The 144,179-nt window shown below is 40.9% G+C and overlaps 3 protein-coding genes, 1 non-coding gene and 1 pseudogene across 11 annotated transcripts in view; 1 reads left to right on the top strand and 4 right to left on the bottom strand.

The window, feature by feature from the left end:
• Positions 1 to 27,635, bottom strand: part of DPY19L4 (dpy-19 like 4) — a 67,724-nt gene extending 40,089 nt beyond the window's left edge. The window contains exons 1-6 of one of the 5 annotated variants that reach the window (XM_035011544.1): positions 27,519 to 27,635; positions 20,066 to 20,176; positions 12,210 to 12,334; positions 9,346 to 9,373; positions 8,600 to 8,721; positions 8,349 to 8,494 (exon numbers count right to left, since the gene is read on the bottom strand). In XM_035011544.1, coding sequence (XP_034867435.1) covers positions 8,349 to 8,494; positions 8,600 to 8,721; positions 9,346 to 9,373; positions 12,210 to 12,334; positions 20,066 to 20,176; positions 27,519 to 27,534 — 548 coding nt within the window. In that variant the 5' untranslated portion in view covers positions 27,535 to 27,635. Of the gene's footprint in view, positions 1 to 8,348; positions 8,495 to 8,599; positions 8,722 to 9,282; positions 9,374 to 12,209; positions 12,335 to 16,517; positions 17,598 to 20,065; positions 20,177 to 27,518 lie in introns of those variants that run through there. The other 4 variants (XM_035011543.1, XM_035011545.1, XM_035011546.1 and 1 more) reach the window with 4 other exon arrangements.
• An 8,519-nt stretch (positions 27,636 to 36,154) lies between these two features.
• Positions 36,155 to 36,345, bottom strand: LOC118015494. Its single transcript, XR_004680659.1, has one exon. It is a non-coding gene; the product is annotated as a U2 spliceosomal RNA (small nuclear RNA).
• Positions 36,346 to 42,075: 5,730 nt separating this feature from the next.
• Positions 42,076 to 96,878, bottom strand: ESRP1 (epithelial splicing regulatory protein 1). 4 transcript variants are annotated; one of them, XM_035011093.1, is made up of 16 exons: positions 95,710 to 96,878; positions 95,080 to 95,208; positions 93,713 to 93,826; positions 90,521 to 90,635; positions 77,700 to 77,798; positions 77,508 to 77,562; positions 76,173 to 76,283; positions 75,927 to 76,059; positions 75,790 to 75,832; positions 73,217 to 73,518; positions 70,125 to 70,343; positions 67,754 to 67,940; positions 64,205 to 64,373; positions 50,799 to 50,949; positions 47,238 to 47,347; positions 42,076 to 42,216 (listed from the first exon to the last, which is right to left on the bottom strand). In XM_035011093.1, the coding sequence occupies exons 1-15, from the start codon at positions 95,839 to 95,841 to the stop codon at positions 47,273 to 47,275; spliced, it is 2,034 nt and encodes a 677-aa protein (XP_034866984.1). In that variant the 5' UTR covers positions 95,842 to 96,878; the 3' UTR covers positions 42,076 to 42,216; positions 47,238 to 47,272. The 4 variants fall into 4 exon arrangements, with proteins under 4 accessions (XP_034866984.1, XP_034866987.1, XP_034866985.1 ...); XM_035011096.1 differs by lacking the exon at positions 47,238 to 47,347 and having other exon boundaries at positions 42,196 to 42,216; XM_035011094.1 differs by lacking the exon at positions 42,076 to 42,216 and having other exon boundaries at positions 46,978 to 47,347; positions 67,742 to 67,940.
• A 4,380-nt stretch (positions 96,879 to 101,258) lies between these two features.
• Positions 101,259 to 101,487, top strand: LOC118014751 (annotated as a pseudogene).
• Positions 101,488 to 104,143: 2,656 nt separating this feature from the next.
• Positions 104,144 to 104,729, bottom strand: LOC118015406 (ATP synthase subunit ATP5MPL, mitochondrial-like). The gene is made up of 3 exons (XM_035012265.1): positions 104,685 to 104,729; positions 104,405 to 104,474; positions 104,144 to 104,193 (listed from the first exon to the last, which is right to left on the bottom strand). The coding sequence occupies exons 1-3, from the start codon at positions 104,727 to 104,729 to the stop codon at positions 104,144 to 104,146; spliced, it is 165 nt and encodes a 54-aa protein (XP_034868156.1).
• Positions 104,730 to 144,179: the final 39,450 nt, after the last annotated feature.

Genomic DNA, 144,179 nt, shown 5'->3' with positions numbered 1-144,179 from the left:
ATCAAGTATTCTAAAGACCATGTATTTTCATATAATATCCCTGAAAAAATATGAAAGTTAATAAAGACAAATAAGAGATTCAAGTGTCATGAGGCAGGAAGTGGGGAGGAAAGAGAGAATATCTATTCTCAATTCAGGACTCCACCAGCCACTCTATCAGCCAGAATTGGGAAGCTGGACCCGGCACTCACCTTTCTGAAGGTTGACTCACTAACCCTGCCCAAGTTACAGATCAGTGCAGGGAAATCTTTACAACTCTGCACTGGAGAAAGGAAGTCATTGCAACACAAACTGAGTAAGATCTCTGTCAGTTATTCTCTTCACCTGGTCAGGCCTTCCCATTGCTACCTTCCTGAACACCTGAGCTACTCTCTCTTGCCTTCATCACGCTTGGTGGTTGTGAGGAACAGAAGGCTAATGATAGGAAGGGACAAAATCAAATGAGACCCCCTTGTTCTCCCCAGTGGCAGAGTCTAGCAGCAGCACAAACCAGCAGTTCAAAATTACTAGTTAAATCACCTAGGGTTCATAGGCCTATAGATATATTCACAGAGATTAGCAAGCTCTGAGTTTAATTTTGAGTTTTCATTTTTTTTTAAAGTATTCTCTACACCCAACATGGGGCTTGAACTCACGACCCCAAGATCAAGAGTCACAGGCTCTACTGACTGAGCCAGCCAGGAGCCCCCTAAGTTTTCATTTTAGACACATCATAACATAAGCATAATCTGGATCATCTGGATGACCACCTTGTAATTCACTGTTGCCAAAAGATTTCAGTGCTCACTGCCATGTTGTGTTAACAATCTAGTTGGCAACATAGGACTAGTTCAATCGGCTTGAGTTAATCAGGAAAAATAAATGATTCTAATACCAAATGATGTACTGCCAAATAAAAACAAAATGATATCCTGATCACCGTGGTATAAAGAGATTTCAGAGTGCACTGAGGAGAGCAACATGATGAAAAGTGAGTCATCTCACAATACCCACCTGTGCAGGTGCGCCACACTCAAAAAAGAACCTGCTGGAAGGGTACTTTATTTATGCTGAGAGCAGAAATCTGGCTTTAGCAAAATACCATTTTCACATTAAATTCATCTTTTTTTTTTTAATCATGACCTGAGCCAAAGGCAGACGCTTAACCGTCTGAGCCACCCAGGTGCCCTAAATTCATCTTTTCAGTTACTATTTTCCTGGTTGCTTATTTCATTAGTAAATTGGTTTCGGTTTTATAGTAGCGTAAGCATTCAGAGCATTACCTAGTTTCATTTTATATGTAAACAGCATTATAATTCAAATTATTTAAGTCAATACATGGAACCCATGAAAATACAGAACTGAAGTTTGAGAAATGTTGAGCTGGGTAACATATAAAACACTTTGGCATATGAATGTATAACGTGTGAAAGTTGAAAAACATTTACCCAGTATCAGTACAACTTCTGATGGCAGCATATTGCCTTGCAATGATGTATTACAATTTACCTAACCATTCTCTTATATTTAGATGGTTTTCTAATTTTTTGTATTATTGTCCTTTTCTGGATTACTGCCTTGCAATAAAATGGAATTCCTACAAAAGGAATTCCACCTCAAATTGAAAAAGCTTACACCTGCATGAGCATTCTGAGTATATCAGTAGCATCACACCAGAACCAGCATGGTGTGTCACATTATTTTGTTAGCTATACCTCTAGGACATGTGCATTTCCTTGCATCTTACCTCTTTATTATTACCAATGTACAATTATTTGGGGGGGGCAAAGACTAACTTTATTTTTTTTAAAGATTTTATTTATTTGAGAGAGAGAGTACGTCGGTGAGAAAGCGAGAGCAGGAGCAGGGGGGGAGGGCCAGAGGCAGAGGGAGAAGCAGGCTCCCCACTGAGCAGAGAGCCCAATGGGGGGCTCGACCCCAGGACTCTGAGATCATAACCTGAGCAGAAGCAGACACTTAACCGACTGAGCCACCCAGGCGTCCCCAAAGACTAACTTTAATATACACTTTTAATCACACACACTTCTTTCTTTGCCCTTCAAATACAAAGATGTTTCCACTGAAGTGATAGCCAGGTATATATTTGTAGATGAGAAGATCAGTAGGGACTATTCCATATTGTTTATATGTGAAGCCTGGTCTCAGTTCAGCCCATTTTGGTGATACATCTGTTATAAGAGAGTCATTCGCCCCTGATTTTTTCACCCACTACTGTCTATACAGTGCTGTTTCCTAAAATTTCCTTGCATTTTCTAGTATGCCTATGTCTTTTGGTTTTACAATCCTGCTTTCCCCTTCTGGTATTAAGGAATATGTAACAAAAAATACAGTTAACAACACTAATAATCATAATATAATGGAACGGACTAGTATCTTTTTATACTTTTCTAAGCATTCATATATAAACTCTAAAGCTGGTAAACAGTGGTGCCTGGGTGGCTCAGTTGGTTGGTTTTGGCTCAGGTCGTGATCTCAGGGTGAGATCGAGCCCTATGTCAGGCTCCATGCTTAGCGTGGAGTCTGCTTGGGACTCTCTCCCTCTCCTTCTGCCCCCCTCCCCCCCCCCGCCGCTCGTGCTCTCTCTCTCTCTCTCTCAAATAAATCTTAAACAAGAGCTGATGAATAGAAAAAGCACATTCTCTTTCACAGCATTAAAATATATTTTACAGCATAAAATATATACCAATAAAAAATGAACAAAGAGCAAAACAAAAACTACTTGCTAAGAATGTTTTAATTGCCAAAAGATACATTTTAGCAGAATATATCAGGTTAATTTTTCTACCTAACTCCTGCTCCAGCTACCCATGATACATTGTACCATGAAATAAGGCAATTTCCTTACAGTTTTTTGTTGTTGTTTTTTTAATTTGAGAGAGAGAGAGATCAGAGATCAGGAGCAAACGGGGAGGGGCGGAGGGAGAGGGAGAGAATCTCAAGCAGACTCAGCACTGAGCTCAGAGCTGGACATGGGGCTCGATCTCACAACTCTGAGACCATGAACTGAGCTGAAACCAGGTATAAGAGGCTTAACTGACTGTGCCACCCAGGCACCCCAATTACCTTACAATTCTAAGATCTCTAAAATACTCTATTTGGCAAGGAGTCATATTATTCTTTAATGCTGTTATTCTTACATGGAAAAGTTGCCTGGGCTTCCTCCTCAAATTTCTGATAAAGTCTAGAAATTAAACAAAATGAATATTAAAAATTCACTACTGGGGCACCTGGCTGGCTCAGTTGGAAGAGCATGCAACTCTTGATTTCAGGGTCCTCAGTTTGAGCCCCATGTGGAGGGCATGAAGCCCACTTAAAGAAAAAGTTCACTGCCTGTAGGAGCCAGTCTCCAAGATGGTCTGCAATGTATTAACACCCTGTATAGTTACTTTCCACAATGCACCGAAGTCAGTGCATGATCAATAGAATATGGCAGAGTAAGGTCATAACATTTCTGGTATTAGGTTATAAAAGAGATCTCACTTCCACTATGGCACACTCACTCCAGTCTTTTGGATCACTCACTCTAAAGAAAATCAGCAGCCAAATTGTGAGCAGCTCTATGGTGAGGTTCATGTGATGAGAAACTAAGGCCTTCCAGGCCAACAACCAGCAAATAACTGAGGCTTCTTGGAAAAAGTCACATGAATGAGCTTGGAAGTAGATGGTTCATGCCAGTCAAGCCTTCAGGTGATTATAGCCCTAAACAACTTTTTTTAAGATTTTATTTATTTATTTGACAGAGAGAGCGAGAGAGCACAAACAGGGGGAACAGCAGAGGAAGAGGGAGAAGCAGGCTCCCCGCTTAGCAGGGAGCCCGATGTGGGTCTTGATCCCTGAGCCGAAGGCAGATGCTCAGCCATCTGAGCCACCCAGGTACCCTGCCCTAAACAACTCTTGACTGCACCCTCAATAACAAGCCCTGAACCAGAACCACCCAGTTAAGCCACTGTGGATTCTTTACCATCAGAAACTGACATGTTTATTGTTTTAAGCTGTTAAGTTTTAGGCTGATTTGGTATGCAGCAATAACTAACACATCACATAATCAAGAAAGTCATCCTTTTATTATTGTAAATAATGCCAGTTTTGTACTAAATAGATTTCATTCTAAAAAGCAAGACCTCCTAGACCTAGTCTATGAGTTCTGAAATACTTTGAGTGGGCTATTAAATTTCTAACAATCAATCCTAACAAAATTTTAGAAAGTACATGGCAACTTAAAATATTCTCTAGCAAGCACTTTTCTGATGTAACAAGAAATCATCTTATCCCCCTAGCATCTATACCAGATTCTCTAATAATATACTAAAAGGAACTAAAGCTCCATAGAGAAGTGGCTAATTCCAAATCTTTCACAGGGAATGTATAAGGTGAGCCTGCTTACCTTGTTGAGCCAGAAAACAAGAAAGCTTTCAAAGGTTAATGAAGATGTGTTAAAAGAACTCAGCAGTTAGCCTGAAAGGACTTGTATTAACCAAAGTTGTGACAATTTGAGCAACAAAAATGATGGTAATGGATTTAGCCCTACTGAATCAATGAAAATCCCAAAGGAGAAAAACATGCTTAAAAAAGAGAATACCAGTGAGGCACCTGACTGGCTCAGTCAGCAAAGCACACAACTCTAAATCTCAAGGTTGTGAGTTCAAGCCACATGTTGAGTGTAGAAGCCTACTTTAAAAATAAATAAATAAATAAAATTATATATATATACACACACACACACACACACACAAATGTAATATAAAATGTATTATATATATATATATTAAAAGTATATTTTTAAAAAAAGAGAACACCAGAAAGTTTGTTTTATCACTATCTGAGACAGCTATTAAACAATTTCTTAGAGGGCGCCTGGGTGGCTCAGTTGGTTAAGCGACTGCCTTCGGCTCAGGTCATGATCCCGGAGTCCCGGGATCGAGCCCCGCATCGGGCTCCCTGCTCGGCGGGGGGTCTGCTTCTCCCTCTGACCCTCCCCCCTCTCATGTACTCACTCTCATTCTCTCTCTCTCAAATAAATAAATAAAATCTTAAAAAAAAAAAAAGATTTTTTTTAAAAATTTATTTATTAGAGAGACAGTGAGAGAGAGGGCGCAAGAGGGGGAAGGGTTAGAGGGAGAAGCAGACCCCCCGCCGAGCAGGGAGCCCGATGCGGGGCTCGATCCCAGGACTCCGGGATCATGACCTGAGCCGAAGGCAGTCGCTTAACCAACTGAGCCACCCAGGCGCCCCTAAAAAAAAAAAATCTTAAAAAAAAAAAAAACAATTTCTTAGAAATGGGTAAAGTGAAATTAAGCATTTGTTCTGACTTTCTAATAGTAACTGAATTTAAAGGTAACCAAAGAACACTGGTTAATAAAGACATAGTCTAGGGATAAATACTCTAGGGATACCTAGGTGGCTCAGTTGGTAGAGCACCCAATTCTTGATCTCAGGGTTGTGAGTTCAAGCCCTGTGCTGAGGATGGAGCCTACTTAAAAAAAATAAAGAAAATAAAGAAAAATTCTACCTTTGAAGAATGAAGAATGTAGCTAATGAAAATAGAAAAATGTAATTTAAGGGGCACCTGTTTGGCTCAGTTGGTTAAGTGTCCAACTCTTGGTTTTGGCTCAGGTCATGATCTTGGGGTCCTAGAACTGAGCCCTAAGTTGGGCTCCCAGCTCGGTGGGGAGTCAGCTTCCCTTTTCTCTCTTTCTCTGCCCCTCCTCCACTCATGTGCACACACTCTCTAAAATAAATAAATAAATCTTTAAAAAAAGAAAAATATAATTTAATAAACCCTAATGTAATCACTAATTTCAGCCAAGATTAGCAACTGGAATTACAACCCTTAGGTAAATGGTTAATGTTGAAAAGGACATTCATTTGGTACCCTAAAACACCACACAAATTATTTTCTAGTCATACTATTCAATGAAGAAATCTGTCATCCCCCAAACCAGCAGTCAATCTCAGACTCACTAGGGGTAGGCCACATAAATACCACGTAACTTTCAGTATCATGGAACATGAAAAACACATCATCTATGATATATTCAAACTAGAATTGCTATCTTGAGTTCATCAAGCCTTTGATATAACTTCCAGGTTATAGAAACACAAAGAATAGAGGGAAAAGCTAGATGACACCACAACGAAACAACAAAAGAAATCCGCAAGGTGGGACATTCTGTAGGACAACTAACTCCGTCTCTTCAACCACAAAAAAAGCAATTATAGAGGATTTAAAGAGAATTAAGGAGGAGCACCTGGCTGACTCAGTCAACAGAGCACTGGACTCTTGATCTCAGTCTTGAGTTCAAGCCTCATATTGGCCATAGAGCTTACTTAAAAAAATTGGGGGGGGTTGCCTAGGTGGCTCAGTTGGTTGGGCGTTTGCCTTTGGCTCGTGTCATGATCTCGGGGTCCTGGGATCGAGCCCCACATCGGGCTCCTTGCTCAGCGGGGAGCCTGCTTCTCCCTCTGCCTCTGCTGCTCTCCCTCACCTCCACTTGTGCTCTTTCTCTCTCTCTCTCAAATGGATAAATCTTTTAAAACATTTAAAAAAATAATAAAAATAATTTTTTTAAAGAAAAAGATTAAATATGTTTGATCCATAAAGCTGAACAACTGTATTTGAAAACTTCTAAGGAAGTTTTTTTTTTTTTTGGAGAGAGAGTGTGCAACTGGGATGGGGAGGGGCAGAGGGAGAGAGAGAATCTTATGCAGGCTCCACACCAAGCACAGAGGCCAAAGCAGGGCTCAATCTCATGACCCTGAGATCATGACCTGAGCTGAAATCAAGAGTTGGACGCTTAACCGACTGAGCCACCCAGGTGCCCTTAAGGAAGATTTTTTAAATATCCTTTATATTTATGGGGCACCTGGGTGTCTCAGTTGTTAAGCGTCTGCCTTTGGCTCAGGTCATGGTCCCAGGATCCTGGGATCGAGCCCCGCATCAGGCTCCCTGCTCAGCGGGAAGCCTGCTTCTCCCTCTCCCTCTCCCACTCCCCTTGCTTGTGTTCCCTCTCTCGCTGTGTCTCGCTCTCAAATAAATAAATAAAATCTTTAAAAATAAATAAATAAAATATCCTTTATATCAAATTACTGGCAGCATGTGACTCTAAATATAAACAAAGCCCAGTAAGAGATTATAGCCCTTAATGCTGAGTCTCAATAATTTGAAAGTAGCATATTTTTTATTTGGCAATTGCCAAAGAAAATGTTGTAAGAGAATGTTTCATCTTTAAAAATTTAGTCATGGTAAGTGTTAGGGGAGAAAAGTGTTATGGAAAGAAAGAATATCCACCCTTCAAAACTAAACTTTTGACACTGACCAATGCCAAGAAAATTTTTATGTCTCAAATCAGCCCTCCATTTCGAAGAAGACCCACTGCCTGCTCTTTTTACTCACAATTAAAGAACTGAGGCTGCTTTGATTACCAAAAGGAATGGGTTTATTAACTCAAAGCACTCTGTGATAGATTAATACAGAATCCTTATCTGTAGTGATTAACTTAATAGTGATATATCTGATGCCTCTTCCTTCTTTTCATGAAATCGTGTCATCAGTTTTAAATAAAAGAGGAAAGAAGAGGCACATCCATGTATGCCAATGTTACTATGTCTGAAAAAAGAGAGATATAAGGTAGGTGTATTATTCTTCAATTGCATGACAAATGACCACACATGTATAGGCTTTTTTTTTTTTTTTTTTAAGATTTTTATTTATTTATTCATGAGAGACAGAGAGAGAGGCAGAGGGAGAAGCAGGCTCCCAAGGAGCAGAGAGCCCGATGCGGGACTCGATCCCAGGACCCTGGGATCATGACCTGAGCCGAAGGCAGACGCTCAACCATCTGAGCCACCCAGGCACCCCACACATGTATAGCCTTAAAACAACATAAATTTATTAGCTCACAAACCTACCCCAGTATGTGTGAATATTGTGGTCAGGGTCTCCCTAAGCTAAAATCAAAACTTCAGCCAGGGCTGCTCTTCTCATCAGGGCTTGCAGTCCTCTCACCGGCTCCCTGGTTGCTGCCAAAATTCATTTCCTCCTCACTTCACACCAGCAACAGCACAGCAATCCATCTCATGCTTCAACTATCTCTGACCTCCCCTTGTGCACCAGGTGTAGAAAGATCTCCACCTTTAAGGGCTCATACGGTTCATTAGATCAGGTCCACCAGGTAATCTTCCTACCTTAAGGTCAATGGTGCCATTTAACATAACAATCACAGGAATGATATCTCATCAGATTCACAGAGGGGATGGGGTTTGGAATATTTGGGGGGTGGCATTTTTAGAACCAAATACCACAGCCATAAAACAAAACTGTAAAATTTAATTCAAAAAACACTTCTTACCTGTTAATAATGAACCATGCAACAGTAAGCATTCCTGCTAGCCATGTTCCACTCATAAGCCAACTTGTAACAAATAAAGCAGTAACATATATTCCTTGCAATCCAAAAACAATGCCAATGTAGAAATATACTGGCTCAATAATCTCCTAATTGTAAAAAAAAAAAAGGAAGAGGAGATAATAGGACATTAAATAATTTTAATTATTTGCACAATGTAAGAAAATAAATATTAAAGTCAAAAGAAAACATACATTGCTACCAGTTGCTTGATATAAAACACTGGCGATGAGTTCTGGATATAGAGACATTTGCTGCACTGCATTTATAGTCTTCAGAGATACAGTTTTGTTATTGTGTGTCAATTCATAAACACCTAAAGACAGAGAAATTTTTCTCCATATTATTTATTCTGCTTTTACAATAATTAAACATGTCACTCAGAGGCATTAAATATTTTAAATTATTAAAAATCTCAAAGTATAGTACACTGTGCATTTTTCCTATGTTTTTATTAAGTATAAGAAAGAATAATATTTATATTCTAAGACAAATCTCCACATTAAAGGGCTCCCACATAGTAGAACAATGTTTTATTTTAGAAAAATGTTGTTATTAAAAATACAAATGTATAGGGGCGCCTGGGTGACTCAGGTGGTTAAGCAACTGCCTTCAGCTCAGGTCATGATCCTTGAATCCCAGGATCCAGTCCCACATTGGGCTCCCTGCTCAGCGGGGAGTCTGCTTCTCCCTCTGACCCTCCCCCCTCTCGTGCTCTCTCTCTCTCTCTCTCAAAAAAATACAAATGTGGGGGGCACCTAGCTGGCTCAGTTGGTAGAACATGCAACTCTTGATCTCAGGGTCCTGAGTTTGAGCCCTATGTTGGGGATAGAGTTTAATTTAAAAAAAATAAAAAATACAAATGTGGTTATCATACCTCTTTCAAATGAGGGCGCTTTTAACATATCTTTATAATAAGAGTAATAAATGGCACTGTCACCTTGAAATGTGATTTCTCGTTCAAGCTCCTAAAAGAAAATGAAATGGTTATTCAAATACCAGTATACTAAATTTCAAATGCAATCTTCTTTCTCCTCATCTTCTAAATTAATGCTATTTACTTATCCTTTTATTCAAAGACATGTTTGAATTTTCCTTTAATCACTAGTGGTCACATTAAGGAGGTTAAACTTTTCAATAATCGGGCAATATTTTAATGAAACACCTAAGGTTTGGGGCACCTCGGTGGCTCAGTCAGTTAAGTGTCCAACTCTTGATTTTGGCTTGGGTCATGATCTGAGGATCCTAAGACTAAGCTCTGCATCAGGCTCTGTGCTCAGCAGAGTCTGCTTGAGATTCTCTCCCTCTCCCTTTGCCCCTCCCCCTGCTCATACGTGCACTCTCTCTCTCTCAAATAAATCAATCGAAAAAAAAAAAGAAAGAAACACCTAAGGTTTAAAATGGATTGTAGGGGCGCCTGGGTGGCTCAGTCGTTAAGCGTCTGCCTTCGGCTCAAGTCATGATCCCAGGGTCCTGGGATCGAGCCCACATCAGGCTCCCTGCTCCTCGGAAAGCCACTCCCCCTGCTTGTGTTCCCTCTCTCGCTGTGTCTCTCTCTGTCAAATAAATAAATAAAATCTTTAAAAAAAAAATGGATTGTAGCTCATAAGTCATATATAAGGAAAATCTAGAAGGAAAACCAGAAAAAATGCCCTAAGGATAGCAAGAATAAAAAATGATGGTTGAGGTGTTAAAGTCCATAATAAAAAAAGAAGTTTAAGAAGAAATCAGTATTTTCTATTGCTTATCCACTTCCTTATATATCCAGAACTGTAAGCCCTTAACTCTTTTCCAGAGCAACAGATACCTAATCAGTGCTTTTCAAAAGAACTTTCAGAAATATAAATCTTAAGTTCCTAAAATTGGGCTATACAGGATGCTTGCATGGCTTAATCAGTTGAGCATCCAACTCTTGATTTCAGCTCAGGTCATGATCTCAGGGTCGTGGCTCCTGAGAGCCTCCCACATCAGGCTCCACACTCAGCAGGGAGTCTGTATGAGATTCTCTCCCTTGGCTCCTCCCCCCCACACTCATGCTCTCTCTTTCTCTCACTCTTTAAAAATAAATCTTTAAAAAATTTTTATTATAAAAAAATTGGGCTATACAGAACCAAGAATATACGTAATTCAAAAACACTGAAAAACCTTGTACATTTCATGACAAATCAAGCTTTTATAAATCTACAGTCTCTGAAAATGAAACTCCTTTATTTTCATGCATATTTATCAATTAATACAAAACAATAGGTATCAGAGCAGTTTTTCTTAAGTTTGGTCAACAGAATTTCCTAAGACATAAATGGGAATTACCTAAAGAGTTCTATAGTTAAATAAGTTACGCAAAGACAGCATTAAAGAAAATTAATGGGTTTCTTTATTGTAAGACTTCTCAGAGTTTCAGTATACCTTATGCAACTGTGAATCTCCAAGAGGAAATCTTTCCTAGATCTATTTGACCAGTGAATTTTTTTTTCCTCATTTAGAGCTTATTAATCGAAATAAGTTTCCTTAACAACAAAAATCTGATAAATAAATTTCCTTAAAATGATTCTTTATGAATGGAAACATTCGTTTCTTTCTAAGATTTCAAAGATGTGAACTTTTGATCAATGCTTCTCAAATTTAATGTGCATATGAAACTCCTAGAAAAGATCTCTGATTAGATTCTGATTCTAAAGTGGGGCCTGAGAATCTGCAATTCTGAAAAAGCTCCCAGGTAAAGTCAATGTTCCTGAATCACACAGGGTTTTAAAAAACACAGTGTTTTTTGATGCATGCCTTCTATTATTTTTAAACCTTTGGTTGTTCTCAGTTCTGCCTACACAACAGAATTGCTTGGACATATTTTGAAACACTGATCCTAGACATTCCCTGCTACCCCACCTAAGAATCTGTGAGCTTTTTAAAAGCTCATCAGATGATTCTATTGTACATCCAGTATTGAGAACTACTAATAGTTATTAATATGCATAAAATTTTCAAGGAAATAGGATATGCTATAGTAATAGCTTTTGTCAAATCAATACAGGTAATTATTCAGCTAAATGTTTTGGTGGGATTAGGTCAATCAATGGCTTAAAAACAGTCAGTTGGCTTGACTACTGCTCAAAAATAAGAACAACAAAACAGTTTGGACTAAAAAAGAAAACAAAACTCTTTAGAGTCAAGTGATAACACTGTGAACCTTATTAATGCGTGAAAGATGTATCTGATTGTGAAGGGAAGTCTGAGAACAAATTTACTCAAAGGCTAAATTATGAATTATGTAAGTAACTATGGTGACTAAAGGGTCTGTGGAATACACATGATTTAAAACCAGACATTAAACATACTAATATGAAGAGACATCTTAATAAATACTGTCATGCATGTTAATCATTTCCATGCCCCCAAAACATTCTAATCATGTAATCTAAAAATTAAAATATTTTATTGCTGAAACTTCAACAGATTGTTTCTGAAATGTAAACTACGTAAACTACCAAAACTACTCAAAGTGTGACTAAACTCCGTAACATTTCACTGTCATCAAAAGCCCCTGATAAATTAGTTGCATGAAGGAAAGCACCCTCATAGTTTCTATTCCATGGCCTGGAAATACATTGTATTAAATTTTTCAAGGTTGATGCTGTGACTGTGTTCTCAAAATAGCTCCTGCACCATTTTGTTTCTAATGCCTGTAAATAAGAAAGCACTTGTCATACTTATCACACATATATTTTGGCTCCCTGGGAAAAACACATTACTTAGATTAAAATTAAATACTAAAACAACTTCCATATGCTCAAAATTCTTTCTTCTTACCTGCCTGTTGGAAAACCAGAATTTCCGTTCATGGTATGCTGATAAATAGAGAGCATACATCATACCACTAGTAACTGCTGCAAGACAGCCAATGAAAATCTTTGCAAAGCGCTGAAATAATACATCTGAAAAAGCATATTAAAAGTAATCAGATGTAGATGATATTTATATTAATGCACTTCTATTTTTAAAAAGTAATCAAAAGGTAGTATGTACCCTTGATAAGATGTGAGGAAAATGACATTCTAACTCTGTGTTCTTCCTCCCCAAAACCTATAACCCCAGTCTAATGAGAAAAACAGCAGACAAATTCTAATAGAAGGACATCCTAAATATACCTGACCAGTATTCCTCAAAACTGTCAAGGTCACTAAAAACAAGAAAAACCTAAAAAACTGCCACACCCAAGAAGAGTCTAAGGAGACATGCCAACTAAATGTCACGTAGGATCCTGGAATAGAAAAAGGACATTAGGTAATAACTAAGCAAATCTGAATAAAGTATGGATCTTATTTAAAAATAATGTATTAATATACCAATAATATTGGTTCATTAACTATAACAAAAATACCATACTAATATAAAATGTTAATAATAGGAAAAACTCTGTGTGTGGGCAGAGGGAGGGTGTAAGAAGGTAACTGCACTATCTGTCCAATTCTTCTGTAAATCAAAAAAGATTTCAAAAATTAAAGTCTATTAATCAAAAGAAAGAATAAAAGGAATGTACTAACAAACATCTAAATAAAAAATACAGGCTCATTCAGAATTACTATCAACAGCTTTTCCTTATCAAGGAATTTTTTTCTTTATTGAGGAATAATTTACATACTATAGATTACAGCCACTTAAAGTATATATAATTCAATGATTTTTTATGATTATGTATTTAAAACATCATATGCAACTGTTAAATATATGTAACTACTTCTTGATGAAATAATATAAAATACATGTGAATTTTCTACACACAGGGTGATTTAGTCCTGCTCTACTCTAGCTATTAGGTATAATAAGCACAGGCCTAAGGGCCCAAAGCCCAATGTTCTATTACCGAATGACTGACAGGTCCGTAAAACTCAACTTGCTGATTTATGAGCTTAGCTAAACTAAAATCTTAGCCATTTTCAAAATATTATTTAATAAATATTAGTTTTCATGGAACACTAGAGACATTAAATAGACTAAGTAGTTAGATATCACTAAGGCAGTAAGAATTACATTCAAAATGCTTGAAAAACAGTACCCAAAAATCAAATATTATTATCAGTAGGATAAAATTGTTTTAAAATTACTGTTTTCAATGGCATGTGTAGGGCGCCTGGGTGGCTCAGTTGGTTAAGCGACTGCCTTCGGCTCAGGTCATGATCCTGGAGTCCCGGGATCAAGTCCCGCATCGGGCTCCCTGCTCGGCGGGGAGCCTGCTTCTCCCTCTGACCCTCCCCCCTCTTGTGTGCTCTCTGTCTCTCTCATTCTCTCTGTCTCAAATAAATAAATAAAAAAAAATCTAAAAAAAAAAAAAAAATAGCATGTGTAAAGCATTTGGCCTGGCACATAGTAAGAGCTCAGTAAATACTAGCTATTATTGTTGAAATACAGAAGCATACATGCAAAAATATATAAGATAGTTAACTAAAGCAATGTTGACACAATATGAACTAAAAAAACTGGTAAAAAAAACTTATCAATGGTGGCAGTCTGGCAAAAGTGCTTCAAAGTTTCTGAAAGTGTATGTTTTCCTGTTGTTGTTTTTTTTTCATTAAGTCTTAGATAATGGTAAATTAATCCTAATTATCAGTGGCTATTATAAAAAGTATGTAAACCAAATCCTACATATAAATGTCTTACCTTAATACTAAATATGTTTTTTTCAAAGTTTTTTGTGAAGAGTCAAAGATGGAATAAGAAAAAAAGAGCACTACATAAATATCAATACCAATAATACAGGGCATAGTTAAGTAATATTTAAAGCAAAGGAAGAAGCTAAGGACATGTTAGGAAAAGAAACGTAGCATTCAATTTCACAAAGTAAAAAAAAAAAGTAAAGTATAAGTGCACTGAAAAAAATATAAGCAATACTTGCCAAAACTTTTAAAAGTAGTTCTATTGGAATTATTTATACATTTTATTTTTATTATACTTTTCTCTATTTTCCACATTTTCTACCCTAAAAATATTTTTGTATTCAGGGGGAAAATACTATTTTACAGTAGTTAGCTCTAGATTGTTTAATTATCTTTCTTGTATTGTATTTTACAAAATGTTTTAAATGACCACTCTATTAGTAAGCTTCACTATGATAAAAAAAAAGTTATCCCAAACTATTAGTGGCTTACAAAATACAGGTTTATTTCTCACTTATGCTACTTGTGGGTTTTGGGTCTGCAGTGACTCTCCACCCAATTTCAGACTTCAGATTAGCTGTGGCTCTTCTATCTTCTTCAGAGTCCCAGATTGGGGCCAGTAGCTATTCTCATGACAGAGGATAAGAGCAGGAGAACAGGACACCTGGGTGGTCCAGTCTGTTAAGCACCTGCCTTTGGCTCAGGTTATGATCTCAGGGTCCTGGGATGGAGCCCCGAGTCAGGCTCCCCGCAGGGAGCTTGCTTCTCCCTCTCCCTCTGCCTGCCACTCCTCTTGCTTGTGCTCTCTCTCTTTCTCAGTCAAATGAATAAATAAAATCTTAAAAAAAAAAAAAAAAGCAGAACAGGCAGATCATACAATGCCTCTTATAGTTTCTGGTCAAAACTAGTACAGTGTTGCTTCCACAGACATTCCATTAGTCTAGGCAAGTCACATCAACAAGCCTGACAATGAGGGAGCAAAGTACACACTGCTTCAGAGACACACTCCAAATCACATGGCAATGGGAAGAAATGAATAATTCACTTTAGGGAAGGGAGCAAACATTTGCAAACAATAAAAGAGTCTACCAGTGTCTTCCCCATTCCTCACAAATACTCACTTCCCTCCCAAAGGCAAAACACACTCACTGCTTCTCAAGAAAGACACCCTAAGAGCAGCTTATTCAGCTTGTTTCCTGCATGTATATATCATTTTAAGACCTGAATAGTTATATCCTTTTTAATCTAGGTTGACAGTTCTTTTAACAGTACATCTCTCTCAAAAACTTAGCAGGCAATTCTCTTATTTACTTAACAGAAATAAAAACAAACGTCCACAAAAAGATCTGTAGAACTATGTTCATAAAGCCTTATTCATAATAGCTAAATACTGAAAATTACTCAAATGTCCAACAAGAAGAGAATAGATAAAAAATTACAGCAACATGAATGAATCTCAGAATGATTATATTTTTAAAGGATAACATGCCGAGCTAAGTGAAAAAATCCAGACACAAAAGCATACATGTTGTATGATTCCATTTATACGAAATTCTACGACATGCAAAACGAATTAATAAGAAGAGTGGATGTTGGGACGCCTGGGTGGCTCAGTTGGTTAAGGGTCTGCCTTTAGCTCGGGTCATGATCCCGGGGTCTGGGATGGAGCCCCACATCGGGCTCCCTGCTCAACGGGGAACCTGCTTCTCCCTCTGCCTGCTGTTCCCTCTGCTTGTGCTCTCAATCTCTCTGACAAATAAATATATAAAATCTTTTAAAAAAAGAAGAGTGGTTGTCTTGGGGGGGGGGTACAGGGAAAATCTTCAAGAGGATATAAAGAAACTTTCGGGGATAATAGAAATGTTCTGTATCTTGTTTCAGCTGCATTCCAGTGTCAAAACTCATTTAATTAAATGCCTAAGATTCTGTGCATTTTACTGTAAGCTAATTATACAGGTATACCTCAGAGATATTACAGGTTCAGTTCCACACCACTGCAATAAAGCAGATAGATATTACCATAAGCGAATTAAGTGAATTTTTTGGTTTACTGGTTATATAAAAGTTAAGTTTATACTACACTGTAACATTATGTCCAAAAAAACCCCATACATATCTTATTTTAAAAAGAGTTTATTGCTAAAGTATGCTAACCATCACCTGAGCTGTCAGTGAATCATAATCATAGACCACAGATCACCACAACATATTATAATGATAAAGTTTGAACTACTGCGAGAATTACCAAAATATAACACAGAGATAGGAAATGAGCAAATGCGGTTGGAAAATGGTGCTGCTAGCCTTGCTCGACACAGGGTTGCCACTAATCTTCAGTTCATTAAAAAAAAAAAAAAAAGATATCTGCAAAAAATAAAAGGAGGCATGCCTCTACCTTAATTTTTAAAAATTAAATTACTTATTCCTGCAAAGAAACGAACAATTTTGTCAGCTTTTTACCTACTTGATTCTAGTCAGCTCCATCCATGTTCCAACAACTATACAGAAGTCCTCTCCTGCCTTGTGTGCGGGGGATGTGTTCCGAGATCCTTAGTGGATGCCTGAAACTGTGGATAGTACTGAACCCTAGATACACTATGCTTTTTCCGATACATACATACCTGTCATAAAGTTTAATTTATAGACACAGTGAGAGATTAACAATAACTAATAATAAAATACAACAACTATAACAATATGTTGTAATAGAAGTTATGGGAACACAGTCTCTCTCTCTCTCTCTCAAAATATCTTACTGTACTGTACTCACCCTATTCCTTGTAATGATGTGAAATGGTAGTGATGAGATAAAGTAAGGAGAATGACATAGGTACCATGAAGTATGTTACACTACTATTACCTTTCTGACAACACATCAGAAAGCGGATTATCTGCTTCCAAACTGTGGTGAACACAGATAACTGAAATGATGGAAAGTGAAACCACTGCATGGGGGGACTACTGTACTGACAATTTTTTTTCTAGATGAGTCTCTGAAAAGGTTTAACTACATGTATTTTGATCTTATTAGGCTTCTGTGGAACCACACCCTGTGTTATTTTCTAGGAAATACCTTCATCCATCCATATATTTTTAACAAACTCTGTGGGAGAGCCTTGCCCCTGATTTAGTCATTGCCTTGAGGATTCATCTTAGTCATCGTCTTTGTCGCTCAAAGTATTTCTCATTTTTCTTGATTTTATTAGCTAAAATAGACAGTTCTAACTCAATACTACAAGTCCCAGAAATTTTGGATTCCCTCTTTTCCTCTTCATTCCTACTTGCAAATAGGCTAATTCTGTTCTAAATTCATCTCTTTCCTGTAATCAAATGCAGCTGATAACCAAGGCACTGTAGTAACATCCTGTTTTACAATGCTGTTACCTAAAGTAATAAAAAAGTAGTATTAAAATTGCAACTATTCACAGGATTTATCACTGCATAATATGGATTATTATTTTTCCAGCTTCCAAAAAATTTTCTTGCTGCTACCCCCAAGAACTAGCTCTGTAGATAACCCACTGCCTTTATCTTATTTGAGAAAAAATATGTAAATGGGCCCTCAGGGACGCTTGGGTAGCTCAGTCGGTTAAGCGTCTGCCTTTGGCTCAGGTTATAATCCCAGGATCCTGGGATCGAGTTCTGCATTGGGCTCCTTGCTCAGAGGGGAGCCTGCTTCTCCCTCCTCCTGCCGCTACCCCTGCTTGTGCTCTCTCTCTCTTTCTCTCTGACAAAATCTTTAAAAAATAAAAAATATATATAAAAAAATAAATGGGCCTTCAACTCTCTTCAACTCTCAGCGGGAAGCAATGAGAAGGCTGTTCAGCCCCTAAGGATGGCATGTTCTCCAAAGCCATCTTCATATATAGTTCAGTAGGATAATAGAAAAAGAAGGACCAGGGCGCCTGGGTGGCTCAGTCGTTAAGCATCTGCCTTTAGCTCGGGTCATGATCTCAGGGTCTTGGTGATGTCATGCACCCTGCTCAGCATCGTGTCTGCTTCCTCCTCTCCCTCTGCCCCACCCCCCAGCTCATGCGTGCATGCTCTCTCCCTCTCTCTCTCAAATAAATAAATAAAATCTTATTTTTTTTTAAGATTTTATTTATTTTTTATTTGAGAGAGACACAGAGAGAGGGAACACAAGCAGCGGGAGTGGGAGAGGGAGAAGGAGGCTTCCCACTGAGCAGGGAGCCCAATGTGGGGCTTGATCCCAGGACGCTGGGATCATGACCTGAGCCGAAGGCAGACGCTTAACGACTGAGCCACCCAGGCACCCCAATAAATAAATACAATCTTAAGAAAAAAAAACACAAGGGGTGCCTGGGTGGCTCGGATGGTTAAGCGTCTGCCCTCAGCTTAGGTCATGGTCTCCGGGTCCTGGGATCAAGCCCTGCGTCAGGCTCTCAGCTCAGTGGGGAGTCTACTTCTCCCTCTCCCTCTGCTTCTCCCCCTGCTCATGTTCTCTCTCTATATATCTCTCTGTCTCAAATGAATAAAATCTTTAAAAAAGGGAGAAAAAGAGGGGCGCCTGGGTGGCTCAGTCGTTAAGTGTCTGCCTTCGGCCCAGGTCATGATCCCAGGGTCCTGGGATCAAGCCCCGCATCGGGCTCCCTGCTCTGCAGGAAGCCTGCTTCTCCCTCTCCCACTCCCTCTGCTTGTGTTCCCTCTCTTGCTGTGTCTCTCTCTTTAAATAAACAAAATCTTTAAAAGAAAAAAAAAGAGAGAGAGAAAGAAAAAAAAACAAACCAACTCTGCACAGTCATTAATGAGCTTCCGTGGTAGATAAAACTTAACAAATGTCACAATTTGATGCTGAAGGAGTTAAGCACATCCTGTGTGACTCCATTAGGAAAAGAATCAGCGAAGCTTATGCCTAGTTTCTTACAGATTTTAGCCTTAGGTCTTTTCCTTTTGCTGATTTTGTTTTGTACTGTTCACTATAATAAGTCATTGCTGTAAATATTCTGAGACCTGTGAATCCTAGCTAATCACCAAACATGGGGGTGGTCTTGGGGACCCCTGACACAGAGCACAAAACTTACCTTTTTAATTTATAGATATCTGGACTAGAATGAATCATACCTGGCCCTGATGTAGATAAGAAGACCTTGGGCCTCAAGACTGCTGCCAGGACTGGGTAAGACTGAGTATCTTCCTTGGGGCCAGAGAGATAGTGAGTGTATTTTGTTTGAGGGAGAAAAGTAAATATTTATGACCAAAAGGAAAGAATGTGGTAGAATGTTACATTATTATTCCCACTTATTTTATCCTTTCCTATAAAAAGATTATTCATCTCTGCCCACTACCATGTGACTTGCAACGCTTCCCTGTAGTCAAGGTATACTTCTCCATCTCTTCCCTGTAGTCAGGGTATATTTCTCCATCTCACTGTCTGGATTGATTATATGACTTCCTTGGGTCAACAGAATATGAGTACAAGTGACAAAGTGCCAGCTCAGCAGAAAATTTAAGAGACACGGCATGACTCTGCCTGTTCTCCTGCTCTTTTCCTCTGTCTTAAAAAAATGTCGCAAGTAGGGGCTGTTCCTTCATGACACATCAAGCTACACCAGCCAACCTGAAGCCACAACATGGAACATTAGTCAGAAATAAGTGTTTTTTGTAAGCCAGTGAGATTTAGGGTTTGTTCTACAGCAAAACCAAAGTTGACTGATAATACCATGTAATTAATCTCAGAACAGGTATACACATTTAAAATATTAATACAAGGGGCGCCTGGGTGGCTCAGTCGTTAAGCGTCTGCCTTCGGCTCAGGTCATGATCTCAGGGTCCTGGGATCGAGCCCCGCATCAGGCTCCCTGCTCGGTGGGAAGCCTGCTTCTCCCTCTCCCACTCTCCGTTTGTGTTCCCCCTCGCACTGTGTCTCTCTCTGTCAAATAAATAAAATCTTAAAAAAAAAAAGTTGATAAAATATTAATACAAAATATAATACCTAGCATATAAAAAGCCATTTTTGTAGTAGCACAAAAACTCCAAATTTATCTAACTTACGTTTTGGAGCTCTTTCAGGAATTGAAGTGTCACTGATTTTCTCTTCTTTGACAGATTCCTTATTTTCTGAAGACTTCAGCTTTTTTCTTTGGCGCAGTTCTACTGTTGCTCCTTCAAATATTTAAGACATTATTGCAACACATGTATCAAGTTGTTCTAATCTATAACCCAAACTTTTATTATACTAAGGCAAAAGTCACATAGAGAACTTTCAGTATCAAAGATACCTTTTTTCACAATTAAATAAATAAATAATTCATTTAGACAGAAAGACTGTCTTTCATACAAAAAAAAAAATTAGGTTCTCCCTTCCACCTGTGCTTTCAGAGTCCTATTGATAAACAAACAAGCTCTTCTCCTGAGATAATGTTATTTTCAAAATATCCCAAAATAAGTAAACCCCTTTCCAGAATGACTGGGGAACAAGGTGTTATTTAATACATTAGCGCATTATTCTAGTTACCTGAGAATATCACACTCATGATTCAACAATTAACAATTTTTTAAAAATCTGAATATAATAAAATATATTGATCATAAAATTATACTTCATTTTTAAAACAATCCTGCAAGTTCTGCAGAATTTCACAGTGCTGTGTTATTATCATTGTACAGTCTTATAATTTAGATATGTGAAATAGGCATACCCCTATATGTGGAAAACTGTCAGAAGATTTCCCAATGTTAGACTACCCTTTTATGTCTAATAAAAAATGTAAAGCAGAAAGTACCTCCAAGGGGCGCCTGGGTGGCTCAGTCAATTAAGCAACTGCCTTCAGCTCGGGTCATGATCCCAGGGTCCTGAGATCGAGCCCCACATTGGGCTCCCTGCCTGCTTCTCCCCCTCCCTCTGCCGCTCCCCCTGCCTGTGCTCTCCTGCTCTGTCAAATAAATAAATAAAATCTTAAAAAAAAAAAAAAAGGTACCTCCAAACCAGTAAGCTGAATTCCAAATGAAACAAAAATTTACTATATTCAAACCTAACTACTTTTCCTTCCTAGAGTTAATTATCTCTCTCTTTTTTTTAAGATTTTATTTATTTATTTGACAGAGAGAGCGAGCACAAGCAGGGGGAGCAGCAGAGGGAGAAGCAGGCTCCCCACTGAGCAGAGAGCCTGATGCGGTGCTCAATCCCAGGACCCTGGGATAATGACCCGAGCCGAAGGGAGACGCTTAACCAACTGAACTACCCAGGCGCCCCCTCTTTTTCTTTTCTTTTAAGCAGGCTCCACACCCAGCATGGAGCCCAACGCAGGGTTTGAATTCATGACCCTGAGATCAAGACCTGAGCTGAGATCAAGAGTTAGATGCTTAACCAACTGAGCCACACAGGTGCCCCCAGAATTAATTATCTTATAAGGGTAGACTATGACTGTCATGTTGGTACAAACTGTCCTGCCAAGCTTATAAGGTGGTTCAAGAATTTATTTCCTCCTTACTGGAGCAGAGGAGAGTTTTCTCTTTTCTTTTAGGGATGACCTTAAGCTATGAAATGTGAGCCTAAAAAGAGAAGTCAAAAAAGGAGAATGAATCCGCTGCTGCTGATCAGATGAAGGATTCTAGCTTTACTATGGAAAATGAAAAAACAACTCTGTATTTTTTTAATATAATTTTTTTTAAAGATTTATTTATTTGAGAGAGCGAGAATGAGAGAGAGTACATGAGAGGGGGGAAGGTCAGAGGGAGAAGCAGGCTCCTCGCTGAGCAGGGAGCCCGATGCGGGACTCGATCCTGGGACTCCAGGATCATGACCTGAGCCGAAGGCAGTTGCTTAACCAACTGAGCCACCCAGGCGCCCCAATTTAATTTTTTTTTTAGTAATGTCTATACCCAATGTGGGGCTTGAACTCATGACTGTCAAGATCAAGAGTCACATGTTCTTCCAACTGAGCCAGCCGGGCTCTCCCTAAAAAGGATATTTTTTAAAATAGCTTTAAAGCAAACTCAAGTTTGCTAAAATGTCTTTAAACACTGGCATTGTGATTAAAAAATAATAACTGTATATTTAGTGGATTCAGTCTGGTCTAATTTTTAACCATTTCTAAGCTATCATTTATTTTGTAATTGTCATAAGTACTGAAGCCAGTGAACAGATTAGAAAATAACATTATTATTAGAAAAGCCATGCCTCAGATTTTGAGTTCTTTTTTTTTAATTTTAGAGAAAAAGAGAGAGAGAGAGCATGTGTGTGCACAGTGGGGGAGGGGCAGAGAATCTCAAGCAGACTCCACGCTGAGCATGGAGCCCAACACAGGGCTCAATCTCATGACCCTGAGATCACAACCCCAGGTGAAACCAGGAGATGGACGCCCAACTGACTATGCCACCAACACCCCAGATTTTCAGTATTTTTGCATACAAATCTGGGTCAATTAATAAATACTACTATATTTCTTTTTCATGATGCCTTTTTAATTGCTCTGGGATAAAGCAAAAGTTAAAAACACCCAACAAAAATGAGGATTTAGGGGCACATGCACCCCAATGATTACAGTAGCAATGTCCACAATAACCAAAAAAAGGAAAGAGCCCAGATGTCCATTGACAGGTGAATGGATAAAGAAGATGTGGTGTGTATACACACACACACACACACACACACAGAGGAATATTACTCAACTATCAAAAAGAATGAAATCTTGCCATTTGCAATGACGTGGCTAGAACTAGAGGGTATTATGCTGACCGAAATAAGTCAGTCAGAGAAAGACAAATATATGATTTCACTCTTTTGTGAAATTTAAGAAACAAAACAGATGAACATAGGGGAAGGGAAGGAAAAGATAAGGTGAAATCAGAGAGGGAGACAAACCATAAGAGACTCTTAACTACAGGAAACAAACTGAGGGTTGCTGGAGGGGAGGTGGCTGAGTGGATGCAGTAACTGGGTGATATAACCCCAAGAAGTTTACTCAGTCATTACACTTACAAGATCACACACATTGATAGTATTGAAATTTTTTTTGAAAATTTAACTGGATAATTTCAGAAAGCAAGCTAACAAATCTGTTAAGGTAGTTTACAAATGGGTTAAGAAGGTCTTTTTTATTAGAGGTTAAAAGCACACATTTAAGATAAAGATAGACTGGAAAGGGGATATCACATAGAAAGTGTTCTTTATAAAAAGCTATCATTTTCCTTTTTAAAAAATTTCCTTAGGGGTGCCTGGGTGGCTCAGTTGTTAAGCGTCTGCCTTCGGCTCAGGGCACGATCCCAGGGTCCTGGGACCAAGCCCCACATCAGGCTCCCTGCTCCGCGGGAAGCCTGCTTCTCCCTCTCCCACTCCCACTGCTTGTGTTCCCTCTCTGGCTGTCTCTCTCTCTGTCAAATAAATAAATAAAATCTTAAAAAAAAAAATTTCCTCATAAAATCAATCACTTTACAGAGACATTAAAGTGTTCTCTTAGTACATATAAATGGATTTTATTTATAGAAGTAGAGCTTATACAAAAATTTTGCACAGATTCCCAAATAATTTGGGGTGCCTGGGTGGCTCAGTCGTTAAGCGTCTGCCTTCGGCTCAGGTCATGATCCCAGGGTCCTGGGATCGAGCCCTGCATGGGGCTCCCTGCTCGGTGGGAAGCCTGCTTCTCCCTCTCCCACTCCCCCTGCTTGTGTTCCTGCTCTCGCTCTCTCTCTGTCAAATAAATAAAATAAAAATCTTAAAAAAAAAAAAATTCCCAAATAACTCATAAAGCCATCTTTCCAGAATCTATATTAGCAACAATCAAGGGCCATACAAATAAATTATCTATAAAGGATCTATAACACTATATCTTTTTGGTTCTAAGATGCTATACATTTTAAGATATTGAGCAGGTATCTTGGGGGTTTTGGGTTTGTTTGTTTTTAAAGATTTTATTTATTTATTTGAGAGAGAGAACAAGCAGGAACGAGGGGCAATGGGAGAGGGAGAAGCAGACTCCCTGCCGAGCCGGGAACCCAATGCAGGGCTTGATCCCAGGACCCTGAGATCATGACCTGAGCAGAAGGCAGATGTTTAACCAACTAAGCCACCCAGGAGCCCAGTTTGTTTGTTTTTGTTTTTTTTTAAGATTTTATTTATTTGACAGAGAGAAACACAGTGAGAGAGGGAACACAAGCAGGGGGAGTGAGAGAGAAGCAGGCTTCCTGCTGAGCAGGGAGCCCGATGCAGGCCTCGATCCCAGGACCCTGGGATCATGACCTGAGCCGAAGGCAGACGCTTAACGACTGAGCCACCCAGGCGCCCCTTGTTTTGTTTTGTTTTTTTAAGTACGCTCCCTGCCCAGCATGGAACCCAACGCAGAACTTGAACTCATGACCATGAGATCCAGACTGGAGCTGAAATCAAGAGTCAGATGCTTAACCAACTGAGCCACCCAGGTGCCCCTAAGCAGTTTTTCAAAGGGGGGGGGGAAACACTACCATATTAAATGTATGAACTGATTTTAAGACATATTGGTTTCAGTGACATTAAATTGGGGGAGCAAAAAGTACAACCTAGGAAATACAGTATTCATTTTAGCCAATCTCTTCAACCTTGTCCCTCATAAAAAACTGAGGTTGGGGGGCGTGTGGGGGAGACCTCTGGGTGGCTCAGTCAGTTAAGCCTCTGACTCTTGATCTTAACTCAGGTCTTGATCTCAAGGTCATGAGTTCAAGCCCAGCGTTGGGTTTAAAAAAAAAAAAATTTTTTTTTTTTAAATTTTTTACCTGTCACCAAGAAACAAAACTGACTAGATCCAAATTTCACCTCCTTTCCTTTATACTGATCTCATAGCTTCATAATTGGAAGACAAAACCAGGAATCCCCAGGTGGAGAAGCAGCAAAGGCCAAAGCCATGAATGATGCCAATTAACTGACAGGAAAGTTCTAGGACAGATTTTAAGTTTCCTTTTCCTTCTTGTATCTTTAGCATTGTAAAGAAAAAGTCAAACTAAATGAAAATGATAACATAACCACAAAAATAACCTGCCATTTCCAGGTCTGGTCCAATGATCTTCACATGAGATCATTAGCAGAGCTACAAATAGGCCTGCAAATGTCCATCCAGACAACACACAGCAATTTCCAAATGTAGTGTTAATACTGCTGTACTCAAGGTGGTCACTTCTTTCTTTGCTCTAACATTTCTTTCAGAAAGGATAAGTATGAACAATCTGACCCTCTACTGCAACAAGGAAGACATTTTGTAAGATGACATTCTCAAAAAATTATTTACCTGGAGTAACAGTGGGACAATGAAGAGGACCCAAATGAATGTGAATGATAAGCAAAAAAGGGATATAGGGGTAAAATAGACCATTTAGTCTAATTTTAAGATAATATGTATTTGGAAAAGTGCCAAATAAAACAAATGTAAAGCACTCAGAATAATGCCTAGCACATAGACATGTTTGCTATTATCATTACTAGCATTATTATAATAAGTAAGACTGTAATTACTCATTCATTGTTGACTATTATTATATCCCAGCACCTAACACAGTAGGCACCCAAATGTTTATGGAATTAAAAAATTGCTGAATGAAACTATATTTTAACAAAACTTCAATACATTAGTTGTTCTATATAAGATGTATTTGCTTTTGGATTATCAGTAATTCTACAACCAAAACCACTTTTTTTTTTTTTTAAAGATTTTATTTATTTATTTGACAGAGAGAGACATAGTGAGAGCTGGAACACAAGCAGGGGGAATAGGAGAGGGAGAAGCAGGCCTCCCACGGAGCAGGGAGCCTGATGTGGGACTCGATCCCAGGAACCTGGGATCATGACCTGAGCCCAAGGCAGACGCTTAACAACTGAGCCACCCAGGCGCCCACCACTTTTCATTTTATATCCCATAAATAAATTTCACAAAATGGTATGGTCTTTTTAATTAGTTCCACATCACATTGCTTTAATTAAGTGTAACTATAATCTCCTAAAACAATTTCTCATTTTGTATGATGCATATTAAAGACTTTTAGTATTGCAGTATTTTTTTTCATGCTTTAGCTTAAGCATGAAAGTGTTAATGGAAACATACAAGCTAGCTTATCAACCTACTCCACAGATTTGCAACTATTCAGAAAAGGAAAAAATATCAAGAAATGTTTTAAACTACTGCAACCAAAGATAAAACCAAGGTAATAAATGGAATTACATTCTTCCTCACCAACTACAAATAGCCATTGGTTTTGACGTTGTTTTTAGGTAGAGTGTCTTAAATTTAGATCAGCTTTAACACTCTGAAAACTCAAGAAAGAGAAGGCAAATATGAGGCCAGTATGAGCATAGGGACAAGCAGCAAGCCAAAGAGCAGAAAACAATTGTTTAAAAATTGCTTTCCAGGCGACTGGGTGGCTCAGTCGTTAAGCGTCTGCCTTCGGCTCAGGTCATGATCCCAGGTTCCTGGGATCGAGTCCCACATCGGGCTCCCTGCTCAGGCGGGAAGCCTGCTTCTCCCTCTCCCACTCCCCCTGCTTGTGTTCCCTCTCTCTCTGTGTCTCTCTCTGTCAAATAAATAAAATCTTAAAATAAATAAATAAAAATAAATTGCTTTCCACTGAATTCTTGAAATTCCCTCCTTGCATTCCTGGTTCAATAAGGTTTAAATCTAAATGAGATCACATTCACAACGGCACTCAAGAAGGTAAAAAGTTGTATTTCCCACCAGAATGCAAAATCTAACTGCTCCGTCAAGCGACACCATCATATATACCTGTTCCTGAAACTAGCACGGGTATCATGAAGTTATTAGGCATGCCACGAATGTTTCCTGTAATATCTATCGCTAGCTGATAAGTTCCTCTAACTCCCCATTTTTCTCCCATACCTATCATTTTCTATGAATAAATATTACTGAAGGGATTAATTTTCTTCGCATTGGCCCTGTGGGGGCATGGGAAGATTTGTCTAGACCACCCACTTTCACGCTCAAAGCACTCCTGGCTTCCTAATCCTCCCAAACTACTTACATCCCTCAGCCCTTTGCCATCTCCCCCTAACCTATAAATGAACTGGCCTTCTTCACTTTCCCCTCCCAATTCACCTTACCCTGTTTACCCCAAATTCCTGCCTCTTTCTATACCCGCGGCGTGAGGCTTCTCCCCCCCCCCCCCCCCCCCCCCCCCCCCCCCCCCTCAATTGTCTGCTAGCAGCCGCCCCCCCCAAACTGTACCCCCTCCCCCCGCAACACACACACACACACACACACACAGAGCCTTTTCTCTCCCTACCCCATTCCCAACTTTAAGCTCCACCTTTGCTTCCCACTCAGGCAGACAAAACTTCGGGCCATTCACTCCGCTCCTAAACGTCCCCGCGCCGCCGCCGCCCCGCTCCTTCCCGGCCCCCACGCAGCCACCCGCGCGCAGCCGCGGCCACTGACCGCCCGCAGCCCAGGCCTCTGGGCCCCTCGCGCCCCCGCCCCTCTTTCCCGAGATCACGGGCGACAGTTGGCGCGCTGGACCCCGGGACCCTCACCTTCTTCCTCCGCCATCGTCTCCGCGGAGGCCCGGGCGCCCCTCCGGGTCCCGCGCGGCCCGGAGTCTCCGGCCCTCCGCGTCGCGAACCCCTCGGCAGCCCCAAGACCACTCCCGGCCGCCGCGCCCCCACTTCCTGACCCGCCCCCCTCCGGTGTCGCCGCCAACCGCGTCCCGCCCGGCGGCCCAGGAACCAGAGAGCCGGCAGCGGAGGGCGGCCGGAGCGTTTTGCTGGCGCGCCTCGGCCTGCGCGGGCAGGAAGGAGACTCGACGACGCGGGTGGGTGGCACCGCCCACGGCCGGCGCTCCCGGCCTCCTCCGCCGGGCTCCCGGCAGCCTCTCCCTTTCGCCGGCTCTTCCGGAAGCTGGGAGTCCAGCGGGCCCTCCGCGGCTGTTGTCGTTCGACTCAGTCAGAGAATAGCATCAGTGTCATCTTCCGGATCCAAACCCCAACCGCGCCCCATGTGACGGAGAGAAAGCTGAGGTCCGGCGAGGTGTTGGTCACGAAGCGGGCGCACGCCTGAGCTGGAGCCCGCGGCTCCGAACTCCTCTCGGTGCCTGCGTGCTTGGTGATTTCAGGAGAGCCGCAAAATGCTCCGGGTGGGCACGCTGGTTTCGTAGGCCGCTTTAGATTGCAAGATCATTACAAGAAAGAAGCTTCTACTTGGAACTTAAGATTTCAGAACCACCCAAACTGGTTAAACACATACATTTGCATTTCATGATATTATTTAAAGAAACAGTAATACTATGGTCAACGCGGGGAGCGGGATGCATTTAGATATTCCACAGCAGCGGAACATAGTTTTAACTTGTTGCACTTTTTATACCCTAGCTTGTATTACCTCGGGCATTCTCCAACAAATACCAGGAACTTCTCTCCAACAATATTGAGAAGCAGATTTAGGAACAGACAAAATGCTCATTACATTTTTTTTTTTTTAAAGATTATTTATTTTACAGAGAGAGTGAGAGAGAGAGAGCACAGGCAGGGGGAGCGGCAGGCAGAGGGAGAGGGAGAAGCAGGCTCCCCGCTGAGCAAGGAGCCCAATCCCAGGATCATGACCCCAGCCGAAGGCAGCCTTTTATTTTTTTTTTTTAAGATTTTATTTATTCATTTGAGAGAGAGAGAATGAGAGACAGAGAGCATGAGAGGGAGGAGGGTCAGAGGGAGAAGCAGACTCCCTGCCGAGCAGGGAGCCCGATGCGGGACTCGATCCCGGGGACTCCAGGATCATGACCTGAGCCGAAGGCAGTCGCTTAACCAACTGAGCCACCCAGGCACCCCCGAAGGCAGCCTTTTAAACGACTGAGCCACCCAAGCGTCCCCAAAATGCTCATTTTTGGAGTGAGAGAAAAAAGCGCAAGAAATCACTGAAGTCACTGAAGTCACGGGGTAATTATGGATGTCCCATTCTTAACAGGCAGCAAGATTCTCCTAATAGCACCTTTGTCACGTTAGGATATTTGGAGAGAAGCTATCGCTTTTCAGTGCTGTGCAAAAACAGTTCCAGGAACTCTTTTTATGCCTTTGGCTGCCTGTAAATACGTCTTGCCCTTAAACAACACTGGGCCAGGAGTTAGAAACACGGTGGAGGTTGCCAGTAGACCAGAAAAGACCCGGATCAACGCAGAGGACAGACTGTATGGACCTTGAAAATCGTAAGATATGATAGGACCCAGGGTAATGGGCAGTAGATAGCAGAGTTCCTCCTTATCAGATGACCTTAACTGTAAGAGCTCCACCTCATGGGGAACAATATAGTGGCCACCGAGGGCCACGGTTTTCCAAGTCAAGAGTCTTAAAGTGATGCCCATTTTCTTATAGTTCCTTCGTAATCACCTCAAGGTGACGATGGGCTTAATTGCAAATGTGCCTGCTCTAAGCAGTAGTGGGTAGAGAGGAAAAATAGCCTCTTAAACTGAAACGGAATTATGAAAGAAGAAAGATCATTATTCAACCTTTAGATAGAAATCAGTGGACTCATGATTGTGTTCTGTAGTAGAAACATTGTTCCCTTGAATCCTGAAACTTCCACAAAGGATAATGAGAGTGGAACATTCTGTTTCCCCCCAATCTCTCATTTTGCTCTGAGAGAAATAGGCTATTTTTCCCAAAATATATACATAATCCCAAAAGATAGAACCCTAAGTGCTCAAGATGTTGCCTTGCAGCAGGCATTATACCTGAGTTTTCAGTAGGTCAATCCATAATCCTCTAATACCAGCTGCTTCCAGATGGCGGTGGGCATAAGTCGTGGATGCATGGTCCAAAGATCACTTCTGATGATAACTTGATTATTTTACCACTGCAATCATGGACTGCTAGTTTCCAGCCCAAAATTTGAAGGGTCCTTTCATTGCCTTTTGCCTCACCTTGACCTAAAGACCTCTCATTTTCTCAAATGGTCTTTCATTTACAATATGCTCTCAAAGAAACAGTATGATTTTCTGCCACCTCTGGAAGTTTGAGGATCCCTTCTCTATGCAATGGATATTTTTAGGGAGTGATATAAAATGTTCTTTGTTTTAAGAAGTTAAGTCATGGAAATGGAGCTTAGGAGGCTATTGTAGTAAACTGGGTAAGGAATAAAGACTTGGAATAAGGTCATGGAAATAAAAATGTTCAAGGAGAATGGACTCAAAGGATGCTGGAGATAAAATCTACAGCACCTGATGACAAATTGGATGTGATACATGATGAGTTGAAGATGATTCCTGAGGTTCCTATCTTGAAATTAATCATGTGCTTTTTGTATGCCAAGTATAGTGTGCTGCCAAGATATGAGAAGAATATAAAATAAAAGCCCCTGAGGACTTACCTACTTGAAACCAAAAAAAAAAAAATACAGGCAAAGTCTATTTCAAAAACATCCTTCTATCAAATGTTTCATCCTATTAGTAACAGAACAGAATTAGTAAATCTTTGCATCAATTCAGCTTTTCTCCTGTTAAAGACATGGAATTTTATTTTATTTTTTTATTTATTTATTTTTTAAAGATTTTATTTATTTATTTGACAGAGAGAGAGACAGCGAGAGAGGGAACACAAGCAGGGCGAGTGGGAGAGGGAGAAACAGGCTTCCCACAGAGCAGGGAGCCTGATGCGGGGCTCGATCCCAGGACCCTGGGATCATGACCTGAGCCGAAGGCAGATGCTTAACGACTGAGCCACCCAGGCGCCCCTGGAATTTTATTTTATCTTTATTATGTAATAAAGCCTTAGTTATCCATTGGTTAACAACATATTTATATTATTCTCAGACACCATCTCTTTTGTGAAGTCCGAACCAAATGCGATCAATTGTTTTTGAAAACATGTAACACCCTTACTGCCATTATATTCTGGCTTGTATTTTGGTCATGTTTGATCCTCATACTTTCAAGTCTTTGAAAACACATTATAGACAAATATTTTGAGAATTGACTTAAAAGTTGATGATAATAGCAAGTGTCAGCTGTAAGTGGGACTTAGAAGACCAACATAAATCGTGTATTCTGCACTATCCATGAGAACCATCCCTTGATTTTTTTTTTAAGATTTTTTATTTATTGGGGCGCCTGGGTGGCTCAGTCGTTAAGCATCTGCCTTCGGCTCAGGTCATGATCTCAGGGTCCTGGGATCGAGCCCCTCATCGGGCTCCCTGCTCGGTGGGAAGCCTGCTTCTCCCTCTCCCACACTCCCCCTGCTTGTGTTCCCTCTATCGCTGTGTTTCTGTCAAATAAATAAATAAAATCTTAAAAAAAAAAAAAAAGATTATTTATTTATTTATTTGACAGAGAGAGACACAATGAAAGAGGGAACACAAGCAGGGAGAGTGGGAGAGGAGAAACAGGCTTCCGGCTGAACAGGGAGCCTGATGCGGGGCTCGATCCCAGGACCCTGAGATCATGACCTCAGCCGAAGGCAGACGCTTAACGACTGAGCCACCCAGGCGCCCCTATCCCTTGATTTGAAGCTATTTTGTTCACTAATTCTGATTGTGATTTTGGATTAATGTGAGATTTTTTTTCCCTGTACCTTTTCTTTAGAAGGGGGATCAAGGTTTATACTGTCAGTTGCTCCTGGAGTTGCTTCTCAAGCCGGCCTCACTTGTTCCTTATTGTTTGAAACTGAGCTTCCATGCCTCCTGAATACATTTTCCCTATCGTCACTCATCATAAGGACTTGCTGTCCTTTTCCATTGACTGGGAGGGTGACAATCATACAAACTAACAGGGTCAAACTGTGAAATGTATAATCCTCCCACGTGGGATACATTAAACAATGTATGTTCTATTTAGGGGCATCTGGGTGGCTCAGTCAAGCATCTGCCTTTGGCTCAGGTTGTGATCCCAGGGTCCTGGGATCAAGCCCCAATATTGAGCCCCATGTTGGGGCCCTCTTCCCCCTGCTTGTGCTCTCTCTCCCAAATAGGTACAATCTTTTTAAAAAATGTGTGTTCTATTTAAATATTTTTTAATTGGGGGGTGCCTGGGTGGCTCAGTTGGTTAAGCGACTGCCTTTGGCTCAGGTCATGATCCTGGAGTCCCGGGATCGAGTCCCGCATCGGGCTCCCTGCTCAGCAGGGAATCTGCTTCTCCGTCTGACCCTCCCCCCTCTCATGCTCTCTGTCTCTCATTCTCTCTCTCAAATAAATAAATAAAATCTTTTAAAAAATAAATAAAAAAATAAAAGCAAAACAGTGGTGTCTGGGTGGCTCGTCGGTTGAGTGGCTGCCTTCGGTTCAGGTCATGATCCTGAGGGTCCTAGGATCGAGCCTGGCATGGGGTTCCCTGCTCAGCGGAGAGTCTGCTTCTTCTTCTCCCTCTACCTCTTCCCACTCCTGCTCTCTTTCTCTCTCGCTCACTCTCTCTCTCAAATAAATAAGATCTTAAAAAAAAAAAAGCAAAACATTATTGGAACTTAGTGGTCTATTATTGAGATTTTCCCAGCAAAACTTCTATTTTAGGGGTGCCTGGGTGGCTCAGTTGGTGAAGCAACTGCCTTCGGCTCAGGTCATGATCCTGGAGTCCCGGGATCGAGTCCCACATCGGGCTCCCTGCTCAGCAGGGAGTCTGCTTCTCCCTCTGACCCTCCCCCCTCTCATACGCTATCTCATTCTCTCTCTCTCAAATAAATAAATAAAATCTTAAAAAAAAAAAAAAACTTCTATTTTAGTAGACACAGGTTGCTGACTTGTACCAAGATTCTTTCCTCTCTTCTTTCAGATAGTAAGCCCTCTAAATATTTGTGAAAATGGATTTTATTAGAGTTGCCAGATAAAATACAGGACACTTTAGTATAACTATGACCCATGTAGTATTGAGCCATATTTAATACTAAAAGTTACCTGTTGTTTGTCTGAAATTCCCATTTAATTGAGTATTTAGTTTTTTCTTCAGTTTGGCTTGGTGTTCTGTTTTTGCTAACTCTGGCAGCTCTATATGGATTGAGACTACCCCATTCAAAGCCACCTAGCATTGATTGCTTTCAGGCCTTCTGGGAACATGTAATTAACAGATTAAATTCTTTTTTTTTTTTTTTAATTTATTTAGTCATTTGAGAGAGTGAGAATGAGAGAGAGTACATGAGAGGGGGCAGGGTCAGAGGGAGAAGCAGACTCCCCGCCGAGCAGGGAGCCCGATGCGGGACTCGATCCCGGGACTCCAGGATCATGACCTGAGCCGAAGGCAGACGCTTAACCACTGAGCCACCCAGGCGCCCAGATTAAATTCTTTCTTATGATGAAGGAAGGCAGTTAAGATAGTAGGTGGACTCTGAGTACTTCAGTTGCACTAATTTAGAAACAAAATCTGTCACTTCTAAAGCCCTAACACAGGAAGTTGTTTCTGCTGTTTTGCCAGGCTATCAAGGGCTCGGGCCAGACCTGGATTGGCCTAGCGCAGCCTTGGAGCTACTACTGAACTACTTCTCAAACAGCTAGTGCACATGACTTATCAGGCATACCTAGACCTGCCGTGCGGAGAACTAATCACACTTCCAAATTATAGGGATCTTAAAACCAAAAGAGCATAACGATTTTGGGCGGAAGATTGTTTCCCACCAAAATTATGACTTAGCAATATAACAATTTATGTAATATGTAATAGAGGGAATTGGAATGACATTTATTTTCTAAATACAGTTAAAAAAACATCAATTATGACATGACTTAAATATAGATAAATTTTTAAAATCCTATTGCAATCTTAGATAAACCCTCTGGCTGAGAATAGGATTCTGCTGAGCCAGTAGCACTACATGTCCAGTAGATGGCAGAAGCAGCCGAAATCGGCAAGCGTAGGTAAATTTTATACCAAACTCTCTTTGGATATGTACTTCAATATAAAAAGCATACCATTAATAACTGGATTAATACATTTTAACATTTTTTTAAGATTTTATTTATTTGACAGAGCGAGAGAGAGACACAGTGAGCGAGGGAACACAAGCAGGGGGAGCGGGAGAGGGAGAAGCAGACTCCCCGCGGAGCAGGGAGCCCAATGCAGGACTTGATCCTGGAACTCCAGGATCATGACCCGAGCCGAAGGCAGACGCTTAACAACTGAGCCACCCAGGTGCCCCTCCATTTTAACATTTTAAAAAAGATTATTTATTTATTTATTTGAGAGAGAGAGAGAGAGAGAGAGCATGAACGGCGGTGGGGGGTGCAGAGGGAGAAGCAGACTCCCCGCTAAGCAGGGAGCTCCATGTGGGGCTGGATCCCAGGACGGTGAGATCATGACCCCAGCCGAAGGCAGCTGCCTAACAGATTGAGCCACCCAGGCGCCCCTCATTTTAAGATTTTTAATGGTACTAAAGAAAAACAATTTTTGCTGTTTAGCAACATTTAAATTTATAAAAATTCTTAAAGTTGTATGTAATTACTTTTTTTTTTTTAGAATCACTTTAGTTTTCACCTTCAGGAATGAACATAAACTTGGTCACTCAACAAACAGTTATTGTATATATATCCCAAGCACAGGCTAGTCACGAAGGATACAGTGGGGAAGAAGGTATACACTGCTCTGACGGAAGTTACAATGTATGGGAGCTGACTACAGGGAGATCTCAGTGAATCAGGAAAGACCTTCCTCAGAAAACTACTTCTGAGTAGCAGTTAGTGAAGAGAGAGGTAAGAGGGGAAAAAAGTTGTTTCGGACAAAGATGGCAAAGAATTAGAAAAAGTACAACAAGGGCGCCTGGGTGGCTCAGTCGTTAAGCGTCTGCCTTTGGCTCAGGTCATGGTCCGAGGGTCCTGGGATCGAGCCCCGCATCGGGCTCCTTGCTCAACGAGGAGCCTGCTTCTCCCTCTGCCTGCAGCTTCCCCTGCTTGTGTTCCCTCTCTCGCTGTGTCTCTCTCTGTCAAATAAATAAATAAAATCTTAAAAAAAAAAAAAAGAAAAAGTACAACAAAATGTAGCACATGAGACGAGGGCCTTGAAAAATGCTCAACAAATAGCAGGAGGCAGCCCATGCAATATCACTCAGCCATACGTGTGTGGGTTTTTTCCTACAGCAAATGGGAACCTTCAATCAAAAGGTTTTTAAGAACATGTAATCATTATGTGTGTTATTATCACACACATTGAAAAATAAAGAGGCCGGGAGGAAACTTTTGGAGGGGATAGATATTTGTGGCATCGATTGTGGTTATGGTTTCACCTGTGTATACTTAACTCCAAGCTCATCAAGTTGTATATGTTAAATATGGGCAGCTTTTTGTGTCTCAGTCATACCTCAATTACTGCTTCTTTTTCTTTTTTTAAAGAACGTGTAATCTGGGGCTCATTGGGTGGCTCAGTTGGTAGGTGTCTGACTCTATTTCGGTTCAGGTCGGGCTCCGTGCTCAGTGCAGAATCTGCTTGAAATCCTCTGTCTCTCCCTCTATCCCTCCCTGCCATTCCCCCCCACCACCACTCGCACTCTCTCTCTCAAATAAATAAATAAAATCTTTAAAGAACATATAATCAGATCTGTGGTCATTTAAAAAGGTTTTTTAAAAAGCATTTTGGCGGGGCGCCTGGGTGGCTCAGTCGTTAAGTGTCTGCCTTCAGCTCAGGTCATGATCTCAGGGTCCTGGGATCCAGCCCCGCATCGGGCTCCCTGCTCAGTGGGAAGCCTGCTTCTCCCTCTCCCACTCCCCCTGCTTGTGTTCCCTCTCTCGCTGTGTCTCTCTCTCTCTGTCAAATAAATAAATAAAAATCTTAAAAAAAAAAAAAAAAGCATTTTGGCAATAGAGGAAAGCAGAATTTGATACAAGGGGTCCAGTATTGAGGCAAAAACCAGTGAAAGAGGAAGTTAAAGAATGACTTTCTTAACTTTGGCATCCAGTGGTATGCAGCACTGCTTCCTGAAGTAAAAAGAATACAAGGAGTAGCAGATCATAGAGATCATGGAGAGAGAAGTTCTATTTTAAGCATGTGGAATTTGAATTGCCAGGGGAGATGTCCAGATGGAAATGTCCATTATGGCTCCACAGAAGAGTGTGGAAGAAAATGAGTTTGCCCAGAGAATGAATAGAAGGAAAAGGCAGCTGAGGAAGGAACTGTTAGAAATACCATCAGGTAGGGACAGATGAATCACCAGGGAGGCTAGAAGCAGAATAAGCTGAGAATTTCACATTGATTTTTTTTTTCTACTGTTGCCCTGGAGGCGGGTGCACCGTTCCTGGAAGTACTGCAATACCAGGTTGATGTGTGGAGTGGACAGAGCAAACTCCTATTCGATCTCCCTACTCCAAAAGTCCACTTAATATATTGTCCTTGGATAGAAGACATATCAGATATTAAACTGATAGGAACAGATACTACTCCTGATCTTAGGCAAAAGGCTGAGAAGCGATTCACATTGACTTTTTAAAAAGGATTTTATTTATTTATTTGACAGACAGAGACAGCGAGAGAGGGAACACAAGCAGGGGGAATGGGAGAGGGAGAAGCAGGCTTCCCGCTGAGCAGGGAGCCAGACGCGGGGCTTGATCCTAGGATCCCAGGACCCTGGGATCACAACCTGAGCCGAAGGCAGACACTTAACAACTGAGCCACTCAGGCACCCCTATATTGATTTTTTAAAATTTTAAAAAAATTTTTATTTATTTTAGAGAGAGAGAGAGAGGGCGAGGGAGAGAGAATCTCAAGCAGACTCCATACTCAGCGCAGAGCCCATCTTGGGGCTCAATCTCACAATCCATGAGATCATGACCTGAGCCAAAATCAAGAGTTGGACATTTGACCAACTGAGCCACCCAGGTGCCCCCACATTGATTTTTTTTAAGTTTATTTATTTAATAATCTCTGCAACCAATGTGAGGCTCAAACTCATGACCCTGAGATCAAGAGTTGCACACTCCACTGACTGAGCCAGCCAGGAGCCCCTCCATTAATTTTTTAAAATATGTTTTTGGGGTGCCTGGGTGGCTCAGTCGTTAAGCATCTGCCTTCGGCTCAGGTCATGATCCCAGAGTCCTGGGATCGAGCCCCGCGTTGGGCTCCCTGCTCTGCAGGGAGCCTGCTTCTCCCTCTCCCACTCCCCCTGCTTGTGTTCCCTCTCCTGCTGTGTCTCTCTCTGTCAAATAAATAAATAAAATCTTTAAAAAAAAAAAATTAAATGTGTTTTTGGTGTTGTTTTTTTTTTTCAAAGATTTTATTTATTCATTTGACACAGAGAGAGAGGAACACAAGCAGGGGGAGTGGGAGAGGGAGAAGCAGGCCTCCCGCAGAGCAGGGAGCCCGACGCGGGGCTCAATCCCAGGACCCCGGGATCATGACCTGAGCTGAAGGCAGACACTTAATGACTGAGCCACCCAGGCGCCCCTGTTTTTGGTGTTTAAATATTTTATTTATTTATTTATTTGACAGAGAGAGAGTACAAGCAGGGGGAGCAGCAGTGGGAGGGGGAGAAGCAGGTTTCCCGCTGAGCATCGAACCCTGGGATCATGACCTGAATGGAAGGCAGACACTTAACCAACTGAGCCACCCAGGCACCCCTGTTTTTGGTGTTTAATTCTACTATCATACAGGTTTCGGTTATAAAACACTGCCTCAAATTCAAGTGTGTAACCAGAAGCTTTGTTACCCATTTATCTACATTCACTTTTAGAACAGCAACAATATGCAGCTACTGAATAATTCAGGTGCTGAATCAGTGGCATGCTGGCAATAAAGTAAAAAGGCAGACCCAAGGAACACTCTGGAGCCCAACTTTGTGACACTATAAACAACGAAAAGTATTTGTGCTGGGCTCGGAAAAAGAGCCAAAGCGGAAAAAGGAACAGCTATGAGAGTATTAACCACATCATCCAGTCTCCAAATCTAATTTTCCACGTCCCTTCCTTTTACTTTCTGTGCAACTGTGAAGTTTTACTTGACCATTTCCTAGTCTATCATCATAGTAGTACCTACTATAATAGGTTGTTATGAAAAGTCATTTAACCAATATAATGCTTATTATTGTTGGACATACACATTCTCAGTGCTTGTTTTGTTGTAGTTTACAGTATATTCTTCCCATGTAATGAGTTCCAGCTTGGTTTTTGGCCCCAAATATCCCTCCACATTCCATATAATGGAATTGTGTTGAACTACAATGAAATAAGGACAAAATTTAGGTCTAAGATAGGGGCAAGTCAAGTAATTTGCTTCTGAACCTTTTTTCCCTAGGCCTACACTTTGGTATCTCGGCTTTTACTATCTCACTTAACACAAAGGAAGCAGTAAAAATGTAGAAAAACAGTATTCTCCTTAAGGCACCCACTTAGTGCTCTTATTCCTGAATTTCATCCTGGTGGCCTTCTGGTCTTCAAAGTTTATTTATTTGTCAGAGACGGAGGGAGAGAGAGAGAGCGAGCACAAGCAGGGGGAGCAGCAGGCAGAGGAGAAGCAGGCTCCCCACTGAGCAAGAAGTCCAATGCGGGGCTCGATCCCAGGGTCCTGGGATCATGACCTGAGCAGAAGGCAGAGGCTTAACCAACTGAGCCACTCGAGCGTCCCGTTTTATTTTGTTTTTTGTTTTTGTTTAAGATTTTATTTATCTCTTTGAGAGAGAGTGCATGCATGAGCAGGGGCAGGGGCAGAGGGAGAGGGGGAAGCCGACTCCACTGAGCACAGAGCCTGACACAGGACTCTACATGGGGCTCCACACGAGGCTTGATCCCAGACCCCAAGATCATGACCTGAGCCTGTCAGACACTTAACCAACTGTGCCACCCAGGCGTCCCCACCAGTTCAGTTCTTTATTTTTTTTAAAGATTTTATTTATTTATTTGAGAGAGAGAATGAGAGAGAGAGCATGAGAGGGGGGAGGGTCAGAGGGAGAAGCAGACTCCCTGCTGAGCAGGGAGCCCGATGTGGGACTCGATCCCGGGACTCCAGGATCATGACCTGAACCTAAGGCAGTCGCTTAACCAACTGAGCCACACAGGAGCCCCCCCCACCAGTTCAGTTCTATTCTTCTGCTCTTCTCAAGAACATCACCTCCTACAGTGGCTTAATTTTAAATTTGGAGATCAATATATTTTTTAAAGATTTTATTTATTTGACAGAGAGTGACACAGCGAGAGAGGGAACACAAGCAGGGGGAGTGGGAGAGGGAGAAGCAGGCTTCCCAAGGAACAGGGAATCCGATGCGGGGCTCGATCCCAGGACCCTAGGATCATGACCTGAGCTGAAGGCAGACGCTTAACAACCGAGCCACCCAGGTGCCCCCATTTATTTTTTTATTTAGTAATGTCTACCCAACATGAGGCTCGAACTCATGACCCCAAGATCAAGAGTCCCACGCTTTTCCTACTGAGCCAGCCAAGCACCCTGGAGGATCCATTTTAAACTTGACCCAAAAGATTTGCTTCAAAATAATACAATGGGGAAAATGGAAAGGGATATAAAGCAAGATGGGCCTGGAGTTCATCATTGTTGAAGCTGGGTAAAGGGTGCAAAGTGTTCAACATTCTACTTTTTTATGTCCCCAATAGCTGGGGAAAGTAGGGAGATGAAGAGAAATTGTGCAATCAGCTATAAACCTAAGAGATGGACCTTTAAGGTCTTTTACATATTCTGGTCCTCTTTGTGCTCATTTTTTCTTCCTTCCCTTACTCCACATCCTACTTTTTTTCTGCCGTCAGAGTATCAGCTACATGTGTGCTATCTCAGGGAGGTAAATAGAAAAACAAGTTTAGCACTTAACTTTTTGGTTAAGGCAGGGAATAGACTGGGCAATGTTAAAAGCCTGCCAGAGACAGAGAATGTGGATCAGAATCTCAGCTTGCCTAGAGAACTCTGCCACCTCCTTGCGGATGGTGGCAGAGACACCCAAAGTTGAAGTACAAACCTGAAATCAAGGACTCCATTTTTTTTAAAGGACATTGGCAAGCACCGGGACTGAAACACTTTCCAGGTGAACTAAACTTCCTATCCTGTGAATGCTTCACAAGGGCTGAGTCAACGTAAATATGCTAGACAGAGGGAAATACAGGTATACTTCCTGCCGTGAGGTTGTAATCTAAATGCAGAATCGATACACTTGAGCTCTGTAACAAGATTATGTATGTCAAGTGATCCTGACAATATAGAACAGTTCTGAAATAGCAGACCTCAGCCAACTTGACTGTAGCCTGAAGAATGGAAAGAATTTGGATTTGAGAATATTGCAGAACTCCATATGGACAAAGAAAGAGTAATTGGAATAAAGGACTGTGTGGGATTCAGAAACAAAGTGCTACATCTTCTTAGTTTTCTGTGGCTTACGTTAGGTTTTTAAATTATCAAGTAGAGCACCAGTAAAAATGCAAGGATAAAATGATCTGACTGCTATAACAGTTAAACATTTCAAAATCAAAGTTTCAGTGATTTAGGTTTTAAAGGATGGTTGTTTGGGGGCGCTTGGGTGGCTCAGTCGGGTAAGCGTCTGTCTTTGGCTCAGGTCATGATCTCAGGGTCCTGGGATTGAGCCCCACATCGGGCTCCCTGCTCAGCAGTGAGTCTGCTTCCCCCTCTGCCTGCCACTCCCTCTGCTTGTGCTGTCAAATCAATCTTAAAAAGAAAAAAAAGGGTGGTTGTTTGAACTCTATCTGGAGTGCATTTATCCTTGGTGGCTTTTACAAATCCTCACGGCAAACAGAAAAAAACTTACCACCTTGGAAAAAGATGGCTTACCCATGCCCTCCCACCATGACCCTAACTCTTCCAGGAATAAAAGAGCACACACGCTTTGAGATTAAACAGGCAGGTTTTATTATCAAATGTAACAATTCTACGAAAACTCAGTAGTATTGTGGTATTACTTTCTTAAAGTCTTTCAGAGCTTTGGGCAGACAGCATCTTAAGGCATCAAGTATAAACAACTCTTTTTCTGATCTTAAGTGCCAGTTGTCACCAATTTTCACACCAAATGGTATTGGGTTTTTTTCCTACTGCAGTTAGAGGGCCGTGGCTGGCCAGGTGAAGAGGGAATGTTTGGCTCTCCGTTCAAGGTGTTAATCAAAGTAATGCAACGGAAATAAAAATAGCAGCCACAGGAATCTGCAGAGCATTGCATCCAAACCAAGGACAATAGGGGTAACTTAAAGACACGTGTGCACTTTATCAAATCCTGTTTTCCTCTCTGGAGTTGTAGGAGGCAGCAGTACTCGTTAGCTAGTGTCTAATATTGCACTTTTTAGCATAAACACAGCTAAACACACAGTGCTAAACACTGACATTATCAGTACCTGCTTTAACGGCTTCAGTGTTTACTGCTCAGTCCAGCATGCTGACTACAATCCTAGGCTTTTAAAAGTTTTAATTATTTGACAGTTAAGGCATTAGAGAGAAAGGTTTAAGGCTCTATCTTAACATATACCAGCATTCACTTCAGTTAGTATATTGCTTTCTAGAATACACTGTTCAAATATTCTCATTTACGATATTAAAAACTATGGAATTTCTCTTATTAAAGTCCAGACCATCAGTAATGGGAAAAGTACAATATAAAATAATACATACGAAGCCACAATGTTCAGTTACAGTTTAAACTAGAAATTACTAACTACACATAGCTGCTTCATTTTTGGTTTTGCATTTTGGCCCCTAGTTCATTCTTATTTACAATGGTACCTGCTGAGAAAAAAAGAGGGAACTTTGAAGCTAGGAGTGTTTGGTGGTGGGTGCGCGAGGTCTTCTGATTTATCCCAAGGTGTTTTAAAAGGCAGTTTCCTTGGTTTAACTGTAAGACATCATGAGGGCCAAGAGAGTGGGAAAATATGATTTTTATTTAAGTTTGTGACTTAAGGATTCTAAGACCTTATTCCTGAATTACTTAGTGAGAGGGCACACTTGTGCAGAAGACAGGGAGATGGAAAACGAAAAATGGAAACACACAAATGAAGCTTCCACAACAGTTATTGATGGAGATGGTAGACACTAGTATTTTTTTTGTCCAAGACTTAAAACTTAGGAAACACCAATGATGCCATGTTAGCTGGAAGTAATGGAGTCACCCGATTTCAAATTCACATTTTAAATGCCTATTTGCAATCAGCAAGGAGCCAGGCATGCTGCTTGCTACAAGGATTTGGCTTCACCGGCTCAAATTTTTTACTCTCCCAAAAGGTAGGGCAAAAGCCCACTGTCCAATCATGTTTGCTGAGAATACTGCAGCCTGAGTATAGACAAACTTCCCATGAAGTTGCTAGAAGTTGTCATATCTGACGGTTTCAGGATCACCATACATCTTTCAAACACTGGAAAAAAAACAAACAAACACCATAATAAAATATTATAGTCTCCAAATTTCTCAATTATTGGGAGCTATAAAAAATTATTTTGAATGACACAAGGTTTAAAAAAAAAAAAAAAGCCTTAGGTAGTCCAAATTTTTATTTTATACATAGCTGGCATTCACAAGGCAAGTTCTCAGAGAGTACAGTGCTGGTAAGTGAAGTTTGTGATAACTGGAATTTCCACAACTCCCTACCCTGTGTATTACCATGCATGATAATGTGTATGTTTTCACCTCTATACTTCACTCAGCTCCTTTGTGGAGAGACCATTTTACAATGTCTATATGCACACAGACATTCCTCAGTCTGGGTTCCCAAGTTACCACAGCATTCTTCTGATATTAGAGGCTCGATACTACTATTAAAACCATTAAGACAATTTTTAAAAATTAAATTCTAGTATAAGAAATTTCAAATAATGTGAAACAAAAATATCTGAGTAAGAAGCAATGAGGCGGGGCACCTGGGTGACTCAGTCCATTGAGCATCTGCCTTCGGCTCAGGTCATGATCCCAGGGTCCTGGGATCGAGCCCCGCATTGGGCTCCCTGCTCAGCGGGAAGCCAGCTTTTCCCTCTCCCACTGCCCCCCTGCTTGTGTTCCCTCTCTCACTGCCCCCCTCTCTATCAAATAAATAAATAAATAAAATCTTAAAAAAAAAGGCAATGAGGCATACATTATAGGAAACATGAACTCTACATGTGAGTAGCTGATTAACAATCTTTATGTGGATTAATTCATTTATCCACACAACCATCCTATAAGATTACCATGTTATCCCCATTATGCAGATGGGGAAATGGAGGCATAGAGCAATTAAACCAGTAATTAGCAGGTCCAGAATTTGAACACAGATTGGTTCCACTATGCTATTTCACTTATACAACACACTTGGGCTCCATGCTCAGCAGGGAGTCTGCTTGAGATTCTCTCTCCCTGTCCCGCTTCCCCTGCTCATGCCCGCAAGAGCGCTTTCTCTCTAAGAAACAAACAAACAAATAAATCTTTTTAAAAAATTACTGTGGGATGCCCGGGTGGCAGTTGGTTAAATATCTGCCTTTGGCTCAGGTCATGATCCCAGGGTCCAGGGCTCCGCATTGGGCTCCTTGCTCAGCAGGGAGCCTGCTTCTCCCACTGTCTGCCACTCCTCCCCCACCGCCCCCTGCTTGTGTTCTCTAACAAACAAAATCTTTTTTAAAAAATTACTACAATTTGGGGACGCCTGGGTGGCTCAGTCGTTAAGCGTCTGCCTTCGGCTCAGGTTATGATCCCAGGGTCCTGGGTTCGAGCCCCGCATCGGGCTCCCTGCTCAGCGGGAAGCCTGCTTCTCCCTCTCCCACTCCCTCCACTTGTGTTCCCTCTCTCGCTGTGTCTCTCTCTGTCAAATAAATAAATAAAATCTTAAAAAAAAAAAAAAAAACACCTTAGAAAAAATTACTACAATTTGGTGACTTAAAACAACAGAAACTTATTCTCTCACAATTCTGACAGCCAAAAGTCAGAAATCAAGGTTATCAGCCAGGATGCATACCCTCCAGAGACTCTTGGGAACATTCTTTGCTTCTTCCAGCTTCTGATGGCTGCAGATGCTCCTTGGCTTATGCCTGCATCATCCCAGTCTCTGCCTCCATGGTTGTACTGCCCCCTCTTCTCCTGTATCTGCCCATTCTCCTTCAGCCTCTTGCATTAAGGGCCCACCCAGATAATGCAGGATAAATTCCTTTTCTGAAGATCCTTAATTTACATTTTTGGCCAGATAAGGTAACAGTCACAGGTTCCAGGGATTGGGACATGGATATATATTTGGGACCGCCGTTCAGCTGACTATAAGTACTTACTCTGCCATGCTCTTATTTGCTCAATGAAAAAGAGTACCAAGACTGAAACTAGAAGTGATGGATCTTTTGGTCAGCTTGGTCATAAGATGTATGACTCTGAAAGTTACCCAGCCTCCTGGGTTTCATTTCCTCATCTGTCATATGGAGCCATAGGGCACCCGCCCCGATGCCTCACAGTGCTAAGACTCAAGAGGCACTGGAGGTATAAAATGTTTAAGAGCATAAGGCCCTCTATTGGTGTAAGTATCATCTACTGGTGATGATAAATCTGATTATTAATATAGATGAGTTGAAAACAATATATAGTCATACTATAAGGTTAAGAGGAAAAGAAACTAGGTCCAAATTGCATGAGGGCATACAAAAAAGCTGAAATATTCATTGTGGTTATTTCTGGAGGATGGAATTATTAGACTTCTTTGTACATGTCTATACGTTCCAAATTCTTTAAAATGAACACACAATACTTTTGTGATCCTTACCTCCCAGGGTTGCTGAGATCATTAAAAGAGATAACTTATAACTTATGCCAAGTGTTTCACAAAATACCCCACGTAAATTTTTTATAATTCTCAATATAAAAGCAGATTAATCTGATGTTAGAATAAAGTGCAAATTTTTTTTTTTTTTTTAAGATTTTATTTAGGGGTGCCTGGGTGGTTCAGTGGTTAAGCGTCTGCCTTCAGCTCAGGTCATGATCTCAGGGTCCTGGGATCGAGCCCCGCATTGGGCTCCCTGCTCAGCGGGAAGTCTGCTTCTCCCTCTCCCACTTCCCCTGCTTGTGTTCCCTCTCTTGCTGTGTCTCTCTCTGTCAAATAAATAAAGTCTTTTATTTATTTATTTGACAGAGAGAGCGCGCAAGCACGAGCAGGGGGAGTTGCAGGCAGAGGGAGAAGCAAGCTACTTGCTGAGCAAGAAGCCCGATGTGGGACTTGATCCGAGGACCCCAGGATCATGACCTAAGCCAAAGGCAGATGCTTAACCGACTGAGCCACCCAGGCGTCCCAAAAATCTGGGTTTTAACAGAGCACCTGATTTGCTATTCTATCATGACCCCAAGCATAAGATAGAATCAAAGGTGAGTAATGGTTATAGTCAATTCAGGGTATTTCTAACGTAATGGCAAAAAGTCCCATTTCTAATTCAATATGTTCATTTTACTATATAGATAGTATGCTTATCAAATTCATAAACAACATTTAGAGGTTGAATAAAGAACATTTCAAATGACAAAGTATGGACCAAAAAGAGTATCAGAAGTCTAGATTAATGTGATCCCATCACTGTGTACTAGACTAGAAAATACCCACTTCCCACTGCAAAGTATCTGGGCATGGTGCTCTCTAGGACCCAAGAGATCTTGAAACCTCACAGAAAATGGCAGAGAATCATCACCTCCACCCCCAAACTGAGGTTTCTAAAACTTCAGAAGGAGAGTCTAAGACCCCAATTGTCATTTTTCAAGGACAACATTCTACTACTAGTAACCACGTTTTCCAATTTAGAATCCATATGGTTAAGGCCCATAGGATCCTCAGCCATAAAAATGGTAACAAAATTTGAAGATGGTATGCCAGGAAACCAATTTCAGCAAACTCAATAATAAAAAATGAAGAAATTAAGCCACACCAATTCCTGACCATGTCCCCACAATACATTCTCTCAAGCAGTCTCACACAGAAAGCCAGTATCCTTTAAGAAAAGTTTACCAATTAAACTATTTTCAAAAACTATCAGGGTTCCTTCCCTCTAGATTTAGACAATGAACCTTAAAAACACTATGCTAACAGAAATAAGCTAATCATGAAAAGACAAATATTGTGTTATTTATGAGGTACCGAGAATAGTCAAATGCATAGAAACAGAAGTAGAAAGGTTGCCAGGGGCTGAGGGAAGAGGGAAATGGGGAGATCCAGTTTGAGAAGACGAAGCCAGATGGTGGTGATGGTTACAGAATAATGTGAATGTACTTAATGCCACTGAACTGTACGCTTAAAAATGGTTAATTTTATGTTATCTATACTTACAACTATCAAAAAAAAAAAAAAAGAAATGGGGGGAAAAAGTACACCCAACTCAATAGAATTACCATAGGACTCAGTGATTCCACTCCTAGATACATGCCCAAGAGAATTAAAAACAGGTACTCGAGGGCGCCTCAGTGGCTCAGTTGGTTAAGCGACTGCCTTCGGCTCAGGTCATGATCCTGGAGTCCCGGGATGGAGTCCCGCATTGGGCTCCCTGCTCAGCGGGGGGTCTGCTTCTCCCTCTGACCCTCCCCCCTCTCATGCTCTATCTCAGTCTCTCTCTCAAATAAATAAAATCTTAAAAAAAAAAAACAAAAAAACCCCCAGGTACTCGAAGATTTGTACATAAATATTCATCTCAGCGCTGTTTACAGTAGCAAGAAGGTGGAAACAACCCAAGTGTCTATCAGTAGAGAAATGAACAAAATGTGGCATATCCATACAATGGAATATTATTCGGCCATAAAATGGAATGAAGTACTGATACATGCCACAACAAGGATGAACCTCAAAAACACGTGAAGTGAAAAGCAGCCAGTCACAAGAGTCATATATTGTAGGATTCCATTTATATGAAATATCTACTATAGGCAAATCCACGCAGACAGGAAGCATAGTGGTTGCCAGGGTCGATGGGGAAGGAAAACAGGAGAGATACTGCTTAATGAGCATGGGGTTTCCTTTTGGGTGATTAAGAGGTTTTGGAACTAGATAGAGATGGTATTTACACATGTTGTGAATACACTAAATGTCAATGAATTGTAGACTTAAAAATTATGGATTTTGTTATGTGATTTTTACCGCAGTTAAAACAAAAACAAAAAGCATACCCAACCTGCATTCCACATGAAATACAGCAAATGGATTTCCAAATGGAAAAGTTTTCCCTTGAGCCCAAAATAACACACAACTATTATCCATAAATGTTACTTAGATACGGTCTCCTTGGGCGACACACTGAATTCCAGTCTCCCATTTCTTCCAGGATTTCTGACCCTCCTACATCACACTAAAGAAAAGGGGAAACTTCTCACCCAACTCATAAAAAATACTTTCAGATTCTCTACCTCTTTTTGTCTGACCCTTTATGATTTAGCTTTCACATCATAGTGCCTTACCTTCTTTTCTGAGGATCGTCTAACTGCTGGGGCCCTTAAATACAAACCCATTCTTTGGGTAGAGTCCTGGCCTGGTCATTTGTGTGTACAAATCCATCATCGGCTGCATACTAAAATGCAAGTTAGAACAAACAGGATCAAAAGATGGACAAACTGCCACTATGGATGATTAGTATTTTAACTGAATAGATCTACCAACAGTATTATACTCTATTTAGACTGTGGGAAACAAGTTAAAACTCTGGTATAAACCACATACATAACCACAAATCCCAAGTCACCACATCCTACTTAACATGTCTAAATACCATAAAACTTCCTTTTAGGAAGTTCGTTCTACTGAACACAGGGATAAGAAAAGAATACCCTAACACAGTAAACACCAAACCTTTCAGATCTTGCTAACGGTACAGTTTCTATGATACCACAGGTGTGACTAGATGCAAAAGAGTTGAGTACCAACTATTTGTAAGGTATTGTACAATACGCCCAGCCTCTGCAAACAACTCTGTGAACTTTAAATATTAGATGTTACTGGGAATATCAGCCTAATTCTCCCAGGAGGACAGCAAGTAAAAATATCAGCAGTGGCAGGCTCAACGAAATACTGATTAAAGTCAGTATTTTGAGAAGAAACAAAAACTAGCACTACTGAAAATGCAAAGCCACTAACAGTAAACGGTAAAGCAAAGAGCAAATAAAGTTAAAGGAATTATGAAAGGATACCAGCAAAGAGCAAATAAAGTGAAAGGAATTATGAAAGGATACCAGACAGTCCAGAATAAGAGGCCCATTAACGAAAATACAGATACGGGTTTATTTTCACAACCAGAATGACATTCTCCTGACCGAATATTTTCATGGTAGCTTGTCTTGATATAGTCAGTTCTCATTCTATAAATCTCATTTATCAAAATGGACCCAACCCAGGCACTTTAACTTTATAAAATTATAGATTTTTTCATTATATATATATATATATTTTAAATCTCTACACCCAATGTGGAGTTCAAACTCACGGCCCCAAGATCAAGAGTCACGTGCTCTTACGACTGAGTCACCCAGGAGCCCCTACCTCAAGATATTTTTTAAAGGCAGAATCAGAAACTATCAAGAGATTTCATTCACTCAACTGATTATTACCACCTATTTGTTTAAATTATATATTACATAACCATATGATAATCGTAACCAGAAATCAAATGAAAACCTCCCATTAAATCAAAAACAGCAAGAAATACACCATAAATAAAGACAAACACAAAATACACTTAAGAGAACACAGTTTTAAGTCATCCTCCACTGATTCTGTCTTACAGTAAAGCCACACCTAAACAATCTGAAATCCTATAGCGAGTGGCTATTACCAAAATAATGGAGTACAGGGGAAAAAAAAAAGGCAACATGGACTCTCAAAGACAGAAAATATGAGCCTTTATGTAAAAGTGATACAAAAGATTTCAGAGGCATGCACAGTTACTGCCTTAAAGATGAAATTACTAAAGACACTGGAATAATTTGATATACTTATTAGGTGAGGTTCCTATGTAATCTTTAAGTATAAGCTTTAGGCCCAACCTGGGGTTTGAACTCACCACCATGAGATCATGAGTTGCATGGTCTACCAACTGAGCCAGCCAAGCACCCCAGGTTCCTACATAATCCTAATTTGTTGATCCAGTTCATAAACTCAAGCACTTCAGCAATGAAGGCCAAATGACTTGAGATGAAATAGTTTTGCACAATCTTCTTACTTCTGATTATACCAGATAACTCTAACCTTCAATGATTCCCAAGAAGCTACTAGAAAATAAACTGCTACAAACTTATTTGATCTCAACTCTGAAGCATGTCAATCTTTTAGCTATAAATCTAGAAATAACTGCTTTTGTTTGTTTCTGGTAGAATAAATACCCATAAAAGCCAGCCATAGAACTCTTCACAATAAGAGCAATTTTGCTTAATGTCATAACCAATTTATGTATATGATCACTTCTCTATTCAGTTGAAGGTGAAAAGTTGATTAGTCAAAACAAAAAAGAAAATTAATTCAGCTGACCCCTAAAACTTGAAACTTTGCTTGTAACTTTCCAGAATTAGAAAACATTGGAAGAAAATATTGAAACTCAAATGTTTATCTTGGTCACATTAAGCAATTTCTTCAATAGCCTTCAGTAAAATTCTATTCCTTTCATAATCTCATGAATCTCATATGAAGTTTAGAAAGTAACTTTGTTTAGTTCTGCAAGAGCTCCCAGTAGGCAGCATATTGGATTAAGGAAGAAGCAAAGTCTCTCCAATAGTCCCCCTTATCAGCAGTTTCAGTTACCCTCCACAAGAAGCAGAGGATCCTAATGCGACATCACGATGCCTAAGTCATTCACCTCAATTCCTCTCACCACATAGGCATTAAGCCAGGCAGTAACAAAAAGTAACTTTTGTCCAACCTTCATTGGATTTTCTTCATTTGCCAGAGAATACTCTATGTTAAAAGCCCATAAGACCATTACAGTAACTTGGTGGGTTTGTGGCATTTCCACTGAGATCATTTTAGCTGAGCTCTACAGTCCTCCATGATTCATGGCTATCAAGCTTGTAAACCCATTCTAACAGCGAAAACAGCCTCTGCAAGCATGACCTGTACAACGCTGTACTGTAAATGCTCAGGCTTATTTTAGGATTTGACATTTATGTCTATAAACACTTTTCAACTCTAGAGACTCAAGCAAAGTTCAGCTCCAAGAAGAAAGATAATTTTTGCTATTGATGCAATAAAAAAGCTTCAGGATACGGATTTTTAGACATTGCAGGAAAGGAATTCAGGTTCTAGGTAATTATGTCATTTGTGGAAAGAAAGATTGCTCAGATGTGATGGCATGAGGAGATTTTGCTTCCTGTTAAAGAGCTCTTATCAAGAAACATCTCATTTTTTAGCTTGAGCCAGAAAACAACTGATAGACACCGGCAGTTGTAGAAAAACCCGGTAAGACTGAATATTCGTTTTACAAGAATTACAGCAGATCATTTCATAAAAGGCTTATTATCCTATAGCTCATTTTAATAAGTTAGCATCTAAAGATTCATTGAGTCTCCTTTGTTTTTTTCCAGGTTAGGCAGAGAGGCCTCTAACCACTTTTTAAATACTCAAGCTTCATGTTTAAGTACATTTTTGTTGTTGTTGTTGTTAGTCAAGAATGTGACTTTGATGAAAACTCCTTAGCAGCCAACCCTATTCTGGATGAAAAGACCCACACTGCTGTGTGCTCTGAAGATCTTTCCCAAAATAGCCCGATTTTCAAAAAGAGCACCAACAGATTATGTTGACACAAGTAGAACAGCACAGAAAAGCCCTCATCTTGTCAAAGGGGTGAGTTTGAAGTTAGCATTCACACGACTAGTCCCTCTGACATTGCCTCTGGTTCTTTTTGCCTCTGTAAGCAAATCTATCAGCACATGTACACATGAGGTTCAGAGAATCTGCTTCTTTCCTGGCTGCATTCTTCAGACAAATCAACGTAAGTAATAAGGGCACTGTGTATTTTTCTTCTTCAAGCTACTGACCTGGTAACCTTGGAAGAAGTTAAGAATTTCCTTAACTCCAGTATTGTAGGCCAGGCCCTGCATTCTGACCACCGTGCCAGGCTGTGGAGGGACACCGCTAAGATTAGCAGCTGTAGGGAAGTAGCCAAGACTATTGGGCGAACCTGGGGGGCTAAAGGGAGAGAAAGCACAGTGAACCAATAGGAATAGACAACGTCCAATATTTACTCTAAAAACATTGGTTATTTAAGGAAACATATTCTCAAGATGATCTTTCTTAGAATTCTCAGTTATCTCTCCCAAGACAGGTAAGAACACCATAGCTGATCTGTCCCACATTTCCACAAAAGTCAAAAGTTGAAAAGTAGAACAGTCAATATAGAGTTAAGTGCAAGGCTTCCCCAGAAATCCAGTTCTGAGATTCTTAAAGGGACAGGAAGGAGAGAATTAAACCTTCACAGTCACTCAACCACAAAGCACCACTTCCAAAGCCCAGTTCATTGATGATTAACTGGCTAGTTACCCAGAATAGTAAGGCATGAAAAGGCATGAATTCAAAGGACTCCTAGGAACCATAGCCACAGAGACCAAAAGTATCCAAAGTTATTGCTCCAAAGAATAGACTGTTCTACCCGTATGTACAAGCAATTGTACAGCACAAAATACAAAGTACTATAGCACTCATGAGTTAGTTCTTCCAACCTGACTGGAAAAAAAGGTAGTGAAGTGAGTAAATTGGAAGGACACATAACAAATTAAATCAATCACCATTAACACAAGGGGAAAATTGATGCTTGTGTCCTCTTGCGTATCTGCAGCAATTACCTCCAAGGAGAACAAGCCAAGTGAATACATAATCATTCTTCATGTGGCAACTCAAGTGATTACCATATTATGAAATTAGTTTCATCCTGTCCCCCACCCAATCTGTTTTCCATCACAATTAGTGGCCAGATACCTGTAACTGAAAATATATAGGGGAAATTTTTTTAAGGACCTTATTACCTTAAAGAGCAATAAAGACCCACAGCTTTAGATTATTAAATCTTATAAATCTAGGTAATTATCCAATTTCAAAGACAAGTAAACACATAATGGAAGGGACTAAAAATCTTTGAGATTATTCCTCCTACATAATCCTAACTGATGGGCTAATAGGAATAGTGTCAGATGTGCATATAGTTCCAGATTCCATTTTTTTTTTTATTAGCACAGTAACTTTGAGCAAGTCACTTAATTTCTCTGAACTTCAATTTCATCATTTGCAAAATGGGGATAATAGCACCTTCTTAGTTTCACAGAACTGTTCTTCAGATTCAATGATATAACATACCAAATTACTCCATAAATCATAAAATGAAGTAATTTATGTTATTTCCATAACCATCATTCCATTTCATCATTTTTTAAATATTAGAGCCTGAAGATATTATTTGACATCAAGCTGCCCTTAACCTTTTAAGTCTATAAAGCAATGATCCTCAACTTGTTTGCATATTAGAGTCATTTGCGAGATGTTTACAACTTTGTATGAGGAGAGCCTGCTTAGAAGCTAATAGTCAATCTATGTGCAACTAGGAGAGCAAAGACAGAGGGAATGCTGAACTTTACACCTGAGCAGAAATTTAGTCATCACTCAGACACCACTCCTATTTTTACAAAGGTAGAAACAGAAACTGAGTTAAATAATTTCCCAAAGGTCACACAACCAGTTAGCTCTTCAAACAAACCAGAAGAACCACCCAGATTTTTCAACCACTCACTCATTCAAAGACCATATTTTGCTCATGTCAAATGCCTCATAGATACTAACTCTAATTCACAAGGACCACCAAGCCTTCTCTGTGTATTTAATTGTTATTCAGTTTTCCACACTGACGATGAGACTCAGACTGTTTCCACAGTATACAACTTACTTCCATGCTCTGTCCTGACACAGTCTAGTCCTTTGGCTAAAGATCTCCTATAAATTAAATCTAGGTGTCGAATACATTCAAAATACAAACAAGACAAAACAGAAAAAAGTTATCCCACTGGAAATGTAAGGCTTTAGTGACAACTATGTTCAGCATCTATAAGGAAGCATCCTTTCTCATGAAGCCTAAACTTGGAATCCTATCCTTGTGTTTTGCACTAGGATTCCTGCTATACACAAGGCATACTAAGGAAAATTAAACAACTGTGTATCTACCTGACAGGACATGAGAGTAAGAATTTTCTTTTTTTTTTTTTTAAAGATTTTATTTATTTATTTGAGAGAGAGAGAATGAGAGAGAGCACATGAGAGGGGGGAGGGCCAGAGGGAGAAGCAGACTCCCCGCCGAGCAGGGAGCCTGATGAGCGACTCGATCCCGGGACTCCAGGATCATGACCTGAGCCGAAGGCAGTCGCTTAACCAACTGAGCTACCCAGGCGCCCGAGAGTAAGAATTTTCTAACAACCTAAATACTAAAGTCTTTCAGATTATTGAAGTAAGAATCAACAAAAATAATTTATAAAAAATGACAAGATGTAGACAAAGTAAACCCCTATGTAGAAAATAAAGTTTTTAAAAAAGCTAAAATCAAAAAACCAGTTCAGTAAAGTTAATATACAAGATCAATACATAAAATAGACCCATTTCATTTCTATACCCTATAGTGAAAACACAAATATGACATTAAGAAAGTAATTCCATTCACCATAGTATAAAAAAAAAACAGGAAAAAAACTAACATAGGAATAGCTAGACTTGTATACTGAAAACTAAAAGACATTGCTTAAAAATAAAAGATAATCTACATACAAGGAAAGACAGCCCATGTTCATAAACAGAAGACTTTATATTGTTAAAATGACAATACTGTCTAAATGCACCTAAAGATTCAATTCAATAGCTATCAAAACTCCAACTGTTTTCTTTTTTTAACAAGAATAAAAAAATAACTGAATCTAAAACATACAAGGAAATGCAAAGGACTCAGAAGAGCCACACTCTCTTGAAAATGAACAAAGCAGGGCGCCTGGGTGGCTCAGTTGGTTGGGCGACTGCCTTCGGCTCAGGTCATGATACTGGAGTTCCCGGATCAAGTCCCGCATCGGGCTCCCTGCTCGGCGGGGAGTCTGCTTCTCCCTCTGACCCTCCCCCCTCTCGTGCTCTCTGTCTCCCATTCTCTCTCTCTCAAATAAATAAAATCTTTAAAAAAAAAAAAAAAAGAAAATGAACAAAGCAGGAGTTACATTTGCTAAATTCAAAACTTACTATAAAACTACAGTAATCAAGACAGTGTGTTGCTTCCATAAAGGTAGGTAATGATCAACGGAATACAACTGAGAAGCCAGAAATAAACCCTTATATTTATGGTTCATGTGAGTTTTGACAAGAGTTCTAGACAATTCAGTGAGGAAAGAATAGAAAAGCAAACGCTGGGAGATGTTGTGGATTTCCAGACCACTACAATAAAGTGAGTATCACAATACAGCGAGTCAAATGAAGTTTCTGGTTTCCCAGTGCACATACAACATTTTGTCTAGACTATACTGTAATGTCTTAAGTGTGCAACAGCTTTAGGCCTAAAAAACAGTGGAAATATCTTAAAAATACTTTATTGCTAAAAAATGCAAAGTATCACTTGAAGTTTCAGCTAGTTATAATTACTGATCACAGATCATAACAAAATACTATGAAATATTTCAAAAATTGCCAAAATGCAACAGAGAAATGGAGTAAATGCTGTGAAAAAGATGGTGCAGGATTGCCATAAACCTTCAATTTGCAAAAAAAACCCAGTATCTACAAAGTGCAGTAAAGCAAAGCACAATAAAACAAGGTATGCCTGTTGTCTTTCCAAAAATAGTGCTGGAATAATGTAATATCCACATGCAAAAGAATGAATTGAGACCTCTATCTCACACGACATAAAAAAATTAATCCAAGTTGAAGATACCTAAATATAAGAGCTAAAATTACAAAACTTTTTTTTTTTAACGATTTTATTTATTTATTTGACAGAGACAGAGAAAGCGAGAGCAGGAACACAAGCAGCGGGAGTGGGAGAGGGAGAAGCAGGCTTCCCCCCGAGGAGGGAGCCCGGTGTGGGACTCGATCCCAGGACCGTGGGATCATGACCTGAGCCGAAGGCAGACGCTTAACGACTGAGCCACCCAGGTGCCCCTAAAATTACAAAACTCTTACAAGAATATGTAGTTAATCTCCACAACCTTGGGTTATATATTACAACAGAACTATAAATGAGAAAATGAGACACTGATAAACTGGACTTCATCACAATTTCAAACTTTGTGCTTTAAAGAACACCATTAAGGGGCGCCTGGGTGGCTCAGTTGTTAAGCGTCTGCCTTCGGCTCAGGTCATAATCTCAGGGTCCTGGGATCGAGCCCCGTGTCGGGCTCCCTGCTCCACGGAAAGCCTGCTTTCCCTCTTCCGCTCCCCCTGCTTGTGTTCTCTCTCTCGCTGTGTCTATCTCTGTCAAATAAATAAATAAAATCTTAAAAAAAAAAAAAAACCACCATCAAGAAAATGAAGATAACCCACAGACTGGTAAAAGGTATCTATAAATCATCTCATAAGGTCTCTCATCTAGAATATATAAAGAAATTTTACAACTGAAAAAATAAAACTAGGGGCACCTGGGTGGCTCAGTCATTAAGTGTCTACCTTCAGCTCGGGTCATGGTCCCAGGGTCCTAGGATGGAGCCTGTGTTGGGCTCCCTGCTCAGTGGGAAGCCTGCTTCTCCCTCTGCACCCCCTCTCCCTGCTCGTGCTCGCTCTCTCCAAAACATAAATAAAATCTTAAAAAAAAAGAAAGAAAACAAAACTGGCGCCTGGGTAGCTCAGTTGGTGAAGCATCTGCCTTCAGCTCAAGTCATGATCCCGGGTCTTGGGATCGAGCCCCACATCAGGCTCCCTGCTAAAGGGAGCCTGCTTCTCCCTCTACCATTCCCCTAGCTTATGCTCTCTGGCTCTCTATCTCTGTCAAATAAAGAAAGAAAATCTTCAAAAAAAGAGAAAGAAAAAAGAAAACTAATCCAGTTTTAAAACATACAAAGGATTAACATTTCTCCAAAGAAAATGTACAAATGGCTAAAAAGCACATATTAAGATGCTCAAAATCAATAATCATTAAGGAAATGTAAATCAAAACCATAATGAGGAATCAAATCCATACCCAAGAAAATGGTTAAAAGAAGAGTTTAAAAGGCTGTGGACAAATTGAACTCTCATACATTCCTGGTTAGAAATGTAAAATGGAGGGGTGCCTAGTTGGTCCAGTCAGTGGAACATGCGACTCTTGGTCTCCAGGTTGTGGGTTCCACCCCCATGTCAGGTGTAGAGATTGCTTAAAAATAAAATCTTAACGGGGCACCTGGGTGGCTCAATTGTTAAGCATGTGCCTTCGGCTCAGGTCATGGTCCCAAGGTCCTAGGATAGAGCCCCACATCAGGCTCCCTGCTCGCTGGGAAGCCTGCTTCTCCCTCTCCCACTCCCCTGCTTCTGTTCCTTCTCTCACTTTGTCTCTGTCAAATAAATAACTAAAAAAATTTAAAATAAAATCTTAAAGGGGCACCTGGTGGCTCAGTCAGTTTTGTCTGACTCTTGGTTTCAGCTGAGGCCATGATCTCAGGGTCAAGAGGACCTCAGCTCCATGCTGGGTGGAGAGCCTGCTTGCGATTCTCCCTCTGCCCCCACTCCTCTCTCTCTCCTCAAAAAAAAAAAAAAAATTTTTTTTTTTCCTTTGCAGAATAGGGAAAGATATATGAAAATACTGGGGGCCAAGGTGCCTACCACATCAGAACACTCATAATACACACTATTGAAAACAAGCCTTATAATATACTTCCTTCATGTATTAATTACAAACTACTAAACATTGGTAATACTAATTAATATTATGACATTCAAAATAGAGGTAGTCGTAGTGTGACAATGTTCATAATCTGAAGACTTGCCATATTTCTTTGGAAAAGAGTGGATATCAAAGTATTATTTAAGCTGTTAGAGAAATAGATTAAGTGAGAAGATTAGAGAACTACATTCTCCCCTCTGATGAGTCACAACACATTAACACAGGAAACACACCACCTTGCAAAATTATTGCAGAGCCTTTGTATTAACATTTGTAACACCACTGCGTTATAAAGACCATGTATTTGGAAAGTGGAGAAATACTTGGAATCCCAGTAAGTGTAAAGGCTGGAGTCAATTTTCATGTAGGACATTTTTTTTCCTTTTTTTCTTTTTTTTTTTATTTGACAGAAAGAGACACAGTGAGAGAGGGAACACAAGCAGGGGGAGTGAGAGAGGGAGAAACAGGCTTCCCGCTGAGCAGGGAGCCCGATGTAGGGCTCGATCCCAGGACCCTGGGATCATGACCTGAGCCAAAGGCAGACGCTTAACGACTGAGCCACCCAGGCGCCCCTGGACATTTTTTTTTTTCTAAAAAAAATTTTTTTTCCAAGCTCACGGGGCACAACATGGGGCTTGAACTCATGATCCTGAGTTCCAGTTTATTAGTTATTTTGAATTTAAATGGAAAATGCTTCATATTAAAGGCATTTTGCTTTTGCTGGGAAAAACAAGAAGACAGTTTAAAAGACCTCATTAACTTGGGGAGCCTGGCTGGCTCAGTTGGTGGAGCACGTGACTCTCGATCTCAGGGTTTTCAGTTTGAGCACCATGGTGGGTGTAGAGATTACTTAAAAATAAAAATGTTTAAGGGCGCCTGGGTGGCTCAGTCGGTTAAGCGGCTGCCTTCGGCTCAGGTCGTGATCCTGGAGTCCCGGGATCGGGTCCCGCATCGGGCTCCCTGCTCAGCAGGGAGTCTGCTTCTCCCTCTGACCCTCCTCCCTCTTGTGCTCTCTGTCTCTCATTCTCTCTCTCGCAAATAAATAAATAAAATCAAAAAAAAAAAAAAAAGAAAAAAATAAAATAAAAATGTTTAAAATAAATAAATAAAAGACCTAAGGAAAATCAAAATCAAAAGTCATTAATCTAAAATGTTAAATAAAATTCATAGACGAATGTCAATTCTTTCCTTAGGCCTCCTTCAGTGTAATCTCTTAAAGATATACCAATGAAATGTTTAAGGCAATAAAGGTAAAAAAGGATTATTTTATCAACATTGACACATGTGTTTTAACTAAAGTGCCTGCTTTAAAGTCATTAGTGCTTTGAGAATAAGGTGCTTAAAGATATACTTGGCACACAAATAGTAGGTGAAAGAAATGACCTCTAGGGGGCGCCTGGGGGGGGTCGTTTAAGCCTCCACCTTTGACACAGGTCATGATCCCAGGAGTCCCACATGGGGCTCCCTATTCTGCGGGGAGCCTGCTTCTCCCCCTGCTTGTGCTGTCAAATAAATAAAATCTTAACAAAAAAAAAAAAGGGAAAAGTAAAGAAGAAATGACCTCTAGGTTTTCTACTTCAAAATGTTCAGGAGGAGGCGGTTCGCGTGCACCTAGCTGGCCCAGTGGGTAGAATGTGCAGCCTACTTAAAAGAAAAAATAAAATATATAAAAAATAATTCCAGGAGAGGAGTATAGGGGGGTAAACTGAAATAGATGAAACAAGACTGGCAAAACATTGATACGGTCACAAGTAGGGAAAATATAATCTCTTGAGTTTGAAAATTTCTATAATAGTTTTCTTAACATGCTCGAAAGTAACATGATTCAAATTTAAGAAAAAATTCTTAGAGAAACAAATTTATAAATCAGAACAAATTGTATCAGGTGTTTTGAATGGTTATTTTTCCTTAATGTTCACTGCACTATAATTTTCTGCCATGCTAAAAAGAATGTTAAGCATATTTGCATTTTAAATCCCTGAACTGTTCATTACATGAATAGTCTTCAGCCTAGCAGATGACTACTTCTTCCATTAAAGCTATACTAAATCCTCACCGACAGTAGAGTCAACTGCCCACAGCAGTTCTTGCTTATATGATTTACAACTGTCACTCAAACTGAAAAACCTTAGTTATAATCATTCCCACCAACAAAAATTATCTGACGCTTCTCCATTATTACAATATTGTTTGATATTGTATTACTACAATATTCTGGTATCACTTCATTGTATGTTGAACTCCAGTTTGCAATTGTAGCACTAAATATTTAAGTTATAAAAAAAAAATTACATTCATAACCAAGAAAACTATAACCCCATATTAAGATATATTTTACCTTTTTTCCTAGTCCTTTCGGAAAACTTTTACCAAATAAATTAGAAAGTAAACTGGCTGGGGCACCTGGGTGGCTCAGTCGTTAAGCGTCTGCCTTCGGCTCAGGTCATGATCCCAGGGTCCTGGGAGCGAGCCCTGCATCGGGCTCCCTGCTCCGCAGGAAACCTGCTTCTCCCTCTCCCACTCCCCCTGCTTGTGTTCCCTCTCTCGCTGTGTCTGTCAAATAAATAAATAAAATCTTAAAAGAAAGAAAAAGAAAGTAAACTGGCTGCCAAATGTTACTATTGGGAGAAACTTGGTAAAGTGTATAGGAAATCTCTCCCACTATTTGTTACAATTTCATGTGAATGAAAGTATACTTCTCTCGAAAGGTAGGCATTGAAAATACAAAATATAGACATCTCTCAGAGGGTTGGTATTTTTTTGGTTCAAATGCAAAGAATTTCAGAATAGAATACAGTAATGCTATACAACAAACCAAATAGTGCAGAATGCCTTAATACTACTAAATATACATATTCATTGCTTAGGTAGAAATAAGGTGATTGAATAACAAATGGCTATCCCAAGAAAGAAAAAATCTTTCACATGGGCACACAAATGAAGTACACTCATGAATAAAATATCCCTTGCCCTCTTTCTTGGTTCAAAGTGATGTTACTTATTTAGTGTCCTACAAAAGGTAAGGTGATGCATATAAAGACATTTATGTTAATCTGGTTTTCCTTAAATTAGACGGCGTAGAATTGGAAAACCAGCATGTTTCTCATCTGTGCTACAGCTTTGGTGAAAAGGAGAATATACTTTTCTAAGAAAAATATGAAAGGTGAGAATAAAAGGTAGGACTCTTCTTTTGGAGAGAAAAGGTGTGATATAAATGGAGTTTTGAGTGATAAGCAGGATGGCATAAATGTATCTACCCTTCTAATTCCTTTGCATCCTTGGCTAAGCTCCAGGATACTGGGTAACTGAAACTGTCTTCCAAAAGGGAGGGGAAAGTCCATAAGCAGAAAATAAAACCACATATGCTTTTATTTCACTTACTCTTCAAAATGTTATTGTCACAGGCACACAATTAGACTGCTAAAAACTTTAATAATAAATGGCTCATGTTTTCTCCTTAAATGTTCCTCAAGTAACCCAAATCCTTATGATGAAAGATGCCATATCTCAGAGCAGTAGCCACTGGACAGTTTATCTTCAAATTTTTAAATAAGACCAAATTAGAGATAAAATAAGGACAAATGCCCTCTATCTGAAGAAGACCTCTGATGTCACTGACTTAGCACAGGGTCACATACGCTTTCTGTCAGCCACTCTATACTAGAGTCTATGTTTTATTAACCCTCGCATTCCCAATAGATCTCACAGAGGTACTAAATAATAGTTTGCTCAGTTAAACTGAAAGTTAAAAACAGTTAAAACTGGGGCGCCTGGCTGGCTCAGTCAGTAGAGCATGTGATCCTTGATTTCAGGGTCGTGGGTTTGAGCCCCATGTTGGGAATGGAGATTACTTAAAAAAAAAAAGTTAAAGCCACCCACTTCTTTTCAAGGGACATGCTTAAAAAAAAAAAGGAAAACTGCAAAATAGTGGTGCCTGGGTGGCTCAGTGGGTTAAGTGGCAGCCTTCAGCTCATCATCAGCTTATGATCTCGGGGTCCTGGGATGGAGCCCTGCATGGTAGGGCTCTGCACTCAGCAGGGAGTCTGAGTCTCCCTTTCCATCTGCCTCTCCTCCCAACTTGTGTACACATTCTTTCACTCTCTCAAAATCTTTAAAAAAAAATCTGCAAAATACATTGGGATCTTAACCTCTTAAAGTAATGAACACATTGAATTAAGTCAAACTGACATATTTCATAAAAAAGGAGGAAATTTAAAAAACTTTAGAGAGAGGGCGCCTGGGTGGCTCAGATGGTTAAGCGTCTGCCTTCGGCTTAGGTCATGATCCCAGGGTCCTGGGATCGAGTCCCACATCGGGCTCCCGGCTCAGCGGGGAGCCTGCTTCTCGCTCTGACCCTCTCCCCTCTCATGCTGTTTCTCTCTCGCTCGCTCTCTAAAAAATAAATAAAATCTTTAAAAAAAAAAAAAAAAACTTTAGAGAGAGAAAAACTCCAGAGTGTCTGATTAATATCGTTTTTTAGCCTCACAGACACTCTCTTAAGCCTTCCCCATTTATGAGGGAATATGGTCAAAATATACTTGAAAACTTACACAGCAATTTTTCAATAACCTCAAATGCCTTCTAATCATGTCAAGTTAGAAATTAATAATATCCTGCCAAAACTGTAAACTATTTTATAGTTTGGAATTTGTTTTCTTAAATTATTCTAGATTTTGCAGTATAAATAACAGGACATATTTAAACACCTTGGGTGGGTAATTTCACAATTAGGGAAATGTCAATTAAAGTAATGTAATATGTTAGGGGTTATTTGAAAGTATTAATTTTAACTTAATACCCATGACCTTCAATTAAAAATTTCATTTCTGGGGCGCCTGGGTGGCTCAGTCGGTTAAGCATCCGACTCTTGATTTCGGCTCAGGTCGTGACATTGAGTGTCAAGTTGGGCTCCGTACTCAGCAGGGACTCTGCTTCTCCCTATCCCTCTGTCCCTCTCCCCTCTTGCACCGTCTCAAAATGAGTTTTTAAAAACTCCATCATATCTGTGAAATTGTCCTACAGAAATATAAGTATTTAAAGATCAATATGAGCTTTGTTTAATAGAGAAAAATTCTTTTAGAGGTCTAAAAATAAAGGAATTATTAAATTCTGATGTATTTTCACCCTTGTGACATCATGTGGAAGTTACAAGAATGAGGTAAATATATATATATTCCTTAGGGAAGATGTCGATGACCTAGTGGCAAGTTAAAAAAACAAAAGGGACAAGTGAGCAGTACATGTTAAGTATGCCACATTATTTAAAAGTACACACGTCTTTTTTTTTTTTAAAGATTTATTTATTTATTTATTTATTTGACAGAGAGATAGACAGAAGAGCACAAGCAGAGGGAGTGGCAGAGGGAGAGGGAGAGGGAGAAGCAGGCTCTGCACTGAGCAGGGAACCCGATGCGGGACTCGATCCCAGGACCCTGAGATCATGACCTGAGCCGAAGGCAGACGCTTAACCATCCGAGCCACCCAGGCGCCCAGTACACACGTCTTTATTACTAAACCAGTAATAGGGACTGCTTCTAGACTTAGAGGTGCATAAAATGGGAGTCTACTTTTACTCGCTATACTTCTATACTCTTATACGTAACAATGAGGACCTTACAAACTTTAAAACTACTAGAAAAAAATTAACCTATAGTCATGGGACCAAAATGACAGGAACTATAAGCCATAAATGTCAGTTCCTCTTGACTTTGGGGCTTCCATTCAAGACTCGAATTCCCATTTTACCATGTCAGCCAGCTATTTCTAAGGGATTCCTTCTTTTCATAGGGCCCAGATTACAAGTCAGTGGTGGAATTGGATACTCTGCAAATGTATTCTAGAGTGGAAAAACAGCACCAGGCACCCAGAGGAACAATGCATTTCACTCCTGACATCCTGATGGTGTAAGAAAGGTAGACAAAGATCTTTCTTATAACCAGAGCCCACGACTAGCAAGTGATTGTCACAGGGTCCAGAGTAGGTGACAGATTCGGAGTGGGCCAGACGCCTGACACAGTGCTCAACCACGAACAATCATTCATGCTTCTGAGCCTTTTCAAACCTTCAAAATATGGCCAACTGACAATTATTATGGCTTTCCCCCTATTCTTCCCCAGCAGAATAAAGAATATGTATGTGCAAAAGCATTTATGAATGTTTTAAAAATACCTAACAAAGTCACAAATTTAAGTAACAGAGGCCACAAGCTTCACTGCTACCGAGATTCTACAGTTTCTGCCTCCTTCTAGAAAACTAGATGGAGAGGGGAAAAAAACTACAATGTGATATAGCAACTATGGGGATCAGATAGGTTACTTCCAGTTCACTTATCAAAAAACCTCACTTACATATTGGTGGATATACTCAAAACATATAGTCAAAATATCTGGGGAAGGAAAAATAAGGCCTGGTGTAATTTTTAAAATTTGGAGCAATATTGCTTGCGCCAAAGTAAAACTGTATTTTAATAAAAATGTATCTTAATAAAGTTGTAATTTAATTTTAATAAAATAAAATTTTATTTTAATAATGAACCAGTGACTGGCTAAACAGATCTTTTTGAAAAGAAAATTTGAGAAGGAGGTCATTATACATCCAAGTTAGAATCACAGGCTAGGGGCGCCTGGGTGGCTCAGTTGGTTAAGCGACTGCCTTCGGCTCAGGTCATGATCCTGGAGTCTCGGGATCAAGTCCCGCATCGGACTCCCTGCTCAGCAGGGAGTCTGCTTCTCCCTCTGATCCTCCCCCCTCTCATATTCTCTCTCTCTGTCTCATTCTCTCAAATAAATAAATAAAATCTTTAAAAAAAAAAAAAAAAAGAATCACAGGCTATGAGACCTAGAAGGGACTTCCAAAAACTTGGCCAATCTCATCATTTTATAAGAACCAGAAAGGTTAAGTGACTTGCCCCAGTTAGACTAAGAGCTGAGACTAAATCTCAGGTCTCCCAACTTTCAGACCAATAGCTTTCTCTCCATTATACCTGTTGCCTTCCAGAAACTAAAAAGAACGAATCAGATTAAAAATATGTTGATTCTAAAAAAGCACTGAAAAATCTCATTTTGTACATGATATTGCCATGCTGTGGCAACGCTTACAGTGCTACTTTCTTATGGCCCAAAGACAGGAGAAAGAAAAAAGGAAAGTTGTATACATAGGTAACCTAAAAGATCCTGCTGTCAATATATGGTTAAAAAATAAACTTATTGGGCGCCTGGGTGGCTCAGTTGGTCAAGCGACTGCCTTCGGCTCAGGTCATGATCCTGGAGTCCTGGGATCGAGTCCCACGTCGGGCTCCCTGCTCAGCGGGGGGTCTGCTTCCCCCTCTGCCCTCTTCCCTCTCGTGCTCTCAGTCTCTCATTCTCTCTCTCTCAAATAAATAAATAAAATCTTCAAAAAAAATAAAATAAAATAAACTTATTTTGGTCTCGAAACAGCCTTCTTGGTCAGAGATAGGACAGAGGCTGGTGCCTGCCATCCTAATCTTCAGTGGCAGACAATATTCTTTTGTGAACTCAGGCACTGCCTATCAAAGGAGTCCTTTGTTTCTGTCCCTCATTTCCACTTCCATCAGAACCTTACCTGGGATAGTACGCAGTGTAGTTCATGAAGAGCTGAGTGCCCGCTGGGTAGTAGGCTGTGGAGGGCTGCAGTGCCCGTGGATTCAAAAGCACAGAGGGCTGATAAATGGCAGCCTCAGTAGGAATAACTGCTGCAGGAGCTGGAAATGTGTAGGAGGGAGGAGACAGGCCTAAATAAGCAAAGAGAGAGACTTTGAGACACATTTGTCACAACGGACACTTGTCCTTGCTTTAAAGTCATTGCTGACTGTTCCACACGTACATACATTTTGTTCACACATACATACATTTTAAAAGGACCAGTTTTTTATCATCCCAAGCAACTTTTTTCATTGTATATATTTAATATTTTCTGAAATTTTTGTAACAATGTGAAATTCCTCAAATGTGTAATCTTCTAAAAGTTTGAAAAAAATTTTTTAATGGTGGGTAATTTTTTGGTGAATTTTCAACTCATCAATCATTGAATTCTCATCTTCCATACAAAATCTGATTAAAATGTCCAAGCAACCTCCTTTTGATTATATAGATAACAGCTTAAAATAATCTCAAACCCTGAAGACCTAGAAATTGGGAAAAACCATTTTGTTACATGTGATTTTTTGTTTTCTACTCCTGAGTGCCAGTTACCACACACTAACCCGTTGAGGAAAGAAACAGGACTGACATTTAGTATAACTTCACACTAAAAGCTGGGTTGTTGTTGCTTTTTTGAGAGCTATGCTTCTCTTTCATCTTGTTATCTACTCTGTAGTACAGTGTAAGATGAAAATGGTTATGATAAAAATGATTTCACGAGTTCCATGCATTATGCCAAAGCATAGATGGTGCCAGAGTGAACTGACCTAAGAGCAGATTAACTCTGCATTATTTCTACCTAAATGAACCCCAGAAGATGGGGTTTGAAGCTTATCTACATGTTTGGACCTGTTTTAAAAAAACAAACAATAACCACCACCAACAAAAAACCCCCACTACCCAGCCTACAAAATAACTCAAGAAAAACATGCTCAAGTCTTCCTGAGAGTCAGCTGACAAAATGCTGACTCAGGTTAAAGAGAAAACAGAAAGGATGAAATTCTATTATCTTCTAGTTATTCAATCCAGGCCCCATAACTCTTTCAAGTCACACTAGTTACTGCTCAGTAGCTTTAACATGTGGGATGAACACAACTATCCAGGCCATCTGCATTCAACAAAAGAGCTAACTGCATGGTTGCCTGAATTTGGAATTCTTGACTTTGAATTTTTACACCTAGAAGCATCTAATATATTTTGCAAATAGCAGAGGCCCAAGGGATACCTTTCCACAGGAAAATCTCTATTGTCTTTTGTGTTTCTTAGGAGTTTCTGTATGTGTATGGAGATGAGTAAGAGTCTGCTGCACAGGGCTACATAAACCAAAGATCGTCATATTGATTTCATATTCAACTTTTAGGTCCCTGCTTCATAATTCACCAAAACTTGTGCTGCATGTTCGATACTTAATGTAGATAAATTTTAAAATTGATTCCTGACCTTAAAGACTCCACAAAAGGGCAAACAGAACAAACTGAGGCACCTAAGTCATATAGAAAACTATAATGCCTATGCCCGTATCTTGCTTTCAAAACTATTAAGTAATTTGTTATAGGACAATATAAAGAAAGGGTGAGATATTTGATAACAGATTAGGCTGCTCAGGTTTGGATATTCCTTAAATGAAAGGACAGCTATTCTTATACTCCTAAAAGAGAATCAGATGTGTATATTCATAGATTAGAAAAGTGGAGTTTACCTTCAAATGTTCAACTTTTTGAAAAAGTTAAAATATCAATAAACAAAGTTTAAAACTTTAAAACACTGAGACTGTAGCAGCATTTCTTTCCCAGATTTAAAAAGAAACTCTTCATGGGGGATTAAGCAATCACTATTTTAACTTCTTTAGTTGTTGAGAGTAGATAAAAAACATGCAATTTCTCTAAGTTTTTTGGTTGCTGTAGAAAATAGGAAATCACCTCAAGTGAGTTGGTAGGAAAAAAAAAGTCCAGTTGAATAGGAATATTAGCATGTATCAATTGGAATTGACTTTTTTTTTTAATGAGTGAACTCTTCCACTAAAATAGCAATTAGTCAATTTTGGTTAAAATTTTTGGGGAGTATTAAAATACATGGAAATCTATTTTTATGTGGAAAAAGGCATTTTAAATTTTTTCTATTACCTTAGGGCTTCTGAGAGGAAAGAGGAAAAAAATGAGTCTTATGAAGAAAGTCTGTAATGACCAGTTTTCACCAGGAAGAGAGAGAAGTAAAAGGATACCATAGCAGAATAATTTGGGTTACACAGCATGAAGAAATTCCCTTATCTCACAATGTTTAATAAGATTATCACAAGGAAATTGCAAAAGTTACTGACATTACCAGTGGTTTATGGACAGAATACATAGGACTAAGATTACTTTAAGACACCAGTTAAACCCAATCATAAGTTTCCAGAACTTGACACTCATTAGTCATCAACTCTTAAGATATTCACCAACAGCAAGCAGCAGATGAATGGAATTATTAGCATTTAGGAAGTCCAAGGGGAAAAAAAGGATTAAGCCCCACTGAATGTTCTATGAAAAATACTTTATCAAATAGTTTTATTGGTATAAATCCCTCTTCACAGAAAGTGATCTCCTAACACACTCCATTTTATTAGGATCAAGTATATAATCCAGTTAGCTTTCTCCATTATTTTTGGACTATATTCCAAGTGCTACATTCTTTAAACATACCCTGCATGGCTCCTAACAAGGTATGTCTTATTCAGAAGTGAAAACTGTGTCAAAAAGATCCAAGTTTTAACATCAGATCCCCAAATGTTCCTTAGTCACGAACAACAACATGGCCTTCAGACTAAAGGGCTTATTCCTCTCACACAGGATTCCAGATGGCTTGCACCCAGGTGCCAATGAGCAAGAGCATGGCTTGAAATTAAGCACTGATCCTGCGATCCAACGGAAACTTTGGCTAATTTATTTACGCATTTGTGTTTTTTACTAACTTGCTCATTCCAGATATCCTGGAGAGCAAGAGAAGTGCTCCCCAGATTGTCCTTTCCAAAGAAACTTAATGCTCAAAAAAATTAAAAATGCAAAATGGGCATTAAATTACCCTTAAAAAAAAAAGTTTAATGTGTTACCAAAAAAAAAAAAGGAAAAAGGATCCAACCATACTTATTTTACCTGTAAATGCGTATTAAAATATCTACATAGCCAGTTTGCCTCCCAGAGTCAGTGCTTATCTTGAGCACACTAAGCTTCAGAAATCAAGTGCTTATCACTGGAAAAGCAAGAATATAATTTGAAAAGAGGTACTCGTACCATCTCTAATTATGGGTGTCCACAACCAAGGTCTTACATGATACCAGATACTCCTGATTTCAGATGGGAAAGCCTTATGTAACCCCCTCACCTGCCTTAGAAAGAACCAGGGGCACAGAAAGTTATGAAAGCAGCTTAAGCACCTACCAGCACGTAGCTTAGAAGAGCGCCAAGACCCAAGAAAAACTTACATGGTAACTTACATGGCGGCGGGGATAAGCCATTTCGATTTAAAGTGCCCCCCATTAACACAAAGTTCATCTCCTCAGCTGAACACTGAAAGACTTCAACATATCTGTCCTTCATGGTTTTTTTATGACACTTCTGTGCAGCCATAAATGCTCTGTCCGCAGACTTCATCTGGATAAAGGCATCTCCTGACGGGCGGCCCTGAGCGTATGGGGGGAGAATAAAAACAAAAGGAGACTGTCTCCTTCAACAAGGAAATGGTTGCTTACAAAACATGCAAAAGTGACAATCACCCATAGTACATTTTAGCCACAAAATCTGGGTGACAAGTGTTGTCTACTGAAATCTAACTGGCATTTTTATCACCTAATCACCAGAATGGCCCACAAAACCTCCGAGAAAGTTTTGAGAGCTCATAGCTGAAAATGATCCTTTCTCATTTCTGCTAATTAGTATCAGATTTACAGGATTTTGAAAGGGTCTCCTTATAACTGGGGTTTCAAGGTATAGGATGGTATATTGGGTTTTGCCTTTCTGAGAAATCCGATTAAATCTTATTTGACTGAGAAGAACTAGGAACACAACCAGTATAAGGGCTTTATGTATACTCCTACATGAAGCTGAATAAACCAGTGTTCTGTGTTGGCTCTGTGTTGTCCGTCACTGGCCTGCAACATCCCTTTCCCTTGTCCCTGAAGCCTAGGCTGGGATGTGGGCTTGGGAACAAAGAAGGGGGATAAGGAAATGGGAGCGGCAAAGCACAGTGAAGGTGGGTGAAAGCTGTATCATCAGCCTTGCTTAGGAGTCCTTGTCTTACCTCTTCCCTGGCACCTCCACCTGAAACCTTGGTCAGACAGGTGTTTATAGACATTTCCTCAATTACTAATAGCTTGCTAAAAATCTTGTTTAAAACCAAGCTGGTAGACTTCTGTTTCACAGAACCAGAACATGTCAGTTTTCTTTAACATGGACAATTTATGGGGGAGAAAAAACACAATCAGCTTTTAAGACTCCTTTCCTTTTTTATGGATTTCTTTAAAAGTCTCTAAGGGACTATTTAGTGCAAATTATAACCATGCAAGTTACCATAAGAGTTACCATACCAGGGAAATTAGGGATACCAGGGAAACCCAGTCCAAGATGGAAACCTAACATCTTCGAGGCAGCTAAAAGCTCGTCCATCATTAAAGAAGCATTTCTCCCAAGTACAATCACAATAGGTCACGTGGGTCAATAAGAGGCAAATATGTTCATTGTGGTTAATCAAAGAACAATAGCCCCTAGGTTATTAGAAATGGTGTTCAAAGAGAAACCAAACAATTTCCCGGCGATGTTGAATTGTAGGGAAGCTTTATTCAAAAGTACTCCCACCAGTGAAGCATGCTGAGAGGATATATAGATTAAAAATTGCATAGCTTAATATTGACATGAGAGTTAGAATGAGCATGTGCTGGTGTGGAAAACCAAGCCAGGGGCTCAGGAGGTTTTCTGATTCCTCATACTCTGACTAGCAATTTAGAAAAATGTTGGTATTTCCAATACAAACCTATATTCAACCCATAATGCTCAGAAAACATTTTAAAAAATTAATGCAACCTTGCTTTTAAGAGTTCCAAATTTTAATTAAAATCACTTGGTTTACAGGTTTTTAAAAATTCTGTCCCGCTTGTCATAGCACACAATGCTGGTAAATAATTCAGCAACTAATGGATTAATTTTGTTTAACCAAAAATCAAGGGACACCAAGACAGGAACTACTTTTAATATGCTTAGAATATATACTTCTATACCATTAGAATTTGGTTATCCTCTGATGGAGGCTTCTCAACATTCATGAACACATTCGAGCACCTGGTATGATCACACAGTATTCCAGGTGGCACAGACACAAATCCTTACTAAGTTTGCACTCTACTAAATGTCATTTGAGGTCATATATATATATATATATATAAAATAAGCGAGTTCTAAACGGTCTATAGATAAAAAATACTTTGGAAAACAGACATGTTCTTTGGTTTATATACGGTCTACAATCACTTTCATACTACAACAGCAAAGCTCAGTAGCTGCAACAGTAAAATGTTGTACTAGACGGATAGTGTGTGTGTATCCTTCCTGAGACTACTGATAATTTGGTGCATATAAGTGATGTTGGAATCAGAGCTGAATTTAAATTACCGTGCTAATGATAAAATTCTCTCTGGAGTTCATCTGAAACACCTCCTGCATCTACAGTTAAAGCTCTCCTTGAAATTCTGAACATTTCTTTGAAATTCACGATACCGCTGATGAATACCTGTACTTTTTTTTTTTTTTTAAACTGGAAGAGAGCCTTTGATCCTAAGAATAAGCAAATCAGTTTTCCAATAAATTACTCCTTACCTGGTGATTCAATACCATGTGAACCCCATGAGTTCGAATATCTGTGGAAAACTCCCCCAGAAAGTCCAGGATGTCCTCAATTGTGGCCGCATAGGGAAGACCTCGAAGGCGTATACAGTCTCTAACATTTGTAGGGGGTACAAATTGCTGAGGTAGCACTGGAATAATGGGAGGGGTTGGAAGTGGAATAAGAGGGGCCGAAGAGAATCGGTTCAGCACCTGTACTCGAAGCAAAAGAGAAGTGATTTAGAGCCTTGCTCCTCCAATGGGGGTCTGCAAACCAGCATAGCAGCACTGTGCTGTGGAACACGCCGGGGAGCGTGTCAGAAATGCAGCAGCTCAGCATCTCAGTCCTACCCTGCTAGGAAACATAACCTGCACTTTAACAAGAGCCCCTGGTAATTCATAAGCATATTCAAGTTTGAGAAGCACCTATGAAGATAGGGATTCATACTGTTCAGCGGGGAGAGCATGAGAGCCCCACTTCTGTCAAATGCATGCTGAGGCACATGCCACACCCAGTACGATGTGCTTCAGTTAAGGACTGGTGTACTGGACAAGTACCCCACGGTCTCAGGACAAATATCCTGAAAAGTATGCTGCTTGTATAACAATCCAGACATACTGCTAAATGTGAACTTTGGTAGCAATCTATTAGATTTCGTTTCACGAAGCACGGTGTTCCCCTTAATACTGTTGTCACATTCTATCTCCAAACCCAAGCAAGAGAATGACATAGTAAAGGAAGCACAGGTCCAGCAATGACTCTGGATTATGTTATAATGTAATGCCACATTTCTAACAATGTACAAGCCCAAGACAGAATGGCTGGTAATGTAAAAATGAAAACAATTATTTGATGACCACAAAATAATCAGTTTTGAAATGAATTTGAGATAGTAGCGAGAGAGAGCATCTTGACTATCTTAAAGTCATGGAATTCGGCTAGCTTGAAAATGAGTAAGAGGTTAGGTATATTTAGGAGAAAGGATTACTCCCAGGCAAAACTCTATTATAAGGTTCTGGTCTAGCTCTAAAAAAAATTAAAAATTGAAAAGATTAAAAAGGGGTACCTGGGTGGCTCAGTAGGTTAAGTGTCTGCCTTCGGCTCAGGTCATGATCCCAGGGTCCTGGGATCGAGTCCTGCATGGGGCTCCCTGCTCAGCAGGGAACCTGCTTCTCCCTCTCCCTCTGCACACCCCCCCATGCCCTGTTCATATTCACTCTTTCTTTCTCTCAAATAAATAAAATCTTAAAAAAAATTAAGTTCTGGTCTATCTTTGCCTTAGTTTAGAACATGCCTGCTAGTTTATAATACTAGGAAGTTCCTTGTGCAAACAGCATGTGTGACATCCCTAGGTTTTCTGAACTTACTACTGTAGCCTTAATCATCCCATAAACTGAAAGTATAGAATCAAAACCCTACCCCAAAATTACCCTAATTTCCTCACTCCCACCCTGTCCAGATGCTAAGAGGTGACAGAAATCAAAGAACTAATACAACACAGCCAAAGAAACTTCAGAGCCAGCAAGATTTTTAAAAAACTATACAAGTAATTCAGACACAGCACAAACATTATGGGACGAACATAAATAGAAAATAAGTGTGGTTGTAGACAAACTCAGCACAGGAAATGGTCAAGCACCTTCCGATACCTGCCAAATAGGAGGTGAGCAAGTAGTTATTGAATGAAATAATTATTAGGAATGAAAAGATGACAGTGCAGAGCATAGGATTACTTAAGCATTTCTGAAATAAATCAGTAGGATGGGCGCTGGAGAGGAACCTCATCTATCACCCAAACCCCATTATGGTGAAGTCATATTGAGACAGCATACTCTCTATATACCTAAACCAAATCAATATACAGAGCTGAGGCCCTGGAGTAGTCTATTCTAGGCCAAGATTTCCATAAAACTGTCCGTCCAATTAAAAATCTAAAATCTTATTTTCCCCTCCTCTGGTTTGGCACTGATATGTTTAATATGTTTGAAGCCTCAAGCATGTTTAGCATATTTTAGAAATTCAGAATTTGATACTCCTTTTCAACAAGGCACCAAATTGTTTAAATTATAAGTATGTTCACAGTTTAGGGTTCAAGAGCACTAGTACATCAGGATGCAGAACTAGCTTAAAATGTCACCTATGTTTATTCCAGGTATAAAAATCATGTCAGTATCCTAACAGATGAGAGGTTCTTTTCAACTTTGGGCAATTGTTTCAAATCACAATACACAATGAGCTTTGCAGAAAGAAGCAAGGCAAAATCATTTTATGAACTCATAGGAATGATGATAGAGTCAGTGTCCTAATTGCTTGTAAAAAAGATGAAATGTATCATTAAAGTTGCTCTATTCTACTAGGGGACCCAAGTAGATTAAGTTGGAAGAGCCACATGTGAAGCAGTCTGCATGATCTCAGAATTACAAAAGAAAAACAAAGACCCTTAAAGACCTTTCAGCTGGGGAGTCAAGAAGAATAGCCAAAAGGCTTGAAACCCTACAGATGGCTTCATGTCTGGATCATTTTGCACAACTGAATTGTCCCATCTGTGCCTCAAAAACATTTCTGAATTCTGGAAGAATAACAGGACAAAAGGACACTTTATACCATCACCAGCAGTATGCAACTGATCAAGCCTTTTTGGAAATAAATTTGGCAAGATATTAAAAACCTTAAAAGCTCACCCCATCCAGTGCTAAAGAATCAATCAGAAATTTAGAGTCTCATAAGCACGTTTATCTGGAAATTTCTTATAGATGAAAAAAGGCCAACCTAAATGTACAATAGAATTTCTAAATTATGTACATAACATTAAAAATGAAATTTTTTAGACATAGGTAAACTTGCAAAATACGTAGTTTTTAAAAAGAACATAGTGTATCTATAGCAATATTCTAATTACATCAAACTAATGCATTTTCTTTGTGCATAAAAAATAACAGTGGCTATCTTTTAATTACGGAATGAAATTTTTTTAAATGGACCTATATTTTCTGTATTTTTCAAGTTTTAACACAATAATGTAGGATTGTTCTTGGAAATAAATAGAAAATCACGCAAAGCCACTAGAATGCTCTTAAAAACCAACCTGCTGGACTTCAGCTGCTGTGCTCCTGAAGAGTTCAATGTATCTTTTACCCAACAAGTCCTTATGCTTCCTCAATGCATTCTGTGCATATTCTTCACAGGCAAAGAGGACAAAAGCATCCCCTGTTGGCCTACCATCTGGATAGGTAACAAAGAGGATGCCTTCCTTCCCCCCCGTGATGGGGCAATGCTGTCCAAAGAATGCCACCACTTCATCCGCTGTGGCTGTGAAAGGGAGCCCCCGCATGCGGACAATGACTTGATTTTCCTTGGAGAGAAATTGGGCTACCTCATTGGATGTACCTAGGGAACACAAATACCAGGAAGCATGGAGAGAAATGGTTAAGACATCAACTTTACCAAACTTAACACGGTAAAATTCTTGGCAATGTCTTGAGTTTATCATTAAAACTCATACTCCCACGGAATTCATGAAACACCCCAGGAATCAGAATTCTCTCCCCACAAATTTGAAACCTTTCCCCCCTACCATTTTCATAAAACATCTAACTTGGGAAGGTGGCCAGACAATTAAATCATGGACCAATCACTATATTCTTCTCATGGACAGGCAGTAAGTCATCATGCTAGGTAAGAACACAGGTCAAGGAGCTAGAGTGCCTGGGTCCAATCTTGACTTTGCCATTTACTAGGCTATGACTTTAGTCAAGTTTAACCTCTATATTTTAGTGTCCTCATCTGTAAAATGGGGGTAAAGTTACCTACGTCACAGATTTATGACAATTAAATAAGTTACTACACATAAAGCACTGTTATTATTTTCCTGATTACTTTTTATTGAGAAAGGTTCAAACATAAGGGGAGTATAATGAACATGCACGGCAGCCAGTTTTGAGATTTATCAACATTCTGCCTGTCATAAAGCCTCTTGTACAGTATTACCATATAGCAAATATTCAGATACACATCCTTCGAGCTCATATACTCATAACATTTTCCTTTATTATTATTTTTTAAGTCTCTATCACTAACGTGGGGCTTAAACTCACAACCCCTAGATCAAGAGTTGCATGTTCTACCTACTGAGCCAGCCAGATGTCCCAATAACATTTTCCTTTAAGAGCAAACTCTCATACTACCCACATACCATGAAATCCCAGGATTAATGTATGAGCTAACCTTGCCATCTATCATGGAACCTCAGAACCATAGCAACTCCAAAAATATTTTATCCCCAACCAATATTAAACATCACTTCGGGATTTTGGAAACACAAACTTGAAGCTCTGAATTTGGAAGCCTTAGTATATCTAAAGACTTAAGTGTCAGAATGGAAATATACCAGCAAATTGTGCAAACAAGATGTTTTTGCTACAAGTTCAACAGTTCCAAGGATTTTAACCAGGGCTATATATTACCGAGATACAAATGTTTTCTATATTTAAGGTGAAAGTCACTATATATTTGGCAAGAGTATATTTTCAAAAGCCTCTTAAAAGGTCTACCTACATTCTTAGATTTAGAGTTATCCTAATGAATGGCACAGAGATACAAAATACAAAATATTCACTGCAACATACTTAGGGCGAAAAATTGGAAATGAGCTATAAATGTCCAACAGGGTGTTAAAAAAAAGTGTATGGTACATAATACTGTATATTAATTAACATTTACGAAAATTTAGTTACATGGGAAAATATTCCTAATACACTAAAAGGAGAAAGTTATAAAACTGTATGAACAGGGCAACAGGAATTTACAAGGTAGTTCTATGTATAGAAAAAAAAAATCTTTCAAACCATAATCAACATTTTTTTATGCATCTGTTACTTACAGATTTTAAAGTAACAAATCACTCAATAATGAGATAGACATTATCTGTTCCCATTTTTTTCTGACCTTATTACTGCAAACACTATGTACTCAAACATATTAGAGCCAGAAAACTACTGTGTTCCTGGCCATTGACTGATGAGTTACAGAAGCTTGAGAGAAAACCTACAAGCACATATCCAACAATTCCAGGTTTTCTGGTGTGGCTGTTTGAAAGTAGTTTTCAGACTACTTAATTTCTTTCAAGAGCTACTCTCTCCTTTTGTATATGACTTTACAGGACCCTTTCACCTTTGTATGGTACTTTTTTTTTTTTAAGATTTGGTTTTTAAGTAATCTCTACACCCAATGTGGGTCTCAAACTCACAAGCCTGGGATCAAGAGTCAGACAGATACTCTACTGACTGAGCCAGCCAGGCACCCCTATATGGTACTATTATTATTATTATTTTTTAAAGTAATGTCTAACCCAACCTGGGGCTTGAACTCTCAACCCAGAGATCAGTAGTTGCACACTCTACAGGTTGACTGAGCCAGATTGGCATCCCTGTATGGTACTATTTTTAAGTGCTATTTAACTAGTTGGTTGACGGAAGCCTTAGGGCAAGGGTATACACTGTACTCACTCATATTACGGGTCATTTCTTCCAACTTCAAAAAAAAAGTCAGTTCCTATGTTTCTTTAGGAAATAAAAACTATTCATGGCCCTATTTATCTACTATGGTATATAAATAAATTTTAGATTCTTCTTATAGCTGCATTATATAAAAAGCACTCACCACCAGCAATTTTAAGAAAATCTTCACCTGTTGCTTTGTAAACCTAAAAAAAGAAAGGGAAATTAAATACAGTTTCTGAGGCTTCCAATATCAATACTCATTCAAGACGTCAAGGATCTCAGGTTGTGAGGACATACCTCAATATACCGGGTCCCCATGTGATGTTTGTGCCTCTGTAATGCTAGATCCCTGTGTTCCTCGCTTACAAACCTAACCAGAGCTTCTCCATTCCTTCGACCCTGGGCATTCAGACAAAGTGCTGCACCTCCCCTTTGAAAAGGACAGATAGCGGTGGGGGGGGAAAAACACAGTGAGGAAAAATGATAGGACACCCGATATCCCGTTGAGATTACTAAGTAAAATAGAGATTAAAGAAAACCAACTTGGCAATATTGAGTCCTTTGAAGAATCTTGCAATATCTTGATCTGAAGACTGCCATGGTAAACCTCGTGCACGGACTATGGTATTGTCATCAATAAGTTCCATCTTGCTGCTGTGGGTGAAGCAAAACTTCACGTTGCCTAATTAGTGCTAGAGAGTCTGACCTATTTCATGCTACCATTTTCCTAGTTACACATAAGGTATTATTTGGTACTCAGGTATTATTTGGTACTCAGACAGACTTATAATACTGCCTGATTTATTTCATAACCTCAAAGATTACCTGGGTACAGTTCAAAGTATTCCTTAGGTAGTTCACTATAGAGAGCCAAATGCCTATGCAGGTCCAACACAGCTAGTTGACTCAGCAAACCATCTAGCAGCTGAGTTGCTGCTTGTTGGGCATAAACTCAAAAGGATCCAGGATCAACTCATAGGAAGCAAAGTTCTCCCAATACCTTGAACCAAGAAGGATAGGTTTATATTTATTCTCAGATCCAGCCAGTATACCAGTGGGGTTTAAATCCACTTTGACAGCAAAACTTAAGATCTGCATAAAGCTGGCAATTAACCCCCATCAGGAATGTGTGCATGCAATCAGAACTCTGCCATTAAAATATCTCCCCTATTAAAGAGGAGAGCCATCACAGAGTGTTTATGGAAATGCATGGGAGTTCCCACACCTTAATGAGTCACTTGCAAATCACCTATTATATATTTTGACACCTTTTGATGTTCTGTTCCTCCCATATTCACATTTCCAGAAGTCCTAGGACACTTTCCAAATTAGTCACTTTCTCCCCAACTAAACAGACCCCAAAGTCTCTCTATGGGAAATGACGTCACAAGTTTTTGCTCACTTCAGGCACCAAGCTATCTCAGGAATTCACTGCAGTGAATTACAAGCAAACAGGTCTACCTGTGATCACAGAGATACCACCATTTCATACTCCTTGCCAGTTATTTCCTTTGCTTTAAAGTAGAAGCTGATAGAACATACTTTAAATTATCTCAGTAAAAATCTTGTGAACTCTTAAAGCCTATGATTTTTCCTTTGTAAGTTTTCCTGTGAGAGGATGAATAGTTCAGAGAGGCTAAAAGAAGCACAGACAATACCTAAGGGTCATAGTGACTAAGGATACAAATATTTCATTAAGTTTAACCCCCAACATCCAAGCTCACTTTAAGATACAACCTTCTTTTATAAATAACCTAATTTAAAAAAATGGATAGTCAAAAGGTTTAGTGAAGTTACTGAAATACAAAGGGAGTTAAATATCACAATATGAATAAAACAAATCAAAAGGCTCAAATGGAATACCACCCTACTACTTACCAAGTGCCACTTTCAAATTTGTAATTTACTCTCTCTGGATCTGAAAACCTGTGATCTAAAAATGAGAACATAGAAGTCATCATTTTAGCTATTAGGGAGATAAAACTGTGGGAGGACATTCAAAAGTACATACGAGGTAAACATGGCAGGACCAAATTTTAGGTCCACAACTGTTACAACAGCAATACTTACTATAGGGCTCTGAAATCATTGCTAAAATTATATTCCCCATATCTTCAACTTGAGAGGCTCCATACCGGGAGACTGAACTATTCTTTTCAAAGTTTAAACCTGGGATATAAGTTAAGGAAACATTTTGAGGAAGTAAAATGATGTGCTTCTAACCCAAGATTAAACTCACACAGAGTCAAGAAGCCAAGTAAAGGGGAGCCTGGGTGGCTCAGTCGTTAAGCGTCTGCCTGCGGCTCAGGTCATGGTCCCAGGGTCCTGGGATCGAGCCCTGCATCCAGCTCTCTGCTCTGTGGGGAGCCTGCTTCTCCTTCTCCCACTCCCGCTCCCGCTCCCATTGCTTGTGTTCCCTCTCTGTCTCTGTCTCTGTCAAAATAAATAAATAAAATTTTAAAAAAAAGAAAAAGAAGCCAAGTAAAATGCATCTAAGGTTGAGAATGATTTGAAATCACAGAACAGCTGCTTCCTGTCAGTTTGGACTTCACCCATACTTCCTGGAGTCTCCAATTACCCTCTTGGGTAAATGTATAGTAAAATGGCCCAAACAATCCTGTCCTGAGGCACTACCAGTAATAAAATTTATTGAGTAGTAGCAAATGCATGAATACCAAGCACTTTCATTTAGTGTCAAACCACGAAGTATACACCAAAGTTAGTAAATTCCTTCATCCTATTAACTTTACAGCATATGCAAGGCAATGAACATGTGGACTTAAAAGACATATAGTCAAGACCATGAGCTATCAAATGGCTTTTTTAGGCTATTTGAAAAAAGACTTTTCAGATTACTGATGACACTATTTCTATGCCACTTTTCCTGAGAACCTCCCTACTAGAAGATTTTTAGAGCTGAATAGTATAGCCATCTAGATGGCAGCAAATGCTTGTCCTTTGAGAGTGAATTTGTAGAAACAATTCAAATGCTCAGAGCTATCAATGACCAATATGGCTCTTGATCAAGTGAACACATGCTTTGGGTAAGCCAGGACACATGGCTTTTAAGAAATGAATGGCTTAGGGGCGCCTGGGTGGCTCAGTCATTAAACGTTTGCCTTCAGCTCAGGTCATGGTCTCAGGGTCCTGGGATCGAGCCCGGTTTCGGGCTCCCTGCTCAGTGGGAAGCCTGCTTCTCCCTCTCCCACTCCCCCTGCTTGTGTTCCCGCTCTCGCAGTCTCTCTGTCAAACAAATAAAATCTTTAAAATTAAAAAAAAAAAAAAAGAAATGCATGGCTTAAATTGTGATGGAGGGTGAGACCAGAAGAGATTTCCATCAAGTTTTACAAATTTACAATCTCTCTAAAATAAGCTTGGGGCGCCTGGGTGGCTCAGATGGTTAAGCGTCTGCCTTCGGCTCAGGTCATGATCCCAGGGTCCTGGGATTGAGCCCCGCATCGGGCTCCCTGCTTGGCAGGGAACCTGTTTCTCCCTCTCTATCAAATAAATAAATAAAATCTTTAAAAAAAAAAAAAAAAAAAAAAGCTTGTATCTTTCTCAAGAAGCTGTTATTTATTTTTTTTAAGATTTTATTTATTTATTTGACAGAGAGAGACAGCGAGAGAGGGAACAAGCAGGCAGAGTGGGAGAGGGAGAAGCAGGTTTCCCGCTGAGCAGGGAGCCCAATGCGGGGCTCGATCCCAGGACCCTGGGACCATGACCTGAGCCGAAGGCAGATGCTTAACGACTGAGCCACCCAGGCACCCCAAGAAGCTGTTATTTAAATACTTAATTTCGTTATTTTTAAGTTTCAATACTATAGTCACACTTTGTATTATGTATAAATTTGCATAAATTTCAGAATGTAGTACAATGCATATAACAGATAACACTATGGAACTTTGTCTTTTCTTGAGTTTAAAATGAAAACAGCCATCTGGGTGGCGGGTATTAGAATGTTTGCTTTTAGTTTTCTAACTGGTATTTTATAATAAGGGTAAAGAAATGAAGACAGACACTAAGTTCAAAGTATTACTTCAATGCAATCAAGGAGGATACAATGGTAAAACAGTTCAGAGAGCTCCCTTCCACCAAGCATCATAACCAATCATCTGAAGAGTTAATTCAATGAGCAATATCCTTTTCCATTCAATCCAAAATCCCTTTCCATTTCATTCCTACACACCCTCCACCCCCACCTCCCCAACCTTTCCTTCTCCACTAAAGAGACATTGTTTTCCCACTGTGCTGGGCAAATTTACTTCATTCACTTCGTGTTGTTCCTCATTCAGCTACATTTCTCTGCCATTAAATATACCAAATGTAGAAATGCAGCCATATGTCTCCTGGCAAATTACTTAACCCCACTAAACTTCAGCTTATCTGAAAAGCCAAAGCTGTGATAATCTTTACCTCCCTGGGCATTTTTGTCAAGATTAAAGGAGATAAAACAAGTCCAGGGCACAAAGCAGGCATTATAAAAAGTGGTGTCCGCCCCCTCTTCCTAGAGCCCTGGGGTGGCCAACTTTCATAACCCATGATAACCACACTTTGAGGGTCATTCACCAGATGCCTATTTGTATAGTTCACAGGATAATAATCAAGCTGAAATGGTAGGTAATTTCTGCACTCCCCACCCCTCAAATCACCTAGTGATGAAATAAATGTGCTGCCCACTGAGGGATTAGAAAAACAATCCCAGGAGATGCTCAAGCAACAGAGCAATGACCATGGATTGGGTCATTAAAATGATTATTGGGGGGCATTGCTGGCTCATTCAGTAGAACATGTGACTCGATCTCATTAAGTTCAAGTCCCACAGTGGGTGTAGAGATTACTCAAAAATAAAGTCTTAGGGGTGCCTGGGTGGCTCAGTCGGTTAAGCATCTGCCTTAAGCTCAGGTCATGGCCCCAGGGTCCTAGGACTGAGCCCCGCATCGGGCTCACTGCTCAGAGGGAGTCTACTTCTCCCTCTGACCCTCCCGACTCTCCCCCCTCTCATGCTCTCTGTCTTTCTCTCTCTCAAATAAATAAAATCTTAAAATAAATAAATAAATAAAGTCTTAAAAATAAAAATAAATAAATAAAATGATTATCCATGGAAGGTACACAATAAAGTATTAATCTAGTGCTGTTTTCAAGGAATATGATGACAGGACAGAAAAACAAGAGCCAAATGATGAAAATACTTTGGGGAGACAACTGCCCTAAATTTTCTGGGGAGGCAGGGGTGGGGGTGGGAGCACTTTAAGAATCCTTTCAGAACTAAGAAGGATTAGCTATGCCTAGCCATAGTTTATCACACAAACTCAGCCACTAAACAGTCCTCTGGAACGCTGCAATTCCCCTTGTCAGGGGCTACAATGGAGTCAAGAGAAAGGCATTCAAGAAATGGAGACCAATCCCATTGTATAAATCACGGTTTTCAACCTTGGTAGTATTGGCACACAGGCCAGGTAATTCTTTGCTGGGGTGCGTGGGGAGGTCCTGTGTACTATAGGATTTTTACTAGCATGCTGGCCTCTACCCACCCCAGTTTTGACTAAACAGTATCTCTGGGCAATGCCAAATGTCTCCAAATGGGCAAAAATCAACCCAGCTTGAGAATCACTAGTATAGGGTAACAGTTCCCAATTGTTCCAACTTCACCCCTTACCATCTACTGAACCATCAGAGAAAGCTCTTATTTATGAGACCATCACTAACAGATTTTCAAGAAAATTGGCCAAAGACGGGGTGCCTGGGTGGCTCAGTCGTTAAGCGTCTGCCTTCGGCTCAGGTCATGATCCCAGGGTCCTGGGATCGAGCCCCACATCGGGCTCCCTGCTCGGCGGGAAGCCTGCTTCTCCCCCTCCCACTCCCCTTGCTTGTGTTCCCTCTCTGGCTGTGTCCGTCAAACAAAGAAATAAAATCTTAAAAAGAAAGAAAGAAAGAAAAGAAAAAAGAAAATTGGTCAAAGAAACACCACCTAGGAATCCAGAACGGTGCTGTGTCAAAACCCCTATCAAGAGACACACATACATACACACACATAACCCCTACCTTCGGAGATGACAGGAAAACACTGAAGTCAGCACTTGATCCTTAGCCTGTTTTTGTGTGGCCCAAAAAAAGAATGGATTTTACATTTTTAAAGGATTAAAAAAGAATATGAGCAGAGACCACATGTGGTCTACAAAAATCTAAACTACTGACCACCTGGCTCTTTACTGAAAGTTTGCTGACCTCTGGCCTAAAGGAATAGAGATTGCCTGAAGATGGCCAAAACCAGAATGCCACAGGAATGTTTACCACGTCACAACATTCTGTCCCCAAACAGAATATTGGGGGGAAATTAAGCTTTGGAGGAATAGGAGTGGGAGAGCATATTCCATCCAAACCATTGTTTTCTCTTCTCTATATATAAGAGGTATTGAGCCTTCTCTCCTTTGCTCGAGTAATTCCTCTATGAAGCCTTCTTATCTTCCTAATCCCCTCACCAAATGAGACCATAGGTAACTCCTATAGGCCCAGCACCAATACCTTCTCTCCTGCTCTAGGCTGCAACCATCAATTTAAGAGTTGATTAGATATTACTATTCCTATAAAACATTACTCTCTCCTCAACTGTACTATACATTTCCTGAGCACAGGTCCCTACCTTCCTCTGATCTCTATCCATCTACCAGCACCTATCATTTCCCAGAATCCATTGACATAAATGGTGGCATTAAACACCATTTCATGCCAAACACCATCTGTTTCCTCCAATTTTCACAGTAGCCGTATCAGGTAGATAATGGTAAAACCAAATGGATGAAGAAACTAGGATTTAGAGAAGTTCTGTAACTCACCCAGTCTCCTGGCTGGTAGGAAAGACAGCCGGAATTACAATACAGCTCTGATTTGACTATGTGTACATAATTCACTGCACCAAGATAAGAAGCTTTATTTAATTCATTTTGAGAATACTTTATGAGAAGATTTCTAAATGTATATATAAAAGCTGAATGATAAAGATCGAAAGTAAAGGGCGCCTGGGTGGCTCAGTTGGTTAAGCGACTGCCTTCGGCTCAGGTCATGATCCTGGAATCCCGGGATCGAGTCCCACATCGAGCTCCCTGCTCGGCGGGGAGTCTGCTTCTCCCTCTGACCCTCCTCTCTCTCATGCTCTCTGTCTCTCATTCTCTCTCTCTCAAGTAAATAAATAAAATCTTTAAAAAAAAAAAAAAGATCGAAAGTAAAAATGTAAAGTATCCTGTCTGGGTAGACATAAATTAGTAGATGAGGAATTATTTACTGAATTCTGCTTTTAAAGTAGGAATATGTTCTAGACATTTGGCTAACTTGGTTCCACATGATACGTTTCAACATGTTTCCCTTCAAGACATCACACACCAAGGATCAGCAGTTCTAAGCTCCTGACAACTTTTAAAAGTCACCCAACCTCCTGCATGCCCAAACCAAAACCAAAATTTACACACACACACCCTCTCTTCAGAAGGCTCGTTCAATTCTTAATCCTTACCAGAATTTAACATAAATAACAAATAAAGGAGGGTTAAAAAAAAAAAGTTTTAGTACCAATTCTTTCCCGTATCAATTTATAATTATATATTGAATGACTTGCTGCACGTCTGATCTTGAGGAAAGGAAAGATGAGCCTATGCCTCTTGATTTATGGCTCATCATGCAACTTACTCATTCTGCCCTCGAGGGGCCACGACAGCAAGAACAGGCTTAGCCAGCTTTACAATGAGAAATGCCATGAGGAAATGAGAAAGGGTAAAGCCAGACATGGTGGGAACAACACTAACATTTCAGGTTACAATTGAGCAGAGTGCAACATTTATACCAAGCTCCCAGAAGTCCAGACTTTGCCTTTATTTGAATAGGAGGAACGTTTTCCTTAGTGCTACCTTCAGTGAAACGAATTTCAGGATTCAACCCAAACTTACACTAGCTGAAGGTGAAATTCAGAGAGCAAGAATTTACAAAGTCCATCAATATTAGCTCACCATCTCAAAAAGCAAAATCAAAAACCACCTTTAAACAAAGCTCGCCACTCCCAGGTCATCCACTCAAAAAAGTTACCTTTTCTGACTGCCTAAAAATGGACACATTTGGTTATAAATTTTCGCTTGTTAAGTAACATCTTTTTCAAACTAAATTTTTAGTTTATACTAGGAGAATCACATATATAAAACAAATACATTGTGGAATGATTAAGTTTAAGCTACATTATAACAGCATCCCAATTAAAAATTCTAACCAAGCCGTTTTTTCCCCTGCCATAGACCCTTCAGAAGACAAGTCTGTTTCCTCCCCTTCTACTCTGCTCTTTTATTTAAAACACAATGGCTTAATGGCCAGACATATTACAATAAAATGCCTATGCTAATGAACAAAGGAATAGCCAACAGAATATGGAAAGAGAAAAGTCGAATTAGTACCCGTGGAAGAACTGAATTTCCTACAATTATGTGAAGGAGTGATAAATTACCCTTAAATGAGTTGCGTAATTTAAAAAATAGAAGGTCCTATAAATAACCTTCTATATTTTAAAGTGAGCTCTGAAAGAAGCAAATCAAGAATGCTACTATAAAATATAACTAGGAATCAAGGCAATAAAAACCTTTTCATACCAGTAATAAAATGCTGGGGAAAAAAAAAATCTAAAACCATAGTTTTAACTCTATTCCAAGAGGGCTTACTCCTTCCCAGAGGGAAAACTGTAAGACCCATCCTAACAAATATTACTTCAGGAGATATTATTGTAACAAAACACAGAACTGACAACTCAATTACACCCTCAAAGAAATAAGATAGAAAAGAAACAAAAGAGTGAACATTTTTACTTTAGAAAAAGACACTTATGTGGGATAAACAAATTAGGAAAGGGAGACTATGAAAACAAGTCTTCTAAGTCCTTCTAAAACAAACCAAAAAATTATCCTGAAATTCCCAAACTCACATTTTAAAAGTAAATTATTTTATAATTAAAATAAACCACACAAAATTAACATAACTCTGAGTGCTGGCCAAGAAAAAAAGTATTTCTAGTCACTTATTATAGACCACAAACCAGAGTATTTACGGATTTGGCTTATATCATGCCGACGTGATGCCAAAGATTTCTTCCCCCCTCCATCTAACAAGGTCAACTACTAACCTAGCTTAACTGTACACTTGAAGATACTTAAAATCCCTTTCATACGCAGAAAGGTACCAAGGAGGATTCAGCATGTCCCTCCCCTTTTTAAGCAGGGCAATGAAGGTTTATGCCATTGTAAAGGCCCAGTTCAGTTTATCAGAATAAGCACGGAAGTGCAGTATTAACCACACAATTTTACAAATGGAGAAATAAAATTAACCTTGAAGATTAGCTGTACTAACACATACTTGATGTTTTAAAAAGGTCTATATCCAATCTCACACAAAGTAAAAAAAAATTTTTTTAAGTGTAAAATAGTTTTTTTTTTGTTTTGTTTTTTTTTTTAAGATTTTATTTATTTGACAGAGAGACACACAGCGAGAGAGGGAACACAAGCAAGGGGAGCGGGAGAGGGAGAAGCAGGCTTCCCGCCGAGCAGGGAGCCCGATGCAGGGCTCGATTCCAGGACCCTGGGATCATGACCTGAGCCGAAGGCAGACGCTTAACAACTGAGCCACCCAGGCGCCCCTAACTGTAAAATAGTTTAAATAAGGCCTTAAATCAGTAAGCAAGTCCTTTTTTAAGTCCTTGGAAGCTGTTTTTCTTCATCTGAGATCCCCCAACAACCTGGTGAGGTTCAAAGGATCATAGTCAACATTGTAAAGCGTGTGGCAGGCCAGGCACTGACTAAGTGGTTGTATATAGTATCTTATTATTCCTTACAATAGGCATGCCCATTTTAAGATGGGGAAACTGAAGCTGAGGGGTACACTAAATTCACCCCCAATAAATCTGACTCCAAAGCTCGTGTTCTTAAGCATTCTGCTGTTAAAAAAAAAAAAAGAGGGAGAGAAAAGCCTTAAGATTTTATTTATTCATGAGAGGCAGAGACAGAGAGACAGAGAGAGGCAGTGGGAGAAGCAGGCTCCCTGCAGAGGCAGGGCTGGATCCCAGGACCCTGGGATCATGACCTGAGCCTGAGGCAGATGCTTGACTGACTGAGCCACCCAGGTGCCCATCTCCATCTTTAATATATGGGAAAAATAGGCCAATGTCACTGTATTAGCCCACGCACACAGACAAACCCCTCACCCCATCAAGAAGAGGTGAGACAGACAGACACACATATACCCCTACTAACCCTTGGATGGGCAGACAAGAATGGTTCAGTGATTTTTTTTTTTTCCATCCTGACAGTGGAAAACTGTGCTAGTGAAATGGTATTTGCTAATAATAAACAGCACATATGGATGCAACTGGATAGAAGTTTTACAAAATGAACTCCTCTTTCTTGCTCAACAGTTCAGTATGTGCTCAGGAAACACAGAACATAAACCTAGAAGGGACATCATCTATTTAAATAGCCAACCCCACCCTCAAATGAGCTTTATAAATTCTAGAATATTACCTCCTAGTTAAGGAGCACGATTTTTACATCAGAGTGCCTCTGGCTCAAGGGCTGGCACTTCTAGCTAAAACCGCTAAGTCTCAGTTTCGCCAGCTGTAAAAAGGGGGTGACACTCCACTGGTTGTGGGGAGGCTGCTAGTGGTATACATGGTAAGCACTTAACTCACAAGCTTTCTTTTACCTGCTCTCCTTACAAGGCCAGACTTTATTAAAAAGTTCTTATTAAAGGCTTGGCAAAGTAAAATAAACACAATGGAAGAGGTCTTGATTAATGAGAATAAATTAGTTCATGAAAAACAAAGCTAAGAAAACATAGGTCAAGAAACCAGGAGGAAGTAATTCCATCCACCACTGGGGAAAAAATACGGTTGCTCTTTTTTTAAAATGGATAAAAATCATACAATCAATCCCATAATTGAAATGTCTTTTTCACAGGAGAAAACTAGTATTAATATCCTCAAATTATCTAAGATAATCCCCCCCCCAAAAAATCAGAGGCCTCAATTCCTATTTTCACACCTTTACCACTTCACCTCATTCAATAAAAAGCTTACAAAATGCTACCCACATTTTACCTGCTAAATGAGGTCCTCTCTCCTGAGACCGCATACTTTAAAAGGCAGGTGACAAAACTGCAACTTGAAGAACTCAGAGAGGTCCAACACTAATACCAGAAGTGGTCTCAGAACCAACACAAGGAAATAAGTGCTAAAATAAGGACCAGCACTGCATTCAAGAAATTCCTAAACCCTTTATTTTATCAAAATAGTCCTACTTTTTCATTTACACAGTTCCTGGTAGTTTACAAAGCTTTCATTTGGGAATACCTGAGATAAAAGTGAGGCTTGGAGAAGACAAGTAACTTTCCCAGAAAAGGGAAGCTGTATACTTTACTTGTTCCTTTCCGAGGGTGGGCAAGAGCCTCTCCCTCCCCTGGTTTACCTGGTTGGCCAGGTAATCCCTCAGGAGCAACTGACTCCCCATCTACTTTGCAAAACCATCAAGGATGTGTAATGACCATCTTTAGGTTTCCAAATTCAGTGTCATTTCCATATGAGAAAGGTAAATAGTTAGGGTTCTGAAAGAATACAACTCTTCAGTCCAGACATTGTGGAAATCCTCTGCATAGATAAGGACGCGTGCATAGTCAATTTGGTATGATTGTTTTTGACCTGGGGACTTTGGTGGCCCAGTCAAGGCAATAATGTTTCTTTTGAATAGGAGTCATAAAATAATTAGTCACAGCTGCAATGTAAAAAAACCACTGTCAGGAAAGCTTAAGATTTCTTACCTATTAAATGGGAAAGAAATATGCAGATAGAACATTAATAAGAACAGTTAAGATTAAAATTCTATTTTCTAATTGGGAGTAAAACTATAAATCTAAGACTCTTCCAATGTAAGCCTAAAGAAAGTAGAATAAAGATATTTAAGAAATAGAAAATACCCTAGTTTTTCCAATGAATGCATTACTAAATGGCCATGAGCTCCTTCATATTTCAAGTGTCATGTGTCTGAAATGGAGCCCAAGTTAGCATTATTCACAATTCATTTATTTACTATAGTCAAATATTTCTGATGTTCATCTTCATGGTGCTCGAAAAAAGAACCACCAACAAATAATTTTAGAGCTAGGATTAAAGTGAATGACAAAAAATAATCGGCAAAGCACTGTTATCTCTTCACTTAAATGTCAGATAGTTCAATTTTCTATTTTAAAAAGTACTATATACTGGTGTGTAGATAATGAAGCACAGAGGAGGTAAAAAGTCCAGATTACCACACTGAAAATGTTTACTAATAAGCCCAAATTTTATATACATGAAGGTCTCAAGAAGAAACCAAGTAGAAAAAAAAAATCGATTAACTTCTAGTAAGTTTTCCCTGAACTGTCAAAACATTGAGAAAAATGAAAAACCCCAATATAACAACTTCTTGCTTGTAGCTAGGAAATTTTTACTAGCATGTGACCTACAATCACTAGGGGAAGATTGTCTTTGCCAAAAGAGGATACTGAATAGTCAAAGATAAACAGTTCTTAATATTGTCTTTTTCTAAATCAGATAACTTATTAGACTACCTCCATCTATTTGTTTTCTGGATTTGTTTCTCTATTTTGTCTAGACTTCCCAGACTCCAGGTCTGTAAGCAAATAACATTTCTGTTGTTTAAGCCACATAGTCTAATAGTATTTGTTATGGTAGCCCTAGCAGACCAATACTGCATTCAAACCAACAAAACAATTAGTGAGAATTTTTCTGCTGTCCCAACCTTTTAATTCTTATAAGAATTCCCTCAAAATGAGCTTACTGCACCCCCCCCCCCCAGCACTAGTGGTGATGCTAAAGCAAATTTCCAGCTAACTACTTCCAGAAAGAAGGCAGATACAGTGGGTACAAGGGGTTAGGAAAAACGTGCAAACATTTTCCAATCAGGAAAAGAAGTTTTGAAATAAAACAAGAATCAGGCTTTAGCTCCTGAAAAGAATGAGAAAGTTTAAGAATAAACATCTATAACCCACAAGTTCCTGAAAGTAACTTAAATCCGACTTCAAGCTGGTTCTCATAGTGGCTTTAGGTGAGTTGCCCAACTCTTCTATTACTCAATTTCACATCTGATGTTAGCACATGACTACTTATTAGCTAGCACTTTAAAGACTTACTGGATGGAAGATGGGTCAGTCATGACTACAAGACTTATGATGATAAAATTTACTTTTACAATACACAGTGCATCGAATATACGATCTTGGTAATGAAAGAATTTGGGGGTAAAGTCCCAACCTCATTTTATCATCTCAAAAGATGACTTACTATAATCACCATTAAAAGGGGTACCTGGGTGGCCCGGTCAGTTAAGCATCTGCCTTTGGCTCAGATCATGATCTCAGGGTCCTGGGATTGAGTGCTGCCCGCATCGGGGTCCCTGCTCAGCAGGGAGTTGGCTTTTTCCTCTATCCCTCCCTCCTGCTTGCGCTCTCTCTCAAACACACTCTTTGTCAAATAAATAAATAAAATCTTTAAAAAAAGAAAAAGAATGGAATGTTTGTAAAGAGGAAATACCCACTACTTAAAAAAAAATTCTTATCCATTCAAAAGATGTCAAAGTCCTAAAACCAAGATAATCAAGAACAGAATCAGTATCAAAGGTAGTCTTCACATTCTTTATCAATCAAAAAAATCCAGACACTCCCATAATGTGAACTTGAATTCTATTTTAGACGTGCTCAAGTCACAAAAGTCCAACTCTAAATCCATCTAACTAAATCAGTATTCAAATTCAGTAAATCATATAACTACTTTTAAAGATGCCTGTAATTGTACTGTTAGTTCTTCCTAATATAATAGACAAATTTTGGACAGGGCAATTTTAAGATTTTATTTATTTTGGACAGGGCAATTTCATTCATACACTAACAAAGTTAAAAATATTTTAGGGGTGGGGTGCCTGGCTGGCTCAGTCAGTTAATAGACTGACTCTTGAACTCCGCTTAGGCCATGATCTCAGGGTCGTTAGACTGAGCCCTACACCTGGCTCTGCACTCAGTGAGGAGTCTGCTTGAGATCCTCTCTTGCCCTTTTTCTCTGCCCCTTCCCCAGCTCACGCTCTCTCTCTAAAATAAATAAATGTCTTTTTATTAAAATAAATATTTTTTTAAAAAAATTTAGGCCTGCCTGCGTGGCTCAATTGGTTGAGCCTCCAACTCTTGGTTTTGGTTCAGTTCATGATCTCATGGGTCATGGGATCAAGCCTTGTGTAGGCTCCCTGCTCAGTAGAAAGCCTGCTTGAAGATTCCCTCCCTCTGCCCCTCCCCCCAATCTCATGCTCGCATGCTCTCTCTCTCAAATAAATTTTTTTTTTTTAAAGATTTTATTTATTTGCGAGAGAGAGAGAGAGAGAGAGAGAGAGAGGGAGAGTACAAGCAGGGGGAGTGGCAGGCAGAGGGAGAGATGTGGAACTCGATCCCAGGACCCTGAGGATCATGACCTGAGCTGAAGGCAGACACTTAACCATCTGAGCCACCCAGGTACCCCTCAAATAAATAAATCTTTTTTTTTTCTTTTTTTTAAAGATTTTATTTATTTTTTAGAGAGCGAGCGAGAGAGAAACAGCATGAGAGGGGAGAGGGTCAGAGGGAGAAGCAGGCTCCCCGCTGAGCCGGGGGCCCGATGTGGGACTCGATCCAAGGACCCTGGGATCATGACCTGAGCCGAAGGCAGACGCTTAACCATCTGAGCCACCCAGGCGCCCTAAATAAATCTTTTAAAAAATATTTTAAACTTTCTTGAGTTGCCATTTTATCTGGAGCTACCTTTTCAAATGATTCTTGGGTAATCACTTAAAGGATACAGTCTGTCATTGCTGCAACATCCAGTTTATCAATATCAGGTGAACCAGGGCAACACTTCTTGAATTCTTTTCGGAGGTCAAAAAAGGAATAGAAGCATTCAGGCAATAATACATTCTGAGGAATGACAAAAGTAGACACTGTTAACTAGATGAACTTAGTTCAATGCTTCTCTAATAATTAGAAACCTAAGAATTGAACGGAAATATATTTTACCACAATTAAATTTTTTAATCAAATATAAGAGTGACTTTATTATCTAGTACAGTATTACATCCCATACACAAGTGTCATGGAAAAAATACCTTATTTTAAGGTAATAGATTACCTTAAATAGATTACATTTGTGTTCCATCATGCATTCCATTCAAAACACTTTTGAAGCTATAATACATTTGGGCTGTCATGTATTTTCTGATTGATAAAACTACACTCTTTTCAGTCATAATCATTTCAGACCATCTGTATTTCAGGCAGCAATATTAGCTCTTTTAGTTCTCATAAAGAGGCCTATTTTTAGTGTCTACCTAGACATAGGATTCAGTTACAAAACAGTATTTTTAAATACTGGTTTCGTATAATACATATTTTCTGTACTGAATTCAGAGTAAGATAGTAAATTCATGATTACCTAAAAAGGATGATTTTTGTGCCAAGTTATAGTCCCACATTAGTTTTCCTGACCAAGATTCTGGCTATACCTGAGAACTCGAATTGGATGGATGGATGGATGGATGGATGGAAGGAAGGAAGGAAAGAAGGAAAGAAAGAAAGAGAGAGAGAAAGAAAGAAAAAGATACCAAAAATCTCAAGAGCAAAGGAGAAACAGTTACCTGCTGTTCTTAGCTACTAGCACCACTCTTGTGGTTATTAAGCTAGTTCAACTGTCTGGGCAAATATTATACTATTATGTTTTTGTTTCCCCTAGTGTGTGTGTGGGGGGGAAGAACCCACATTGAATAACTTGCAAAGATGAATTTTTTAAAACTGAATTTACATTTTTATTACAATCTCAAATTAGTTTCTCTTTACTCACTGGGAATTTCTACCCATTTACACATTAGAAAGTCAAGGAAATAAAGACTTTTTAATGTTTGCAACCTATAACATTTATGCAATGTGTGTCTTTCTATCCAGACTTCCTAACTGGATTCTATTAGATGTAGACCTGCTCCTGCTATATTTAAAATAGATATCGTGGCACCTGGCTGGCTCAGTCATTAAAGCATGTGACTCTTGATCTCAGGGTTGTGAGTTCCAGCCCCATATTGGGTGTAGGGATTACTAAAAAAAAAAAAAAAAAAAATCTTTTAAAAAAATAAAACAGATATCATTGTACCATGGTCCGTTTTCAAAACAGTTACTAAGAAAATGGTGAATCTTCAAGACTACCTACTAGAATGCTCATTTAAAAGCTGTTGGTTGATAATGAGAATAACTTGCATGTTCAACAATAAAAGATTAGTTTAAATAGCTATATCCACTTAAAATACTGAACATTTAATTCTTAAAAGATGTTATACTAAATTATAAAGTAGGCTAAAAAGTGTATAATATGAATGCTCCTTGTAAAAATAGATTTTTCTACAAACACCTGGAAGAATATTTTCAAATATGTTCATATTAGAGAAAAACACTTTAATATGGTTTTCTGAATGGCAAGATTATTTTGTTTTATGATTTTCTCTTTTTTTTTAATGAATAGAACTACCTTACGATACTAAGTCAGTTTCTTGTTTTAGGATACTGAATTAATTGTTTCAGGTTTCTTTATCAAAATCCTAATAGAAATGACTCAGGAAAATGTCTCAATTATTCTCTGGAGGTTTTCCCACATTTAAAGCAGTCCATCTAAAATAAAAACAGCTGTTTTCCTTCAGCCCAACAGGGAAAGGATTGTTTCATCCCTCTCCATAGGAGTTTGAGGGGAAGAAAAATATCCTCATGTATCTATTTCTGGATCGAGGGTATAGCAATTGGTCTAGCATCTAATTAATGAAAAACACCCCCCCTTTAATCGAATAATTACTAAGGTTGCTATAAAAGGAGTGGTTTTCTCAACTCTTAAGATATAGGGACTTGAATTTCTCTTTCAGACTTTTGAAACTGTCATTATATAACTTGTATCTTTCCATTTCTTCCCTAGTGAGGTAAAAAGAAAAATCTGCACTGACTAGCCACTAACGACATCAAATGTCAGTCTAAATCTTTCTTTGAAGACTTGCCTCATCCAGTGTCCTTAAAAATATTTTTCTTCATCTTTTCAAGTTCAGTATTTGCCTACCACAATAAAAAGTTACAGCTCAAACTAATTAAGTTGATAAGATCAACTATATTAGCAATGATTGGCTACATTGGGTCTGCCCTCTACACTCTCCATTTTCTCTCAGCCCCTCAGTATTCTTCCCAGGGAGAGAAATCACATTATCTACAGTCAGGTTGTATTTTTCTCACTATTTTCTTTTCCATATCAGAAAGACCAGCAAAGGTAAAAGATGAGGCTGGACCTACTGTTTTGACACAGTATTTGATCAGTTTTGAACATTTAAGTCAAAGTGCAGTATGCTATAATTAATGTTTCCCTAGTTATATGGCTGTCTTTACACAGTACAAAGCTCTTAAATGAAATTAGTTACAATTAAAAAGGTTTAATTCAACCTTTTTCTTTGCTCCTTCCTTTCTAAGATAAAGCATTTTCCACAGAGATGAGAATGTTACAATGTCTTAAAATTTAAAAGTAAATGTTTTCTCTTGCCTACTTGCTGTTAAAAGTCAAAAATTCAGCTCATATACTCTGGAAAAGGGAGAATGTCAACCATCTCAAAAACTTAACATAAACAAAAAGAGAAACTTTCATTAAGTCACCAGAGAATATCTATAAAATTACTGCCATCTCAAATAGCTCTATTGAAGGGTCATGAATTTTTTGTGGTAAAACACACATAACCCAGTATTTACCATTTTAACATGTAAGTGTACAGTTCAGTGCATTAAATACATTCACATTGTTGCGAAACCATCACCACCATTCCTTTGTCATCTTCTGAAGCTGAAATTCTGCCATCAAACAGTAACTCCCAACATGCATTTTTTTAAAAACGGAGAAACTTGGATAAACCATAAAAAAAAAAAAAAAAGCAGCTTCCAGTGACCCCCAAAGGTCTAATCATTCTCTGAGAAGCCAGCGCACTTACCTTCTTGGAAGCCTCAGGATGCAGGATTTGCCTGACATGCAGCTGCCCATCAGTACAGAGGCAGAAGGAGGTTCCAACCCCAATATTCAGTTCATTGCTTACTGACTGGTTAAACTGAAAACAAGACACAGGGATGCAACTGATGCAGGATTTCCAAACTCTAGGCAAAGTGGCCCCACATGTTGATAACCAAGGAAAACCACACTGCCATATAAGGGGACACCAGTGCTGGGGCAATGTTAGAAAGGCTTCATTCCCACAAACTACCTAGATTCCTTTAGATAGGAAAGCTTTCCAATCAACCCACATTTCAGAGACAGGTCAATTTAGTATATACATTCTTCCTTCCATTCCCTCCTATTTTTGCAATAAATCCACATTCAAGACTTTTAAGCCGGGTCTCATTTCATCAGCAGGTTGCCTTCAGATTACATCATTCCCTGGTGTTACTTTGTTTTATGTTTGGATGTTCCAAGATTAAGAAAGATGCCAGTTTGTGATAAACAAATGTGGTTAATGGGTGTAAGGACCTCTGGAAGGTCTGGCCACACGTTTCCTGGAACAGAACCCCAAGATGATAACTTACCCCTATTAATTCACACCTTGTGTGCTAGGCAGGGGCCGTGAGAGATCTGAGCCTCACCTGTGCACAGGTGTGTAGCGCCCCGCCCTATCCCTGATCCAGTACCCAACAGAACCACGAAGCAGCCGGTGTCACCTCAATTCCATTAAGGGGATTCCACCAGTCTCAGTGACCCAACGAGCAGCCCTACATGCTCCGGCCTGCAAACCCTCCCCGGCGCTAGGACTAAGGCCACTGAAGAAGTGATAAGGCAACCAGAACCGAACCTGTCGGAGTCCAGAAGCCTGAAACCGAGCAGGCACCCTCAGGTTCCCACAACACCGGGGCCACCTCTAGCACGCCGCGTGGGGACCACCCGCTCCTCTACCCACAGCCACAGCGCCCTCTGTCCTAGGGCTGAGCCACAGACCCAAACCCCCGCAGAGAACAGGCGCGTCTGGGGTCTGGACCTGGGGATTGGGGCGCTAGGATTCAAACTCCGCTCATCATTCAATTGGTAAAGCCCGACTGATTCCGAGGCCCCAGGAATATCTCGAAAACTAGCGACTTTTGGCCCATGAGCCTAGGGGCTGGGAGGCTTGGAGGAGTAGCGACCTCCTCCCAAAAAGTCCACCCGGGCCTCCAGGCCGGGCTTCCACCCACGCGGCCGGGCGTCTCGCCACCCTGCCGGGGGATGCGAGTGGACCCGCGGGCGAGGGCGTGGGACCTGGTATGGCTGCCTTGGGGGAGGGGGGACGCCTGCGCGGCTTGGATAAGGGTGGGCGGCGCGGCCCAGGGCTGTCACCTGTCGGAGGGCTTGGTCCAGCTGCGGCGCGGAGGACAGACTTTCCGCGTCGATCTTAGTTTCTTCTTTACAATCCTCCGTCAGCTCCAACTGATCCGGTCTAACTAGTACTTCATGCAACTGTCCCACCTCCAGAGGGGAAAGAAGCTGGGGTCAGTTTTCCCCTTCCTCAATTTGGAAGCCTCCATATTCACCCTCCTCCCTCGCTCCCCTGCCCGGGCGGCCGGCGCCTCTCGTGGGGTCTGGCCGCAGAATCAAAGCTCACTTGTCGCGAGCGGCTCCAGTGGCAGCGAGGTCGGCACGGCCCTGCCTCCGGCCCCACCCCCACCCGGATCAGGTCGGAAAGGCCCTGGAAGTGGGAACCCGGGCCCCAGGGATCCCACCCCGGCTCCGCGGGGCGTCCCCCGACGGGCAGAGAACCCGGCTCGGCTGCGCCCGGCCTCCCCACCTGAGCCAGATTTCGGATTAGTGAAACGGTTCCAAAGCGTTCGGTTTTACTCCGGATTCTGTAGGCCTCGGGTCCAGCCTCATAAGTGGCCAAACAAGAACACTTGTTTACCGACTCCCCAAACTTCTACAACAAACTTCTTGCCCCATTCCTATCATTTGGACAGAAACCTGGAGAAATACCTTCTTGTTGGCCAGATCCACGACTTTCCATAACAGCAGGATCAGCTCCTTCTCATCCGAGCCCAGCTTGGCCCCCGTGGCCCCAGCAGTGATCCCAAAAAGCACCACCAAGTAATCCGGAGACGCCGTCATGACGATAGGTGGGGAGGGGGAGAGGGGGGTTGGGAGGCGGTGAAGTGGGGTGGAAGTGAGAACGAGAAAACCTGTGCTGAAACCTCTTCTAAGAGAAAAAGAAAGAGCGCCCACCCCCCCTCCTCTCAGCCGCTGGTGCAAAAGGCGGTAACCAACCACCCAAGCCCACACCTGGCCGGTGCTCCACACCCTGGGCAGGAAGGGGGGTGGGAAGGAAGGCGCAGGAGGCCTGCCCTTTTTGTATTCAATTGCCCGTGCGTCTATGCAAAAAGCTCGGAGCAGGGCTGCACCCCGGGTGGAGCGCGCAATGGCTGAAAGCTTTTCTGTTTTGGGATGTGGCTCTACCTGCCCGCCCCTTCCCCCTCCCCCACGTGGTGCAGGTAAGAGACACCTGGCGGCGCCGGCCCATTGGCTCCTTCAAACCACGACGTGGCAGCGGTGGGGGAGGAGGCCGCCTGGGGAAAGGGAAGGAGGGGGCGGGAGACAATGGCTGGATGAATGGAGAGGAGAGGGCGAGAAAGAAGGAGGGGGAGACGTGAGGGGCGGGGAAGAGGCGGTTGCCACCTAAAGGGTAGCCCAGGCCAGACGGGAAAGGGGTGAGGGGTGAAAGGCGCGGAGGGGAGTGCCGGAGTCACTTGTGGGGGGAGGTCACCCCTTCTTTGAAGGTAACGGAGAGGGATGGGGGGCATGGAAAAATGCCGACTGTGGGGAGCGACGCCGGAGGTTCTTTTAAAGGGTCAAGAGAAAAGGCCTGGCGCCGGGAAGCGAAAGGAGGCCGGAGGTGAAGCCCTGGGTGCGGAGCTACTCAGGGCGCGGCGCCCGAAGAGGGCGACCCGCGGAGGGAGGTGCCGGCCAACGGTAGCCGGGAGGTGGCGGGGGCAGCTGCCAAACACCGGAAAAACCCCTCCCGAGCCCAACACACCTTTAAGTGCAGACTGTAGGCGAAACCCCGTGGGCCCTCCCCCGCTCCGAGCGGAGCCCAGGCACAAGCTGCTCTGAACCCGGGACGCTGCCCACCTTCTGGAGACAGCCAGACGCCCGGGGAGCACACTCAGCCACCAAGCTTCGCCCAAAGACGCAGATGCAGCGCGCTACGCAGCCGCAGGCCCCCTCGAGGAAATTTAGGCACAATGGACCCTACTTCCTTGTCTCTTAACTACTCCCTTAATTGCTAGGTCTTGTTCGGTCCTGGCTGCTAGTTGGAGACTAGAACCTTCTCCATGGCTGGGCCCACTTTCTTTGGTTTGCCCTGGGCTCTAAAGAAAACATACACTAATGTTTTCCTAAATCAGGCCAAAGCAAGTTTTTTCCTCAGTTCCCCGCTCTGAACCCCCGCCCCCTACTCATACCTTTGCCTTTGTACTTAGGTGTCGATTTGGCCAACCTTGCGAGCAATCTCCCTCCTCTAGCTAGGCTAGCTCTGCACAGAGGCTTAGGCGCCCACCATTACCACCCGGCCTCCAGGTCGGGGCCTTTTGACACGTGAGAGAAAAGCGCCAGAGGTGACGTTTCCTCGAGTTTTTTATTTCAAACTTAATCTACTCTTGTAAACCGAAATCCGTCTGAAGCACTACTAGTTGGGCCCCAGGTATTATATTCATGGTGTGAAATCGGGCAAGCATACACGCCCCGCAGTAACCCACTCCGGGTACAAATCTGAGAACCTGTCAGGATGCGTGTCTGGGGAGGCTGAAGATCGCGCGTCCTCCACCGGGAGGAAGCGCGGACAAAGTTGGGGGGCGGCTGAGGATTCCAGTGGCGGGGGGGGGGGGGGGGGGGGGGGGGGGGGGGGGGGGTGGAGTTTGAGGAGCCCAGGGCCGAGCCGCCGCGCTTCCTGGCAGGTCCGTGCGGGCGGAGGCGCTGCCGCCGGTGGCCCAAGTAGCAGCTCGCGTCCGGGGAGAGCGGGCGGAGGCTGGGCTCCGCCGGGGCCACGCAGCGCTGCAAGGTACCACGAGGGTGCTCGGTACCGTCCTCGTCCGCAGCTCGAGTTCCAGCGACGCGTGCTTTCCGCGCCTGGACTTCAGGATGCGGGGTGGAAACTGGGCCCCCGCAGTCTTCCGCCGGCGTGCGGCGGCCGCCTCGCCCCCCACCCCCGGTCCCGGTGCAGAGCCCCCGGCCCGCGGGCGCCGCGGGGGCAGGGACTGGGTGCGGAGCGAGGCAGGGAGGGACCTGGAAAAACCACCCAGATTGCATTGCAGTGGGCGAGGCCGCCCGGAGGAGCCGGTTCCCCTGAGCCGCCGCCCCGCGGGCGTTCGCGGTGCGCGGTTCCCGGGGGCTTGGCCCTGTCTGGCGGGGACGCGGGACTCGGTGCGCGCTGGCCCAGCCGGACGGGCCCGAGTGCGTGCGACCACCTCGAGGAGGGTCAACGCCGGGCGGCCGACAGTGGCCGAGAAAGTGGTTACGACCGCTCAGGAAGTCCTGCCCCGCGGGTCGTCTGGGGCCTCTGGTATTCGGATTAATCATTTGTGTAGCGCGTTTGGATAAACCGAGAACTTTATTATCGGCGCCTTTGTCAGGGATTCCGCGGCGCTATCCATATTAGAATCGAATCTCAGAGCTGCTCCTTTTCAGAGACTTGTCTTCTTCCTGTTTAAGGAAGTCCGATCCCTGGGTTCTCCTGTTTTGGATTTAAATTCGAATTTGTACAACCAGGTTACAAGGACAGGGATTTTGTTTTGTTTTTCCTCTAATGTATTCCGAGGGTTGGAACAGAGCCGGATGTACACTAGGCACTCAACAAATATTTGTTGAAAGATTTTAATGAGTAACACCCACCCATTTTTGCAGCTCTTGTTTCCTAGCGAGGGCATAGTTCATCACTGAGAAGGAGAAATTCTGAAAATGGGAGTCTACAGCTAATTTAAGTCTCAAGTGTTTAAAAAGAGTATGTGCTCATTCTTGGACGGACAAACCTACTTTTGTTAAATAAGTTAAACTCTTGTAAAATGCAGGAATGCCGAGAAAAAAGAAATCTATGCCAACACTGCAGTTCTGAATACAAAAATGTCTATCCCACCATCTAGAATAATTCTAATATGCTAAGAATAATCAGTAGGAGGTGGCTGGGAGGGACCTTGAAGGGTGGATCACTCTACCGGTGGTCTTCACTCAAGACCACACTTAAAACTCCCAAAACAAATGAGAATCTGTTTTTGGTGTGTGTGTGTGTGTGTGTGTGTGTGTGTGTGTTTAGCAGCAGAGACCCAATTGTGAGACAGGCTACACAACATCTTGCCTGTATTCATGAAAATAATTATTAAAGTTATGAAGGACAAAGACTGAAGAACTGTTCTATATGAAAGGACTTTATGAGACATGACCACTAAATGCAGCATGGATCATGGACCCGGAACCTTCTCCCCCCCCCCCCACTTTAATGGACATTATTGAGGGGCGCCTGGGTGGCTCAGTAGGTTAAACCTCTGCCTTTGGCTCAGGTTATGATCGCAGAGCGCGGGGATGGAGCCTATAATCGGACTCCCTGCTCAGTGGGGAGTCTGCTTCTCCCTCTGTCCCTCACGTCCCTCACGTCCCTCGTGCTCTGTCTCTCTCAAATAAATAAAATGTTAATAATAATAATAATGGATATAATTGAGATAATAGGAAAATTTTGAGTAGGGTCTGTAGATTAAATAATAGCATTGTATCAGTGTTAATTTCCTGATTTTTATCTTACTGTGGTTTGGCAGGAGAATATCCTTTGTGTTAGGAAATACCCACTATTGGGGCGCCTGGGTGGCTCAGTTGTTAAGCGTCTGCCTTCAGCGCAGGTCATGATCCCAGGGTCCTGGGATGGAGCCTGACATCGGTCTCCCTGCTTGGCAGGAAGCCTGCTTCTCCCTCGCTCTCCCCCTGCTTGTGTTCCCTCTCTCGCTGTGTCTCTCTCTGTCAAATAAATAAATAAAATCTTAAAAACAAAAAAGGAAATACCCACTATTTAGGGATAAAGGGAATAATGTATATAATTTTACTCTCAAACGATTCCAGATGTATATATATAGGAGAGAGAAAATGATGAATCAAATGTGGCAAAATATTAACATTGGTGAATCTGAGTGAACGAATTTTTTATTCTATTCTTTGCAACTTTTAAAAGCTTTTTAAAAAAATTTTAGAGGACGTTTTTGCTACCACCACCATTTGGTGTTTAACAAGGCTCTGTCTGATGATGACTTTCTATGCTAACCTAATCCTTCTTCCTATAGAATGAATCCATTTTCTTTGTCTTTTCCTTGGTGAAAGAAGAAGGAAATAAAGGTCATCACATTTTTTTGTATAACAATCCTCTTAAATCCTTTAAGGTTGTTCTTAAATAACTTTCCTAGACTAAATTACTACAAGCTTTTGAAGCTTTCGTTGTGAATCTTTTCTACTTTTAATTATCTTCACTACACTCCTTGGACCCTTTTTATCACTTTTAGAGAGCAGCTCTTGAACTGGACAAAATTCAAATGTCTCTACCATGGTCAGTGACCACTGACACAGTGGTATCTCTATGTCATTCTTTTTTTTTTTAAGATATTTGTTTGTTTATTTGTTTTAGAGAGAGATCGTGCACAAGTGGGGAGAGAAGCAGAGGGAGAGGGAAAGAGAATCTGAAGCAGACTCTGTGCCAAGTGTGGAGCCCAAAGTGGGGCTTGATCTCACAACGATGAGATCATGACCTCAGCTGAAACCAAGATTCAGACGCCTAACCAACCGAGCACCCAGGCACTGCTCTATGTCATTTTCTTATAACTTGTAATGCAGTTCCCCATTTTTTTGTCACAGTATGTGCCTTTATTTTTTTAAATTTTATCTTATTATGTTATGTTAATTACCATACATTACATCATTAGTTTTTGATGTAGTGTTCCATGATTCATTGTTTGTGTATAACACCCAGTGCTCCATTCAATACGTGCCCTCTTTAATACCCATCACTGGGCTAACCCATCCCCCCACCCCTCGCCCGTCTAGTACCCTCAGTTTGTTTCTCAGAGTCCCATCGTCTCTCAGGGTTCATCTCCCCCTCCCATTTCTCCCATTGCTAGTGATAGCAATACATTTGCTGGCTCCAGTTCTGTTTGAGATCTCTAGATCTTTCTTGGAGTTCTCAATTGCACATACCTAGCTATTCTCTTGTACCTGTAAGGAAACAGTCTTCAGGGGACACCTGGGTGGCTCGGTTGACTAAGCGTCTGCCTTTGGCTCAGGTCATGATCCCAAGGTCCTGGGATCAAGCCCCATGTCAAGCTCCCTGCTCAGCAGGGAGCCTGCTTCTCCCTCTGCCTGCTGTCCCCCCCAACCCCCGCTTGTGCTCTCTCTCTCTTTGACAAATAATAAATAAAATCTTAAAAAAAAAAAATTTTTTTTTTTTAAAAGAGCCTTCAAAAGTAAATCAAAGTATGGATCTTTGAACTCTCTGAATAGACACCATGAGCAAAGCTCACCCTCCTGAGTTGAAAAAATTTATGGACAAGAAATTGTCATTGAGATTAAATGGTGGCAGACATGTCCAGGGAATATTGTGGGGGTTCAATCCCTTTATAAATCTTGTGATAGATTAATGTGTGGAGATGGCAACTCATGGGAAACAAGAATATTGGAATGGTGGTAATACAAAGAAATGATATCATCGTATTAGAAGCCTTGGAACAAGTATAAACGAGGGGTGTATTCACCGGAAGAAATCAACTGCTGCCGCATGTCCCCCCTCCGTAGCATCTGTTTTCCTACAAAATAAAAATCGGGTCATGTACATTTTTATATTGAACTTTTTCGTTAAATCAACTTCTGTAATAATAAAGAAAAGTGAATCGAATGTTCTTGAAGTAGAGTAGTGATGGTTGGTGGTGAATATACTAAAAACCACTGAATTGTATACCTGAAAAGGGTGAATGTGAATTATATCTCAGTTTTTTAAAAAGCAAATCAATGTAGGGGCGCCTGGGTGGCTCAGTCGTTAAGCGTCTGCCTTCGGCTCAGGTCATGATCCCAGGGTCCTGGGATCGAGCCCTGCATCGGGCTCCCTGCTTGGTGGGAAGCCTGCTTCTCCCTCTCCCACTCCCCATGCTTGTGTTCCCTCTCTCGTTATGTCTCTCTCTGTCAAATAAATAAATAAAATCTTAAAAAAAAAAAAAAAGGCAAATCAATGTAAAAGCCTGTGTTCTGAGGCTACCACAAGCCACTGATATTTCTTAGTTGTTTTAGATGCAGTTGTCAAAGAGATCACATTTTATACTCCCTAGACAAATCAACCTCTCTGAAGGTAAGGGGAAGTGATGGTCAGGATAACTAAATACATTATAATTTTCTGTGGATTACTCTGTGCATCACATATTTAAACAAATTACTGGTCTGAACCTTTATTATAGCAATTATTATGGATGGTCTGTATGGAAAAAGTATGGGTTTATTAATTGGCCCTGCCATTTTCTCCCTCATGGCCTTGAATGTGTCCCTTAGCTTCACAAGGATTCAGTTTTTCACCTGTAAAAATGGGGATGATGACAATGTATATGTCATAGGTTTTCAGGGGAGAAGAAATGTATAAAGAAGTATCTTCCTTAAAGAAAACAAACCTGAGAACTAGTAAGTTTACTATTCAAGAGCAATCTCCAGGTGGGGAGGGGGGTCTCTTCAGACAACCACAAAGGCCTTAATCCTCTGACCTTTGTTAGCTTAGACTAAAGACACCATCAAGGCAGGCTGAAACATTTTTTTTTTTTAAGATTTTATTTATTTATTTGACAGGGAGAGACACAGCAAGAGAGGGAACACAGGCAGGGGGAGTGAAAGATGGAGAAGAAGGCTTCCCGCCGGGCGCAGGGAGCCCGATGCGGGGGCTGGATCCCAGGACCCTGGGATCATGACCTGAGCCGAAGGCAGATGCTTAACGACTGAGCCACCCAGGCGCCCCAGGCTGAAACATTTAAACAAGACTTTACTGACTGTCATGTCATAGGGAGATACACAGAAAAATTACATATAGGGAAATGCTCCATGAACCTGTACAAAATGCGCCTTCTCCTTGGGAACCACAGATGTACTTCACTGGGCATACAGGGAAATGATTCCACTCAGAGAATTCCTCCCTCCTTATTCCTGGCCTCATGCCCTTTGCCCAGGGGTACATCCCTGCCTCTCCCAAAATCCAGTTAGGGAAGCACGGCAGCAAACCTTATCTTTTAAGTCAAGGTGGGTTGACAGGAGTGGGTGTTTAAAGATTTTATTTTTTGGTAATCTCTACACCCAACATGGGGCTTGAACTTAAAACCCTGAGATTCAAGAGTCACACATCCACCAGCTGAGCCAACCAGGCACCCCTCCACATTGTCCTTTTTTGTCTCATTCAGTCTCCCATTGGAAAAAATTACTATGTCAGAATTTTGAAGCCTCTGCCTTGATCCCTTCCAAAAATTATCAACAAATTGATTTTCCTAAGACTCACTTGTGTTTTTAACGACTGAGCCATCCAGGCACCCCTTTTATTTTTTTAAGACTCACTTGTGTTTTTAAAATTAATATATATTGGGGTGCATGGGTCGCTCCATCGGTTGGGCCACTGACTCAGGATTTCAGCTTAGGTCATGATCTCATGGGTCATGGGACTGGGCTCTGCTCTCAGCGGGGAGTCTGCCTGAGATTCTCTCCCTCTGCTGCTCTCCTCGCTCATGCTCTGTGCATGCTCTCTCAAATAAATAAATCTTTAAAAAATGAAAATTAAAAAATAAAAGTAGTACAAGCGTGTCATCTTTTTTTTTTTAAAGATTTTATTTATTTATTTGACAGAGAGACACAGTGAGAGCAGGAACACAAGCAGATGAGTCTGCTCAGGGGGAGTGGGAGAGGGAGAAGCAGGCTTCCCGCTGAGCAGGGAGCCCGATGCGGGGCTCGATCCCAGGACCCTGGGACCATGACCCGAGCCGAAGGCAGACACTTAACGACTGAGCCACCCAGGCGCCCCCAAGCGTGTCATCTTATAAGTCTAATCATGCTACATGGTTTATAATAAAAAACTGCAGTTACCTGTCTCTCCCCTGAATTCTGACTCCTGCTTCCCAGAGGCACCTACCCACTTTCAGCTATTTTCTGTTCTTGTAACCTCCTCATTTTCCACTAACATGCATTTACTAATATTGTCTACCTCAGTCTTTTTTCTTCTGTGACAGTGCATCTCACAGGTACATGTATTCATGCCACAAAGGAAACAACACTTCTACAAGGCTACAGCGATGCTCCATGTTCCCATCCAACAGAGCTTGCTGAAATTTACAGCCAGACTGACATTCCATCTGATGTGTACTCCAAATAAAGCTGGTTAAAGATAACCATGCGCAGGTGCAGGACTCGAAGCTTTCAAAGCTTTACCTTTTTTTTTTTTTTTTAAAGATTTTATTTATTTATTTGACAGAGACACAGCGAGATAGGGAACACAAGCGGGGGGAGTGGGAGAGGGAGAAGCAGGCTTCCCAATGAGCAGGGACCCAATGTGGGGCTCGATCCCAGGACCCTGGGATCATGACCTGAGCCGAAGACAGACGCTTAATGACTGAGCCACCCAGGCGCCCCAAAGCTTTACCTTTTTTATCAGCACTCCTGATTTTATAAACCATGAAGCCCATCAACCCCATTCCTACCCAAATCTCCTGCTAAACTTGGTGGGGATCCAAACTTTTTTTTTTTTTAGATTTTATTTATTTATTTGAGAGAGAGAGAATGAGAGACAGAGAGCACGAGAGGGAAGAGGGCAGAGGGAGAAGCAGACCCCCTGCTGAGCGGGGAGCCCGATGTGGGACTCGATCCCGGGACTCCAAGATCATGACCTGAGCCGAAGGCAGTCGCTTAACCAACTGAGCCACCCAGGCGCCCGGGATCCAAACATTTTTAATAAGGCTTTGAAGCATCTCAGTGCAGCACCACCAGCTAAGGCTGCCCCAACTCGCACAGCCAATGACTTAGAAAGGTCCAAGCCTACTTCAATCTTGTTCCTTTTTTCAAATTGAATTGGAAGGATGGAATAAATTATATATTCTTTAGCTGAAATCTCAAATCCATCTATGATGCTTCCCAGAGCCCTCAGTGATTACCACTGTAGACTATGTACTTAAAATCCTGCCCTGTATTATTTATTTCAAGTAGGCAAAAGCTTTCTTAAAATTCTAGACTCTCAATTAATGGCCACTTTATGGCCACTGCTTTTATTAAACTCTTCTCTTTATGTGCACTTTATTTTTTTTTTAAGTTTATTTCTTGCAGTAATCTCTATACCCAACGTGGGACTCAAACTTATGACCCCAAGATCAAGAATCACATGATCTTCCAACGGAGCCAGTCAGTCACCCCTATATGAACTTTAACAACCAGTAGTAGTAGCTCATGCTTAGAACTTGGGAAAGAGGTTTGGTAAGGGTATCCATCAATTATGCTGACCTTAGAGGAAGAATAACATTTCCAAAATAGTAGAATTGCTCCCAGTAATAGCACATACCTTTCCTGTTCAAATCTGTATCCCTGCTTTAGACTCTATTTGAATCGGCATCCATTTCTGCAAACAATATTTTGAATCAGATAATCATTCTGAAAGGCAACCACAAAAAACCATTAGCACTTCCTGTAAGGGGTGGTCCATCAGGTTGATGGGAAAGAGAGCAGAAGGGAGATCTTTCTTTATAAACATAAATAACTACAGTAAAATAGCTTTTATTTATTAAATCGACACTATATATATTATCTCATGTGATTCTCATAACAACCAAATAAGGCAAAAGTATTGTGGGTGTTTTTAAGACTTTTTAAATTTATTTATTTGTCAGAGAGAGAGAGAGAGAGCGGGCACAAGCAGGAGGGGCAGAGGGAAAGGGAGAAACACTCCCTGCTGAGCAAGGAGCCTGATGTGGGGATTGATCCCAGGACCCTGGGATCATGACCCAAGCCTAAGGCAGATGCTTAACCAACTGAGCCACCCAGGTGCCCCTAAAAGTACTGTTTTTTAACCCCCACTTTACAACTGATGAAACCAGAGGCTAAGAATAACTTGGAGAAAATAGCATGGGAGGCCCTGGCAGAGCTGGGCTTTATACCTAGGGAGTCTGACTCCAGAGACTGCATTTGGGCACTGCACTGTACTTAACATGAACCACATCTATACTCTAGAAATCTTATTAATAAGCTAAAATAGGGCAGACTGTCACAAAGTAAAACCTATCTCCCAGTGAAAGCTGAGTTGCAATGTATACATGTGGCCAAAAATAAGCCACAAAAGCAAAGCTACAGCAAGCTGATTTAATAGTTTTAGTAGGGGCGCCTGGGTGGCTCAGTTGTTAAGCGTCTGCCTTTGGCTCAGGTCATAATCCCAGGGTCCTGGGATCGAGCCCCGTGTTGGGCTCCCTGCTCAGTGGGAAGCCTGCTTCTCCCTCTCCCACTCCCTCTGCTACTGTTCCCTCTCTTGCTGTCTCTCTCTGTCAAATAAATAAAATCTTTTTTAAAAAAAAGTTTTAGTAATAGCACACCTTAAATTTTATCAAGTAACCTGCATTTTATACTGCAGCTTGCTTACAAGATAACCATGAATTATGAAGTATACTTGAGACCCATGAAGGATATAACATTCTACAACGGTTATAAATAACATGGTAGTCAAAATAAGCATTAAATCTGTCATCAAAGCTTATGACTTTCATATTTGGCAGAGACTTTTGTACATTTTATTCCAGCTCCTTCTTTTCACAAGAGGCCAAAGACATAAGTGACTTGCCCAGCTAAGGTACCCTGGCTAATGAGTAGCAGGGCTGTTCTCAGAGCTCAAGTCTCCTGGCTCCTGGCCCAGGGCTCTTTCCCTGTCGCATCCATGACTACCCAGAAAGTGTGCTTCCTCGGAGAGTATGATAGGCTTTCTGGATGGGCCTCACAGATGTCTGGGTAGCTGGTTTTGGTGAAAATGACCTCTCTTGTTAAGGTTTCAGTAGGGGAAAGACATCCTGGTTGAGAGATCCTCACTGCAACGTTCAGGACAGAAAGAGGACTTGAGTGTCCGCCTCTGATGCCGACCCATTTCTTCTTGCTGTCCTGGAGTCTGACTCCACAGCTACTGCCTGACACATTGAGAATTTAGAAGAGTTTTGTTATGGAGGCAGCAGGTGGGGGGTGGAATTTGGATGAGCCGTTCTTCAAACTGTCCAAAGAAATTTCAATGGACGCATGCTTTTGATATTGGTAAATCTCTCTGCAGAAGATACAGATATACAGGACATGATCTCTGCTGTTAAGGAGTTTGAAATGGGGGACGCCTGGGTGGCTCAGTCGGTTAAGTGTCTGCCTTCAGCTCGATCATGATCCCAGGGTTCTGGGATCGAGTCCCGTGTCGGGCTCCTTGCTCAGCGGGGAGCCTGCTTCTCCCTCAGCCTGCCGCTCTCCCTGCTTGTACCCTCTCTCTCTCCTGAGCTCTCTCTCTGGCAAATGAATAAATAAAATCTTAAAAAAAAACACAAAAAAGGAGCTTGAAATGTGATGACAGAGGCAAAGCTCAAACAGCTCAGCTGACTGGTATGGTGTGGACCCCTTAAGAGCATGGCTTTGGCCCAGAGCAAACATAAGAAGGATGATACAGCAGATGGTCTACGCAGGAACGTTTTTCTTTTCCTTTTTCTTTTTAAAGATTTTATTTTTGGGGCGCCTGGGTGGCTCAGTTGGTTAAGCGACTGCCTTCGGCTCAGGTCATGATCCTGGAGCCCCGGGATCGAGTCCTGCATCGGGCTCCCTGCTCAGCAGGGAGTCTGCTTCTCCCTCTGACCCTCCCCCGTCTCATGCTCTCTCTATCTCATTCTCTCTCTCAAATAAATAAATAAAATCTTAAAAAAAAAAAAATAATAAAGATTTTATTTTTAAGTAATCTCTACCCCCAACGTGGGGCTCGAACTTAACAACCCCAAGATCAAGAGCCGCATGCTCTTCCAACTGAGCGAGCCAGGCACCCCAGGAATGCTTTTCTTTTTTTCTTTTTTAAAATAAATAATTAATTAATTACTTTGAGAGAGAGAGAGAGAGAAAGAGCAGGGGGGAGGGTCAGAGGGAGAGAATCTCCAGCGGATTCCCCAGGGAGCCTGACTTGGAGCTCGATCTCACGACCCTGATACCATGACTTGAACCGAAATCAATAGTTGGACGCTTAACTGACTGAGCCACCCAGGCGCTCCCTCAGGAGCTTTTAGAATTTAATTTAAAAGCATTTAGGATGCTTTTCTAAACCCCTGGGTCACCAATATGGCCAGCCCATTTTCTATGCTTACTTTGTTACCTCCTCAAACCTGTTGTACCTATTTCATCAGCTCTCCATCTTCCTTATTGGACACATGGGCTTCAGCTACATTCTTCACCATGAAGTGTCATCTTTACTGACTGACAGTTGGCTAGCAAAATTCCTCCCATGGTTTGGTCAGTGGCTCTATTCTTCTTTGGCATAATGCCCTTCCTATCTTCCCTATTCTCAAAATGATAGCAGCAACTGAGCAACACTTAACGACTGAGCCACCCAGGCGCCCCCTAATATACAGTATTTAAAGAACCTATCTGCCCAGATGGCTTCATAGTGATTCTACCAAATATTTAAAGGAGAATTGATACTAATCCTTCACAACCTTCCAAAAAGAAGAGGAAGGAACACTTTCCCAACTCATTCTCTGAGGCCAGTATCACCTCAGTACCAAACCAGACAAAGACATCACAAGAAAACTACAGACCAATATCCCTGATGAATATAGAAAATAAAGCAAATTGGGGTACCTGGGTGACTCAGTCGGTAGTATTCCTCAAATTGATTTATGGATTCAATCCTTATCAGAATTCCAGTGGCCTTTTTTTGCCGAAAATAACAGGCTGATTCTACAGTTCATCTGGAAGGCCAAGGAACCCATAATAGTTAAAACAAGCTTGAAGAAGAAGAAAATAGTTTGAATACTCTCACTTCCTGATTTCAGAACCTACTACAAAGCTATAGTAATCAAGACAATGTGGTACTGGTATATGGATAGACATATAGATTAATAGAATTGAGAATTTTAAAAAGTCCTTAATGGGGCACCTGCGTGGCTCAGTCGGTTGGGCATCTGCCTTTGGCTCAGGTCATGATCCCGGGGTCCTGGGATCGAGCCCCACATCGGGCTCCCTGCTCAGTGGGAAGCCTGCTTCTCCCTCTCCCACTCCCCCTGCTTGTGTTCCCTCTCTCACTGTGTCTTTCTCTGTCAAATAAATAAATAAAATCTTTAAAAAATAATTTTAAAAAAGTCCTTAAATTTATGGTGAATTTATCTTTTACAAGGGTATCAAGATCATTCAATAGGGAAAGAATAGACCGGTCTTTTCAGAAATGGTGCTGGGACAATGGGATAGCCATATGCAAAAGAATGAAGTTAGACCTCTTTCATACACTACAGGAAAATTAACTCAAAATGGATCATAGATCTAACTGTAGGAAATGTGGTATATTCATACTTTTGAATGTTATTCAGCTACAAAAAGAATGGAGTACTGATACATGCCACAACCTAGGTGAAATATGAAAACATTATGTTAAATGAAAGAAGCCAGTCACAAAAGGCCACATATTGTATGATTCAATTTATATGAAATGTCCAGAATAGGCAAATCCATAGAGACACAAGGTAGATTAGTGGTTGCCAGAGGTTGAGAAAGAGAGGGGAATGCGTACTTTCTATTTATAAACGTGGAGTTTAAAAAAAAAAAAAACCCCAAACCAAAAAATATGCAGTTTCTTTTGGGGGCGATGAAATTTAGATAGTAATGTTTGTTTTCTAACTCTGTGATATACTAAAATCCCCAGAACTGTACTGTGAAAGGAAAAATTTTATGGTGTATGAATTATATGTCAATAAACCTGTTATGCAAAAAAAAAAAAAAAAAACGTATCATACAGTTTTAAAATTATGCATTTGGGGTGCCTGGGTGGCTCAGTTGTTGGGCGTTTACCTTTGGCCCAGGTCATGATCCCAGGGTCCTGGGATCGAGCCCCACATCAGGCTCCCCACTCCACGGGAAGCCTCCTTCTCCTTCTCCCACTCCCCCTGCTTGTGTTCCCTCTCTTCCTGTGTCTCTTTCTGTCAAATAAATAATAAAATCTTAAAAATAAATAAATAAAATTATGCATTTATATGTATTTCTCCTACTAGAATTAGACTATGAACTTTCTTCATCCTTACATATTGTAGGTACTCAGTGAACACAATAAATACCTGTTGATCCAATGATTCATTCCTTGACATCTTTGAAAGAAGTTAAAGACTGGGCGCCTGGGTGGCTCAGTTGGTTAAGCGACTGTCTTCGGCTCAGGTCATGATCCTGGAGTCCCGGGATCGACTCTCGCATCGGGCTCCCTGCTCAGTGGGGAGTCTGCTTCTCCCTCTCCCGCTCCCCCCTCTTGTGCTCTCTCACTCTCTCTCTCTCAAATAAATAAATAAAATCTTTAAAAAAAAAAAAAAGAGGTTAAAGACCTTGACAGGCAGTTGGAATGAAAGATTATTGGTGGCTGAGCAGAGGCATGGACAAGGAAAAGCACTGGGTTTGAGCAACCTGCAATTCCCATCTGGCTAGGAGACAGAGAAGAGAAAGCAGTCCAGAGATGGGAGGTAAGGGTGGTACTCCCTACTAAATGTGTGCCATTTTTAATTGTCATTAAATATTTTGGTTAATTGATGGTGTTTTGCTAACTGAAAGTATTATTGGACAAAATGCTGATTCAACCTCTCTCCCTTATGCCTTTTCTTTTTCCTTCCTTTCCTTTCTTTTCTTTTTTCTTTCTTTCTTTCTTTTTGGTTAACTATTTTTAATAACAAGGTTTATAGAAACAAGTTAAATATTTAAAACCAAAGGCCAGTTCTTAGGTCTCATTTAGTTGTTCCCTATGTCTTTTTCTACCCCAGTAGTTTATTCAAAAGCTACAAGGGAGGGTGCTCCAATTGGAACAAAACAGAGGGGGAAGACATTTTCATCTTTGGCTGCTACAACCAGCTCTGCCCACTCTGGAAATCCTGCTTTGAAAGCCCAAGGTGATCATCATGTTTCATTCACACAGCTACTCCACTCCACTGCCACACAGTTCTAAAGCCAAAAACCTACCGTTCACACCTATCTGCCCAACTTCCTTCCTTTCCTTCCTTCCTTCTTTCATTCCTTCATTCCGCAAATATTAATCAAGCACTTACTTTTTGCCAGGTATGGTTATAGCAACAAATAAGTAAACTATGCTCTTAATATATGTCATAGCATCCAATGTTGGGTTGAAGCATTTCTATTGGACTATTAGTAGCAACTTTTTAGAAAGCTTAAAAACCAGGTTCTAGTGAATGTGAGAATACTATAATACTATCTTGCATTTGAATAGAACTAGACGGTATTCAAGGATTTCACATGCAATATTCCATTTGATACCCAAATCTATTAAAAAGAAAAAAGAGGGGCGCCTGGGTGGCTCAGTTGGTTAAGCGACTGCCTTCGGCTCAGGTCATGATCCCGGAGTCCTGGGATCGAGTCCCACATCGGGCTCCCGGCTCAGCGGGGAGCCTGCTTCTCCCTCTGACTCTCCTCCCTCTCATGCTCTCTGTCTCTCATTCTCTCTCTCTCAAATAAATAAATAAAATCTTAAAAAAAAAAAAAAGAAAAAAGGGTAGGGCAAATATTATCTTCATTTTGCAGATGAGATAAATGAGATTTGGGTAGGTTAGACGATTCCTTCAAGTTCACACAGCTAGTAAGCAGCAAAATTGGCTTAGGAACTCAACTCTTCCTTCCGATTGGTTGCTTTTTCTATTACCCCTTGCCGAGACAGGAAGGTCTGACTTCTTAGGAGGCAGCTCTCTCACTCTGTGTAAATAAGGCAGCAGAGAACTGTTCTGTTTGCACTTTCCATATTTTTTTTAAAGCTTATTCATTTAAGTAATCTCTATACCCAGTGTGGGGCTTTAGCTCATGACCCCAAGATCAAGAACTGCATGCTATTCCGACTGAGCCAGCCAGGCACCCCTCTTTTTATATTTTTAATAAACTATCATTGTACTTATTGTCAATTTTATAAACAGGAAGCCATCAAGAAGCAGATGTACACCTTGTGAAAATATGTTTCTGTAAGACTTATAAGTGCATAATTAATGAGAACAGAAATCAAATCCTAGCTAAGTGTATAGTTCCTGACCCAAAGTCCTCTCTTGAAGATCTTTCTATTTACCCCAACTGTTAGCCTCTTTGGGAATAATTTCCAAAGTCAATTCAACAAATGTTACGGGAGTGACAAAGTGCCTGGTGCACTGAGAATATAATCGGGAATGAGGCCCCACCCCAGCTTTCAGAGCCCATTGTCTATGTTAGGGAAACAAATAATTAGAACACAATGTAAATACATGCCATAATGGGCAAGTGCTGTAATGATATGGACGTTTTCTTAAGAAACAAAGTTAGGAAACAATTCTACTTAAAAATAATTCTACATTGAAATCTTAAATCCTTCTGACAACCTCCAAGCTTTCCAGCTCTCTTAATGGCAATAACATTTTTATTGACTAGCTATTATGTAGTGAACACTGCTTTATAGGTAGTATATCTCATTTAATCCTCACAAGAACCATGTGATTATTTTTCATTTTACACATGGGGAATCTAAGACTCAGAGAGGTCAAGTGACTCATTCCAGGTCCCACAGCGGGTAAGTGGGTAGAGCCAGTTTGGGCTCCCAAGTGCATCCTCTTAATCAAGACCCTATAGAGCCTCTTTTCCTCCCAAAACGACTGTTCTTTGATCTTACTGAGATCTCAGAAGCCTTGGTTTCCTTTTTCTCCCCATTTCCTGGCTATCACTTTTCCTTTCTTTACTCCCTATCCTCCAGCCATGCCAAACCACTCATAGTAACCCAACCGGCATGTCGTATGGCACTTCTTTTCCTTTGTACACATTGTTCCCATTGCTTGGCTGAGCCAAATCACAGAGCCACCAAACCCATTTTGAAATATGACAGAGTGGGAGATGAAGAGGAACCATAACAGTAAAGTATATTTGAAAAGTTAATACATCACTCCCATAATACCAAGAGAATTAAGGAAATTATAAAACTAGAAAATTCGTGGTAGACTTTATACATGAAAAGATCTTACTGGTAGAATTTGGGGAACACACTCTGTTCAAATGTAGTTGTAAGATTCACTTAATTTGATCCTGTATTATAGGACAAAGATACACATAATTAATACCTCAAGATATTATTTCTATATATGGCATTCTTTGACAATGACAAAACAAAATTTTAAATACAATCTTAATGTAATATTTTTAAAAATAAATATATGAACATATGTGTGTATATATATGTACCACACATATACTCTTTTATTTTATTTTTTTTTAAGATTTTTATTTATTTATTTGACAGAGAGAGACACAGCGAGAGAGGGAACACAAGCAGGGGGAGTGGGAGAGGGGGAAGCAGGCTTCCCGCGGAGCAGGAGCCCGATGCAGGGCTGGATCCCAGGACCCTGGGATCATTACCTGGGATCATGACCTGAGCTGAAGGCAGACACTTAACGACTGAGCCACCCAGGCGCCCCACATATACTCTTTTAACCTTTTTTTTTTTTTAAGTAATCTCTACCCCTAAAATGGGGCTCAAACTCATGACCCCATGACCAAGGGATCAAGAGTCACACGCTCTACTAACTGAGCCAGCCAGGCATCCCACACATACTCTTAAATAAAACCTAAATCATAAAGCAAATCCAGGGATGCCTGGGTGGCTCAGTCGGTTAAGCCTCCAACTCTTGATTTTAGCTCAGGTCACGGTCTCAGGGTCCTGAGATGGAGCCCTGTGTGGAGCCCCCCACTGAGCATGGAGCCTGTTTGGGATTCTCTCTCTCCCTCTCCCTCTCCCCCTGCCCCTCCACCCCCACCCCACTTGTGCATGCTCTCTAAAAATATATACATATAGGGGCGCCTGAGTGGCTCAGTCGTTAAGCGTCTGCCTTTGGCTCAGGTCATGATCCCAGAATCCTGGGATGGAGCCCAGTATCGGGCTCCCTGCTCGGCAGGAAACCTGCTTCTCCCTCTCCCCCTCCCCCTGCTTGTGTTCCTCTCTCGCTGTGTCTCTCTCTGTCAAATAAATAAAATCTTTAAGGGGCACCTGGGTGGCTCAGTTGGTTAAGCGTCTGCCTTTGGCTCAGGTCATGGTCTCAGAGTCCTGGGATCAAGCCCCGCATCGGGCTCCCTGCTTGGTGGGAAGCCTGCTTCTCCCTCTCCCACTCCCCCTGCTTGTGTTCTCTTTCTCGCTGTGTCTCTCTCTGTCAAATAAATAAAATCTTTAAAAAGTAAAACAAAATAAAAAATAAAATATTTTAAAAATATATGTATATATATAATAAATAATATAAATAAAGCAAATCCATGGGGTTCCTGGGTGGCTCAATCGGTTAAGCATCTGCCTTCGGCTCAGGTCATGATCTCAGGGTCCTGGGATGGAGCCCTGTTTTGGGCTTCCCACTCAGCAGGGAGTCCACTTGACCTTCTCCCTCTTCCTCTACCCCTCCCTCTCTCTCTCATATAAGTAAATAAAATCTTTTAAAAATTTTTTTAAAAATAAAGCAAATCCAGCTCACAATATCATCAGTTTTCTTTTTTCTTTTTAAAAAATTTTTTTATTTAGGGAAAGAGAGAGAGCCCATGTGTGTGTGAATGGTGTGGGGGAGGGGCAGAGGGAGAGGGAGAGGGAGAATCTTAAGCAGGCTTGACAGGGCTCAATTTCATAACCCTGAGATCATGACCTGAGCAGAAATCAAAAGTTGGAGGCTTAACCAACTGAGCCACCCAGGCGCTCCAGCATCGGTTTTCTAAACAACAAAAATTAAAATACACATATCAGATGCTATTAAGTCAGTATTTAGAGGAAAACCTCTTTGCTCTTAAATGCTTATAGTGTATAAAAATTTTAAGAAAGAGGCATGTTAAATTAAGTCTCTGTCTAAGGATTATGAAAAGAAACAAAGTATTTCTTTTACAGCCTAGTTCTGTCATTCTTAATATTTTGCCATATTTTATTATTTTTTATTATTTTTTTAAAAGATTTTATTTATTTATTTGAGAGAGAGAGAATGAGAGACAGAGAGCATGAGAGGGAGGAGGGTCAGAGGGAGAAGCAGACTCCCCGCCGAGCAGGGAGCCCGATGCGGGTCTTGATCCCAGGACTCCAGGATCATGACCTGAGCCGAAGGCAGTCGCTTAACCAACTGAGCCACCCAGGCGCCCTATTTTGCCATATTTTATATAAAATTAGAGATTTGAAAAATCAGTTCTGTTAGTTTTTAAAGAACTATATTGGTTTTCTTATCAATTCTATTTTTGTCTTTATTTTATTTTAAAGATTTTATTTTTAAGTAATCTCTACACCCAAGGTGGGGCTCGAACTCACAACTCTGAAATCAAGAGTTACATGCCCCAGCAACTGAGCCAGCCAGGTGCCCCTTGTCTTTATTTCATAACTGATAACATATCAAAGTGCCTGGGTGGCTCAGTTGGTTAAGCATCTGACTCTTGGTTTTAGCTCAGGTCATGATTTCCTGGCTATTAGATCAAGCCCCACATTGGGCTCTGCGCTCAGCCAGGAGTCTGCTTCAGATTCCCTCTCCCTCCCCCTACTCCTTCTCTAAGTAAGTAAGTAAATAAGTAAATAAATAAATAAATAAATAAAATCTATAACTGATGACAAATCAACAGTTTGCCTTGGGAAAAAATTGAGAAGCCACTAGCTTAGTTAATGGAAGAAATATTCAAATTAACAGAGTCATAGACAGAAGAAAGGTAACATAACTTGAACATGTTTTTTAATGACAGGAATATTATATTAAGCCACGAGCTTATAAACTGTGCTAAAGAAGTAGAAGAGAAGACCTGCTTATGATAGTGTAAGGATACCAAACTCAAGGTAGCCAAAAAGAGAAACCATGAAGATATATACAGCAGAGAAATAAATAGGTACTTAACAAATGATTAATAGAACAACAAAGAAAGTGACCATTTCATGCACTATTGCTGGGAGTGTAAAGTAGTAGAATTATTTTCTGGAGTGCCATTTAGAAATATCAAGGGTTTTTTGTGGCTACCATTTGACCCAGCATTGTACTTTAGGTATTTTTACTAAAGAGGTGTTTAATTTTTTAAATTACTTATTTATTTTAGAGAGAGCGAAAAAGAGCTCATGAATGGAGGGAGGGGCAGAGGGAGAGGGAGAGAGAATCTCAAGCCGACTCCCTGCTAAGCATGGAGCCCAATGCAGGGCTCAATCTCACGACCTTGAGATCATGACCTGAGCTGAAACCAAGAGTTCAACACTTAACCAACTTAGGCACCCAGGCGCCCCTAAAGAAGTGCTTAAATATGAATGTTCCAAAAGTGAGAGATTGTTCACCACAGATTATTTTTATTTTTTATTTTTTAAAATATTTTGTTTTTAAAAATCTCTCTACACCCAACATGGGGCTCGAACTCACAACTCCAAGATCAAAATTCACATGCTCCATCGACTGAGCCAGCCAGGTGCCCCTCACCACAAAATATATTTTTTTAAGATTTGATTTATTTATTCATTACAGAGAGAGAGAGAGTGCACGCGGTGGGGGGAGGGGGGGGCGGCAGAGGGAGGGAGAATTTCAAGCAGACTCCCTGCTCAGTGCACAGCCTGACACAAGGCTCCATCCCACGACTCAGAGACCATGACCCCAGCCGAAACCAAGAGTCGGTCGCTCAACTGCCTGAGCCACGCAGGTGCCCCTCACCACAGAATATTTTTAAGAATAAAGATTTAGAAACTATCTAAATTTGATGTGGCATAGAAACAGTATAATTTTCTATGTATGACATAAATGATGGCCAAAATCTATTGATAAAAGAAAAATGCAGCTTATGGAATGTATATATGTGTAATCCAATTTAAAAAGAAAAAAAAAGGCTGGGGAGATGTATATGAAACTTTAACAGTATTTCTCTCTAGTGGATAAAGTAAGAATGAAATCTTCCCTTTTACTTAAAACATTTCTAATTGATTTTTTTTTTACAGTGACTACAATTGGTAAAATCAATGGAGATATTTCTGTTTGGGAAAAAGTGGTCACTTGAAATATTCTTAGAAGACTTTTGCAAACTTTCAAAACTGTACAACCCCCATATTACATTATATTACTATCTTTTTTTTTAAAAAAGAGATAGGGATATGTTGTACAGTTTTGCTTATTTTATGAGATTAATGTGTTTATTTTTTCTGGTTATAGTGAGGTATGCCCGGTAAATAAAAACTATATATATTTAAGGTATACAGTGTGATGTTTTGATATGCATATACATTGTGAAATGATACCACAATCAAGTTAATAACCCAACCTCACATGGTTACCATTGTGTGTGTATGTGTGTAGTGAAAACACTTGAGATCTACTCTTAGTAAATTTCAAGTATATAGTATATTATTATTACTACACTTACCATGCTATAAATTGTTCATCTTATAACTGAAAGTCTGTACCCTTTGGTCAGTATGAGGCTTATGTGGTTTTAATGCTAATAAAAGCTTGAGAAGAATAAGCAGAAAGAAAAAATTTACAGGTTAATCCTGTTTTTGAATGTGGGCGTAACCCAACTCGGCTACACGGACATAACCAAGCCCTCCCCAGCCTTGCTCAGCAGCTTTGTACCGCCGGCATCACAGAATGCAAAGGGCCGCTGCACTTAAGGAGTAAAAGTAAATCAGGTCATCCTCTCAGTGAACTCTAAGAAGGCAGGTAACAGTATTCACCATTTGAAAACTTAAGCATGATGTGGTTATTTTTTCTTAACATAAAATGTACATATGTATATAAAGTGTGGCAAAATATTAAGATATGACAAAGATGGGTGGAGAATGAACTGACATTCATTACATCATTACACTTCTCAGCATGCTTAAGTGATTTCAAGATACAAAAGACTAGATGACTAAAATTATATATATATATATATTTTTTTTTTTTTTATTGTATTTTCAAACCTTCCCTCTCATTAAGGAAACCTTTTCTTGGGCTCTCCTCAAGGTGAAGCCTTGGCTTTTTCCTGCTCTTCTAAGCCACTACCTCAAAAAAAATAGTATCTTCCTCCTCCTTTCCCACTCCCTCTTTCAACCTAGCAATCATCTTGTAGCTTTAGGTACCCACACGTTGCTGAAACTTACCCTGGCAAAGGTCACCAATGAGAAGTTGTTCAATTCCAGGGCCACTGTTTTGTCCCTGCCTACACGTCTCTCACACGTGCATCACTGCCTTCTGCTTGGTTTCTCAGGAAACAGCAGATTCTGATTTTCCTCCCGGCTCTCTGACCAGGCCATCGCGATGGCCTGTGTGGATTTCTTCTCCTCTGAACACCACTTCCCTCCACTGCCATGGCTCTAGCTATAGTCTATTTGTTTGTTTGTTTGTTTGTTTGTTTGTTTAAAGATTTTATTTATTTGAGAGAGAGAAACTGAGAGAGAGAGCACATGAGAGGGGGGAAGGTCGGGAGGGTCAGAGGGAGAAGCAGACTCCCTGCCGAGCAGGGAGCCCAATGCCGGACTCGATCCAGGGACTCCAGGATCATGACCTGAGCCGAAGGCAGTCGCTTAACCAACTGAGCCACCCAGGCGCCCTTGTTTGTTTGTTTTAAAGATTTCATTTATTTATTTGTCAGAGAGAAAGGGAGAGCGAGCACAAGCAGGGGGAGTGGCAGGCAGAGGGAGAAGCAGGCTCCCTGCTGAGCAAGGAGCCAGATGTGGGACTCGATCCCAGAACCCTGGGATCATGACCTGAGCCGAAGGCAGACGCTTAACCGACTGAGCCACCCAGGCGTCCCTATATTTGTTGATGGCTGCCAAGTCTCTGGTCTTCCATGCAGAGCTCTCCTCGCAATATCCTGTAGTTCAGAGGCTGGACTTCAGTCCTAACTCTACCACCTACCTTAGACCATTTATTTAATCTATTAATTCTTTGTCTCATCTGAAAACAAGAGCACCTCTCCAAAAGAGTTGAGAAATAAGGTTTGTAAAGCACTTCACACGGTATCTAGCATATTTGGTCAATCTGTGTTAGCTACTCGGCATCTCCATTCAGCTATTCCAAATACATGAACAAAAATTCCATATGTTCCAAACTAAACTGATTATTTTCTCTACCTACAAAGCCACTCATCTTTCTAAACTCCCTGCTGGGCCCCGCTAGTTAGAATCCTGCACCATGCTAGCCTTTTCTCCTTCCCTGTCACCTCTCTCATTCAATGTATCACAGGGCCCTGCAGATTCTTGTTCCTCAAAATCTGTCCAGCCCCTCCTCTTTATCTCTGCTTCCTCTTGCCTCATTCAGGCCTTCTGGATGCTCATCTCAACTACTCCAGGTGCCTCTGGGCTGACCTCAGGGGCTCCATGTTTGCCCTCTTAAATCCCTCTTCCACTCCCCTCCAGTGACCTCCCTAAAACACCACTCTGGGCCAGCTCGTCTCTAAATCCCACAGTGCTTCTGAGTTAACAAGGAAACTGAGCAAAGGGAAGACCCTACCCCGGTGGTAGAGTCTGAAGACTTCTTGCTCAGCTCTCAACGAAAGGCACTTTTATTAGTTCTAGGTAGTTGCATCTAATAGTAATTCAATTTTTTCTGATTAACTTCATACTCCCTATCAATCTCTTTTAAATTGCAGACATTCCAGGAAGGGATAAAAGAAGCAAACCCACGATGTCTGTTGTGCAGAGTTAGAGAAAAGCCATTGTGTAGGACTCCCTGAATGGGGCCACTGAAGAAAAGCTCTGCCGAGGGCAGGAGTTTTTGTCTAGCAGTGTGTGCAGAATTTGTAAGAACCTTGTATTTCCTGATTGGACTCCCTGCTCCATACATATTGGGTCTTAGGTGGCCCTTCTGCCACGTACTAGAATAGCTCCCAGTTGCCCACTCAATGCCACCTACCAGATCCTAGGCACTTGAATCACATCTCCCAACAACTATGACCAACACATTTATCAGGTGATGAAACCCAAGCTTGGAACCCTGTTCTGCTCTTAGAAGCAAATGACTTGTGAGTCACTTAAGACCTACTGTGATTTCTGGGTGTGGGATTTTAAAACAAGTAGTCTTTCACCTTTAATCCCCTCCTCACTTCTAGGCTAGTGGTTCTTAAAGTGCGGTCCCCAGTTCAGTAGCATCACCATTACCTTTAGAACTTGTTAGAAAAGCAAATTCTCAGACTGTAACCTTGGCATGGCTGGAAGATCGAGAAGGAAGGAAGGATGATAGCTGAGAGACTGGGAGAAAAAAGAAGCTAAGGCCTGGAGGTCTCTGTAAAATCAAAGAACAATTGCTTTAGGAGAAAAAGAGACCCTGGAGGGTCTTGATTAAAAGAATGCACTTGGGAGCCCAAACTGGCTCTGTCCACTTAGCAGCTGTGGGACTTGGAACAAGTCCCTTAACCTCTGATCCTCAGACTCTTCATCTGTAAAATGAAAAATAATCATAGGGTTGTTGTGGGGAGGCCATGAGACACACTACCCGTAAAGCAGTTCATATTAATGTCCAGGACATGGTAGGTATTCAATAAAAATGTCATTTTCATTAACCCAGCTGGAAAGCTTGAAGGTTGTCTGAAAGATTTAAGATGTCAGTGGGGATGGGGCCCAGGAAACTGTTGTAACACACCCTCCAGGTGATTCTGAGGCATGTGCTAAAGTCTTGCAAACCACATTAGGATCACCTGGAGAGTTGGTAAACTCCCATGCCCAGACTGCACCTCACACCTATTAAACCAGAATCTCTGTGGGTGGAGCCAGCCCAGGGCTCAGTGTTTCTGGAGCTCCCTAGGTGGTTCCAATGTGCAACCAAGCTGGAGAGCCACCGAGTAGGCTCACGCTAATATAATTTAATAGCTAGCATTCATGAAGCATCTATAATGTGCTGAGCATTGCGCTTCTCATTTATTTACATTTACATATAATCCTCACAACTCTAGAACGTTAGTATTATTACTCCCGCTTTAAAAAAATGAATATTGAGCTTAGTGAAGTTTTCATCTTGCCCACAGGCACCAAGTCAGTGGAGTCAGGATTCACATCCAGGGTTTTCTGACGCTCAAAATCCCGGCCATAGCTCCCTGCCCCCAGCCTGATAACACAGCATTCTTGTTAGCATACGGGCAAGTATGGCCGCTGGCAAGGGGAGATTAGGGACTTCTGAATAGGTAGTAGCTTAGTCGAGCCCCGTGTCGGGCTCCTGGCTCGGCGGGGATCCTGCTTCTCCCTCTCCCTCTGCCTGCCACTCCCCCTGCTCACGCGCTCTCTCTCTTTCTCTCTCTCTCTATTGCTGTGCCTCAAATGAATAAATAAAATCTTTAAAAAAAAGAAGCATTCAACAATCCTGGGCGTTTAGGTTTAGGACTCAGACAAACCCGGCTTTCATGCTGCCTCTGCCCAAGGTCCCACGTTGTGACTTAACCTCCCTGAGTGTGTTTCCTCGGGTATAAAATGGAGATATTAATACTTTGTCCAATTGCGGTGACGATTAAATGAGGTAGCACCCATGAAAGTGGCTGGCACATACTAAGAGCACAATAAATGTATATCCTGGGGTTGCCATGGGAATCAGCCTTGGGAACAGCAGTTTCTCTTTCTTCAATATTTTCCACTGCTTGACTATTTACATTTTCTATTCTTCCCTCTGTCCTTAATGAGAGCCAATTCTTTCTTCTCCCTGCCACTGTTTGAATCACCCTGCCCAAGCCTTTGCCCAGACAGATGCATGAAACAAATCACCTCCCTTTCTCATTTGACAGTCATCCAGCTCATGTCAGATCCCTCCTCTTCTCCTGATTAACCGCCCCCTCTCTGTGGTCCAATGCTTACACGCCTTTCCTGCTGCTAAGGCTGAGTGAAATTACCCAGCGTTGGGGTTGGTGGCACATGGTTGGGTCATGACTTCCCGCCCCGTAGGAATACCCAGCCTCTGGGAAGGACTTCAAGCGAAGCAACCTTCTAAAGCCTCACTCTCCACCTAGATTCACCAGTCTTTTTTCAGCGTTCCACCACACCTGGCCAGGAAGGCTTGTTTCTCTAAACTCAGACAGAACGTTGAGGGATTCAGAGAGGGACTTCTGAGTCGGTCCCTTTTGTTTTGTAGCTTAGGAGACAAAGTGCTGTAGGTCAGGTGGTAAGTCAGTGGTGGAGCCCAGACTGTAACCTGGGTTTTCTTACCCCCAACAAAACACTCCTGCACTGGGAAGCCGTTTCATGGTGGAGACTCTTGCGGACTAGAGTTAAATTCATGTGACCTTACAGCAAGATGTGTACTAGGTGTCAGGGTCTTTCTTGCCATTTTTTGGTTAATATTTTAAAATTGTGTATTGGGGCGCCTGGGTGGCTCAGTTGATTAAGCCTCCGACTCTTGATTTCGGCTCAGGTCCTGATCTCAGGGTCATGAGATCAAGCCCCACGTCAGGATCCGCACTCAGCGGGGAGTCTGCATGAAGATTCTCTCTCTCCCTCTGCCCTTCCCCCTGCTTGTGAGCACACACTCTCTCTCTAAAATAAATAAATAGGGGCGCTGGGTGGCTCAGTCGTTAAGTGTCTGCCTTCGGCTCAGGTCATGATCCCAGGGTCCTGGGATTAAGCCCCGCATCGGGCTCCCTGCTCGGTGGGAAGCCTGCTTCTCCCTCTCCCACTCCCCCTGCTTGTGTTCTTTCTCTCTGTCAAATAAATAAATAAAATCTTAAAAAAAAATCTTAAAAAAATAGAACTGTGTATTAAAATGTGGTCATAGAAAAATATAGCAAAAAAGAAGAAAAAGAAAAAATCAAGGAAAAGAGATAAAAGACAGCAGGGGTGGCAGTAGGATAGAGAGAAACAGCTAAAATTAAGTGACAGGAAGAGAACAGGAGAAAGAAAGGGTAAATAAAATCTGAGGCTTGGAATGGGTAGACATCAGAGGTCCACCCTCAGCTTCTGGTTCTGTTGTACATGTAATCACTGAGAGAACATCACCATCCCCACCATCAACCCCAACTGCCCCACCCCACAGATCTGAGGCTCTGTCACCGGTCCCTCCTTTTTCTACCTTTAACGCTGTTCTCCATCAGCAGCTGAGCCCAAAAAGTCAGGGAAAACTCAAGAGTGTGTGCATTGGAATAGCTGGCTCAGATAGATTAAAACATTGCAGTGCTTGGTATAGAATTTAGTTTGCCCTGGTTCTCGATGTAGGAAACACTCTGGGAGTTTAATCATTCTGGGGGAACGATTTTCTTGCCTGATTTAATAATCAGGGTCAAATTTGGATATACCCCCATCTCCAAATCACTCACTCAGAGAGTATTGAATCAAACTGGGGATTCCAAAAACAAGGTCATCTGTCATTCCATTACGCTTTGGGGAGGTAAATAATGCACAGGCAAAAACAGAGACACACCCCGACTCACTCACATTTTTAAATGGAAGTTTTTACTGAGATAATTATAGATTCATATGCAGTTGTAAGAAATTAAACAGAGAGATCCTGTCTGCCCTTTACCTAGTTTCTCCCAGTGGTAACATTTTGCAAAAGTATAGTAAAACATCATAACCAGGATGTTGACAGTGATTGAGTCCATTTATTTAGATTTCTCCTGTTTTACTTGTACTCATTTGTGTATTTAGGTCTATGCACTTTTCTCACACATGAAGTTTCCCATATCCACCACCACAGTGTAGATATTGAACAATTTTGTCACCATAAAGATCCCTTGTGTTGCTTTATTATAACCACACCCACCCTACCTCCTTCCACCATACCTAACCCCTGGCAACGACTATTGTGTTTCTAAAACTTTGTCATTTCAAAAATGTTATATAAATGAAATCATAGGGTATGTAAACTTTAGGGGTTGGCTTTTTTCACCCAGCATATTTCCCTGGGGAGTCATCCCAATTGTTGCAAGTATCAGTAGCTTGTGCCTTTTCATTGCTGAGTTCATTGACTTTTTTACTCTGTGATTGTGAACAAGTCACTTAGAAGTTTGTACTTTTCTACCTGAAGGACCTTGGAAATGGTCTTAATCCTTCTAAGCCTTCATTTATTCATCTGTTTTGTTTTTTCTTTTTTTTTTTAGATTTTATTTATTTATTTGACAGAGAGAGCACAGCGAGAGAGGGAACACAAGCAGGGGGAGTGGGAGAGGGAGAAGCAGGCTTCCTGCGGAGCAGGGAGCCCGATGATGCAGTGCTCCATCCCAGGACCCTGGGATCATGACCTGAGCCGAAGGCAGACGCTTAACCTACTGAGCCACCCGGGCGCCCGGTTTTGTTTTTTCTTAATTGTGGGAAGTTGGTAAGAGCATAGTTTCTCCCAGGACTGATATAAAGATCAAATGAAGTAATAAACATAACAATGTATTATGAACTGTAAAGTGACGTATACAGTCAGAAGACATTATTATAATTGCCTCTTGGAAGGAAGCTTCTATTTTAAATTTTGTTTTTCCTGCTTCCAGACATACCAGATTACTCCCATTTTGGGATTTTCTTCCTGCCAGCTGAACTCAAGGGGGACTCAAGTTTAACTTTCAGGGCTCCCTTGATGAAATTAATAACCTGAGCAGAGAGGGAGGGAGGTGGGGTGGGGAGAGAGCTAGGGGGAGAGAGAGAGAGGAGGGAAGAGGAAGGACAGAGAGAGAGGTTTAGTGAGAGAGGAAGAGGGACAGGAAAAGTGCATGAAGCTTTCAGGGCTCTTCTCAAGCATTTTCAAACTTGTTCTGATGGTAGAGTAAGTACCTTTAAGTCTACTTGCAATTTACATAACACTGTCAACATTGCTAAAAACAACTCCACTATCCGGTACAGAACCCAATTTCAATGTCAGAAAAAAATACTTCTAATCACAGTCATAGCCCTCCTATCTGTGAAAAAGAGAGGATGTCTAAGCTTGGAAGTCTGTTTCTGAATTTTTCTGTTAATGTTCATTTTGTGGGGCTCCTGGGTGGCTCAGTTGGTTAAGTGTCTGCCTTCCGCTTGGGTCATGGTCTTGGGGTCCTGGGATCGAGTGCCACATTGGGCTCTCCACTCAGTGGGGAGTTGACTTCTCCCTCTCACTCTCCCTCTGTGCACTCCCTCTCTCTGTCTCAAATGAATAAATAAAATCTTTTTTAAAAATACTCGGGGCGCCTGGGTGGCTCAGTCGTTGGGCGTCTGCCTTCGGCCCAGGTCATGATCCCAGGGTCCTGGGATCGAGCCCCGCATCGGGCTCCCTGCTCCGCAGGAGGCCTGCTTCTCCCTCTCCCACTCCCCCCGCTTGTGTTCCCTCTCTCGCTGTGTCTCTCTCTGTCAAATAAATAAAATCTTTAAAAAAAAAAAAAATACTCATTTTGTGTTCTACTGAAGTTCAGCAGAAGACAAGTGGTAGCAAGCTCTAAAGGCTGACAAAAACATTTAGGGGAGATAAACGTAAAACTTGAGAAAGTTTTACCTATTAACCACCTCCCCCTGGCCCCCTCCCCAAAACCAGGAGAAGGTATTTCTTCTGTTTTGGTGGGACTATTCCTGCCCAGCTCAGCTTCTAGTCTAATTAGCTAAATCAAATTACTGAAGGAGCTTTTTAAAAATATAGATTCCATTGTCAATTATACCTTAAATAAAATATGTAGATTCCATTAGTAAAAACTAAATTCAAAACTAATGACAATTAAAAAATAATAGTTTACATATATATGTATTCCAATTCCCACATCTACGAATTCAGTAAATCTGGGAGGGGACCAAAAACTTGTTCTATTTTTTTAAGTTCCTAGGTGATTCTGACATTCAGCCAGGTTGGGAACTTCTATTTCTAGAGCCCCTGATGGACTTTTTCTGACATCTCTGACTATTCCTCTCTCCTGGAAGATCTGTCCTCACAAAAGTTTTCCTTTTTATCAAAAGCTGGTTTCTGGTGGGTTTTCAACCTCACTCCCTGGAACTACCTTCGTCAAGGTCATTGTCACTTATCTCTCTTACTCAACAACTCAGCAGCTTTAGACTTGGTGGCACACCCTCTTGGCTTGAAATACTTTCGACTCTTGATTTCTGCAATGTTGGGCTGTCCTACCTCTCACATTCTTCCAACTCAGCTTCTTTGTAGGCTCCACCTCTCGTGCCTCACTCTTTAAGGTCCCTTTCCTGGAGCTCCTGCTGGGCTCCCTTCTCTGTCTGGTCTACATTCTGTCCCTACCACTCATATGTTGTGTTCACTTTGCAGCACAGATACTACCCACATGCTAATGGCATTTACAGCTCCACATCTGACCTTCTTCCAGAACTGCCTACTCAACACCTCCACTGGATATTTACTAGGCATCTGAACCTTAACGTGTCCAAAATAGAACTCTTGACCACCCCCTATGCCACCAGCTGGTTCTGCAGCCTTCCTCGTTTTGTGTTCCAGCCCCGCCATCCATGCAGTTGCTCAAGCGAAACATCTAGCAGTCATCTGTGCTTCCGCTCACCTCCTCATTCACCTAAAAAACACCTTCAGAATCTCTCCACTTCTTACTGTCTCTCAGCTACTTCTCTGACCATGCCACCATGATCTCTCTCATCAGAAATGATTGCAATGGCTCCCGAATTGGTCTGCTTCCATTCTTGCCTCCCTCGAGTTGAGGCGCCACTGAACACTATTACAAATGTAAATGACAGGCTCAGTTGGGTAAGTGTCTGCCTTCGGCTCAGGCTCAGGTCGTGATCCCAGGGTCCTGGGATGGAGTCCTCGGGGCTCCTTGCTCAGCGGGGACCCTACTTCTCCCTCTGCCTGCTGCTCCCCCTGCTTGTGCTCTCTCTCTCTGACAAATAAATACAATCTTAAAAAAAAAAAAATGTAAATGAGGTCAGACCATTCTCCTGTTTAAAACTCTCTAATGACTTTTCTTTCTTTTTTTTTTTTAAATGTTTTATTTATTTATTCATGAGAGTCAGAGAGAGAGAGAGGCAGAGGCAGAGGGAGAAGCAGGCTCCCCGCCTAGCAGGGAGCCCGATGCGGGACTTGATCCCAGGATCCTGGGATCATGACCTGAGTCGAAGGCAGGCGCTTAACCATCTGAGCCACCCAGGCGCCCCTCTAATGATTTTTCATTGCAAATAGAATAAAATCCAACTCCTTATTTTGGAACTTACAAAGTCTAAACAACACAGTCCTGAACCCTCCTTGTACTGCTGTCCCCTATACTGAGAAGGTTCTTCCCACAGATCTTTGCACTGGGGACTCCTCAGCATTTAGGTCTTGGCTTGAATATCACCCTTAGAGACACTTTTCGGAGGATTCTTAACCTGCCCCATCTTTCTCTTTGTTGTTACCTGACATCTTTTCTCCCATTGCCCTTTCACTATCTGCAATTTTTATTTGTGTTTGTTTGCTTGTTTATTGCTGGTCCAGCTGCATTGGAATGCAAGCTCTAGTTCCACAAAGTAGATGTTCAATTAACATTTGCCTAGTAAATCACTTATTCACACCATAATGTAAATGACTGACAGGTACTCCAAGTATTGCATTTTTCTTGGGCATTACATTTTAACTGGGATCAAAGCTTTAAGATCAGGAAAAAGCACTCTGGAAAGATTTTAATCATCAATTTACTGACCAAGGAGAATTTCTTCACCACTCCCCTGAAAAATCATACCTCTATTTTTATAGGCCACCTCCATTTTCTGTCTGTACTTGCTTCTGGATCCCCTCCAAATTTCCTGGGAGGTTCCCTCAGAAATCTGTTCTTCCCTAGTTGAATCGACCCCCCACCCCCAACCTTAATAAATGTTTGAACATCTGGGCTTACAGATTCTTGTTTGCAGTAGCTACACCTTGGCTACTCTTGTCAGGTTCCGGGGTCGAGTGAGCCTTATTCACCCTGCATCTCAGCAGTTTTCTGTAGCCTACTGCCACCTCAGCGTTCCGCTCCTGGTCCGTCCACACCCTCATTCTTGCCTACCAGCTCTGCTGAGCCCATATTTCCTGTGCCTTTTCTGGCCTATACCTTTGCTTGCCTTTTTACTGGCTAGATGCCTAATTTTGCCTCCAGCTTCTCCATTTCTGGAAACATTCCACCATTACTGCTGCTGCAATCCTGCCCCCTAGTAGCTGACGCTGGAAACACACCTCTGATCCAAACCACAGAGCTCTTTCTAGAGCAGCGAGCTTCCATTCCCAGAAGGACCCACGTGCTGGAGAATCTCTCTACTCAAAGGGGGTTCAGGAAAACTGGCTCTCTCTGTAGCATGGTGATGGTCAAGATATTTCTGAATTCAAGTCACGCTTTCCCCATCACCCCATCAATGGTACGTTCCCTTTTTTCCTCCATGTCCCTTGTTCACGACAGGGAACTCTCAGGGCTGGCATGAGAATTTGGTAACCCTTCAAATTAACGGGTATTTTGTAAGTGTTCAACATTTATTTAGTGAGGGTAGAGAGAAACTAGTTTTCTATTAATAAAAATTACTCAAACTAAGGGATTTATAACATGTAATTTCCTAAACCAGAAAACATCCTGGGAAGGATAATTTTCTTCATGCTCCAGCAATAACCACAATTTTGACTATTACATAGATTAGATTTGCCTGTTGTTGATCTTCAAATATATGGAATTATACAATATGTATGGGGGTGGGGTCTGGCTTCTTTCATTCAGCATTTTTTTTTTTTGTAATCTCTACACCCAACGTGGGGCTTGAACCTACAACCCCGAGATCAAGAGTCACACACTGCACCGACTGAGCCAGTCAAGTACCCCTCATTCAGCATACTTTTTGGGTTTTTGTTTTTGTTGTTGTTGTTGTTTTAAAGATTTTATTTATTTATTTGACACAGAGAGAGAGAGATAGCGAGAGCAGGAACACAAGCAGGCGGAGTGGGAGAAAGAGAAGCAGGCTTCCCGCGGAGCAGGGAGCCTGATGCGGGGCTCGATCCCAGAACCCTGGGATCATGACCTGAGCTGAAGGTAGATGCTTAACAACTGAGCCACCCAGGCGCCCCTGTTGTTGTTTTTTAAGAGAGAGAGAGCGGGGGAGAGGGGCAGAGGGAGAGGGAAAGAGAATCCTTAAGCAGGCTCCACACCCAGCATGGAGCCCCATGTAGGGCTCAATCTCATAACCCTGAGATCATGACCTGAGCCAAAATCAAGAGTCAAACACTTAACAGACTGAGCCACCCAGGAGACCCTCATTTAGCATGTTTTCGACATTTATCCATGTTACTGCACATAATAGTTCTTTTTATAGCTGAATAGAATTCCATTGTATGGATATAGCATACTTTGTTTATCCATTCTCCTACTTATGGATGTTTAGACTGTTCCCAGATCTTTTCAGGCTGTTGTGAATAAAGCCACTATTTGTGTACAACTTTTCATGGATGTATGTTTTAATTTTTCTTGGGAAATTACTTAGAATTCGCTGAGTCATAGGGCATATATTTGAGTTTACTAGAAACTGCGTTTTCCAAGGTGGTTGTGTCACTTTACATTTTAGGAGATTTATAAACCTATAAAATTTAGATAACGAAATAACTCACCCTCAGTGACTAGTCCTACACTATACTTTTCTCAGTATGAGAAGTTCATAGGTTAGGACCATCAGACTCCAGGAAACTGTCAGCTGGAAGGTCTTGGAGCTGGAGGCTCATCTTTTAGTTGTAAAGCACAAGTTGCACAATCAGGTCACAAAGTTAGACACTCCAGATTGGTCAGTTCTAGCAAAGCATGACTTTTTATTTCTCAAAAAAAATGCTATGTGCTTTTCATCTGTTCTGTAAAGAGTCGGGTGAAATCCCAAGTTAACTGGTACAATATTTCAAAATTTATCCCAGTGATGTTTTTAGTGCCCCCTATAGATCACTGCTGGGAAAATTCAGATCACATGGGTGTGTTTCTCTTAATGTTCTTGTTCTAGGAGATGGGGATGGAGCACCTTCACTGCACCACCTGGAACCTACAATATTTTTTAATTATAACAAATATTTTTAAAAAGAATAAAACTAATATACAGATTAATACATGATTATAAGATAAACACCCCAGTAACCACCCTCCATGAAAACAGGCAGTACCTTGCCAGTCATTCCAGACGCCATTCCTAGGCCCTTCTCAAACACAAATCCTGACCCTCACCACAAAGAATAACCAGTGTCCTGACTTTTATGTTCATTGTTACCTCTTTTTATTTGCAGTTTTATTGTCCAACTACACATCCTTAAACACAATAGGTTTTGTTTTTTGTATAATATGTCTTTCAGTTCTTTCAAACTTGAAGTTTCCCCTTGGGACTCCTGGGTGGCTCAGTTGGTTAAGCATCTGCCTTCGGCTCAGGTCATGGTCCCAGGGTCCTGGGATCAAGCCCCGCATCGGGCTCCCTGCTCCCTCCCAGTAGAGGAGCTCCCTCCCTGTCTCCTTGCTCAGCGGGGAGCCTGCTTCTCCCCCTGCCTGCTGCTCCCCCTGCTTGTGCTCTCTCTCTGACAAGTAAATAAATAAAATCTTCAAAAAATTTTAAGAAAAATAAAAATAAAAATAAGTAAATAAAGTTTCTCCTTTACGTCTTTTTCCCCCTTGCAATATATGTGTTAAAAAAACAGGATCAGGGTGCCTGGGTAGTGCAGTCAGTTAAGCGTCCTACTCTGGGTTGTGGCTCAGGTCGTGATCTCAGGGTTGTGAGATCAGAGCCCCCGTAGGGCTCCATGCTGGGTGTGGAGCCTGCTTAAGAGTCTCTCTTTCCCTCTCCCTCTGCCCCTCTCCCCCGCTCTCTCTCTCTCTCAAATAAATAAATAAATCTTAAAAAAACAAAACAAAACTAGATCACTTGTCCTGTAGAATTTCCTGGAATCAGGATCTTGTTGACTGCAACTTAATAATGTCATTATTTGTCATCATCCTCTGCCCTCTGTACTTCCTGCAAATTGATAGTTGAATCTAGAGGGTTTATCATATTCAGGTTTGATTTCTTGGGGGGGGAGACTCCTTTGTCGTTGGTGATGTCTTCTTCATAAGGAAATACAGAGTGTCCAGGTGGCTTTCTCTGTGTTGCCAGCAGCCGCTGAGGCTTAATTCATCAGGGGTTGTGAAACGATGATATTCCAATTCCATCATCCCTTCCTAATTTATTGTTGAAATGCTTCTATAAAAAGAAACTTTTCCTCATTTATTTGGCCACCCAGTGACATAGTCATGGGAAAGGCAAGATAACTTTTTTCTTTTTTTAAGTGAGCCTAATGTGGCTCACTTTAAAGCTTGAACTTAAAACCCTGAGATCAAAAACCTGAGCTAAGATCAAGTTACCAACAGAGCCACCCAGGTGCCCCAGGCAAGATCAATTCTTGAGTCTCTTTATTTACCAGTTTTCAAGGTAAAGAGTTCGTTCTCAAGCATCCTTCCAAGATAACCAAATTTTTCTTTAATATTATTATAAAACACATGGATTTAAACATATTTTTATCTGTATTGATACTGAAAACTGCCTCATCTTTGGCCAACAGCAACCTCTTCAAATTAGCTCCCAAATCCTTTTAACATGGCTCTATCAGGTTTTTTTTATTCTATAAATTTTTGATAGATTTTTTTCTTCTTCTGGTATAATGTGATTTTCTAGACTCATCTTATACATTTTCTTAGTCCTAGATCAGCCTTTTCCCCCAAAACCTTTTTTTTAAGTTTATTTTATTTATTTTATTTATTTTTTAGTAATCTCTACACCAAACTTGGAGCTCAAGCTGTTCTGACTGAGCCAACCAGGGACCTCTGTTTTTTGTTTTTTGTTTTTTTTAGTGGGAAATGATATTTCAAAGCCATATTTTGTATTGGAGTTGTTCATTGCAATTGGATTGGTTATTGTTTCTTTTCTTCTGCTTTCTTTCCCTCTTTCCTTTCTTCCTTCCTTCTTCCCTTCATCTTTCTCTCTTTCTTTCTTTCTTTCTTTCTTTCTTTCTTTCTTTCTTTCTTTCTTTCTTTCTTTTTCTTTCTCTTCTTTCCTTCCTTCCTTCCTTCCTTTTTTGATAAAATATTTCCTGAGTCATACTGATACTTTCAATTCAAATTCAGAACTATAAGATTTTTACACAACTTTTTTTTTAATATTTTATTATTCATTCATTTGAGACACAGAGATACAGAGAGAGAGAGAGCATGAGCAGGGGGGAGAGGCAGAGGGAGAGGGAGAAGCAGACTCCCCGCTGAGCCAGGAGCCAGATGTGAGGCTCCATCCCAGGACCCTGGGATCATGACCTGAGTCGAAGGCAGACGTCCAACCATCTGAGCTACCTAGGCGCCCCACGTAACTTCTAATACATCTCTTCTACATGATACATTCTTTTTATACAACCTTCTAACTACATCTGTACCTTATTTTCTCCTCACTAAAAATCCTGCTTCCCAAGTACACTGGAGATAATAGAACTAGAATATCACATAATTCCTCATTTGTTTTATTCCTCTTTTTAACTTTTTAAGTCAGGTTTATTGATGTATATTTAACATACAGTAGAATTTACCCTTTTTAGGTGTACAGTTTGATGAGTTTTGGCAAATGTATATTGTTGTGTAGCCATCCTCACAATCAAGTGATGGAACACACCAGCTCAGATTCAGCTGAGAAGAAGGACGACACAAAGGTATGAAGAGTGGGAGGCGTGGTTCCTTGGCCATCTTTGAAGACTTGCTACACATCACATCAAGCTTCCACCCAGGCCCTCTTCCCATTACACATCCTTTCCCAGGCAATTTCATCTAATTCTTTTCCTTTAATTACTGGCTTATGATGATTCCCACGTCCATATCTCTTGAATTCTAGGTCTAACCTACAGAGATTACCTCTTGGAGGAGCCACATTATCTTTTCCCAAACATGGTTCTTCCCTGCATGCCCTAGCTTGGTTATTACCAATTACCCAGTGATTGATTCTTCATCTTAGACCATCACCCTACCTCTCTCTCAATTCCTACAGCCAACAGATTTCAAGTCTATCAATTACCTTTTGAAATATCTCTGTACTCAGTCCTTCCCACTGTAATTTTCTGAGTTTGTGCTTTGTTTCTCTAGCCTCTGCTTCCCATCTTCCCTCCTCTCCCTCGCTGCTGCCCTCCTCCTCACACACTTCCACCTTCTCATCTCTTACCTTCCTTCACTCTATCCTCAATGGTCTGCAGAGTTATATTTCTAAAAATAAACCAGACCATAATATTCTGCTACCTAAAATTCTTGAATGACTTGTCACTGTTTATAGGATAAATTCCAAACATATCTGAATCCTATACAGTCTTTTCTACATTCCAAAAATATACTTGCACTTCCCCCAAATAAGCCATGATTTTTCCCTCACGCATATGGTTCTTTTCTTGATATGTCCTTCCACACTTCTCTATCCATAAATTTCTACTTCTTCAGGAGAAAGAGCAAGAGCATTCTCCTCTCTGAGGCCTACCTTGATCTTCTCAGACAGACTGAGGATTGCTCTCCTTTATGCTCTCATTATACCTTTTACATAACTCAATTATATTGATTTATATAATCCTTACTATTCCCCCAACTCATTCTGGAAAATATGCTTCCTTCAGAATTAGAACCACATCTTCTTTATTTTATTTATTTATTTTAAGAAACACATCTTTTTTAGTTGTGCATTTTCATTGCTAACATAGAGAATGGCTGTATTAGAGTCTTCTATTGACAGTGGAAGCCTGCCATCTGGTTAACTTAAACTAAAGTGGATTTAGAGAAGGGGAATCAGTTCAATGGGAGGAATGGAGAGACAGATTTGGAAGTAGGAAGGGCTCAGGGCTATTCCTGAGAGATAGGAAACAGAAGTGGAGAGAAAATCTCAGAGCTGGAGCAAACGGAATGAACTTCAACCATTTTCTCTCTCTTTGGGCAGAGTTTAAGAAAGGAATACCCAGTGATAGCTATGACCCAGCCTAGCCATGACAGCAAGGCCCCTGATAAGTCCCATAAACCAGCCAATGGAAGTGAGGTAATTTCTTGAAAGGAATAAGATGATGTTAGGAAGAGCAAACGGATACCTGGTAGCTAAAAAGACATTCATTACACTAGCACATAGGAAGCACTCAATAAATATATTAATATAAATCAATGAATGAATACTTGAAACTTTACTTACTGCCATACTAAACTGCAGCCATTCACTGGATGTCTCAGACAACCCCCTACTTTCCCTCCTTTACATGGGCTGCCACCTCCGTTTGGATGGCTGCTCTCCTCTTGTCTGCCTACGAATGTGTTTGTTTTCTAAGAGTCACCTTAAATGAAACAACCTCTTGGAAACTTTTCATGTCCTTTCTCCAGCTTGTGCTCTTCTAATACATTCTGTGTTCCTCTGTCACCACTACTTCATTGATAAGTCTTTATTTATTTATTTATTTATTTGAGACAGAGAGAATGAGAGAGAGAGAGAGCACATGAGAGGGGGGAGGGTCAGAGGGAGAAGCAGACTCCCTGCCGAGCAGGGAGCCCGATACGGGACTCGATGCGGGACTCGATCCAGGGACTCCAGGATCATGACCTGAGCCAAAGGCAGTTGCTTGACCAACTGAGCCACCCAGGCGTCCGATAACAGTCTTTTACACATCAGGCTCCCCCAGAGTGGGTTCCCGTTGTTTGTAGCAAAAGCATCCTTACAGATATATTTTCTGCTCTCCTATACTTTACATTTTATTTATTTAAGAATCTGATTATTTTAATTTAGGTTTATACTTTTTTTTTGTAAACTCTATCCCCAACATAGGCCTCAAATCATGACCCCAAGATCAAGAGTCACATGCTGTAAGACTGAGCCAGCCAGTACCCCATATAGATTTTTTTTTTATGATTTATTTATTTATTTGAGACAGAGAGACAGAGAGCGGGGGGAGGAGGGGCAGAAGTAAAGGGAGAGAGAATCTCAAAGACTCCCCACTGAGCACTGAGTGGGGAGCCCCACTTGGGCCTCAATCCCAGACCCTGAGATCATGACCTGAGCAGAAATCAAGAGTCAGATGCTTAACCACTGAGCTACCCAGACACTCTCCTCTATAGTTTTAAAACTCAATTTCCAGTGTTGTGGGTTTGGCCACTAAGCTCCCATTTTTACCAGTTTGGCCATTGAACAACCAATTCTATTTATCTATTTTTATTTTATTTATTTTTAAAAAGATTTTATTTTTGAGTAATCTCTACACCCAACATGGGGCTTGGACTCACGATCCCAAAATCAAGAGTTGCATGCTCTACTGACTGAGCCAGCTACGTGCCCCATGAACCACCAATTGGAAATCTTGTGCTGAGTCCCTAAAACTAATAAACTATAGAACCTCATGATATTGTAAGTTGTGGCCCATCTGTTTATATATATCAACAATTACTTCCTATACTAGGAGGGCTCCATGGAAGAATAAAACCTGCTTTCTGGATAGTTTTTATTCCTGTCCTCAGGAATTTACATGTAGATTCTATTCGGAGAGACAAGCATTTAAATGATTATAACAGAAGGCAAAACATGCATACACAAACAAAGGCTACATAGCTCTTATGAGATATTTTTTAAAAGTCGCTTCTCTAAGCACCAAAAATTATGCTTTCCCTCATTTCCATTCCTCATGATGTCTGCCAGTGTGATGTTCATGAAATAGGCTCACTAAACAGTGTTTATTTATTTATTTATTTATTTAAATGAGGGTTTGTTTTTTTTTTAAAGATTTTTTTATTTATTTGACAGAGACAGACAGCCAGAGAGGGAACACAAGCAGGGGGAGGGGAGTGGGAGAGAGAGAAGCAGGTTCTCGTCTGAGCAGGGAGCCCGATGTGGGGCTCGATCTCAGGACCCTGGGATCATGACCTGAGCCGAAAGCAGATGCTTAACCGACTGAGCTACCCAGGTGCCCCTTTATTTAGTCTTTTTTTTTTTGTAATGACAAACATTTCAAGAGAATTAAACATATTTTTCAGGAAGAATATTTTTCATCAGTGTTTTATTTTATTTTTTTAAAGATTTTATTTATTTATTTGACAGAGAGAGGTATAGCGAGAGAGAGAACACAAGCAGGGGGAGTGGAAGAGGGAGAAGCAGGCTTCCCACGGAGCAGGGAATCTAATGCGGGGCTTGATCCCAGGACCCTGGGACCATGACCCGAGCTGAAGGCAGACACCCAACGACTGAGCCACCCAGGCCCCCTTACATTAGTGTTTTAATTTTAAGATTAAAAAAAATCTCTTTTGAGCCCACCAAGTTCAGGTGTGAAATAGAGGAAACGAGTGTCTAGGAAAAGGAGTTAATTTTTGCAACAAAAATGGTACATATACTTTTAATTTATTTGACGCTTAGAAATTAACTTTCTTCTTTTAAGTAATCTCTACACCCAACGTGGGGCTCAAACTCATGACCCCAAGATCAAGAGTCTCATGCTGTACAGACTGAGCGAGCCAGGTGAACCAGAAGTTCATTCTTTATAGTTAAAATAGAAGGCTTCTATTAAAATCTAACAATCTAATAAAAATTAGGAAATGAAAAAATGTTTAAATCTTTTAAAATGTAAAGTTTGTCATTGATGGACAAAATGCTTTTGTGGGATAGAATGGCATATGAGACACGCAAGTTAGGTAATTGCCTGACTGCACAGACCCAGACATCTATTTTTGAAAACCAGCGGAAGGAATTTCATTGCAGATGCCTGAATAATTTTGTGATTATGTAATGCCCAGGTTAATTTCAGAAATCACTCAAAGCAGGGTGGGGATTAGCAAAGTAACCAAAAAAGATCAAAATGTAAAATGGTCATGTCCAGATATGTTTTTTAATGCTCAAGCCTGAAACTTTGACTTTTACCCTCTCCTCTTTCTAAGCTGCCAAACTGGCTTTTCTGGAGGCAGGCTTGGTCGGGGTGAGTGACAGTTGGTGATATTTCTGTTTGGATAAAATCTCCTTTGATTTTTGGTCTCCTTGCTCCTCCCCCTTAATTCTGTAATCTTTCTCTTTTCTTCTTTTATCTTTTATCTCCATGCCGTGTCCTTTTGGCTTTCTTGGTTCCTCTGGGCTCCATGTTGGCTCTCTTCCGTGTTTCCCTCCGACTCTTTCTGTCCCCACTTGTCACGCTTCCCATGGCCATCTAGTTCCACGCCTGTTTTCTTACACAAAGTGTTTAGGAGGCATCCTGGGGTGGGAAAGTAAATGGCAAACTTGGCCTTTCAGCTTCCGTGGGTCAAATATTACTTAGTGTGACAAATCTTAACAAACAAGCATAATTGTTTATTGGTAGTGTGTCTGCTAAGGATACATAGGGCATATAAAATGTGGTTGGCTCTCACACCCAGTGGGGTGACTATAATGAAAGGAAAAAAAAACAAAGCAAAAATGGAAAACAACAAGTGTTGGCAAAGGTGTGGAGAAATTGGAATTCTCATGCATTGCTGGTGGGAATGTAAAATGGTACAGCTGCTATGAAAAACAGTTTGGCAGTTCTCGAAAAGTTAAACATGGAATTACCCTATGACTCAGCAATTCCCCTCCTAGGTATATATACCCCAGAGAATTAAAAGCAGAGACTTGAACAGATTCTTGTACACCAATGTTTGTAATAGTATTATTCACAATGGCCCAGAGGTGGAAACAACCCAAATGTTCCTCAGCCGATGCATGGATAAACAAAATGTGGTATATACGTACAATGGGATATTACTTAGCCATAAAAAGGAATGAAATTCTGACACATGCTAGCTACCACATGGATGAACCTTGAAAACGTTATGCCAAGTGAAATAAGCCAGACACAAAAGGACATATAGTGTATGATTCCATTAACATGAGTAATCAACTCATGGAGAGAGAAAGTAGAAAAATGGTTGCCACGGGTGGTGGCAGCTGGACACAGGGCCGGAAGGGGAGGCAAGAAGTTAGCGTTGAAGGGCGCCTGGGTGGCTCAGTCGTTAGGCGTCTGCCTTCGGCTCAGGTCATGATCCCAGGATCCTGGGATCGAGCCCCGCATCGGGCTCCCTGCTCTGCGGGAAGCCTGCTTCTCCCTCCCCACTCCCCCTGCTTGTGTTCCTGCTCTCGCTATGTCTCTCTCTGTCAAATAAATAAATAAAATCTTAAAAAAAAAAAAACAAAAAAAAGACTTGCTGCAGTTACTGGTGAGAGATTTAATAGCTTCAAACTGACACATTTTTATTAGTTATCCTTTAATAAACCTGGTATTCTACATGGAAGTAAATTAGTAGAATTCAGTGATGCAGTTGACTCCTAGAACACATGGACTCAGCTATACACATTCATTTTTTTTTTTTTAAGATTTTATTTATTTATTTGAGAGAGAGAGAGAGAGCATGAGAGAGGGGAGTTCAGAGGGAGAAGCAGACTCCCTGCTGAGCAGGGAGCCCGATGCGGGACTTGATCCTGGGACTCCAGGATCGTGACCTGAGCCGAAGGCAGTCGCCCAACCAACTGAGCCACCCAGGTGCCCTATACACATTCATTTCAAGAGTAAGTTCATAAAGGCTCAGAATGATTTTAGCTCACTTCTGGCTCAGTTCATGTCTCCAACCTTTGTGTTATTACCTATTCTTGTGTGTTTAAACAGTAGATTTTAAATAAATAATGATAATACTTTATTGATAGTAGTAATTGTATAGACAAACAGAATTTGAATTACTTCATTTCTGCATTCGAATTACTTCATTCTCCCTTTTGCAGGTGGTTCAATTTTATTAAAATATACTCATTAGTTACTTGACAATTATTTACACAAAATATTATTATATTAAGGTATAATCAAGGGATCAAAGTTCAGACTGGTAGGTATATATAAAATCTTTCAAATAAACAGTTGTGCTTTTCCGTTTTGTACTATAATATTTATCTTATTTAATTTTTTATTTTTTATTTACAGGAACACATATATAAAGTTAAGTAGAGAAAATGTTTTATTGTCTCTATTTCTTTTCTGGTCATTATTGTCATTCAGTTTCTTGATTATTAGAAATGATCCACTTGTGATGTCAAAAATGCCCACCCCAACTCTTGTCTCCTAATCTTCTCCCCACTTCTCCCTGATCTTTTGCCCCTAATTCATTAATTTCTGCCATTTTTTGTTTATTTTTTTTTAGTACTCTCTACGCCCAACATGGGTCTCAAACTCATGACCCTGAGATCAAGAGTCACATACTTCTCCAACTAAGCCAGCCAGGTGTCCCAAATTCTTGCCATTTCTTGAGCACAGAAGTTTAGCTACCTCTGTGAATAAAAGAAAGGCATCTGTGAGTGTCACAGAGTTAAGAGGAAGGGAGTATGCCTGTGAAGGGGTCAGGATTTTCAAGGAGTGCACCTGAAGGCCAGCACTGAAGATACCCAGGAGACAATGATGTGGGGTAAACAAGACTGGAGGCTAGGAGATCCACCTGCCCTTTTCCTGTTGGGAGTTTCCATCCTTTGTCAAACCTAGGCTAGATTCTGCGAGAGAGATAGACCCTTCCTTCTAATCCAGTTACCCCAATGCCCTTAGAGGGCTGTATGTGTGTTTCACTTTCTTGTGTCCTCAGCAACTCGGCTCCTAGGGCATAGTTTTAGGTTGAAACTGGATTTTTCAGGTCAAAAAATGTCAAACAGCTGCAATTTCATGGTTTCAAATGTTCCTTGTTGGTCGTGATGGTTATGATGAAGACCATCTTTTGATTCTCTAATATCAAGATATTCTTTCACAGGTAGGTCCAGCAGGTTCCTGGCCCTGGCCACAGATTCAACAGTGGGCCTCAACCTTCCCAATGGAAATGATCTCTACAGAGATACACGCTTACAAGGAAAAAAGAAATTCATCATGTAACTTTAACTTCTTTTCCTATTACCAGACCATAAGCCTATGGAATACTATGAATACTTCTTAAATAAGTTCCCTAATTGTTTTGTGATTTATATAATTAATTATATTGCATTCTATATTTTGTATTAAAAAACATTAATGTGTTAAATACAAGCACTGAAAAATATACCACAATTCTTACAATGCTATTTTGGCATTTCTTCAATTCTTAATGTATCAGCAGCTGCCCCAGATCCAAGTGACCTAGGTCTTTTTTTTTTAACCTCTGGGAGGTTTTGGCCAATGTTCATTTTCACTTGTTTGTGTGTGTGTGTGTGTCCTTAAAACTCATCGTTCATTTAACAAATGCTAATTGTATACCAACTAACCACCTAATTATATCCTCTAGATGAGGAATACAAAAACTTCTTTTCTTTTCTTTCTTTTTTAAGAAAGCTCTATGCCCAATGTGGGGCTTGAACTCAGGACCGAAGATCAAGAGTTGTATGCTCTACTGACAGAGCCAGCCAGGAGCCCCCCTCCCCAAATATCTTGTCCTAACAAAATCATAGTCTAGTGAAACATAAAGACAAATGTGTGAAGTGGCACTCAATAATTCAGGGATAAGTTTATCCATTTGTGGGCTTTTTTATACTGATAAAGTAACAATTTCAGTCTTAATACCCCTCCTAACGTTTAGACCATTTGTATAGAGATTCAATATTCTGTGATCCTTTCTGGCCAAAATAGCCTCTTTATCCTTTTTTAAAAAAGATTTTATTTAATTTTTTAAGTAATCTCTACACCCAATGTGGGGCTCAAACTCACAACCCTGAGATCAAGAGTCACACGCTCCACCAACTGAGCCAGCCAGGCATCCCACAAAACAGTCTATTTAACCTAATGAAGACACAGCCATATAAATTTTTTAAAAAGATTTACATATTGGGAACACCTGGGTGGCTCAGTCGTTAAGCGTCTGCCTTCAGCTCAGGTCATGGTCCCAGGGTCCTGGGATCAAGCCCTGCATCGGGCTCCCTGCTAGGCAGGAAGCCTGCTTCTCCCTCTCCTACTCCCCCTGCTTGTGTTCCCTCTCTCGCTGTGTCTCTCTCTCCCAAATAAATAAATAAATAAATATTTATTTATTTGGGAGAGAGAGAGAGAGAGAGAGAGAAGTGGTGCAGAGGATGAGGGAGAGAGAATCTCAAGCAGATTCCCCACTGAGCACAGAGCCAAACACGGGGCTCCATCCCACGACCCTGAGATCATGACCTGAGCTGAAATCAACAGACAGGTGCTCAAATGACTGAGCCACCCAGGTGTCCCACAGCCATATAAATTTTTTTTTAAAGATTTTATTTATTTATTTGACAGAGAGAGACACAGCGAGAGAGGGAACACAAGCAGGGGGAGTGGGAGAGGGAGAAGCAGGCTTCCCGCAGAGCAGGGAGCCCGATGCGGGGCTCGATCCCAGGATCCTGGGATCATGACCCGAGCCCAAGGCAGATGCTTAGCGACTGAGCCACCCAGGCGCCCCGCCATATAAATTTTTTAAAAAGGTAAAAATTTAACTAAAAGGAAGTCGTGTTCTGGTTTTACTAACAGTTCAAAGGAAAAAAGTTAAAAGCATATCATGCGTAATATGTATTTTTGAAAGATCAATTTCATATATATTTCATGCAGTTTTATAATTTGATCAGTCACTAAAAAATTCTTTAAATTTGTAGTTTTAATTTTTCTTTGAACTTCCTGGGGTTTTTAAACAAGTGGTGATTTTTTTTAAATTCCAGAGCACATTGTAGTTATTACATAAATTTATGCTTATTGCATAAATGATAATGATTGAGACATATGTTAAAAACACTAAATGCATTAAATAATTAGAAGTTTAGTATCTGAAATGGTTCATCATGCATACTGGGGTTTTAGACAATAATTCCACAAATATGCAAAATATAGCAAGAATATATATGCTGCTATATAAAAGAAATTGGAAAATCTGCCTAACATGATCATAATTCATTCCACAAATATTATTTATCCTTTCCACACTTTGCTCTTCCTGGATCACAGGGATGTGAATAAGAATATAGATTTTAAAGGATTGTTTCAATCAATAAAAAAACTAAAGCCAGATGGCCTATCAACTCAGCAATGTTTAGTGCAGGAAATAAGCAAATCAGCAGCTGTCATTGTCCGTAAAAGACCATATACCTAGCTGGGCACTTGCTGATGGGCCTATTGTGATATGTTTTGAAGTCTCTGAAACCAGAGTTTAGTGTGAAATTGGGCATTTTATATGAATATACAAGTGCAGACATCATGATGGAGAGAACTAAGAAAGTTAGGGAATGAAGGCAGGAAGAGTATAAAAAACCATATAATGCCATATAGCAGTTTAGGTTATTAACCACCATCACACTGGGAAGCTGATACCGTTCAACCTCTTCACTGGATATTCACAGGGAATTTCATCTGTGACTACATTTCTTCTGCTTTTGATGGAGAATCATAGTTTTCACATTTCTTTTTTTTTTTTAAGATTTTATTTATTTATTTATTTGACAGAGAGAGACACAGCGAGAGAGGGAACACAAGCAGGGGAGTGGGAGAGGGAGAAGCAGGCTTCCCGCGGAGAAGGGAGCCCGATGTAGGGCTCGATCCCAGGACCCTGGGATCAATGACCTGAGCCCAAGGCAGACGCTTAACGACTGAGCCACTCAGGCGCCCCTTCACATTTCTTTTATACATTACTCACTTTTGGGTGTTTTTCTCTAATGCCCTCTAAATCAGTGAGATATTTTGGGAAGAAGTTTGCAAATGGTAATGGCATATGTTAAAAAAAAAAAAAAAAAGGCAACAGGTCCAAAATGGAGTCACTTGTGCTAAGACCATGTCACCAAACTGAAACTTAATACCTAACCTAATTGCAGTTTCAACCTCCCCCGGGAATATAATCTTTTTTTAAAATTTTATTTTATTATGTTACGTTAGTCACCATACATTACATCATTAGTTTTTGGTGTAGTGTTCCATGATTCATTGTTTGCGTATGCCCAGGAATATAATCTTAACTGGTCAGTCTGGAATTTACTGGTCAGCAGTAGTGAGGTAATCCGCTTGAGAGACCCGACCCAACCCCCAAAGAAAGACGAGGTAATCCATTTTCTCCTTGTCCCTGCTCCCTTCTGTCGGTAGAAATCTCCCATTTTGTGTAACAGTTTAGAGCCTCTTTCCATTTGCTGTGTGGTATGCTGTCTGATTCACGAATAAAGCCAGTTTGATCCTTAAATTTACTCAGCTGAATTTTGTTTTTGAACACATATTAAGCTTAATTTAAAAAAGATATTCCCACCAGATTTCTTACAGAAACATGCATGAGACCTCTTCATTTTGTGAAATAGGGATAGAGTGCAGTAAACAGTTTTTAATAGGGAACATTTCCTGGGAATCTCAGGAAGTCTGGGTGTCATTCTCCTGTGATTTTAGAGCTCTTGTGCTTTTAGAGTCTAAAATTTATACCGACAGTGCCCTTAATGGTTTGCCACTTCCAGAGATAACTATTTATTTATTTTTAAATTTAAGTTCACTAACATATAGTATATTATTAGTTTCAGAGGTAGAGTTCAGTGATTCATCAGTCTTATATAAGATGAGCACCCAGTGCTCATTACATCACGTGCCCTCCTTAATGTCCATCACCCAGTTACCCCACCCCCCACCCCCCCACCCCTCCAGAGATAATTATTTAATGTTCATTCATTTCTTTCTAACCACAATATCAAAACAAGACACAAAAAGATTTGGCATGTCAATCTCTGGCAGACAAAAGGCTAGTGAAATTATAAAACAATCATCTCATGTTGCTGAAAAATTGTAGAACGGCATTTAATCTTACGGTTGCTAAATTCACTCCTGGCTCTATACTTGCTTTTTTGTTTCTTTGCCTTTACATTTTTTCTTTAAATTTGAGTATGTTTGACACACAATGATATGACATTATATGGCTCTGTAATTGTTGACTTGGTAACTAAGTACAGACCAGTTGCATTCACCGGAGACAGCCAAGTGTAAAGACATCAGATGTTTGCCTTGACACAATCTTTTCCAAAATATGTTCCATGGCTGTTAAAGGTGTTCCTTGGAAGAAGGCTTCTTCAGTCAAAGAAGGTTGTGGAACAGTTGACTAAATAAAATTCAACAGCCTTTCTGCTGAAGCATTTCTCAAAGCCTTCACTATATTAATGTTACAATGGGAACCTCTATGAGGAGGTTACAGTATATACTATCTGTCAAAAGTATTTGATCATAGGACCTTTTTTTTGAGGAGCATCCCATAGGACTAATATTTAAACCACAAAAGTAAGATGGACTTTACAATGTAATTTTAAGATAGTTTATATGGACACATTTTTTTTTTTAAGATTTTATTATTTATTTGACAGAGAGACACAGTGAGAGAGGGAACACAAGCAGGGGGAGTGGGAGAGGGAGAAGCAGGCTCCCCACAGAGCAGGGAGCCCGATGCAGGGCTCAATG

This window comes from Mirounga leonina, unplaced genomic scaffold, assembly GCF_011800145.1.
Source record: "Mirounga leonina isolate KUSES-001 unplaced genomic scaffold, KU_Mleo_1.0 Mir_165, whole genome shotgun sequence".
In the NCBI taxonomy this organism is placed as follows: domain Eukaryota; kingdom Metazoa; phylum Chordata; class Mammalia; order Carnivora; family Phocidae; genus Mirounga; species Mirounga leonina.
This window is presented reverse-complemented; position numbering and strand designations above follow the sequence as displayed.

What these genes read in the sequence shown, in the direction of transcription:
- LOC118015406 (XM_035012265.1), bottom strand. Translation starts at nt 104,729, where the DNA reads ATGCTTCAAAGCCTTATTAAAAATGTTTGGATCCCGGGCGCCTGG. An exon ending in TTTGGATCCCGGGCGCCTGG is followed by an intron (nt 104,475 to 104,684) that starts GTGGCTCAGTTG and finishes CACCAAGTTTAG; the next exon opens with CAGGAGATTTGGGTAGGAAT. An exon ending in CAGGAGTGCTGATAAAAAAG is followed by an intron (nt 104,194 to 104,404) that starts GTAAAGCTTTGG and finishes AAAAAAAAAAAG; the next exon opens with GTAAAGCTTTGAAAGCTTCG.
- ESRP1 (XM_035011094.1), bottom strand. Translation starts at nt 95,841, where the DNA reads ATGACGGCGTCTCCGGATTACTTGGTGGTGCTTTTTGGGATCACTGCT. An exon ending in AAATTTGAAAGTGGCACTTG is followed by an intron (nt 76,284 to 77,507) that starts GTAAGTAGTAGG and finishes CTTCACCCACAG; the next exon opens with CAGCAAGATGGAACTTATTG. An exon ending in TACACTGCGTACTATCCCAG is followed by an intron (nt 50,950 to 64,204) that starts GTAAGGTTCTGA and finishes CTCTCCCTTTAG; the next exon opens with CCCCCCAGGTTCGCCCAATA.